Source organism: Taudactylus pleione, unplaced genomic scaffold, assembly GCF_031769625.1.
Source record: "Taudactylus pleione unplaced genomic scaffold, aTauple2 ptg000205l, whole genome shotgun sequence".
NCBI classification, from domain to species: domain Eukaryota; kingdom Metazoa; phylum Chordata; class Amphibia; order Anura; family Myobatrachidae; genus Taudactylus; species Taudactylus pleione.
In genome coordinates this window covers 3,216,346-3,360,524 of record NW_028284607.1, presented here as the reverse complement: position 1 = coordinate 3,360,524, position 144,179 = coordinate 3,216,346, and the positions used below count along the sequence as shown (strand labels likewise).

At 45.3% G+C, this 144,179-nt stretch overlaps 1 protein-coding gene and 1 long non-coding RNA gene across 2 annotated transcripts; both read left to right on the top strand.

The window, feature by feature from the left end:
• Positions 1 to 54,184: 54,184 nt before the first annotated feature.
• Positions 54,185 to 88,676, top strand: LOC148517966 (uncharacterized). The gene is made up of 5 exons (XR_015879237.1): positions 54,185 to 54,280; positions 63,423 to 63,507; positions 64,780 to 64,833; positions 76,569 to 77,382; positions 88,189 to 88,676. It is a non-coding gene; the product is annotated as an uncharacterized LOC148517966 (long non-coding RNA).
• A 675-nt stretch (positions 88,677 to 89,351) lies between these two features.
• Positions 89,352 to 127,493, top strand: LOC148517965 (uncharacterized). The gene is made up of 4 exons (XM_088477938.1): positions 89,352 to 89,618; positions 94,357 to 94,495; positions 99,274 to 99,585; positions 127,162 to 127,493. The coding sequence occupies exons 1-4, from the start codon at positions 89,352 to 89,354 to the stop codon at positions 127,491 to 127,493; spliced, it is 1,050 nt and encodes a 349-aa protein (XP_088334064.1).
• The last annotated feature ends 16,686 nt before the right edge of the window (positions 127,494 to 144,179 follow it).

Below are 144,179 nucleotides of genomic sequence, written 5' to 3'. Positions count from 1 at the left end.
TACTTCCTGCGCATCATGGCCAGCTTACAGAGTGTCTGTCTCCTCCTGAGCACTTTAGTAGCAGGTAATAGAGGATTATGTTTAATAACAATGCGAATAAAGACATAAAATGCCTGAAATCAGATTGCAGAACAAGCTGTGTATTTCTACCAAGTTACTATGCATATTGTATTAACTGTGTTCTGTGTTCTGCAGTGTCCCGGGCTCAGCATTCAGTCACACAGGATCCCCCAGTGATAACAGCGTCTCCTGGAATAAATGTCAGGATGTCCTGTACCCTAGGAGGGGGTCTTACTGTCAGTAACAACAGGGTGGTATTTATACAACAAACACTGAGCAACAAACCCAGATACATTCTGTATTATTACACAGAATCCAGCAAGGGGAAAGGGGATGGGGTTCCCTCCCGGTTTGTGGGATCAGCCTCTGGTAATATAGGGTACCTGGATATCAGTGGGGTGCAGCAGGAGGATGACGCTGTATATTACTGTGCTACATGGACTGGAAGCCAGTGACACAGCGATAGCACAGAATAAGGAAGTAACACAAATACTGACACTGGCTCACTGTGACATGTCAGAATAATGGATAATAACCAGGTGTGGATTGATAGGTCTACATTAAGAAGTTAGACAATAGGTTGAGACTAGAAATTCAACAGGCAATAGGTTGACAGGGTTAAAAGGTCGACAGGTAATTGGTAGACAGTGACTTTGGTCAATAGGGTTAAATGGTCAACTTTCAAAATGTTCAACACAAAAAGGTTGAGACATGATTTTTTTTGTTCTTTTAACCTAACCATAATGATTCAAATTGTAAAGCGCAACGGAATTTGCTGCGCTATCTAAGAAACTGTTAATAAATAAATAATAATCCTAAAAATCATAAAAAACAATGTCAACCTTTTTTTGTGATGACCATTTAAATGTCAACCTTTTAAGCCTGCCAACCAATTATACCTGTTGACCTATTGACTGTCTATCTTTTTAGCGTAGACCTACCATCTGGATACCGAATAACTTGGGTCACTAGTTACACAAAAGCTTTGACTTGTTTTTTTTTCAAAATAATTTTCCAAGACCTCTGCAATTATAAAATAAGTGTAATATACTGTCAGTAGCAGACCTTTGTGAATGAGGAGTATTGCCAGTGACACAGTCATAGCAGAGAATAAGGAGGTGACACACATACTAACAATGGCTCACACAGAACAAGCCTGACCTTTCCGAACAATGCAGAATAATCTAGGCTATACATACATTAATGCAACTTTCTACTTCAGGGTCCATAGGGTATCCACAGGATACCTTGGGGGTATAGGTGTGACGTCAGTCATCGGGCATCAAAGAGTTAAGCTTTCAGCCTCCCAGGATGCACTAGGTCCCCCTCCTATACCCCGCCCCTGAGCCAAGGCATCCCAGTTTCGTTTGGTGCCTGGCCGGAGTCGGAGGCACCTGCTAGAGGGGGGCTTAGAAGAGCCCCTGAAGCTTTTTCTTCATGCAGCTGTGGCTGCACATCTGGATGAACAGCATGGACAGTTAGTCCTGACGTCAATGCTGTCTTCCCTACACCCCGCCGATACCAGAACGCCGGTACTGATCCGGGGATGCTGGTGGACATCTGGGGTCACAGCTAGCGGTGACCCCAGATGTTCCGGACCATGGCCGGATTCAAGGGGGACAGAGGTAAGCAGCGGGGTCCCGCGGGGGGGCCCCGCTGATCACATGGTCCTAAGTCCCCAGGCAGGGGGCTCCCTGGGGACTGGCTGCAGCGTGGAGCCAGGCGACTAACCTGCACTTCCACTACCCCCTGGGACAGCGGACCGCAGCAGAGCGGTAGCGCTGCGGCGTCCCAGGGGTTAAATGCATGCCAGGGGAGCGCGCTTTCCCTGTCTCACAGCCGGCGCCTCCCCCGCTGCACACAGCCCTCTCTGCTCTGTGCTGACTGGCCCTGTGTCAGCGCTCCTCCCCCAGGCCAGCCTTCTCTCTGCTCCTCGGTGGCCATCTTTTCTGAAGCATGGTGAACGCTGCTGGAAGCCTGCATTGGAAGCATCGTGGTCTGGGTCCCCCCGCATACCTCTCCTCCGCTGTGGTCAGGTCTGTGTATGCAGCGCTGTGTCCTACCAGGCCCTGTGTCTGTGTAGTTGAGTGATCAGCGCTGTTAGTGCAGGAATTGTTATTTCTCTGCATTGTATGTGACTGTGCTAGCGCTGCTGCCTGTAACTTTTTTTCTAAACTGTCAGCTTTATACTGTCCCTGTTTTTTCTGCTAAGCCCTTGCGGTGCGGTGCTGCAGGGTGGTCTCTCGCCTCTTAAATATATAATTGGTGAGAGGGGTCACATACGTGGTGCCATCATGTCTGAAAGTGATTTTCCCCTCCGGCTACAGTGTACTACGTGTAAAGTACCGTTAGCGGAGGGGGAGGGTAGCGCGGAGGGCCTCTGCCGGCAGTGTTTGTCTATGGCGCGGCCTCTTACAGTTACTGCACCGGTACAGGAGCCGCCCTAGGCTTGTTTCGCTCAAGCGCTTACAGCCTTAGTGGGCCAGTTAGCTCCGCAGCCCGCGTTTACACCGATGGGTTTGTCCCAGCAGTCAGTGGTGTCGTCACCCATGCAGGGTTTCCCATGACAATTGGTGGTACCCCACAGTCTCCCTATTTCCCCGCTCCCGGTTTCTCAGGAGCCAGCGTGGGTTAACTCCCTGACGAGTTCTGTACAGCACTTGTCGGATGTGTTGCAAGGGGAGTCTGTGATGCGGCCGCATAAACGGCCGGTGGTGTCTCTGTCGGCTCCTTATGAGGATGACGAGGGGACATCTGATGATGGTGAGATTCTGGATCCTTACGATCAGGAACCTCTCCATGCTAAGGACGCTGATGCTAAGTCCAAAGTATATATTCCTGGACTTATTCGGGCGGTCCGCACAGCCTTGGTGATTGAGGACGAAGTTCCCCCAGCGGCTAAATCTAAGTATGCCTTTTTCAAAGATGTGAAGGGTGATGCCACAGTCTTTCCTCTTTCGGGTCAGTTGGTGGACCATTTAGAGGAGGCGTGGAAACAGCCTGGCAAAAGATACCAGCCGCAAAGATGCCTGGCGGTGGCTTATCCGTTCGCGGATAATTATTTTGCAAAGTGGGAATCCCCTCCACAGGTGGATTCTCACGTGACCCGTCTTGTCCGTAGTGCCACATTGCCGATGCCATCCATGTCCTCCCTTAAGAATGCTACGGACCGCAAGGTGGAGATCTGCCTGAAGTCCGCTTATTCCCTTGCGGGGGGGCAGCACGGCCGGCTATGGCCATTTGCTGGGTTGCCAGGGTGATGGAGCGCTGGGCGGATTCATTAGAGGCTTCTTTTGATTCCGACTGTCCGGCCGAACAGGCGGAGTTGATTGGCAATCTCCGTGATTCGGCCACCTACATCAACGAGGCGGCCCTAGACATTAGTACTCTGGTGTCTAGGATTTCTTCAGCAGCGGTAGCTGCTCATCGCACCTTGTGGCTGCGATCCTGGAAGGCGGACGCAGATTCCAAAAAGGGTCAGGAGGCGTTGCCGTTTACCGGAGAAGTTCTCTTCGGTCCGGATCTGGATAAGATTGTGGCCATGCTGGCGGCAGCCAAATCGGCTTGTCTCCCGTCGGCCGCTGCTCCTTCTGGTTCTGGACCATCGTCCTTTCGGTCATCTAGGGCCCAAGGCAGGCCCAAACCACAGTCGTTTCCTCGACAGGCTGGCCCTAAGAAATCGGTCAAGCCCCGGAAGCAGGCATGGAGTACCAGACGTCCGGCCCCCAAGCCAGATGACAAGCCTGCGGCCTGACGGTCCGGGCCTCCCTTTGGGGGATCCCAGGGTGGGAGGCCGCCTGCTGCAGTTCGCCCAGTGTTGGTCGACCACTACGACAGACACTTGGGTTCTGGAGGTGGTCTCCCACGGGTACGCCCTCTCCTTCCGGCACAGACCCCCGACTCGATTCTTCACCACGGGTCTACCATCAGACCGGAACAAGGCTACGGAGCTGCGGAAGGTATTGCACACTATGCTCCAGGCTGGAGTTATAGTGCCTGTTCCATTCTCCCAGAGGGGCCAGGGTTTCTATTCAAATCTTTTTTTGGTACAGAAACCCAATGGGTCGTATCGTCTGATTCTCAACCTCAAAGCACTCAACAGGTCTTTGCGGGTACCGAAGTTTCGGATGGAGACCCTACGGTCCATCATTCTGGCGCTGGAACCTGGGGACTACATGGTGTCATTGGACATACAGGACGCTTACCTGCATGTTCCTATTCTTTTGCGCCATCAACAGTTCCTCAGGTTTGCAATCCGCAGCGACCACTTCCAGTTTCGGGCATTACCTTTTGGCCTGGCGACAGCACCACGGGTTTTCACCAAGGTGATGGCGGTCATGGCGGCTTCTCTGCGGCTGCAGGGAGTCCGCATGTTGCCGTACTTGGACGACCTGTTATTGGTGGCAGGATCTCCAGAGCTCCTGTTATGCCACTTGGACCTGACCATTGCACTGCTGCAACGGCACGGCTGGCTAATAAACTGGCAGAAGTCCACTCTAATCCCGTCTCGAAGGATTCTGCATCTTGGAGCCTTATTGGACTCGGGACAGCAAAGGATCTTCGTGACGGAGGACAAGATCTCTGCTTTACAGTCAAGGGTGCGCAGTTGTCTGCACAGCCGCCGGGTGTCCCTACACTCGGCGATGAGGTTACTGGGCTCCATGGTATCGGTGTTCGACAGGGTGGAATACGCCCAGTTTCACTCCAGACCTCTACAGCACCTGATCCTGTCCAAGTGGAACGGGCTGCCTCAGTCTCTGAAGTCCCAGACGATTGTGCTCACCCCGGAGGTTCGTCTGTCCCTTGCTTGGTGGTTACAGATGACCCACCTCAACAAGGGACGTCCGTTCTGGGTTCCAAATTGGGTCCTGTTGACAACGGATGCCAGTCTTCGGGGCTGGGGAGCGGTTTTGGGTCCACACTTGTTCCAGGGCCGGTGGACGACGACAGAAGCGGAGCTTCCCATAAATATCTTGGAAATCCGTGCGGTCTTCAATGCTCTCCAGCAGGCACATCGGTTTCTCCAGGGTCACCCGGTACAGGTCCAGTCGGACAACGCTACCACCGTGGCCTACATAAACAGGCAAGGAGGAACCCGCAGTCGAGCGGCTCTCGTAGAGGTCTCTCGGATCCTGGTTTGGGCGGAGCGCAATCTTCCGGCCATATCAGCGGTCTTCATCCCGGGAGTGCTAAATTGGGAGGCGGACTTTCTAAGTCGCCAGGACGTTCATCCGGGGGAATGGTCCCTGCACCTGGACGTTTTTCAACTGCTGGTGGACAGGTGGGGTCTTCCAGAGATCGACCTCATGGCGTCCCGGCACAACAACAAGTTGCCGGTGTACAGGTCTCGCACAAGAGCCGAAGGGGCGTCTCTGGTGGATGCTCTGTCCGTCCGGTGGACGTTCCGGTTCGCACACCTGTTCCCTCCGGTCTCCCTTCTTCCACGGGTAATCCGGAAATTCAAACAGGAAGGAGGGACGCTCCTGTTGATAGCTCCCGCGTGGCCCAGATGGCACTGGTTCTCAGACCTTCAGGGTCTGTCCGTGGACTTTCCTCTGCGGTTGCCATTATGACCGGACCTTCTGTCTCAGGGTCCTTGTCTTCACCCGGACCTGACTCAGCTGTCTTTGACGGCATGGCTGTTGAGACGGCCATGCTGAGGTCCCGGGGGTTTTCCAGCTCTGTGGTGCATACCATGTTGCGAGCTCGGAAACCGTCTTCCGCGAGGATATACCATCACGTGTGGCATATGTTCTTCCAGGGGTGTCAACCGAGAGGTTATGCACCGAGGGAGTTTCGTCTGTCTCGGATTCTCGCCTTCCTACAAGCGGGACAAGATCATGGGCTTCACCTTGCTTCTTTGAAGGTACAGGTTTCGGCCCTGTCTGTTTGGTTTCACCGTAGGATTGCTACAATCCCGGATGTGCGCACCTTTATGCAAGGTGTTGTCCGCATTCAGCCGCCCTTTGTTCCACCTGTGGCGCCTTGGGATTTGGCTGTGGTCCTGAGGGCTCTCCAAGGACCGCCATTTGAACCAGTGGGCTCAGTGGATCTTAAATGGCTAACAGCTAAGACTGTTTTCCTTCTGGCTATTGCTTTGGCCAGACGTGTTTCTGAGTTAGGGGCTCTTTCTTGTAGACCCCCTTTCTTGGTTTTTCATGGGAACAGGGCAGTGCTCCGCACTCGGCCCGAGTTTCTTCCCAAAGTTGTTTCCCAGTTTCATGTTAACGAGGAAATCGTTGTTCCGGCCTTTAACTCACCGGGTCTTTCCGTGGGTGAGGCCTCTTTGGATGTTGTGCGGGCCATAAGGACTTATGTTGACCGCACTTCTTCGTTTAGGAAGTCGGACGCTTTGTTTGTCCTCTATGGCTTCCGTAAAAAGGGTTGGCCTGCTTCAAAGCAAACTTTGGCAGCCTGGATCCGTATGGCTATTTCTGAAGCTTATCTTCATGAAGGCCTGCCGGTTCCTCCTTCTGTGAAGGCTCATTCCACTAGGTCTGTGGGTCCTTCGTGGGCAGCTCGACGTGGTGCCTCTGCAGTCCAGATCTGCAAGGCTGCTACGTGGTCCTCTGTTCATACCTTCGTGAGGTATTACAGGTTTGACACCTTCGCCTCTCAGGATGCTTCCTTCGGGCGGCGGATTCTCCTTTCTGCACAGGAGCGTCCCCACCCTTAAAGGATACTGCTTTGGGACATCCCCAAGGTATCCTGTGGATACCCTATGGACCCTGAAGTAGAAAATATGAGATATGGTAAGAACTTACCCTTGTTATCTCTATTTCTACGAAGTCCATAGGGTTCCACAGGACTCACGCGCTGTCGCACCTGTGCTGCAGATGGGCTTTGCTCTGGTCACCGGTTTTCCCCTCTCCCTCTGGTGAGAATGTGATTCTTGTATGTGTCCAGATCTTTGTTCTCTCTCTTCCTTCTCCTCCTCCGGCCTATGGCTTGGTAACTAACTGAGATGCCTTGGCTCGGGGGCGGGGTATAGGAGGGGGACCTAGTGCATCCTGGGAGGCTGAAAGCTTAACTTTTTGGTGCCCGATGACTGACGTCACACCTATACCCCCAAGGTATCCTGTGGAACCCTATGGACTTCGTAGAAATAGAGATAACAAGGGTAAGTTCTTACCATATCTCATATTTTAACATTTACTACTAACACTGTAAAGCCACATATCTATGCGATCATGAGTAGTATGTATACAGTATAAACTTGTTTGCCTGATGTACACCTGGCACAAATGCTAGTGTTGGATACATCCAGCCCAACGTACAGTATACATTTCAGTGCACTTTTTGTCTGCATTTTTCTTACATAGGTTTGATGCATAAATTCATCCAGTGATAATTTAAATTCTATAGGGCTGATTCAGAGTTGTATGTAAGTCAGCATTGTGGATGTACAGTACCTTTTGATTTTTCATACTGTACATGATCCATAATTGAGCACGCACATCTACAGAACATTCCGAGGAGGTGTGCTGAGATGGCAGGGGAGTAGGTACTATTTACCCAGGCCCGGGCCAGTTGGGGGTTAGCACCCGACCTCACTGCTCTGCCCTCTACTGCTGGCCGTGCCTGTATAGCAGTGCAGCCACAGTGGTACAACAGGCAGCAAGAGGAGAGTGCTGCAGCAACAGTCTCCACTCTCTCACTGCCTGGTGCGCTGCTGTGGCTGTGTTGCTATTCAGGCACGGCCAGAAGTGGGCAGAGAGGAGGGGTGTGACAGGTGGAGGTGATTACACTGATCGCCCCCTCCCCTGGAGCTGCCCTCCTGTACTGAGTGCATGGTAGTTTATTATGAGTTTTCTGTGGATACACCTCCTGGATTTGGTCATGCCCTAGTCCCCGGGCTCGTCAGAACTCCCAATGGCTCTGATTCCCAGTCATACACATCCAGGGCCGGACTGGGATTAAAAATAGGCCCTGCATTTAAAGCACACAGGCCCACCTCACGTCAGGATTTGGCTCCTGACAAACTCCTCCCCTTACTATTCCTTGCCCCCTCCCACTTCAGTCTATGCACTTACAAATATAATTAGAACATGCAAGTGTACATCATTCTTTGTATTAAATTTTATTCTGTATGTGATTCAAACATGTGCTATAGTCAGACATTGGCACTACATTGGTGTAGGTCACACACAAAGAAATGGGAAGTCATTTTCCCAATAACCAAGCCCTGGCTTAGCAGTTGTAGAGGATTAGATAGTGTTCACTGTAGGAATTTTCTTTAGGGCAGGGGTGCTGAACGGTTGAACCCAGAGGGATGACACATCTGTGAACCAAAGCAGAGCCGTTACTACACATATTGGTGTCCTGTGTAGTGTTCACTGTAGGATTTTGTTAGGACATTAGTTATCACTGAGGATGGCAAACCAGCGCGTGCCTCTCTGTGAGGGGCATGGTCTCATGGCATGCCCCCCCCTTTCCATCATTCATACAAGAGAAAAGGAGACACATGATGTTTAAAATTAATATAAAAATGAGCCATTAACACCCAAATCACAGCATAATTTGGGCCCAATGTGACCACTAAAGATATACAAAGAGAACACATAAAACAAACATTTGGATGGAAAATAATAATATACAGAATTGATCTCGCATGTGCTACTGTATTACCTGCTCAGCGAAATGTGGGAAGGAGCCGCACTCACACTCCTCCTCACCTGGGCAGCAGACATGACACAGTCACACCTGCACTCTTGTGAGGGGGTCTGCAGAATGTGACACTGAGCCCAGATTCACACAGTGACAGCAGGCTTGATGCCGGAGCCTGAGGTGATATCACTTCCCATCTACCCCACCAAACAGGCCTATACTACACACCAGGGCCCCCGATTCAAAGCATAGTACACAGCAGGGCCTCCAATTCATAGTATGACACACAGTAACACCCCTTTATAACACATTATGCCACACACAATAAATGCCCCTTAGAAGATATTATGCCACATACAGTTATGTCCCTTATTAGACATTATGCCACACAATAAATACCCTTTATAAGATATTATGCCACACATAGTAATGCCCCTTATAAAGTCACAAAACTTAGGGCCTCATTCAGACCCACTCGCAAGCAGCTGTCCACTCGCAAGTGGGTCGATGGTGTGCACTGCGCATGCGCACGACGGAGGGAGCTCCGTCGTGCGCATGTGCCAGACGCGACGAGCGAAGGACTTTCCTTCGCTCGTTGTGTCTGATCAAAGGGGGCGTGCTGTCGATGTTGATTGACAGCATGCCCCCTTTGGTGGGCGTGCCGGGGGCGTGCCTCCCAGACGGAGGCGTTCCCAAGGGAACGCCTACCGTCGAAGCCGGCCACACTGACATCACTAGTGATGTCAGTGGGAGTGATTTTGGCTCTGATAGAGCCAAAATCACTCCAGGGCTTGTGGTCGAAAACCCCGACCACAGGCTTCTGGTCGCATTGGCGATGGTCAAGACCATCGTGACCATCATCCTGCACGCTCGTATGAGCTGTGGGTGGTGACCCACAGCCATACGAGCGTCCAGGAGTACGCTCCATTTTTATGGAGGACGGCCCTCATTCAGAGCGAGCACTCTGCTCAGAGCGTCCGGCTCTGAATGAGGGCCCTAGTTCCGTCCCACCCGTGACTGTGCTGTGTAGCGTAGAATACAAACAGAGATGGATAGGATTCTGCAAATAAAATTACCCTTTCTCCAATCAAGCTTTGATACTTGTAAGTTCCTTTAAAAGCTCAAACCTTTTTAATCTTAAAGCACCAGCAAATTGGACTGATCCACAGCTGACATAATAAAGGTGAAAAAGGGTACAGAGTCAGCATTATGATAAGGCAGTTAGCTAGTGTACACAGTTGAAAGGCATTGAAGGGGTTAACACCAGTCACTCTTCAAGTATGTGTACTGCTGTGGTACCCAAGGTCCTGGGCGTACCACTTATGTGTACCATTTGGGTAGAAAACCTCAGCTCCCCTATAACATAAAGTTAGGTACATGCTTTGTATTTGCGTTGGTGATACAGTTAATATATATATATATATTGGACTGTGCCCCTAGCCAGCAATCATTCCCCTTTCCTATGTTAATGACTCTGCTCCTCAAGGAGCATATCGGTTTCCCTTAGCAACCTGAAATTTGTGGAAGTGGCCTCATGTGGGCGGCACCAAATCAACTGTAGGCGGCACCAACACCAAAGTGTCCCTATCCACATATAGTAAAAAGAGAGTGGCAGAGCACATACTACTCGGACCCCCTCACGTGTCTCCAGATGTAACTCAAATCACCCCAGATAACACACTTACCCCTCTGACCATCCCACCTGCTACCACATACCACAACACACCACTCTGACCATCCCACCTGCTACCACATACCACAACACGCCACTCTTACCATCCCACCTGCTACCACATACCACAACACGCCACTCTGACCATCCCACCTGCTACCACATACCACAACATGCCACTCTGACCAACCCACCTTCTACCACATACCACAACACACCACTCTGACCATCCCACCTGCTACCACATACCACAACATGCCACTCTGACCATCCCATCTGCTACCACATACCACAACACGCCACTCTGACCATCTCACCTGTTACCATATACCACAACACGCCACTCTGACCATCCCACCTGCTACCACATACCACAACACGCCACTGTGACCATCCCACCTGCTACCACATACCACAACACGCCACTCTGACTATCTCACCTGTTACCATATACCACAACACGCCACTCTGACCATCCCACCTGCTACCACATACCACAACCCGCCACTCTGACCATCCCACTTGTTACCACATACCACAACATGCCACTCTGACCATTCCACCTGCTACCACATACCACAACACACCACTCTGACCATCCTACCTGCTACCACATACCACAACACGCCACTCTGACCATCCCACCTGCTACCACATACCACAACACGCCACTCTGACCATCCCACATGCTACCAAATACCACAACACGCCACTCTGACTATCTCACCTGTTACCATATACCACAACACGCCACTCTGACCATCCCACCTGCTACCACATACCACAACACGCCACTCTGACCATCCCACTTGTTACCACATACCACAACATGCCACTCTGACCATCCCACCTGCTACCACATACCACAACACGCCACTCTGACCATCCCATCTGCTACCACATACCACAACACGCCACTCTGACCATCTCACCTGTTACCATATACCACAACACGCCACTCTGACCATCCCACCTGCTACCACATACCACAACACGCCACTGTGACCATCCCACCTGCTACCACATACCACAACACGCCACTCGGACTATCTCACCTGTTACCATATACCACAACACGCCACTCTGACCATCCCACCTGCTACCACATACCACAACCCGCCACTCTGACCATCCCACTTGTTACCACATACCACAACATGCCACTCTGACCATTCCACCTGCTACCACATACCACAACACACCACTCTGACCATCCTACCTGCTACCACATACCACAACACGCCACTCTGACCATCCCACCTGCTACCACATACCACAACACGCCACTCTGACCATCCCACATGCTACCAAATACCACAACACGCCACTCTGACTATCTCACCTGTTACCATATACCACAACACGCCACTCTGACCATCCCACCTGCTACCACATACCACAACACGCCACTCTGACCATCCCACTTGTTACCACATACCACAACATGCCACTCTGACCATCCCACCTGCTACCACATACCACAACACACCACTCTGACCATCCTACCTGCTACCACATACCACAACACACCACTCTGACCATCCCACCTGCTACCACATACCACAACACGCCACTCTGACTATCTCACCTGTTAATATATACCACAACACGCCACTCTGACCATCCCACCTGCTACCACATACCACAACACGCCACTCTGACCATCCCACTTGTTACCACATACCACAACACGCCACTCTGACCATCCCACCTGCTACCACATACCACAACATGCCACTCTGACTATCCTACCTGTTACCACATACCACAACACGCCACTCTGACCATCTCACCTGTTACCACATACCACAACACGCCACTCTGACCATCCCACCTGCTACCACATACCACAACACGCCACTGTGACCATCCCACCTGCTACCACATACCGCAACACACCACTCTGACCATCCTACCTGCTACCACATACCACAACACGCCACTCTGACCATCCCACTTGTTACCACATACCACAACATGCCACTCTGTCCATCCCACCTGCTACCACATACCACAACACACCACTCTGACCATCCCATCTGCTATCACATACCACAACATGCCACTCTGACCATCCCACCTGCTACCATATACCACAACATGCCACTCTGACCATCCCATCTGCTATCACATACCACAACACGCCATTCTGACCATCCCACCTGCTACCATATACCACAACATGCCACTCTGACCATCCCATCTGCTATCACATACCACAACACGCCATTCTGACCATCCCACCTGCTACCAGAGGCTACAACACGCCACTGTGACCATCCCACCTGTTACCATATACCACAACACGCCACTCTGACCATCCCATCTGCTATCACATACCACAACACGCCACTGTGACCATACCACCTGTTACCACATACCACAACACGCCACTGTGACCATCCCACCTGTTACCATATACCACAACACGCCACTCTGACCATCCCATCTACTATCACATACCACAACACGCCACTGTGACCATCCCATCTGCTACCACATAACACAACACGCCACTGTGACTATCCCACCTGTTACCATATACCACAACATGCCACTGTGACTATCCCACCTGTTACCATATACCACAACACACCACTCTGACCATCCCACCTGCTACCACATACCACAACACGCCACTCTGACCACCCCCCATGCCACTCTGACCACCCCCCATGCCACTTTGACCAGCCCACGTGCCTGCACAAGCTAAAACAGATGCCAGTCTGACCTAAAAATGCAGGGGCCTCCAATGCATCTAGAGATACACCTTTATGTTCAATTCTGTATCTCTTAATGCTTTTGGATGTTGACAGTCAAAATGTTAACAATGCAATTTTATCCTAACCTTCACCTAAAATGCACCCCAACACTCACCCTAAATGAGGCCTAACCTTAACTGCAGTCAACCCTAACAACAGCCTAATCCTAACCCTACCCTAACTACAGCCTAACCCTAACCGCAGCCTAATCCTAACCCTACCCTAACTATAGCCTAACTCTAACCGCAGCTAATCCTATCCCTACCCTAACTACATCCTAACCCTAACCGCAGCCTAATACTAACCCTACCCTAACTACAGGGTAACCCTAACCGCAGCTAATCCTATCCCTACCCTAACTACATCCTAACCCTAACGGCAGCCTAATCCTAACCCTACCCTAACTACATCCTAACCCTAACCGCAGTATAATCCTAACCCTACCCAAACTACAGTCTAACCCTAGCCGCAGCCTAATCCTAACCCTACCCTAACTGCAGCCTAACCCTAACTGCAGCCCAATTCTAACTTAACTACAATCTAACCCTAACTGCAGCCTAATGCCGGGCACAAACTTAACGATATGCTCCAAGAGCGATATCGTTAAGTATTTTCTCCTGCACTACCGAACTTGCAGGAGCTGATGATATCGTCAGATTGTCCTGCAAGTTCAGCCGATAAAAGATATGATGGGAGCGTACATCGTCAACTAAGTCTTGCATACACACTGGACGATATGAACGCATATGAACGATAACGATATTGTTAGCATTCAAAAAATCATCTAGTGTGTACGCGGCTTAATTCTAACCCTACCCTAACCACAGGCTATCCCTAACTGCAGGCTAATCCTAACCCTACCGTAACTGCATCCTTACCTTAATGGCAGCATAACCCTAACCTCAGCCTAATCCTTACCCTAAATACATGCGTTGACATTTTGGCTGTCGACATTCACAATGATGACAATATGTCAATATTGACATTGTGAATGTTGACATTATGAACATGTTGACATCCTGAATGTTGACATGATGACAACATAACATCCAGTACTCTTCATTTGTATTATAAAGGGCTTCATTTATCTATGAGTGACATTCTTGTTATCACTCGTTACTAATCTTAAATGGTGCTCCAACCAATAAGCTCTTGTAATTTTTCAAAAACATGAGTTAGGAGCGGATTGGTTGGACCACTATTGAAGATTAGTAATGGGTGATAACAAGAATATCACTCGTTGATAAATATGACCCATAGTTACAACATATAATTAATAAATTGTAAGTGTAACATGTACACGTAAGTGACTTACCTTCAATGTGGAGGAACAGGATTCAGTGGTACTGTAGCTCCCACCCAGGATGAGGTTGTGTCGGTGCCTGTAAGGTCAGAATGACTCTTGGCTCTGCTGTAAGGGGAGAGAGAGCAGAAGAGATAGTCTGTGTGGAGAAAGGGAATCAGGGGTGTTGCATGTGGGGGAGGGAGTTGGGTTTGGAGCTCTGAGGAGAGAAAAGAGAGGGGAACCTTTGTGGGAAAGGGGGGGGGGGGCAGGGATTCTATGGATGGGGAAGGTTTGGAGTTGTGAGGGGAGAGTAAGCAGGAGAGGGTAACCTGTGTGAGGAGGGGCATGGGTACCACAGATGGGTGGAGTTTGGAGCTGTGAGGAGAAACAGAGCAGAAGAGAGGAACCTGCGTGGGGGAAGGAGAGGGGTGCCGAGGATGGGGGAGAAGTTGGATCTGTGAGGGGAAATAGAGCAGAAGAGAGGAACCTGTGTGGGGGAAGGTGGGGGAGGAGGGTGCCACAGATGGGGGGTTTGGATCTGTGGGGGGAGAGAGCAGAAGAGGTGAATCTGTGTTTGGGAGGGGGGTGGAGTTGGATCTGTGAGGAGAGAGAGAACAGAGCTGTGAGGAAAGCGAAACTTAAGAGGGACCTGTGTGGGGGAAGAGGATCAGGGGTTGGATCTATGAGGGGAGAGCTGAAGAGGAGAACCTTTGTGGGGGAAGGGGGGGTCTGGGGGTACCACGGATGGGGAACGGGTTGGATCTGTGAGGGGAGAGAAACTGTGTGGGGAAAGGGGGGTTTGGGGGTGTACCGCAGATGGGGGAGGAGTTGGATCTGTGAGAGGAGAGAGAGCTGAAGAGGAGACTCTGAGTGGAGGAGGAGGAAGGGGGAGGTCGGGAGTGCCGTGGATGGGGGAGGGGTGGGTTGTGTGAGGGGAGAGAGAGCTGAAGAGGAGACCCTGAGTGGGGGAAGGGGGGGTCGGGGGTGCTGCAGATGGGGGAGGGGTTGGTTCTGTGAGGGGAGAGAGCTGAAGAGGAGAATCTGTGTGGGAAGGGGGGGAGTGGGGGCGCAGATGGGGGAGGGGTTGGATCTGAGAGGGGAAAGAGAGCTGAAGAGGAGACCCTGAGTGGGGGAAGGGGGGGTCGGGGGTGCCGCGGATGGGGGAGGGGTCTTAAAGGGAGAGAGGATAGGATGGGATATAGTGTAGCCAGCGCATGAGGAGCTGAAAAAACACAAGGGACTGTGGAGCTGACTGTTAGGAGCCCTGCGGCGGGTATGAGGAGGAGTGGACCTTTGCTAAGCGACTTACCTGGCTTTCAAGTTCCAGCGGTGACCAGAGTCGAGTGCGGGGTGAGTACAGCGCTGTCTGGTCTGTGTGTGCTGAATACCAGAACCAGGAAGCAGTGTAATAGTCTGATTCAGACCCGCTCGCGAGCGCTATGCGCTCGCAAGCGGGTCGATGTTGGCCCAGTGCATGCGCACGATGGTGCCGGCTCCGTCGTGCGCATGTGCGAGACCCGGATAGCGGCGGGCAAGCCGTCGCTCCGGGTCTCGCTACAAAGGGGGCATGCTGTCGATGTTGAGTGACAGCACGCCCCCTTTGGTGGGTGGGCCGGGGGCGTGGCTGCCCAGACGGAGGCGTTCCCATGGGAACGCCTACCGTCTAGGCCCGGCCCCACTGACATCACAAGTGATGTCAGTGGGAGTGCTTTTGGCTCTGTCAGAGCCGTAAGCACTCGGGCTTGCGGAAACGAAACCCTACCACAAGGGTCTCGTCACAAGCCCGATGGTCTTGACCATAGCGACCATCTTCCTGGCCGCTCGCTATAGCTGTGGGTGGTCACCCACAGCTATGTGAGCGACCAGGAGGCCGCTCTAAAAAAAGAGAAGGACGGCCCTGATTCAGAGCGAGCGCTCTGTCAGAGCGTCCGGCTCTGAATCAGGGCCAGAATCCAAATTTCACCAGTACAGGCTCTTATCGGAGCCCATCTCCTGGCAAGAGAAAGTTAATAAATTTGTATTTCAAATATTAATGTATTAATGTACATGTATTAATGGGGGTCATTCAATTCAATGTGATGCTGAATAGCCCCAGGATGGAGCTCCTGGAGTTATTCAATTCATTGCGCTGTTTGGTCTGACTAAAGGTTAAGTTGTGACAACCAGCATTCTCTGACTAAGCAAAGCAATCAGTGCGGTGAATTGAATAGCTCCGGTAGCTTCCTTCCGGGGTTATTCATCATCGCACTGAATTGAATTGCCCCCAATGTCTCTTCCCAGGAGACGGAGCCCATCTCCTGGGAAGAGAATTTTAGTAAATTTGTGTTTAAAATATTAATGTACACATTGCAAATTTGGGCAAAAAATATTTATCACATCCGCATTAAAAATGTGTATTGTGATAAATATACCCTTTAGTAACAGAAAATTGTGCTTCCATGCCATCCTTAGGTTGAATTTTGTGGTGTTGGACCAAATTGGCCTCCGTCCATCCACCAGCCATGCAGTAAGAGGACAGGGGCACACATGTGGGGAGGGAGCACATGTGGGTAAAGGGGGAAGAGGCACAGATGGGGAGGTGGCAAAGTTACAGATGGGAAAGGGGCAGAGGCACTCAAGGGGAGGGGGCAGTGGCCCTGATGGGGAGGGGCAAAGGCACAGATGAGGAGAGGGAAGAAGGCATAGATGGGTATAGGACAGAGGCACAGATGGGGAGGGAGCGCAAGATATATGGAGATGGGGCTGAATCACAAATTTATCAGGCAGTGAAAAGAGCTGCACACCCTCTCCTCAGTCAGCACTACACTTAAGGGGCACATCCACTAGACAATCTACTCCCTGTCCAAACTCTAAACGATTTTCCCTTGATTTTTTCTCTTGAAATTCCATCTTTCAGTCTGAACGATTTGCAAACGATCTTTAATAGATCAAGTAAAATTGACCTGCGTGTTCGGTCGACTGACGAGACGATCAAACGACCAGCGGGAGCGCGCATCATTGATCGTTAATGACCAAACACTGCACGATTTATAAACGATTGAACGGTAACGACGTCATTATCGTTCAATCGCCTGCTAAAATCGTGTAGTGGATGCCCCCCTTTAGGGAGTCTGTGGAAGTTCAACTGTCCTGTCTGCTGCACATGCTGGCTCCTATCCACAGGACCCACGCGCAGACTGCCAGGCATCCAGAAAGTTCTAGCACTGCAAACCGTATCCTATAAAGAGACTTATGGTGCTGGCCACTGAAGTGGGGCGGCGATAAATTGTCCATTACTTCAAAACAATTAGCACAAGTGCAGAATCCAATATTTTACATTAAATGCAAATAGTCACCTTTAACACAATACATTAATGCTCACATAGATGCTTATTACATAGTATGGACAGCAGAAGATAACCCAAAATACTAGTGGGTTACCACAATTTCGCTTCTTTACGCATGACAGAGGCGGGCTCCGTTCAGAGCCTCTGTACCTGCAATGTGATTTTTAGTATATTTGCAGCAAATATGATTGTTTAAGGTTAGGGATAGGCTGCGAGGGGGGGCAGTTAGGGTTAAGCACTAGAGTGAGGGGTAGTTATTAGGATTAAGGATAGTTGAGAAATACTCAACTAAACACCTAAGGATCGGAGGTCTGACACGGGTCACAGTCTCATGACCACTGCAAGTCAAAAGACGCTGCTGCAGCTGCCAGGAGCAGGTAAGTCACTGCTGGTCCACCGGGGACAATAGGTTGGTATTCATCACTGTCTATGTGATAAGTGTCGACAAGGTTAATGTAGAAATTATGACCGTGTTGACATCATCATATCAACATGATGAATGTTGACATTGTAACTGTCGACATATCATACCCAACTTAGCAGAAAGTATGTGAATACCCATCCCGATGGATTATTTAACCGTTCAGCCACACCCACTGCTAACATATTCTGTCCTGCTAGAGGTGTCCTGGACAACTGTAAATGCTGTTATTGTGCCGTGGAAACGAGGCAAACCGATAGGCCACAAACACACTAGAAGCATAGAATGAGATCACTGAGTCCTGAAGTACATCTGGATGCCAGGGAATGTTTCCTATGAATACAGTAAGTCTCATAAACTTCACAAACTTGAACTTACCAATTGCCGTTTATAGGCCCATGGCCAAGTTTATAGTCAGACATTTGTAGGCTTAACAGCAACATTTTGAAGGGCTCCCCTCCCCAGTGCTTCTAGAGAGACACCTCTTTCCACAGCGGTTATTTATTTTATGGCCCATAGTTGTGCCCTAGTTAATTTTATGACCCACAGCAGAGGTGGACTTAGACCTCAAGGGGCCCTAAGCAAGACAACGATTTGGGGCCCCCTTCCTCAAGCAATCCATAACACAACATTTTCGGTCCTGATTTATTCCCTTTACAGCAGAGGTTCTCAAACTCGGTCCTCAGTACCCCACGCAGGTCACGTTTTCCGGGTCACCCAGCAGGTACACAGGAGTATTCATTACTCACTGACATATTTCGAAAATATCTACAGGTGGAGATAATTATATCACTTTTGATTCTGTGAGGAAACCTGGAAAACATGCACTGTTTGTGGTCCTGAGGACCGAGTTTGAGAACCTGTGCTTTACAGTATTTGTCATCTTTCCTCCTTATACTCAGTTTTTAAAAATTTTTCATAATTGACCAAGCAGTAGCTTAGCAGTTGTAGCGGATTAGATAGTGTTCACTGTAGGAATATTTTTGGACCGGGGTACTTAACACAGAGTGAGGACACATATGTGCATACCAAAGCAGTGTCGTAACTACACATTTTGGAGCCCAGTATACATAAAGAGCATTGGTGCCCCCATCCACAATTGAAGCAGGTGTGGTCTTGCTGGGAAAGGACGTGACCACACAATAGTACCCTCAAGTCAAGTTTTAGCTAGCAATGGTCATGCTCATGCCTGTGAGTGGAGGGTGCCAGTGCCAGTACCAGAGCTCACTGGGGACTCACAGTGGATGATTTTTACTGGGTTGGGCTGCAGTCCCGCAGCCCCTAGGTAGAATCCACTACTGGACACAGTGCTGCTCACTCATTCTCTCAGGGCCTGGGACAGCTGCTTTTCTCTGCTTTAGAAACTGGGATCTGGTGACGCAAACTAAACCAACTCCACCATCACCTTAAAAAAAAGCCTCCACAAACATGAGCAAACCTGCTTCCAACAAATGCACTCCGTCAGATCTAAACAAATGCACGTCTTTGAACCTGATTGCACTATGAACCACAACTCATTGACAACAGACGAGACACCGCAGTGTTCACCTTCCACCACGCCTCTTCCATCACAGTACCTGGTTTGCAGGATCGCCAAATACGGTGAGGAATCATCGCAGACCAAACCAATGTACAAAAAGGCCACTCTCGATGCAACAGCTCAAAATCATGCACAATAGCCCACCGAAGATCCAAAGACATACGCTTACCCAGATTATGCTTCCCACACCCTGGACGCTGCCGCAAATATGCATACGCCAAAAACACCGGGCAGATCCTGTTGTCCTGACAGTTCTGCAAAGCTAGCCATCGACCTCGCCCTATCTGGTCAGTTTTACAGCGATGTATCTTGCACAAAAGAGAATCCTTGCCACACAATACGTCCCTAAGAAGCAGCGCAGACGCTGAAGAGTGTGCAGGCGCCACCAACTCACTAGCCCGAAATGCACCATGAAACGCCATGGCAAATGTTAATTTGAGCAAATGAACTTCAAATTGCGAGAAGCACACACCTTCGACTGCCGTCAATAGATTTGGCAACAAATCAAGATCTATCGGCCGACGACGATCCTCTCCCACCGGCCTAGTCTGCGCCCAACCTTTAAGTGCTGGAGCGACTGAGTAGGCTAGAGAAAAAGGCCACTCCCGCTAACCCCTTACACACCGACCACAATGAAAGACGAGCCACAAAAATAGGACCAGATAAAAGAGTGCATCAACTGATGCTGACTCCTACCTGTATTCCCAGGAGACAGGCATTATTCGTACCACTCACGCCAAGCAGCTTCATATGAATGCAAAGTCCCAGGGGCAACAGAACACCTTGCTAGTTCCTCCAATCCGGCATGATGACCTGCCAGACGTAATCAGGACAATTATCTCCCAGAGCGCTGCCTGCGGCGTCAGCTCCCGAAATTTTACCCAATTAAACATAGGGCATCTGCAACTGCATTGTCTACTCCAGGGACATGATTAGCCCGAAAGCTAATGTTACACAGCAAGAAACGCAACACCAATCTAGCAAGCAAATGAAGAACCGGCAGGGAGGATGATCGCTGACGCTTAATAGCCTGGACCACCCCCAGGTTGTTGCACCAGAATACTATGCTAGAGTTGCGCAGGCGCTCCCCCAAAATTTCTGCAGCCACTATGATTGGGAAAAGCTTGAGCGGAAGCAAATTCCTGGTCAAGGCATCCCCAACCCAAGATGCTGGACAAGGGGCTGCACACCATGACCCATCTAGGTAAGCCCCGAAACCGGAAGAGCCGGCAGCATCGTAAAGAGTTGGAAGTCCGAATTATTGCGTGATGGCATCGGCCAAATGGACACCCCGTTAAAAGCCAACAGAAAAATGGCCCAAACACGCAGGTCCCGCTTTATCTCTGCGGACAGACGCAAAAAATCAAACCCGCCGTGGCCCTCTCCAACTTGCGACAAAAAACCCAACCCATAGGAATTACTCTACAAGTAAAGTTAAAGAGCCCCAAGAGAGACTGCGCTTGACGTAGTGTCACCTTCCCGGTCAGCAGCCCAGCCGTGATAGCCGCTTGCAGGTTTTGAACCTTGTCATCCGGGAGCCGACAGCAACCCATAGCGGTGTCTATTTCTATATCGAGGAAGGACAGACGGGTGACCGGGTCCTCTGTTTTGTCATGGGCAATGGGAACACCTAGCTCCGCAAATAATGCCTGGACCTAAAAAAGCAAATGCTCACACTGAGGGGAACCTGCCGGCCCGATACAGAAGAAATCGTCCAGGTAATGAACTAGGCCCATCTCCCCTGTGCCAGCAGAGACACACCAATGCAAAAATGTGCTAAAATGCTCAAAAAAGGAACAGGAGGTGGAGCATCCCATAGGCAGTCATTTGTCCACAAAATACTCCCCCTGCAACCGAAAACTCATAAAACGGAAGGATTCTGGGTGAAGGGGCAACAGGCGGAAAGCCGACTCAACATCAATCTTTGGCAGAAATGCAGCGACACCGAATGAACGAACCAGGGCAATGGTATCATCAAAAGACTGATACCTCACAGTAGCCAGCTCACCTGAGGAAGTTCAAAAGCAGACTGCAAATTACAAGGGGTACCTGACAATACCGAGCCAATAATAGGGAGCCGGAACCCGTCCAAAAAACCAGAGAGCAAAAACTCAGCCTCGCTGCTATCTGGGTACAAATCCAACCACCTTAACAAAGGCACAATGTGAATAGGGGACGGCACCTTACTTAGCACCACCCCCTCCGGCAGCTTCGGAAGCCTTGCTGCAATCTTGAGCTGGATGCTGCACCCCGCTACAGAGGCAGGCGTGCCAAAATCGGCATCACGTACCAAGCCTACAGAAAGATCCATTAAAGGCGTAACACTGACCCTGTCCCCCGCCCCCCTCCTGGGGGGCGAGTGCTAGCCATGGGTTTACGTGGTGCTACTACTGGCACGGATCCTGAAGCCGGCTGAGTAACCTCCAGCCATGCCTCAACATCCTTACACCCAAAATCAATGACGGACAATCCTGATTGTTTCTTTCAGAATTCCACATAAAATGTTTGCCACATGGACCCCTTATTGAGACGGGGCATGCCATGGATCATATGCAAATACTTCAACGCGTTTGGATGTTCCGCTGGCCTAGTGTGTAAATAGCAGGCAAAAAACGTATACATCCCTGCCAGCCGAATAGAATAAGACCGAAAAGCCTCTTCCCCAATGCCCCCTTTTTTCTTGGTGGCTCTAAACTCCTTTTTGGACTTAGAGGTAAGCGTGAACACATCCAAGTATTTACCTCTAGTGATACGATCATGCACTTGCCTGCACAAGCCGTGCAATTTGGCTTTAGTGTCACAATGCACTACGCCTCCTTTTGGCTGCACATTGGCCTCAGACTCGGTGGACGTGTCAGAGCTGGACCGATGAGACCTGCGGGACTGACGCCGAGACCTGCGCCGAGACTTAAGTCTTGCTCGCTTGGCCCATTTAGGAGCTGCATAAGATGAAGAGAAATCATCGTCTGAGGATGAGGAAGAGGAGGAACTGGTAGCCTGAAATGCGGGAACCCCCAACTCACTTGAGGTCTCAGGTCGATCACAGCCTGCCTGCGTCACCGCATCAGCAATCTGGCCATCAGAAGACATAGCCGCTGCAGCACCTGCAGAGGAGGAAAAAGGCACAACAGGCACCACATCCATTGCTACAGTCCCAGATGAGGAAGGAGAAGGTAAAGGTGCAGCACCCAGGCTTGGACCCCCCCTGAAAACCTAAAGTGCGCAGAAGCTGCCCCATCAGAGGAGCCAAAGCTGCTTGCAAATGTGCAGGCAACTGTGCTGATGTAGAAGAGGCCACTGCTGACTGCGCTGACAGCAAAGGCACCAAAGCACCTGCCAAAGCCACCAGCACATTAGCGGCTGCTAACGGATCTGTGGCTGCCACAGACAGGGGGGGGCGAAAGTACAGGAGAGGCCAACGCATGCGCGGCAATCAGCTTTACGGGGTGAGGGGGGGGGCTAAATCAACCTGCTGCACAACAGGTGCAGAATCACCCAGCAAAAGCCGCCGAGGAAAAACACGTTGTATGTGTGACCAAAAGCCGCCCTCCCCGCAGCCACCACCTGAATATACAGTGGCGCAATGGGAGACATCCGGCTGTGGGTAGTACTCATGTCCCCCTACGCAAAAGCACCCGGCAGAACGTGAGGGCCGGAGCCACCCTGACCAGCATGCTCAGCCACATGCACCAGTGAAGGAGTCCTACTCCCCGGCACAGCGCCCCTGCAAGCCGGAGCGGCAGCGTGTGGTAGCCCCATCCCCTGACCAGAACTCTGTCCGGAGCCAGCAGCGACTAGAAGCCTAGCAACTATCCCTGCTCCAGCAGCGAGGGGAAGATGAGGCACTGCTGACCCCGGCGCCACCATGCTAGGCAAGGCCCCACAGGCGCGCCCACAGCAGCCGTGTGGGTTACGTCTCTCAGCAGTATGCATCGCGATGGGGCCCGTTGACGGTGCAAAATGCCGCCGGGAGACGGGGCTGCTGTAGCAGCCTCCAACCCCGGTGCTGCTGTCATTGACGGTGACCTTCGGGCCACGTGTCCGGCACCAGCGCAGCTCCCATCTGGCCCCGCTCCGGCAGCAGAAGCTGAGCGGGCAGACCGTTTAATTGGTCGACTGGGCATGGCAGCACTAAGTAAGGTAATAAACGGCGGTGAGGGTGCAGTAAAACCGCAAAAAAAAGAGGAGAGAGAAAAAACAGCAAGGAACAATTAAGAGGGACACTAGTGCAGAATAAAGGAACAGATCAGGAGACAAAAGGAAGAAAGAAAAGAAATGACAAGAATTGGAAGAAGAAAATAAAGAGTAGGGAAAGAAAGAGTAGGGAAAGAAAGAGTAGGAAAATAAAGAGTAGGGAAAGAAAGAGTAGGGAAAGAAAGCGTAGGGAAAGAAAGCGTAGGGAAAGAAAGCGTAGGAAAAAACAGCAAGATGCACTGATTTATACTCAAAATACACAGACCACTTCCCGACTCCTCTGCTGGAAATTTCCACAAACAAAGTGGCTGAGTCTATGCATATCAGGCCTAATATACCAGCAAGGCCAAACCCCCTAGGAACCCTACAGGCTAATTCTATTGTCTGACACTAAAATCAAAATTCTTAAAGGTATACTGCTCCCACAACCACAGGGCTTAACTTGGCTCAGTCAGATTGTACCTGCCTTACGCTGACCTACTGTATATGGGGTTCACTGTGCATATGGCAACATATGCGGCTCTCTGGCTGCGAATATAAGCTCTGCTCTGTTTCTAGTGTAAATTGTAGCTTATTAGCAACTCCATTCTGTTCATTAATGAGCAGGGGATACAGAGGTGCAGGGCTGTACTGCATGTCAGTCTAGCAACCACTGAGAGATCTGAGACAGACCTCCTCATCTCTATGTGCAGCTGACTGACTATATAATAGATATTTGATTCACTGTAAAATTCTTGACTAGACCCTATACGAAAGCTGTGAAGCTGTTTTGCTTAGTGGGAGGAGCAGACCACTATATATTACAGCTATATGCCAGTGAGCAGACAGAACAGTGTGTGACAGTCACCTCTTACTTCCTGTACATCATGAGCAGTTTACCAAGTCTCTGTCTCCTTCTGAGTACTTTAGTAACAGGTAGACAAGCTGCGTGTTACTGATATCACTGTTTAACATCTAACAAATTACTATGCATATTGTATTAACTGTGTTCTGTGTTCTGCAGTGTCCCGGGCTCAGCATTCAGTCACACAGGATCCCCCAGTGATAACAGCGTCTCCTGGAATAAATGTCAGGATGTCCTGTACCCTAGGAGGGGGTCTTACTGTCAGTAACAACAGGGTGGTATTTATACAACAAACACTGAGCAACAAACCCAGATACATTCTGTATTATTTCACAGAATCCAGCAAGGGGAAAGGGGATGGGGTTCCCTCCCGGTTTGTGGGATCAGCCTCTGGTAATATAGGGTACCTGGATATCAGTGGGGTGCAGCAGGAGGATGACGCTGTATATTACTGTGCTACATGGACTGGAAGCCAGTGACACAGCGATAGCGCAGAATAAGGAAGTAACACAAATACTGACACTGGCTCACTGTGACTTGTCAGAATAACGGATAATAACCTGCTGCTTTTATTGATTGCTTTTGTTATTCAAAACGTCTCTGACTAAATCAGTTCTGTAATTTTGCCTTCACAATATGGAAAATCCTGTTTGTATTGCCTTTTTCCATTTCTCCACATCTATCCACTTTAAACATTCTTTATTTTAGTAATTCATTCTTGCACCCATTACTTCTCAAACACTTCTCTTTACATTTCACTGCTGTAACGGTGCTCATCTACGTATGTAGCAGCACTGTTCTTTTACCTGTGTTTCTGAACATTTAACTACACTGTCTCTATATCACACAGCCTCCACTCCAGTGTTCATCCCCCTTATTCCCTCATCCACACCATGAACACATCTACTTCAACCACCCCCTTATTAAGTGTCTATATAATTGTTTACTTTACCTACTTTTTCCACCCCTATCCTCCCCCTCTAGTCTCCTCCACTTGCTGTTTCCCCTCTCTCCTCTCCTCAGTGTCCCTTCCAATCTTCTGCTTCTCTTCACCTCCTTTCCCGTTCCTATATTCTCACCCACCTCCCTCTCTCCATGGCCTTGCTACCCCACCACTAAACCCCCTTCCTTCTGTCTTTGCTTCTCACCTCCAGGGCTGCCAAGAGAAATCTTGGGCCCGGGTACAGCAACATCCTGCCCCCCCTCATCACAGCATGTTGGGTATGGCTGCACCTCTTTGGGGGTGTGTATAGCATGTGAGAAGCACCCACTTACAGGAGCATGGTATAGCACCCAGCAGCTGGGACACAAGTATTCACTATTAGGATGGCGGGACATTACCATAAAAGCTGCATTTTTAGCTGGATATATTTAGATGTTATAATGAAGCAGACAAAAATTAAAGTGCAACAACTTTATTTTCTACATTTCTAAATATCACATTAATAAAAAGCTAATTTTGTTATAGAGGTAGATGAACGATGAACTTAATTTTGACATAACATCAGGTCATTTTAAAACACACATATTCTGCAACATATATATATATTCATCAAAGGTTTCCAACTCTCATCCTAACCCACTGCTCCATTCTCCTTCCCCTCTGCCTGTGTCTCCCTTGTCTGTCTGCCCCTCCCATTTAGAATGTAAGAGCAGGGCCCTCTTCCCTCATGTGCTTCTCCTTTCCTTGCTTTATACTTACCTATTTTTACTGATTTTTATTGATGCCTGGAGAGCAGACATAGCTGGCTACTTTGGGGGGCAGGGCTGGGTCCCTATGTCACGAATCGCAGGAGCATGAAGCGGGGCCAAATGATGTGTTTTCGCATAATTTAGCTCTGCTCCCTCCATACTGAGCCACAATTCCTGGCAATTATGCTGCGATTCCTGACAATTATCTCCCCATCCTGCCAACTTTACTAGGATGTGTTAGGGATGCCGGAGATCCGGATACTTCTCCCAGGGTACGCCAGATAATGGGCCACAAGGGCCTGGAGCTGAAAATGATCAAGGGCCTGTTCTGAGACACAGAGGAGCTGTGACCAGTCCTCCGTGGGTGTGGCCAGTGCCATGTAGGCGTGTACACTATCAGCTCCAAATGTCTCCCTAAATACATACCAATTGAATTATTTTGTGAGGAATTTTTCATACTTCTATTATGTTGTCATGATGATGGGCTAATTTTTATGTGGAGGCATGGGGCTGTAGTTCTATCAGAACCATTGTTAATCTGGCCCTGCGCATCTGGCACCCATCCTTCTGTTCCCGTCACTTGTTCTGTGACATCCTGACATTCACCTGTGCTGGGGGCAAGGGGTGCCAGCCTAGGTAGTCTCTCGCACATTTCTGCTCACACCTTCCTGAGGGTGTGAGCAGAAATGGCGGCACGTGCGGCTATCACACTCAGATGGGGCAACAATTGAATTGCTCCGTCGGGGCGTCTTAAAAAAATTGCCACCGGTAAAACAATGGAATCTCTCCCTCTGACTCCTAATTTACAGTAAGTGGTGCATTATCCCATATGTACAGCACTGATCACCATATAAAGTTATTAACACTGTAAAATACTTAAACCAGTTAAAATATATAGGGTGAGTGCTATTATAAAAAGGTTTATATTTATACAGGTGTATACTGTACATTAGACATTACAGAGGGACATGCATAAAGAAGAACTACCAAGAGGGTCTACTCAGGCGCTGCGGAGGGTAGTGATTCAAAAGCAGCTGTTGAAATTAAGGCTAATCAACCTTAAGCAGATTAAAGCATAGATATGGAGAGATAAACAGCGCTAATGACATTTAGATAATACTTTTACCAATGGAATGGATTGTGAATATGAAAATATTTAATAAAAACGGATAAAAATAAATTATAAATATGTATATGTAAACCGTTATCTATGCCTTTTTAATATCAATAAAAAGAAATATAGGCAAATAACATCATATGCATGAATACTGTTAAAAGCATTAATAAACAATCAGTTGATATTAAGCATCTGGAACATTTGGGGTATATAGCACAAGCCACCTGTTCCTATTATAGCTGTCAGGACTTTGACTATTTCAGTACATAAAGATAAACTACATTTGCCGAAGTTCCATTGAGGTCGTTGGAGGCTCTATCCTGGTTACTGGCATTCATCACATGCAGTGTGCAGAGAGTTAAAGTAATCATCTGTTTCTTAGGTGTCGTCAGGTTGTTGGATTCCTTGATTGCTTATTATTCCAAACCCGATTCTGTTTGGGTCACATGTTCTGAACTTCCTATGGATCACAGACCTCTAGTATAAAGCCTGTTACTAACTATGCCTCATTGTCTGTGCAACGTTACTTTCAGGTCTTCCTTTGGACTCCTGCCAGATCCACGCTGTGCCTGGTGTATGCTGTGGACCTCGCTACATTCCTGCTCGTGTTCCGGTTGAAGTTCTGATACAGGTTATCAGCTGCACTACAGAGCTCAGCATTGCCATTGTCTTTCCGTTGTTATCCTGCTCTATTACTACTATTCCATTCTACGCTACACCATTTGGTTTACTTGTTATTATTGACTCATACGGACACTGGGGTTACTTCTTCTACAGTTGTCAACTGCACCGTTACAGTCTATCCTTACTGGAACCCCATTACACCGCAGGGCTCAACCCTGCTCCAGACCTTCATCACGTCGCAGGGCTCAACCCTGCTCCGGACCTTCCTCACATCACAGGGCTCAACCCTGCTCCAGACCTTCATCACATCGCAGGGCTCAACCCTGCTCCGGACCTTCATCTTGCTGCAGGGCTCAACCGTGTTCCGGATCTCTGGGCTCAACCTTGTTCGAGACCCTCAACACGTCTCAGGGCTCAACCGTATTCCAGACCCTCATCACGTCTCAGGGCTCAACCCTGTTCCGGATCTTAATTACGTCTCAGGGCTTAACCTCGTTCCGGATCTTGTTACATCTCAGGGCTCAACCCTGTTCTGGATATCCATCATGCTACAGGGCTCAACCCTGTTATTGACCTCCATTGTATCCTGAGGCCCTAGCCTCGTGTTGGACTCGGGGTTTCACCCCACACCAGCTCAGTGTGTACTTCGAACTTTGTTTCACACAGGGGCAAACCCCTGCACCTGTTAGTGCATGTCATGAACTTTGTATTATTGAGATTTAGGGCCTCATTCAGAGGCGGTCGTAGGATGCAAGCGGTCGCTCAGAAACAGGGCGGCCGCTTGCATCCTGAACGGCGTCTCCATGTCGGTCGTTAGGTCGTTAGAGCTGTACAGCTCTAACGACCGCTAAGGGAGATGGTCACGATGGTCAAGACCATCGCGACCATCAAGGCTTATGACGAGACCCTAGGGTAGTGTCAGGGTTCAGCCTAGGATCGGCCTCTCTCACCTCCTTGCCGGCTTCCCCTCACTTCCTTGCGGTCAGACGTCTGGTGCAGTGATGGATGTCGGGCTGAGTATTCTGCCTTAGGTGCTTTTTGCGAGCTTCCATGGTTGGCTGTGTGTGCTGGGGATCGGAGTTCCCATCATGGGCGCCGCCATGACAGTTCCTCTCATGTGACAGTACTCCTAACCTATGGTAGCATGATTTCAGTCAGCTGATGCTGTGCTCCAGTAATCTGCTACCCCTGGGTATAAATCCGCCTCCAGAACTCCAGGAAGTTGCTGTTCAACTTCGTTATTCCAAGTGCCTGTGTTACTCCCACTGTTGCTCTGTGCTAAATCCTTCAGCGTGTTGCTTCAGCCTGCTCACAGTTTCCCAGTTTCCTGTATTAGCTTCCATGCTAAACCTTACTCTGAGACTTTAGCTTTCTCACAGTACTTCAGTGTTTCATGTCCCTTCCCTGTGTGTCTTTGTATATGTGCTGCTAATTCTATTGCAGCTTTCCTGTGGCTATTACCCTGTATCACTGAAGTGTCAGATTACCTGCTGGTAATAATTAGCTCACAGCTGGTCCTCCCAGCACATGTCTGTGTCAATCTGCTCTGTGTCTTGTCAGTGCAAATCTGCACTTGCAGTTAGCACTCTCCCTGTGTATGCCTATCTTCTCTATATGTCTTGTCTGTGCAATCTGCACCAGCATATATAATTATTCCCAGTATTTTGCCTTTGCCCAGTACCAGCATTTCTAGCTCTCCCAGTATTTGGCCTTTGTCCAGTACCAAATTTCTAGCATTCCCAATATATTCCTTGAGTCCACTCTACTCTTGTATGTGCAATCCCCAGTATATGTTTGTGCTTTCCTGCATATTTAGCAAACTCCAGTACCTGCTTGTGTCCACATCTCCCTGAGCTGCTGAGCTAGTCAGCTCCTGGATTTCTTAGTGATTCTCAGTACTTTCTCAGTAATCTCATGCAAGCCGGTGATCAGGATTTCTAATTGTGTTCCAGTGTATCTCCAGTGTTCTAGCAATAACTTAACGTAATATAGTTTACGGTCTTCTGCCATTCCCAGGTACCTGTCCAGAGGACCGCGACCTGCTCACTTGGTGCAGCGGAAAACCAAATCCCAATTGGAGGGGTCACTGGAGAAAACCACAAAGTGAGTTAGACTCTGCGCCTCTGGGCAGGTCTAGCCAAACCTGGGTTTGGCCGCAAATAGGAGACCTAGCCACAGTCACTCCGATAGTCACCTGAACCCCCCGGCTCACCGTCCTCCACAGAGGATCACTTTCACCGGATTGTGAAAGGTAAGGTCTCATCAACCTTAAGCCCCAGGGAGCTTCCTGCTCTGTTTGAGTAGGAAGCTCCCCACTGACATCACTGATGATGTTAGTAGGGACGCCCACAAAATGGCAAGCGTTCTGAAAGGAACGCCTCCATTTGGCCGGGCATGCCCCCTGCACGCCCAGCAAAAGGAGCGAGCTGTCAATCAACATCGACAGCTCGCTCCGTCTGCTTCGAGCCCGCTAACGACGGGTGATCCGTTGTTAGCGGGGGCTCGAGCATGCGCACGACGGAGCCGTCTCCGTCGTGCGCATGCCCCGTGGACAAACATTGAGTCGGTTGCGAGCGCTCAGTGCTCGCGACCGACTCTGAATAAGGTCCTTAATGTGGAACTTTGACAGTTTTTGTTCTTCAATAAATTCTATTTACTTTTATTTTGTGCTAGTGATATTTCATGAAAAGGTCATTCCTAAAACCACCTCCGTTCATACTACCTAGTAAGCCTGACTCTCCCCAGGACTCTCAAGTGTCTGTAGCTGTGACAATAGCCTAGTAGGCATGGAGTATTTTGGCTGGTGTCACATATATATTATTAGACAGTCTCAAATAGTTACCACTTTGGTCCAGTGATGTAGGGTTCTTTAGCAGAGTGGTTCCTGCATGTTGTTAGTCCCTTGTAAAGCTTAAGCTGGGTACACACCTAAAGATTTTCTGTCCAACCATCCAACTAGTTGATTGGTTGGAATGAATATCTGGTAACGTATGGGAGTAACTGATCAGCAATTTGCTCCTAAATGCCAGAAAACAGATGAAAATGGTCGTCAGACAAGTTTGTTAAATGTTTGATCTAAACAATTTGTTTAAACAACAGTTTTTGTCCATTTTCTGGCATTTGGGAGCAAATTGCTGATTGTCATTTGCTTTCATACCTTACCAGATTTTCATTCCAACCAATCAACTACTGTAGTTGGATGGTTGGACAGAAAATCTTTAGGTGTGTACCCAGCCTTAAACCTTTGTGGTTAGAGTTGCTGCAGAGATGATAGGTGACAATTAGCTGCAATAAGTCCACATATTAACCACTTACCTGGCATGGTCGCATCAGATGCGACCACACCTGACTGGGCTTTCCCTGACATGGTTGCATCTGATGCGACCAGTCAGAAATACCCACTAGGCGGCTGCGGGAAGATAGTGAGAGACATTGATTTGGTGTCACTTGAAAAACAACAACTATACCACAGTAATCAGATTACTATGAAATAGGTAGTTATTTCTCAATTTTTAATTGCAGGGTTATATCCAGGAAGTTAATGTTGGTGTGATGAAATGTGTGAGTGAATTGCAAATTATGCACAAATTTGCAAACTAGAGCCTACCTATAAATACCGTGCCCGTGACCACAAATACTCAAAACTGGAAAATTTTGCTTCGGTGTCGGTCAAGTTATTCAACTACATAAAAATGGCCAAACAACAACAACAGCAACAGCAACCCTCCTGTATGTTGTTGAACATACATGAATATCTGTTTGCTAAAAACAAGCAGCGAGGTGACCTTTCTTACTGGAATTGTGTGGAGAAGTAAAGCCGATACTGTTCGTCATATGCTAGTGATTTTGGAGAACCTGCAATGCGTTCACATGGAGAGCACAATCATCTTCCTCGTGCCGATCAGACAGATGCATTAATTGCCAGAACTGCTCTAAAAGAAAGGGCAAAATGTACAGAGGAAACTTCAGCACAAATTATTCAGAATGTCACCACAGAAATGCCATCTACTGTACTAATGCTATTGCCATGCCTAATCGTGATGCTCTGAGGCAAGTTATAAAAAGGGCCAGAAAAGAGGATTTGCCTGCAAATGCAGAGTCTTTGACAGATCTAAAATTACCCCAAAATGTAAGAGAAATTGATGGCGCTGTTTTCCTGGCTAAAGATACAACTTTTTCAGGTAACAGAATATTAATATTTTGTACCATAGAGAACCTACTATACTCCAAGAGGCGCCATACCGGATCATGGATGGTATATTTAAAATCTGCCACACTCTTTTCCGTCAATTATATACTATTCATGCCATAGTTGGGACAGATGAGTCCTTCCAAAGATTCCTACCATTGGTTTATGATTTGCTCTCCAGCAATAGCCAGGAATGTTACAAGCATTTTTTTTCAGATTTACAGGATTTTGCAGATGAAATTGAAATCCAACTGGTGCCACAATATATCATAACTGACTTTGAATTGGCTGTCATTAATGCAGCTAAGAATTAGGTTGGGAGCAGTGTACACAAATGCTGTCTTTTCCACTTGTCCCAAAACAGTTGGAAAAGTAAACAAAGCGTGGGACTAGCAGATCAATATGGATCAGACCCTGTTTTTTTCATTACAAAGCACTGGCTTTTTTGACAGAAAGAGAAATCCCATCTGCCTTTATTAAATAAAAAAGTCAGATGCCTGCTAATGCTAAACCAGTAATTCAATACTTTGAGGTAAATTATGTACTCAGTAATTCAGTACTTTGAGGTAAATTATGTACTTGGCAAAACACGAACAGAAATGAGGAGCAGGTCAACAAGAGTACCTCCAAGTTACCCCTCCTCAATTTGGCCGGTAGCAGAAAATAATGCCCTGGGTATTCCCAGAACTCAAAATAAATTGGAAGGATGGCACTGCCGCTGGAACACACTTCTCGGACAAAGAAAATTGGGAATTTATAACCTAATTACACATCTAATCAAGGAACAGCGCAATGCAATCACTTAATTCGAAAGAGTTGTAGCTAATGTTGCAAACCCCCCACCTAAAGAAAATGTCACTGAAGAAAGAGCATTGCAATAGAGATGCAGTGGACACAATGACATTTCTAAGAGGCATTGGACACAATTTAAAACCATAATTCATAATTTTTTCTTAAAAATATATTGGATAAATGTGCTGCACTTTTTTGGCGTATAATCTTTATAATATTTTTGTCATTTAAAAAAAAAATGAACTGCATTATAATTTAATGTTTACCTGTGTTTGCTTGAGTATTCCACTCTGTACAGTTATTAGATTTGTTAATTTTATTCTGAACCTGATTTGAAGTTAATTTATTGCAGTTACAATTTAGATATTATGGAAGTAGCACTTTACTAAATATTACATAATGTTCTAAAAAAAAGAAACGCTTATATGTTTTACAAGTGTTTTGACATGACTTTTTCTAAATTTGAACTTAGTTATCAAAAAAATATTAGTTTTCGACTCATTTATTATGTTTATATGATAAATGTCAATCATAGAGTATCCGAGGTCTTCAAACTAATTTTTTTTTTTTTTAGAATACAGCAATATATTTTATTGCAGTTACCACCAGCATTTTATGGGATTAAATAAGTAATGCATGGTATGTAGCCAAAGTGTAGGTAAAGCAGTATGAATTTCTCTAATTTTGTTGTGTTTAATGACTACACCCCTGACGTTTGTTCCCTGTTGACAGCTAAAGTACACAGACTGGACCTCATTCAGAGTCGGTCGTAAGCGGCCACTCGGTCGTACCCAGCGATGTTCGCTAAACTGCGCATGCGTAAGATCCGCAATGCGCATGCGCAAACTAGCTGTTGCGATCGGAAATTTCTCTCTCCTTGAACACAGCCAGGTCGTTAGCTTGAGTGACAGAAAGAGGCCTTTGTGGGTGGTAACAGGGGAAGGTGCTTGTGAACGGAGGCGTGGTGTTCCGAACGCAGGCGTGCCTGATTATGCTAATGGAGTTTAATGGGAGTGCATAATTAACAAAGTAGTGTCATGGCACACGTGACATGGGTAGTTTTTACACTGACTAGATCGTAGTGCTTAAGAGAGGGTATGGTCAGCCTTAAGCTCTGCGATCAGCTCCGATGGGTCCCGATGGTCTCGATTATATCCTTATAACCCCGGAGATGACGTATGTTGCGATCGAGAAGGGGGCGTGTTTTTAGTCTTACAGCCGCTTCTTACCCTCGCTCGTTCAGCTAACGATCTCATCTTAGGGCCGCAACTTGCGATCGCTTCATTTGCATATCCGGCCCCTTTCCCCTACGACCGAGCGACCGCTTAAGACCAACTCTGAATGAGGTCCACTATCACTAGTCTGTGTATGAGTTTAGCACAGTTAATACATAGATGCCCAACATGCTGTAGATGGCTAATGCTAGCTGCTGTCTTGTGGTATCTGAACCGCAAACAATGCATAGCCGCCGTATCCTAGACGACTAACACTAGCTGTCATCTTGCAGTATCTAATTTAAGTCTATTGGGTTGGTATTTTATCTATCGGTAGGTAAGTAAAAAAGTATATTAACTACATAACATATTATTGATATGTACAAACTGATGTGAAAAAATACTATTATAGGTTAAATTAAGACTGTGGAGTGAATTCAATTACAGGCGAAAAGTCGCGGCCAGTGAAATGTCTTCGCCTCTGCAATCTTTTAGCCTCATTCACCTGTTTGGACATGATGTTTTCAAGTACTTTCACAATGCTCGTTCCCGCTTTTCACCCTATTCAATTCTAAAACAGGCAAAAACACAGATGTGCGAATGCAGCGAATGGCGAAACTAGCAAAAAGGACTATTTTTTGGGGGAAATCAGTCTGTACCCCATAAAATGCCTAAGTGAACCTGGAAATCAATATAGAAGAGTATTAATAGCCTTAATAAAAGTATTTTGGGTTATTAAAGGGCTGTTATATGCATATTTGTATAAGTGTGAAAAAATGGTAAAAAGCTATTTCTTTTGGAAAAAATAATGACTGTACAATAGTGAAATGGGATGTAGCTATGCGACCGCCGGTTACAATCCCGACGCAGGAATGCCGGATAGTGATTTATGACAGGCCTCAAGATACCGACGCCTGTCATAATCCTGACGCCGGAATGCAGAACAACGAGGGCCCGAACGAGGCAAGTACGGGTGCCCGTCCTCTTAGCCGCGAGGGGTGAGGGTTAAGTTTATGGCACCCCGGAGGGACTTAGGGTTAGGCACCCCCCGGGGAGGGTTAGGGCTAGGCTAGGGGAAGGGGGGGTTAGGGTTAGGCACCCCCCGGGGAGGGTTAGGGTCAGGCTAGGGGAAGGGGGGGTTAGGGTTAAGCACCCCCAGGGGGAGGTTAGGGTTGGCACCCCCTCAGGAGGGTTAGGGTTAGGATGCGGGGGGGGTTAGGTTTAGGCACTAACGGGGGGAGGTTAGGGTTAGGCACCCCTAAAGGGTTGGGGGGGGAGAGGGGAGGGTTAGCTATACTTACCTCCGCTGTCGGGATTTCCTCCCTTCGGACAGCCGCTGTCGGGATTTGAACAGGCGGCTATACAGCCTCCGGCAATACAATCCCATTCCAGTTAAATTGGGGGTACATAAAAATGGGTACTAGTATATTTTATTGCATTATTAAAAACTTAAAAAAATACACCTGCTGCAGCCACCTGCAATCCTAAAGACACCTGTCCCATCCATACAGCACGTCAAAATACACGACCCAGTAATATATACCTATTTTCAAACACTTTTTACATTTTCACCCCAAAAATGACATGCCTTTTTAAGGGAGTTTTAACTTAATTTTTAACAATTGTTTTGCAAAATTAGTCATTAGGGGGGTTCCCAAAGGGTTCTGAACCCCACATATTTAGTCAAAAATAAGCATTTTGCACATCTTTTCTCCTGCCTTTGGGTGGAGAAACTTTTTCGCCTGTCTTTGCCTATGGAGTTTTCGCACATACGAAAACATCCCGGAATTGAAAGCCTGGAATGTTGCAAAAAACAGCAAATCGGCACTTACTTTTTCGTTGATACTGGCTTTTCGCCTCTAATTGAATCCGGCCCAATTTTGAAAATCCCTTTTTTCATTTTATAATTGTTTTTTTTTTACATATTCGCTAGTGATCAGGACCTCAATCAACATATACATTTCATGTTACTTATAAGCTTATCTGGAGTGCAGACATTTCCAGCAGGGGTGTAGTGTATAATGTGGGATGCTGTAGTAATGTAATGGGATTGTCTGTGGCCACATCACTCGTTATATGCTGAATTAACATACATAGTCAGCTGTCAGTCATGGGCACAGCCACTGCCCATTAATCCGCACCCAGGATACGGTACAAAACAAAACTATCATCCCTACATGCGCGTACCATTAATGGTTTTAGACCATTTATAGTACCATTGGTAACCCGTTTCATGCACTCAGGGCTCATGTCACCATATCAGTACATTAAAAACATTTAAGCATTTCATCCCAATAGATATTAAATACAGGTCACTAATAAAATGGCCAGCTGCATTTCAGCAACACGCCCTAGAAACCCTTTTATCCTGAGACTTATATTATGTGCTTAGGTGCTGCCTGAGATGATGGACAATATTGTGGTGTCACAGAACAAACCAATGCAGTAAGAGTAAAGAATCCCACATGGTTTCCTTCCAATATTAAAGCTCTTACCCGCCCTTTCCTAGGCGCCATTTTGCTAACACTGACACTAACTTTGGCAGCGTGTTTTAATTTGGCATCTGGGATTTGATCACTGATTTTATTAGTGATCACTGGCAGTGTCGGACTGGGGCATAAAGGGCCCACCGGGGGAATGTAGTGGTAGGGGCCCATGCTTAAGGGGTGTGGCCAGCCACCAGAGATGCTTGGCTAACAAATAGGCAAATCTGGTTGTAGTTTCTATAGAAAGTAGCCAAGCACCCATGTTGATCAGTGGTACTACTCCACCAGGTAACTGACCATAAAATCGAGTAACAATGTATGATTTGAGGTCTGGAACATGTTAGCTACAGTAGGGGGTGGGCCCTCTGGCATCAGGGACCACTGGGGATTTCCTCTGTACCCCTGTGGGCCAGTCCAACCCTGATCACTGGTGGCTGACCGTGACGTCCTGCAGAGACAAAGAAAGAAGAGCTCTTCTCTCAAAAAGCGAACATGCTATTTCTTTCTGCTCTTAAGGTAAGACCTGAACATCTCATTCTAATTTTATACTATATATTTCTACTTTAAAAAACTTTTTTAATTATTCTTTATTTATTAAAGTCTTTTTTTTAATCTTCTTTATTCTACCCAATTTAACCCTATATTTACTTTTTTTTACTGTATAAGTCATTCAGACAGACACTCCCTTTCTACTTTCCTACATTACATGTATTAGTTGTACACTAGCAGGGCTGGTCATATAAGGGACACCGAGTTGGGAAGGGTGTCAGTAGGGTGTGTTTGCCGGCCCGGCAGGCAATCTGAATAGCTATGGCATCGTACCGAAGGCACCCATGTAGAAAACAGAGACTGTTCCTGATTGGCTGTCACTACGCCAACAATGACTGGCTTTCAAGAGGCACCAGATTCAAAATAAAGGTAGAGCTGACTTTGCATGGCTGCCTGCGGGGAGAGTTAGGGATGGGATAAAGTAATAAAACATAAGTTAAACAATGTTTATTAACATTGTTTAAAAATAATTGCTTATTCTTACATTTTGGTTCTGTCAGACCTATTCTGGGGCCGCAACTAGGGAGGGGGTTGTGGGGGCATGTGACCTGTGCTCCGGATTTGAGGTGACGCTGACTTGTCCCCTGACTTTGAGAAGATGCAGGCTATTTTATGTCACCGTGCCGCCCGCCAATGCAGGACGGCTGAACAATGCTGGGGTCTGGGGGTTATCAGAGCTCTATGTCAAATGGGTCCATGATGTGTGAGAGGAGGAATGTACCACACAAGCAATAGGTCATGCTGGCTTGGAAAGTGGGGCTGCTGTGTGCACTGGAAACTGCCTCACTAGTGCAATCTCTTTGCAGTCTCATGACATCCATAGAGAGCTGAAGGCATCCTGGGAAAGGTCTGTAGCACACCGGGGCCGAAGCATTCCACCTGCTGCCCATCTACAGTAATGGGCGTCTATCAGAGCTATTCAATAACTTCTCTTCAACAGAGCATCACACCTAAAATTATGTCATCCCAGTCATCTGATTAGTGGATTAGATAATTGGGGGACAGGAACCTCCCAGCTAGCTTCTAAATTAGCCTGTCCCTCCTAATTTCATTACCTGGGCAAGACTTTAACCAAATGGCCTTCCTGCCTTGTACACTTCAAAGAATAATTATCATGTGACAGTCATATGTTACACTTAACAATTTTTAAAATTAATCTGTGGCTCCGAAATGTGAAGAGAGGCCCTTTCAGGAACATACAGAGCTAGGTTGCATTTGCATGTCAAATGGTTAGCTTTCCCTTTTTCCTGCCTTCATTAACCTGTAGCAGGACTCACAGGATACATGACCTAATAAGGACAGTCAGCTCTCCTGCCCCCACAGTTAGAAAAACAGTAATTCTATGGCTTTTAATTACCAATCTGTTATTACATGACAGCTATAATTCGCACTATGGGCCTGATTCAGAGGCGCTCACTGTTTGCGACCGCTCGCTCTGAATCAGGGCATTATTTTTTTTTTCCGGCCTCCAGGCCGCTCGCACAGCTGTGGGTGACCACCCACAGCTTGAGCGAGCGGCCTGGCGATGGTCGCGATTATGACGACCATCGGGCTTGTGGCGAGACCCTTCGGTAGGGTCTCGGCTCCCGCAAGCCCGAGTGGACTTCCTGCTCTAATAGAGCAGGAAGTCCACTACTGACATCACGAGTGATGTCAGTAGGGCCGCCCACAAACAGCAGGCATTCCTAAGGGAACGCCTGCATTTGTGCAGCCACCCCCCCTCCCCGCCTACAAAATGGGGTGAGCTGTCAATCAACATCGACAGCTGCCCTGTCTTGTAGTGAGCCCCGGAGCGACGGAGCTGTCGTCGCTTGCTGGGGCTCGCACATGCACGCGCCGAAGGCGGTACATGCGCAGTGGGGGAACATCGACCCGCTTGCGAGCGCTGTGCGCTCGCGAGCGGGTCTGAATCAGCCCGTATGTGCCATATCGCTATATTCCTCACAGTGGTCCAGGAGCAATTTAAAATATTTATGGTCACTGTATTAGGCAAAACCAATGTGTATGGCTTGCAATCATAAACTATGTGTACAAACACAAGACAAACATGTCTTTCAATTAGAGATGAGCGGGTCCGGTTCTCTGAGAACCGGACCCACCCAAACATAAGGGATCCGAGCAGGATCCGAGTACGGCTCAGGTTTTTCTGCCTAACTCGGAATCCAAGAAGAGGCAAAACGTCCTCATGCCCTTGTCGGATTCTCGCGGGTTTTGTTTTCTATAAAGGTCCCGGCGATCGGCGCCATTTTCACTCCGGATGTGGAAACTGTACAGAACAGACATGCTCTGTTCTTCTCTGTTGTTCAAGGGTGCAGTGTTGTAGTTGTTTAAGGGTGCAGTGTTGTAGTTGTTCAAGGGTACAGTGTTGTCGGGCTTGGGCTGCAGTACATAAAGTGGGGGCTGCTGCTGTGTCACTGTTGTCCTGTCAATCAAGGAGCTCTGAACTTTTCTGTTGTTCAAGGGTGCAGTGTTGTCGGGCTGGGGCTGCAGTACATAAAGTGGGGGGTGCTACTGTGTCACTGTTGTCCTGTCAATCAAGGGGCTAGGGCTGCAGTTCATAAAAAGGTGCTGTGTCGTCCAGAGGTGCTCTGTCAATCCAGGGGTGCAGGGCTGCAGTTCATAAAGGGGTGCTCTGTCAATCCAGGGGTGCACTTCCCCAATGTAAAAAAAAATAAAAGTTAAAAATAAAAATTATCATTCCATAAAAAAAAAATATATATATATTTTTTTTTGTGTGTGCTGGCTACGCTATTATTGTTCGGTGACACTGCCGGCCAGACCGCAGTTTAGCATCCACGTATTTGTGACTCTGCAGGTGGTCCATCCACACCGCAGGGGTGCTTAGTTGTCCATAAAAGTGTGCTGTGTTGTTCATCAAAGGGCTGCTGCCTTGTCCAGTGGTGCTCTTCCCCAGTGTAAAATAAATATTGTTCGGTGACACTGCCGGCCAGACCGCAGTTTATCATCCACATATTTGTGACTCTGCCTGTGGTACGTCCGCACTCCGCAGGGGTGCTTTGTTGCCGATAAAGGGATGCTGTGTTGTTTATCAAGGGGATGCTGCCTCGTCCAGTGGTGCTCTTCCCTAGTGTAAAAAAAAAAAAGTTCAATAAAATTAGCATTCCACAAAAAATAAAAAATAAATATTTTTTTTCCCAGTTTTTTTGTGTGTGCTACAGTGGCATAACTATAGAGGGTGCAGGGGGTGCACTTGCTATGGAGACCGGCTGCTTAGGGGGCCCGCCAGCCCAACAAGTGTCCCCCTGCACCCTCTGTAGCACGGACGGCACAGCTGTTGGTGCAACTGGGAACGCTGATCTCTGAACCGATGAGAGACTAAAGACAACTCTGATCACTTCAGAGGCCATCGTTCCCAGTGATGCAGTGTGCAGGTGATGTGATGATATCACCCGCATCACCCAACATGTGAGGAGCCTGCGTGCCTGCTGGATATAGTTAGATCCAGTCAGTGGCAGGCACAGACGCCGGAATGAAGCTGGTGCGCTGACAACCCTGAAGACAGGTAAGTACTGCACAGCGGAGGAGATGGGTAAGTACTGCACAGGGGAGGTGGCACAGCATAAGGGGCATTACCTGGGGCCCAGTATAAGGAGCATTAGCGGAGGCAGAGCATAAGGGGTATTACAGGGGGCATTACCTGGGGCACAGCATAAGGGGCATTACTGAGGGCTCAGCATAAGGGGCATTATCATGGGCACAGCATAAGGGGCATTACAGGGGGCACTGCATAATGAGCACTGTATAAGGGGCACTACTGGGGGCACTGCATAAGGGGCTTTACTACAGGGGCATTGCATAAGGGGCTCTAATACATGTGTCATTGCATAATGGACACAACTACAGGTGGCATTGCATGATGGGCACAACTACAGGGGGAATTGTATAAGGGGCACTGCATAAGGGGCTCTACTACAGGGGTATTGCATAATGAGCACATCTACAGGGGCACTGTATAGGTAGAGCTATGGGGGCCCAAGGAGATTTTGCTATGGGGCCCCCATACCTCTGGTTATGCCCCTGGTGTGCTAGCTATGCTATTATTGTTTGGTGACTTGGCTGGCCAGACCGCAGTTTATCATCCATGTATTGTGACACTATAAGTTGTAGCGCAGTGCGTTATTCTTATTCATAAAAAATCTTGTGACACTGTAAGTGGTAGTGAAGTGTGTTATTCTTTTCTTCTTATTCATAAAATATCTTGTGACACTGTAAGTGGTAGCGCAGTGTGTTATTATTTTCTTATTCATAAAAAATCTTGTGACACTGTAAGTGGTAGTGAAGTGTGTTATTCTTTTCTTCTTATTCATAAAATATCTTGTGACACTGTAAGTGATAGTGCAGTGTGTTATTATTTTCTTATTCATAAAAAATATTGTGACACTAAGTGGTAGCACAGTGTCTTATTCTTATTCATAAAAAATCTTGTGACACTGTAAGTGGAAGGGCAGTGTGCTATTCTTTTCTTATTCATAAAAAATATTGTGACACTGTAAGTGGTAGCGCAGTGTGTTATTCTGGCCACCATCATGACTGGAGGCCAATGCCACCAGTCATGATGATACTAGTCCGTCTACATCATCTACTAAAGCTGATGCCCAAGGGTATACAGGGCTTAAGTCAGGGCATCTAAAAATCAAAGTACCAATTGTTTACAGTAAAGGGAAAGTTTAGGTTCCACTTCACTAGAAAATCAAGTCCCAGCCCACAATACTGACAGCTTCCCTGCTGCCTAGCAACAGCCAGAACTGGAAACTGCAAGGCTGTCAGAAATCCCGGCAGCGGATTGTAACAGTAACAATATATATATTTTTAAGTATTTTTATTGAGCTTATTGGTTTTTGATGCCAGCGTCGGTATTGAGAGCAATGTTGAGATTCAGGCGCCGGAGCTAAGACAAGTGTCGGGGGTCTGGTGCTGGGATTTCAAATGCCAGCATCCATACCAACGTTATGAAAAACGCATCCCTGGTATTACAATTGTGTTTTAGAATTACAATCTTTAGATAATAATTTTGATTATTTCTGTTAGTACTTTGATTTATTAGCAAAGTGAGTGTATTGTGTTAGGCAGGGTTGTGGAAAAATGTGTTTAAGTTTAGCAATTTGAATTCCTAATGAGTATTAGGAAGACAAATTCGGATACCTATTGCTTAAAAATATGTTACATTTTAAATAATTTATAACAGAAGGCAAGTGTTGGACTTTTACTCCTCCCAAGACAACACTGATAAAACAAAACAGACAAGTACAGTATCCCACCAATGCAAAGTTTATGCACATATGCATGGTGTAGCAAACTCTCACCCCACCCCACCAGTTTTTTTTAAAGATAATAAAAGAAAAATTTTCACTGTACAGACAAACTCTTTGGACCGTTAATGTGCTTAGAATATGCAATTAACGTACCACTGAATTTCACTAATAATGATGAATAACCTGTTCCACTACTTTTTTCAAATATATTGTAATAACTCATATTCCAGAAAAAGGTGTTTTTAAAGTTTAATTTGTTTTTATTTTGACAGCTTTCGACATCTTAACAAACTGAGGACAAATTTTCACAGAAGATAATTGGCTGGATCCTGTTATTAAAGATCTTCAAAATTAGTCTGTTGTCATCTTACTTCAGGAATGTTGTTGGAGTAGAGATAATGGTGCCTATCCACTAGGAGACCTGAAAGACTGAACGTCTAGCGTTCAGACCTTCAGGTCGCCGAGGTGCGGTGCCCACACTAAACGGCGTTCACTGAACGTCATTCAGTGCAGGAGTCCGGCCTCCTATCTCTGAACATGCCGAACCTGACGAGTGTCGTCAGGTTGACGGGCATGTTCAGTAGATAGTCGGGGATCGGCAAGGACCCAGCATGCACGCGCATCGCTGGTCCTTGCCGGCTATCCATTACACGACTTTGTGAACAATGCGACCAAAACCTCCTGGTTTTGATCGGATTGTTCAAAGTCGTGTTATGGATAGGCCCCTTAACTGTGAGATACTAAAGGGGTATATTTACTAAGGTGCATTTTTTTAAATTCCAGATGTTGCCCATATCAACCAATTAGATTATACTTATCATTTATCTAGCACCTTCTAGAAGATAACAGGTACAATCTGACAGGTTGCTATGGTCAACATATCCATTTTAAAACACGCACCTTAGTAAAGATACCCCCAAGAGACTGGACTGAGCCTGCAACACTTCTGCAAAGTCAGGGAAAAGCTGCTCTTCCAGTCTCACTTAACGGTATTAACACAATTTTCCCCTGTGTGAGCTAATCCAGCCCCTGCAAAGCACTACTGGGAGTGGGAGTCTCTTTTCTGCCTGTATTATGTAATCTCAACTTATAGGGGAGTCGTCATGGTGGGAGGAGGAATCTATATTAATCGAGTTATTGAATGGAAGTCGATTTTTTTATATTGTAGTAATGTATACTTGTATGTGGTATCATACTGCATGATATTAGTATGTAATGCTTGAAATATGCTAGGTACATATTCATATATATTTAACATAAGCAGATAAGCAAATGGTAGCACATGTGTAGTGTCCTTGTGTAAATCAGAGTGCTATAAAATAGTCTGTATTTTCAAAATAAAGAGTGATCTTGGTAACAAGTCTGTTGTGTTCCATCGCTCTCCGGCTGTTATGCATGCCTCAGCAGATGACTGATTGACTGACCGCTTGATGTGAGCTGTGGAGGACAGGGGGTCTGTTGAAATCCCCTTTATAACACACACACACACACATACACACACACACAGTGACAGACACACAGTCACACACTTATACACACACATAAATACAGTGACGGAAACACATACACATATACATACACACACATACATAAATACAGTGACAGAAACACATACACAGTCACACATATACATACACACATATATGAATATAGTGACAGACACACATACACAGTCACACACATACACATATACATACATACATACATACATACATACATACATACATACACCATACTTGCCAATTCTCTCTGATTGTCAGGGAGACTCCCTAAAATAGTGGCAGACTCCCTGACTCCCTGAAGAGGATATCAATGTCCCTGATTGTACCTTATACCCATTATGTAGCTGTTATATACTTGGAAAAACAAAGAAATCAGAGATACTTAGATCCAAATGATAAAATCAGTGCCATTTCCCTGAATTGGTTATAAGTAGGGATGTGCAGGCTCGGTTCTACTCGGTTGCGTTCGTTTTTTTTTTACCGAATCTTATTGGGTTTCAGCTGTCACGAGTTTTGGATAGCCAATAAGAATCGGTAAAAAAAAACGAACGGAACCGAGTAGAACCAAGCCTGCACATCCCTAGTTATAAGGCACAATGATCCATATGGCTACATGCATTTTCATATAGTATAAGGGTTCTCTTGGTCACTTATATGGAACCCCTTGTAAAACATGGTACATGAGCAAGCCCTGAAATGTATCAGTGTGTTTTCATCAACAAATAGATCTTACTAAGTACTTTGGGGCTGATTTACATGTGGATGTAAGCCAATTTTATGACACCTCTCTCAGATGTAGCAGTATACTTCTCCTTTACCACCGCGCTTATAGGTGTTGCTTTCACAATATCCCTGAAATGCTTTTTTTATGACATACATACATACAGGCACAGACAGACATACACACAGTCACACACTTACACCCACACATACATAAATAGTTACAGACATACTGTACATACACACTTACATACATGCACACTTACAGACATACAGTCACACATACAAACAGACAATATAGTGCCCCCTCCCTCCTCCTTCACCTCTCTCTCGCCTTACAGGGTACACTGAACAGTAGCTCCTCTGTCACCTCCTCTCTCTCCGATGCTGCTGGCCTGGCAGGCACTGACTGATTGCCATGGAGCCCCTCCCCCTGCTCTGACTCCACCTCCCTTTCAGCCTTCTACAGTACCCGTCACCACCCCTCCCCTCCCCTCCCCCAAGCAGCTGTAGCATGTCAATCATGTTGCGGTTTGAGCACGTACAGATCAAAAACGGTCAGACACGTGCGCAAACCATCGGGTTTGTGTACATCTCTGAAACAGCCCCTACAGCATGTCTGTGTCAACCTTGTGAATGTCGACATGTTAATTGCCAACAATCTTCACATGTCAACATCCTGAATGTCAATATTCACAACATGTCCACATTATGGTGTCGACATAATGAATGTCGAAATTCTGAATGTCAATATATCATACCACACACCCTCGTGTTACTGTGAAAAGAACGGTGCAGAGTTTTAACTTCTAAGAGGTGATTCAATTATATGCGGGTTGCAGCCAATAGATCAGGGATGGGGAACCTCCTGCCCGGGGGCCGTATAAGGCCCCTGGAATCATTTGGTCTGGCCCTCGGAGCTTTTTTCTGCTTGCCTCATCTGGATAGCAGGGTGCCTAGAATAGCACACTGCAGCCAGAATCTATGCAGCAGTGCTGCCTGGAGCATCCTTGGGATGCTTGAGACGGTCACACTGCTGCCCTTATAGCTCCCCGGAGCATCCTCTAGGATGCTCCAGGCATTGGTGTAAGCACTGGCAATTGTGGCCCTGTCCCTGTGCGACATCACATGGAGGGGGCGTGTCCTGCACCGGGCCCGCGAATAATATTATATATATATCAAAATGGCCCTCGGCAGAATAAAGGTTCCCCACCCCTGCAGTAGATCATGCTCTGCTTATAAGCGCAATAGGCTGCAAGCAGAGATCAGTCCCTGAGACATGTTCCACATAGCCACCAGAAGTATCTGTGATGTCACTTGTGGGGAATTTCAAACCACTTTATGTGGTTTGCTCAAACATAATATACAATACCAGCATTTCACAGAATGAGACCTATATAATTATTTAGTAACAGACTGTGAACAGTAGGCAGGTAAGACAAGACAAGTGTTTAATTTGTGTAGTGTCTCATATTTTATTATATTAAATTTCCACTTTCACATTTATTTCTTGTTTTACTGTGTCGATTATATGTTGATAAAGAACATCCTAACAGTGCTAATGGTTTAATACCTTTCTAATCATTTTTTTTGTAGAAAAACATGAACATTATTCTGATAGTTCTGAATTATTTTTGATCTCTTGACACTTTTGTTAATGAATTCAATATTCTGTGGAACAACTTCCGGATCTTCAGATTTTACTGGTGGCAACATAAATTTATATGGTACTATAGCAATAATGAATTGGGGTAAGTCACACTACTGCATAAAATATTTATTCTGAGAGCAGCTGTCCAAATCTCTGCTGGTTGATAGTACCCTATTGTGCCAACCTACTGTATACCTGTTAAATTATCACTACTTGAGATTACGTCCTGGAGCAAACAAGTACCGGAAAGCATTTTGAATTGGAGAGACAGCTTCTTTAAAATCCCTATCTTACTTGTGAATGAGGATACTGTTCTCTTAATTTTGGACCATAGTGCCTTCCCAGACTTAAGTGCCCTGGGCATCCCAAAGTCAGTCCAGCTATGCCCTTAGGAGTACGTACTTGTAAGGGCAACACTATGGTTGGATTTCAAAGATTTTTAAAATTTTAAAAAGTGTATTTTCTAATAAACCCCAACTGAATGAGCCCAGTTGGAAAAACTTCCTTGGCATCTTAAAGCTTGTCGCAGAGCTAAGGCTATACTTGCTGGGTACAATCAGTCATTAATTGTTTTAATGCAGTAAAGGAAAAAAATTATCACAACTAGAGAGCGCTCGGTGGTTACCACATTATCTATTATTACATAATATCACCATAGTGAAACAGCCAGGAAGTATAATAACAATAATCACCAATGGTTTATGGATTTGTAGTATACAAGCAGATCCCACTTTCATTTTTCTCTGTGCATCTGCAGAAACAAACGTATCCCCTCCCTTGTTGAACTCGGTCAGGGAAAACACAACGAAATAGCATATAGTGCAGTAATCTTTTTAAAATAGGAATTTTAATACATCAATGCAATAGACAAGAATAAATCAGTATATATAAATACTCCATGAAGGCAAACCAGCTTCAGATGATAAAGTCACTGTGGTCCATGGCTCCAAACCATAGCCGAGATGTACTAAAGGGGAAAATGCAGTAAAACTTCAGAAACGGGGTTTTACTGCATTTTTCATATGTACTAAGCACCAGAATGCTTCGTCCCGGTGGGTATTGGCACCTTCAGGTGGCGTTACCCAATAGAAGTCTATGGGCTTCTTACCGGGACGCTTATCCTGAGAGGGATCCGATCCTTCTGCGCATTTCTAGTTACATACCGCAGTAATCAACCACTGTATGTACCAGAGGAGAGGTGGTATGTACTGTATTGCAGATGCGATGCTTAGAACATTCCGCCCCATATGAGAAAGCAGGTTTTGGTTAAACTCTGTTCTTGCTTTATATTGGGATTTTGGATTCACCCTAAATTTCTTGGCTAAACCTGAAATGAAAGCTGAGAGACTGTTATGCTTAGTGGGAGGAGCAAACCACTATATATTACAGCCAGGTGCCAGTGAGCTGACAGCACAGACCTAGATGTGTGTGACTGACTCCTCTTACTTCCTGCGCATCATGTTCAGTTTACAGAGTCTCTGTCTCCTCCTGAGCACTTTAATAGCAGGTAATAGAGGATTATGTTTAATAACAATAAAAAAGAGCAAGAAAATGCCTGAAATCAGATTGCAGAACAAGCTGTGTATTTCTACCAAATTACCTTCTGCCAAATTACTTTGCATACTGTCTGCTGAGTACCTTAGTAGCAGGTAATAGAGGATTATGTTTAATAACAATGTGAACAGAGCAAGAAAATGCCTGAAAACAATTTGCAGAACAAGTTGTATATTTCTAACATTGCAGTTTACCTTTTACCAAATTACTTTGCATATTGTAAGTATTAACTGTGTTCTATTTTCTACAGTGTCCAAGGCTCAGCATTCAGTCACATTGGATCCCCCAGTGATAACAGCGTCTCCTGGAATAAATGTCAGGATGTCCTGTACCCTAGGAGGGGGTCTTACTGTCAGTAGCAACCTGGTGCTATTTATGCAGCAACAATTGAGCAAAAAACCCAGATACATCCTGCATTATTACACAGAATCCAGCAAGGGGAGGGGGGGTGGGGTTCCTTCCCGGTTTGTGGGATCAGCCTCTGGTAATATAGGGTACCTGGATATCAGTGGGGTGCAGCAGGAGGATGAAGCTGTATATTACTGTGCTACATGGACTGGAAGCCAGTGACACAGCGATAGCACAGAATAAGGAAGTAACACAAATACTGACACTGACTCACACAGAACACGCCTGACTCCAAATGCAGAATATTCTAAGATATATACATTAATGCAATTTTAGCATTTATTACTAACATTTTAAAGCCACATTCTTATACATGATGTGCATACATTCATTCAACTCCACATTAGATTCTATGGGGCTGATATAGAGTTGCATACAAGCAGCTTTTACGGATCTTGTGATTGCTTCCACTGCACATGCTCCGTGGCTGAGCACATACATTTATGGGCAATTCCGAGTCGTACGCATCTCAGTTGCATCTCCACTTGTGGCTATATGGGTGTATGGGTATCTTTCAGATATAATGGCCATCTGTGCTGTGCTGTGCTGCACAGCAGATTGGATATGTCTGTGAACGATGTCGTTCACAGACATATCCGCTGTACACACCGTCAATGCGCTATAGACATATCGGCTGTATCGAGCGATATAACTGTCAGTGTGTACTTTGCTTAAATGGATAACCGACCTGTACAATCAGGATAGCACCACCTTAACCATGTAAATAGGAGATTACCTAGCTCATACTGTATAACAAGCATGTCAGAGCAAAGTGTAGAGTGTTTTTATAATATATATATATATATATATATATATATATAGTTTGTATAAAAAGCACAGGACAGTACTATGGACCTCATTCAGAGTCAGTCGTAGTGGCCGCACGGTCGTACGCCAGCGATGTTCGCTAAACTGCGCATACGTAAAGTTTGCAATGCGCGTGCACAAACTAGCTTATACGATCTGAAATTTCTCTTTCCTTGAACCCAGCCAGGTCGGTAGTTTGAGTGACAGATTGAGGCGTTTGTGGGTGGTAACAGGGGAAGGTGATTGAAAACGGGGGAGTGGAGATCCGAACGCAGGCGTGCCTAATTATGCGAACGGCATTTTATGGGAGTGCATAATTAACAAAGTAGTGTGTGCCATAGTACACGTGACATGGGAGGTTTTTACACTGACATGATCATAGAGCTTAAGAGAGGGTATGGTCAACCTTAAGCTCTACGACCAGTTCCGATGGTTCCCGATGGTCTCGATTAATCCTTATATGCCCGGAGATGACGTGTAATGCGTACGAGAAGGGGGGCATAATTTTTTGTCTTCCGGCCGCTTCCTCCCCTTGGTCGGCCAGCTACCGATCCGATCTTAGGGACGCAACTTGCGAGTGCATCATTTGCATATCCGGCCCCTTTTCCCGTACGACTGTGCGGCCGCAACGACCGACTCTGAATGAGGTCCTAAGTCCCTCTGTATACAGCATATCCATCGCAGAGTGACTGACAGGTAGTGCCATTTGTGGGAGGTGACAGGGAATGATCCTACATAGAACATATAGCTTATGCAGGGAAACCGTGCTAGATATACTACACTGACACGCTGTAATGTAGAAACTGCCAGCACAGAGACTACGGGGACAGCTTGAAGATATATGCATTAGCATGATGCAGAGCCGTAACTAGACTTTTTGGAGAGCATTGGCGCCCCCCCATTTTTTAAATAGGGACATAAGATAGTGCACCTGAAAAAGGGCCATGGCCTAATGGGAAAGGACCAGGGGAGAGACAGGGGAGGCCAGGAGATGCTGGGGATAAAAGAAGAGGAAGCTACAAGTGAGAATGATAATAAATAGGAAAATTGACAGGCCCAAACAGCGCCCCCTGCCCTGGCACTGGTCGCACTACCCTAGTTAGGGCCCTGGCGTGTGTGTGTGTGCTAAATAAATGACTAAACAATTCAGAATTAGTTTAACCCTTAACTATCTTTGTTGAACACATGTGAATAATTAATATAACAAACATCTAAAATAAATTCACAAACACAGTTCCCATGCAAAGCTGCCACTTGTGACTACATACTATACATGTTGGGGATGAATTATTATGATGAATGATTATGGAATAAAAAGTATTTAATACATGACCATATTATATATTGAAGAACAAATCATCATTATTATAAGCCTCATAACATATGTTGTATATATAGCACAACATGCAAGCGTATAGCCTGGAGTGAATAAAGAACAGCCAGAACTGGATGGTTACATTTCTGGCTGACAGAATGAAAAAGGTAATTTTTCTTACACATTTGTATCTTTAAACATCCCTGCAGTATATGTATCAAATCTAAATAATAGATACATCTTTGAGAAACACACACAGTGACAAGATTGTAATAGACTTTGAAATAAAGACAGCACACAGCCGTGGTTTTAATATCTCTTTATTCACTTATAAAATGTATTTTCTTTGTCACTCTTTACTTCTATATAAAATATTTTTTATACTATATTTCGTTTGATGACCTTATTAAAGGACATACAATTCTTATATAAAATATTCAAATATTTTTTCTTATATACAATGAATAGAGTAGGACATTAGTACTCCTATTACCACATATAGGCCCTCATTCAGAGGTGGTCGTTAGATGCAAGCGGTCGCTCTGAATCAGGGCGGCCGCTTGCATCCTGAACGGCCGCCTCCTTGTCGGTTGATGGTCGCGATGGTGATCACCATCGCGACCATCGGGGATTACGACCAGACCCTAAGGTTGGGTCTGGGCACTCATAAGCCCCAGGGAGCTTTCTGCTCTGATGGAGCAGGAAGCTCCCCACTGACATCACTGATGATGTCAGTGCGGCCGCCCACAAAACGGTAGGCGTTCGTAAAGAAATGCCTCCATTTTGGAAACCACCCCCCCGGCCCACCTACCAAACGGGGGCAGCTGTCGATCAACATCGACAGCCGCCCCTTTGGTAGAGAGCTCCGGAGCAACAGAGTTTCTCTGTCGCTCCAGGGCTTGCGCACGATATCTGAATTACTGGTAAACATGATATGTTGTATCCTCATCCTAAAATTACTATCTGTTGAATAAATTTGGTGCGGGAGTAATCCTCTCTAAATATAGGTAACGGGGGTGGTTTGTGAAATGCAGGCGCCCCGGGGCGTTTGAACGCTGTTGCATTGGCGTGCATAAATTATCCACTGTGATGCCATATGCAGCTTGAGTACTCACTGCGTGCAATGAGGTTAGCAATTCCTGAGTAAGGCCAGACCTTGTGCAAGTGTGCGTGAGGCTCCGATTGTACTCAATGTTACAGATGATTTTTGCAGTCTTGCTAAACATTATGGATGTGTGTAAGGTACCTTGGGCATCCTTAAGGGGGGCATCCACTACACGATTTTAGCAGGTGATTGAACGATAACGACGTCGTTATCGTTCAATCGTTTAAAAATCGTTTAGAAATCGTGCAGTGTTTGGTCGTTAACGATCAACGATGCGCGCTCCCGCTGGTCGTTTGATCGTCTCGTCAGTCGACCAAACATGCAGGTCAGTTTCACTTGATCTACTGAAGATCATTTGCAAATCGTTCAGACTGAAAGATAAAATTTCAAGGGAAAAAATCAAGGGAAAATCATTTAGAGATTGGACAGGGACTAGATCGTCTAGTGGATGTGCCCCTTTATGTAGTGCTGCAACGGCATAGCGATCGCAATGGATTAACATATCATCGCAGTGGGACTGCGTGCGTTATCGCAGCCACGGTCATAGTTTCGATCCTTACTGAATCAGGCCCTTGGATAGTAAGCATCTAATAACAGTGTAACATCTATCAATTATATATCCAGCCTTTATAACAAATAACCAACACAGTATTATTTAATTTGTATGAGAAATGTAGAAGAATCTTTGCAAGCTTTTTCAGTGATCTTCATCCAATATACGGTCATATATCAGGTTATCTCTAGTCCAAACTGGAATAGATGAGATATTACCTACTATTTAATATCAGTGGACGACTGTAGTGAGAGTTTAATGCCAGCTTAAGCTGTGTGCCTTAATAAAGTATCACAAATTTGCTAAATGTATTTCTAACTATTGGTGCATTATAGAAGCTCACACATATGATAGACTTACTTTATATTTAGAATAAAAGCAGCACACAGACTTGTTTTCAAAAATCTATTTATTCACATTAAATTTCCTCTTTTTTTTCTAATCACTATTTTCTCATACTGTCTGGTTTTATACTTCACTTTCAATAGACCCTATTACAGGGCATACATATGTGATTACATATTGTAATATAAGAAAATACAAATCATGATGAGATTATATGTACAGGAACGTAATAAATAACAAAAAACATATTAAAAAATGAGGAAATAATTTGTATTGCTACCGTGTTTTTAGAGTATATCTATTTAAGAATTGTTTTTAAATTGACATTCCTACTAGGGGGAACTTGCACCCTACTGTAAACTGATTCTTTTTTCTATTTAATTGTATGTAAATGCACATTGCTGTCATTGCTCACAGTTGAATTGACCCCTTGAGGTCTGCAATTGCCTTTGAGAGTTCCTGGTGAAATGTGGTCTTAATACCATAAATCAAAGTTGAGGATGACTGCTTGAATTTGAGGATCAACTTCAATATCTGACCGGAAGCAAGGAAAGGGATGGAAGGGAGGGGATTAAGCACAGGATGTTAAGGACACATATAAGGGATCCCAGAAATACTGGGCTGAACATGTGGGTACTACATTTGCTTTACTGGAAGGTGATAAGAAAATGCATATATATCTCTGCAACTCCTTCCTGAGTTAGTGGCGGAAGAATCCACAGGTGTCAGAGATTTTTTGGTAAAGTGAAAAAAAATAGTAGGCCTGATACAGAGGTGGACGCAACAGCAATGTTGGGTTCAAACGGGTGATGTATTGAGTCTGCGCACACATCCAAATCACACTGTGCATGTGTCCCGATGATCACCACTGGGGGCCGCAGAACAAATTTGGATGCAGAGAGAGGCACTTTCAGTGGGCGTTCCTAGGAGGTAAGAGGGGGGTGGCTAGCCAGACACAGGTATGTTGTGGGTGTGTCGCGGTCAGCTACTGCGTCTTTTTCCGTTGTTGCACTGATTTCAGTGGGCTATGGGCCTGATTCAGACCCACTCACGAGCGCCCATCGCTCACAAGCGGTTCAATGGTCCCCGACTGCGCATCCACCACCTCCGGCGTGCGCATGCGCGAGACCCGTACTGCGATGGCAGCTCCATCGCGGCGGGTCTCGCTACAAGACGGGGTGGCTGTCGATGTTGATTGACAGCTCGCCCTGTTTTGTAGGCGGGGAGGGGGGGTGGTTGCACAAAAGCAGGCGTTCCCTTACTGTTTCCTAAACCTTAGTCTTAATCATTTCCACATAATTCTGGACTCTAGAGCGATATCTGTATCACCTTTAATATACTTTTTCTCTGCATATGTCGTTTCAACTCTGGTCTTAGACATGCTCGTATTTTTTGTTTACTTATGCTAATGATTTTTCATTAGCACGCCTCCTCCCCAGCAGTTTTCACTATTGCAGACCTAATGGAGAGCTTTTACCATTGGCCACATCGGTAGTCACTCTCTAACCAACCATTATGATTGGACCATCAACATGTAAAAAACAGGAGGAACAGGGGAAATTTAGCGGTCAGGTGATCAAGCCACCCGGTGAAACGCACGTCCTGTATTCCCGCTATCTGTAGACTGCATGTCACCCGCTCCACTGACACTTCACTCTGGACTACGGACTCAAGTACTTTCCTATCCTTTCTATCAGGCTGCCTTAGCAGAGTTCTTCGGCAAGCGGCTCCCTCTGCTATGCCGTCAGGTAACAGGGGAGAGCTGTAGCCGACTCCTCTTTGCATAGCAGCACTGCTCTCTTATTTTCCCCTGCTGTTCACGCGGTGCCACCATTCTCCGATCCCCTGTCTTATATAGACAGAGGGAGTCAGAAGGGATACTGCGATTCAGAACTCCAGATCTTGCTTTCTTCCTATATACATAGTGCCCCATTCAATATCCATCTTTAAGTCCAAGTAGTCTGCTCTTTCAGAGCACCTTCATGGCCTATTGTATATACCTATTATCTATACATAATTTTCTACCTATGAAGGGACATCAGTTTCCCATATGTGTACATTTTTATTGTATATCATAGGCAATTAACTTTATTTTATTGTATTTTGCCTGCTATATTATTTTTCACACTGATCATTATAGTACACACTCCTACCCCCCCTTCTTTTTTGTTTCCCTCCATCAAGCTCTCTCATCTGGGTCTCCTCTCTATGATATCCCCCTGCAATGTTTATAACAACAGGGGAGAGAAGTAGCTGACACCCCAGAAAGCAGAAGCATTGCTTTACATTTTCACCTGGGACTAACGTATCACTCGCTCTCTCATCCCCCGTTCTGTGACAGCAGAAGTGAATGTGCGCAATTGTATCCCAGGTCTTTCTTCTTTCAATGGTCCACACAATGGGCCTGATTCAGACCCACTCGCGAGCGGCTGTCCGCTCGCAAGTGGGTCGATGGTGTGCACTGGGCATGCGCACGATGGAGGGAGCTCCGTCGTGCGCATGCGCGAGACGCGACGAGCGAAGGACTTTCCTTCGCTCATTGTGTCTGATCAAAGGGGGCGTGCTGTCGATGTTGATTGACAGCACTCCCCTTTGGTGGGCGTGCCGGGGGCGTGCCTCCCAGACGGAGGCGTTCCCAAATCAGACACCAAAATCACTCCGGGCCTTGCGGTTGAGAAACTGAACCGCAGGCTTTGGCTTGCAGTGGCGATGGTCGCGATGGTCATGACCATCGCGACCATCAACCTGCACGCTCGTATAGGCTGTGGGTGGTGACCCACAGCTATACGAGCGTCCAGGAGGATGCTCCATAATTATGGAGGTGGGCCCTGATTCAGAGCGAGCGCTCTGGTCAGAGCGTCCGGCTCTGAATCAGGGCCAATATCAGTACTTATACCCTAGTTTCCACATTTTTGAACTAATTTGTTGTTTTAACTTGTAGATCATTATTTGCACAGAGGTATATAATTGAGTGTGGTGTGTTTTCCCTACTAATTAAGATTATCTAATTATCAGGGATTAGGGTGTTGCTATATTATCTACAATTTATTTTCGCCATATGCTTTATTGTCAGATGAGAATTTTTTCCTTTGATAGTAACATATTATATATCTGACCTTTGCTGTGTCTCGGATTATGATTGATCTGTATACTAATTTAGATCACCTTTGATTATTATAATCTCATGTAGATTATTGTACATTTTCTTGTGACATTGCACATGATTATTTGATTTCATAAATTGCTCAATTTGATTGATCACGGATATCTATATTTGTTATATTTGTACGTAATTTTGCATGTTTTTATGCATTCTGTAGACTCTACCATTTGGTAGAATACTCTACCCCTTTTTTTAAGGTTCTCTATTAAATGTTAAGTTTTATATCCTATTTATTCATTGTTTCATCTACATATTATATTTTTCAGTATTTATGTCAAGAGTGCCCCAGAATAGGCATAATTTGTCTTTTTCTTTTTTGCTCTAAGCAAAAATACCCCCTCGTGTTCCCTTAGGAACGCCTGGCGTTTGTGGGCGGCCCTACTAACATCACTTGTGATGTCAGTAGTGTACTTCCTGCTCTATTAGAGCAGAAAGTCCACTCAGGCTTGCAAGAGCTGAGACCCTATCACAGCGACAATCGCGACCATCGCCAGGCCGCCCGCAAAAGCTGTGGGTGGTCACCCATAGCTTAGTGAGTGGCCTGGAGGCCGAAAAAACAACAAAAAATCCCGCCCTGATTCAGAGCGAGTGCTCGCAAACAGCGAGCGCCTCTGAATCAAGCCCTATGTTCAGACATACCTTCTGCACCTGTCTGATTGTGCAACTGATATCCAATGGAGTATCTTGTATGCACAGCGGCGGATTAGCACCACAGCCAGTAGGCGTCTCTGTACGAATTCCAATGGCTGTGACATGCAGTCATGGCGGCAATAGTGTCCAGCTCCGAATCAGGGCCAGTATAAGAGAGGATATTGGACAACAGCAATAAGGAATTTGGTGCAATAATTGTTGACAGCCACCTAGGGGCAGCACATCCTCAGAAATATACTGTTCAAACAAGAATGATGGATTGTAGGATAGACGGCAGAAATTCTTAAAGCTTGTGGGCAGAAATCAGCTCTGTATCTTCTTTCACAGAGAACAGTGGGAGATAGTTGCAGGTGAAAATGTTTGTAATATGTACCAATGAAACCTCCGGTCTGCAATGATAGAGAGAAAGAGAACAGACCCTTATAATAATATGAGAGGAGGAGATTACTGAGTAGCAAAGTTACAGTACAGAGCTTGTCTGCTGGCGTGTAGGAGGTATATTTACTAAAGTGCGGGTTTACAAAAGTGGAGATGTTGCCCATAGCAACCAATCAGATTCTAGCTATCAATTTCTAGGAGATGCTAGAAAAATAAGTAGAATCTGATTGGTTGCTATGGTAGGATCCGCACTTTAGTAAATATACCACTAGGACTCACAGTAATGCACAATTGCTCCTATTGTAATTCGATACACAATTCGGAGAAGATTCCATGGTAGACAATTCGTATGAAGAGTAGTGAAAGATCTCATTGGTATTCCCTACAGCATCAGAGGGGAGATGATGTGTCTTGTCTGCTGTATGTCCGAGTTGCTTGCAGGCTGGGAGATAAATTTACTAAGCATCGGTTTTAGGTCTATTTCAAAACCGATGGACAATGAATGGTATTGACATGGGATTGCAGTCTAAAAGAACAGCATTTACTATGCATCAATTTTGACTGTCATTTAAAATCCAATGTTGTTACCTTACGGATTTTTCCCCCTATGCTGCAGCAGATCCAATGGCAAAGCTGCCATCAATCTGCTGTGGATTGGGAGCTCTGCACAGAACATTACGATCCATGATCCATGATCCATGGTTCCACGCCACTCCTCTGCAGCTACTATCCTAGTGTCTGGCATACAGGGGCGCCAAGAGGGGGGGGGAGCGGGTACAGATTACCCGGGCCCGGGCTTCCTGAGGGGCCCGGCGGGGGCCCGGGTCCGGCGCCGCCCCCCCTACCTTCACAGCAGCCCAGCGCACAACATGTGCTGAGCTGCAGTGGGAGACTGTTCTTGGCTTCTGAGCAGCAGCCACAGCAGTCTCCTATGCCTGTGTGGGGGAGCGATCACACTGATCGCGCCCCCCCGGCTTTGCGCCGGGCTGAGGGGGCTTTTCGGCAAGGGGGTGTGGCCACGCCTCCCGAGATTAGGCCACGCCCCCTATTACCGGGGCCCACCTTGGCTCTTGGTGGCCTGCTGGCATATACTGCAGGGACCATCCTAGTGACCAGTATACACTACAGCGACTATCCTAGTAACTGGTATACACTATAAGGGCCATCCTAGTGACCGATATACACTGCAGGCATGGGCATAACTACCATAGATGCAAGGGGTGCAGCTACTATGGGGCCCAGAGCTGAGGGGGGCCCCATCTTCCTTGTTCAAAGTTACATGTTTTTACCATTGGATGGTACATAGGGGCCCTCACAATCTTTTGTTATGGGGGCTTCAAATACTTAGTTACACCCCTGACTGCAGGGACTATTCTAGTGACAGGCATACAATATTGCGAGTATCCTAGTGACCGGTATACACTGCAGGGACCATTATAGTGACAGGCATACACAGGGCTGGCAACAGAAGTCTTGGGGTCCGGTATAATGATTATCTCTGTGGGGCCCCCTCCACCAGAGTGTGTGTGTGTGCGCTCTGGGCCTGATTCAGACCAGCTCGTGAGCGCTATGAGCTCGCAAGCGGGTCGATGTTGGCCCAGTGTGCATGCGCATGACGGAACCGGCTCCGTCGTGCGCATGCGCGAGACCCGGATAGCGACGGGTAAGCCGTCGCTCCGGGTCTCGCTACAAAGGGGGCGTGCTGCCGATGTTGAGTGACAGCACGCCCCCTTTGGTGGGCGGGCCGGGGGCGTGTCTGCCCAGAAAGGAGGCGTTCCCATGGGAACGCCTACCGTCTGGAGCCGGCCCCACTGACATCACAAGTGATGTCAGTGGGAGTGCTTCCGGCTCTGTTAGAGCTGAAAGCACTCGGGCTTGCAGCAACGAGACCCTACCACAAGGGTCTCGTCGCAAGCCTGATGGTCTTGACCATCACGACCATCTTCCTGGCCGCTCGCTATAGCTTTGGGTGGTCACCCACAGCTATGCGAGCGACCAGGAGGTTGCTCTAAAAAAAGAGAAGGACGACCCTGATTCAGAGCGAGCGCTCTGTCAGAGCGTCCGGCTCTGAATCAGGGCCTCTGTACCAACTGTAGCCAGGAAGCTTGAATGGGAGAACAAAACCGCCAGCAGCGTTCTCAGCCCCTTCAAGGGCCAGCTGCCAACTCTCTATACCGGCAGTGTACACAGCAGCTCTGAGCATGGTAAAGATCACCAGGCAGCAGCAGATCCCCAGCTGCGACATCAGATCTTGGGGCGTACTCAGGACAATATCCTTTCCACCCACACTGGGATTGGGAGGGTTACCCTGGCTGGCGGCACTATAGCCCCGTTTAAACCTTGGGGCCTGGGACAGGCGTACCCTTTGTACCCCCATGTTGCTGGGCCTGGCTATACAATGCAGGGACTGGTATACACTATAGCATGCCTTGCCAACTTGTGTCTCTACAGCTGCTGTGAAACTACAAGTCCCAGGATGCTTTACCAGCTGATCGGAGGGAGGGTATGCTGGGACTTGTAGTTTCACAACAGGAGAGCCACACTTTAGGGTCCATCCTAGTGACTGGCATACACTGCAGGGACCACCTAGTGATTGGTATATGCAGTGGCATCCCTACCTTTCTTGTCACCCTGTGCAGGGAGTATGTACTGTTCTAGGAGCTGAGTGCTGCACGTAATGCAGCACCCGGCTCCTGTCACTGAGGGGGAGCCAGCACTTTGGTGTCATCCTTCGGCTGGTGACATCTGGGTGCAGCCCGCACCCCCCTTGTGACGCCAGTGGGCATACACTATAGGGACCATTATAGTGACTAGTATATACTGCAGAGACCATTCCAGTGACAGATAGGCCACTTGGTCTGCTTATTACAAGATTTCACATAAACCTTTTAGGTGCAGACCCTCTTACTTGGTCTTTCAGCCCTGCAACACAACCCACTCTCCCCGCCTCATAATTCCAGAATCCTCTTGAAAGCTAAGAAAGAAAATTTATTTGAACTGTAACGGCACAGATCTTTTCAACAGGATTTTAATAATCCTGTTCTGCTCTCCTGACATGTATCAGACTTTGCCTACAATAGATGGTACATCATAGGTGACCCGACCATTAAAAGTGAGGAACAGAGACTTCAGCACCCACAGCACCCACAGAACCCACTGCACCCTCTGCACCCACATCCACTTGTCACTTCTTCCATGTGACAAAATGCCTTACAGGGTTTGGGGCACATTTATCAACAAATATCTGCGGGATATGCCTCAAAAATGGGTGATTCCACAAATATTAAAATTAACAGGGATGTATTTAGGGGGTGCGCAGCAGTAGATATCTGCTGTGATCACCCATTTTCAGCCACAAAAGCAGCTGTTTCCTGGTAGCTAACGTCATCTTCAATTACACTCTAACAATGCCAGTAAAGCTTTGCAAATTACTGGTAAGTGATGTGGGGAGGTGTGATCATTGTCAATTCTTTTGAACTGTGGGCCTGATTCAGCTTTGGAAATAGAGTGAGATTTAGCACTTAACTGATCATCTTGGTGAAACCATGTTGCACTGCAGATGGGGCAGATTCAAAATGTTCAGAGAGATTAGATTTGGGAGGGAGGTGTCGAGACTGACATCTAAAGTGCAGTGTAATAATAAAGCTGTGCATTATTTGTGGGATACATACAAAAGCAGCCAGTATTTACACTACATGCAAAAAAATTTATGTATTTACACCTCTTGCATTGCAACATGGTTTGTCCAAGTACACAGTTATGTGCTAATTCTCACTCTATTCCCAAAGCTGAATCAGGCCCTGTGTGCCCACAAAGTACACTCATGAACATTTCCTCCAGTATGAGAAATAGAAATACAGTATTAGTACAAAAAAATAATAAATTTTGTACACAGGGATTTCAGCTTTAATTTCTCTTGGCTGTGTATGGTATTAGAATTTATATATATATATCTTGCACCCTGACGAAAATACCATAATAGAGTATTGAAATGTTGGTCTACCTCTGCGACTGAGTCTCATTCTTTTCGAGTGCCACCATCTGGAATCTGCATTTAGGTTACCTGTGTCCTCAGTGCAACTTTTTGGAGGGCACCAATTCATTGTTTATAACATCCGTTTGCAAATTGAGGAGTGCTGCTTACCAGGACTGCTATATATATATATACAGTCAGGTCCATAAATATTGGGACATTGACAGAATTTTCATATTTTGTCCTCTATTCACCACCACATTGGCTTTGAAATGAAACAAACAAGATGTGCTTTAACTGCAGACTTTCAGATTTAATTGAGGGTAATTACATCCAAATCAGGTGAACGGTGTAGGAATTACAACGGTTTCTATATGTGCCTCTCACTTTTTAAGGGACCAAAAGTAATGGGACAAACTAAACATTCCTAAATCTAACTTTCACTTTTTAATACTTTGTTGCAAATCCTTTGCAGGCAATTACAGCCTGAAGTCTGGAACGCATAGACATCACCAGATGCTGGGTTTCATCCCTGGTGATGCTCTGCCAGGCCTCTACTGCAAATGTCTTCAGTTCTTGCTTGTTCTTGGGGCATTTTCCCTTCAGTTTTGTCTTCATCAAGTGAAATGCATGCTCAATCGGATTCAGGTCAGGGGATTGACTTGGCCATTGCATAACATTCCACTTTTTAGCCTTAAAAAACTCTTTGGTTGCTTTTGCAGTATGCTTCGGGTCATTGTCCATTTGCACTGTGAAGCGCTGTCCAATGAGTTCTGAAGCATTTGACTGAATATGAGCATATAATATTGCCCGAAACACTTCAGAATTCATTATGCTGCTTTTGTCAGCAGTCACATCATCAATAAATACAAGGGAACCAGTTCCATTGGCAGCCATACATGCCCACGCCATGACATTACCACCACCATGCTTCACTGATGAGGTGGTATGTTTTGGATCATGAGCAGTTCATTTCCTTCTCCATACTCTTCTCTTCCCATCATTCTGGTACAAGTTGATCTTTGTCTCATCTGTCAATAGGATGTTGTTCCAGAACTGTAATGGCTTTTTTAGATGTTGTTTGGCAAACTGTAATCTGGTCTTCCTGTTTTTGTGGCTCACCAATGGTTTGCATCTTGTGGTGAACCCGCTTTATTTACTCTTGTGAAGTCTTCTTTTGATTGTTGACTTTGACACATATACATCTACCTCCTGGAGAGTGTTCTTGATTTGGCCAACTGTTGTGAAGGGGTTTTTCTTCACCAGGGAAATAATTATTTTGTCATCCACCACAGTTGTTTTCTGTGTTCTTCCGGGTCTTTTGGTGTTGCTGAGCTGTCCGGTGCGTTCTTTCTTTTAAGAATGTTCCAAACAGTTGATTTGGCCACACCTAATGATTTTACTATCTCTCTGATGGGTTTGTTTTGATTTTCAGCCTAATGATGGCTTGCTTCACTGATAGTGACAGCTCTTTGGATCTCATATTGAGAGTTGACAGCAACTGATTCCAAATGCAAATGTCACACCTAGAATCAACTCCAGACATTTTACCTGCTTAATTGATAATGAAATAACGAGGGAATAGCCCACACCTGTCCATGAAATAGCTTTTGAGTTGATAGTCCCATTACTTTTGGCCCCTTAAAAAGTGGGAGGCACATATTGAAACTGTTGTAATTCCTACACCATTCACCCGATTTGGATGTAATTACCCTCAAATTAAATCTGAAAGTCTGCAGTTAAATCACATCTTGTTTGTTTCATTTCAAAGCCATTGTTGTTGTGAATAGAGGACAAAATATGAAAATTCTGTCAATGTCCCAATATTTATGGACCTGACTGTATATATATATATATAATATATATATATATATATATATATATATATATATATTAGTGTGAATCCTATACAGAGCAAGAAATTAAATGGTGGAGATGAGTCAGCCCTGAGTGTTACAGGTAGATGCAGAAAGGATTGCTGGTATCTCATCTGCAATGAGGAGTGATTCACTAAGTTAATCAAATGTGACCCTATCACTATCAAAGGTATTGGCAATCAAGTCCTTGCAACAACTAAAGTTGGGACAATTAAAGCTTCAATAAAAATTTGATAAGAACAAAAGTTACAGAGATCCAAGATGTTCTTCATGTACCAGAAAGGGAAACAAATCTTATAGCCATCAGTGTCCTAGAACAAAGAGGCCACAGAGTTTACTTCATCAAAAGAAAAAGTGCATTGTGAGTAAAGAAAAGGGACCATCAGAGTTACAGGCACAAGGTGTCATTTGTACGTCCTTGATACACAGCACTGTTATGTGATGAAGACAACTGAGTCACAGTCATTAGAACTCTGGCATAGAAGATTTGGTCAACTTGGATATGACAGTGTTCATAAGCTACAGAACGGGATGGTCACGGGAATGTCAGTGACTAATGCAGAGAAACCCATATTAGAGAGCTATACTGCAGGAAATCAAAGTAGTCAGCTGTTTTTCTTTGAGTGGATACAGATACTATGTAATGTTTATAGATGACCACAGAGGAAGGTGGTGTTAGTAAAGAATAAATGCTTTATTACTAAAATAAAGCATATTTTGCTTTGTTAAATATATTAAAATATTCTTTTTTTAATCTGCATCTGGCAATTCAGGATTCAAGTGCAGTGTGCATGTGTGACTTGGTGACCTAGACTGGCTAGCGGAGGGATTCTCCAGGAAACTGAGCAACTTTATATGGTAAGTTGGCCATATAAAGATTTTCTATCACTATGATATGCAGCGTTAGAATATATTTCTTATCGGGAAATATTAATAATCAGGCCCCTGAGTCTCAATTGTCACAAACCCTTGGAGAAAAAAAACACTGGGCCTGATTCAGACTCGGTCGCAAGGGCTGAGCGCTCACAACCGGGTCGATGGTGGCCCACAGCACATGCGCACGACGGAGCCGGCTCCGTTGTGCACATGCGCGAGACCCGGCTAGCGACGGGCACGCCGTCGCTCCGGGTCTCGCACCTAAGGTGGCGAGCTGTCGATGTTGAGTGACAGCTCGCCCCCTTTGGTGGGCGGGCTGGGGGAGTGGCTGCCCAAACGGAGGCATTCCCATGAGAACGCCTGCCATTTGGGGGCGGCCCCACTGACATCACAAGTGATGTCAGTGGAGAGCTTCCAGCTTTGTTAGAGCTGAAAGCTCTCTGGGGCTTGCGATGGTCGAGCCCCTACTACAAGGGTCTCGTCGCAAGCCCGATGGTCGCGATGGTCTTGACCATCGCAACCATTATCCTGGCCGCTCGCAATAGCTGTGGGTGGTTACCCACAGCTATGCGAGCGGCCAAGAGGCCGCTCCAAAAAAAAAGCCCGGTCCTGGTTCAGAGCGAGCGCTCTGTCAGAGTGAGCGGCTCTGAATCAGGCCCACAGTGCTAGTTTATTATACTCTGTGACCTACATTTAATTTCTGAGTGTGCATGGTAAGAAATGACTTGGTGCAGCCTTTTCGTTCTTTTTGTTTAGCAGCCTATAACCTAGGAGTAAATTTGCATAAGACAGATGTGTCCATGTCACAAAAAGATATAAAGATACTGTATAGTGTGATAATGGCACAAGGACTTTCCCACAATCCATCATGTTCTGGGGTAGCCTTTTGCTCCTCTTCATCACTTCTCTGTGCCCAGGTAAGATAGAATAAGTCAGAATGCCATTCTTATAAAAAAAATCATTGGAGATTTTATTTATAATTTTTTTTCCGTTATTTTATGTGTGATAATTTAACTGTGTGATAATTTAATTGTATTGCTGTTTTTTTTTCTGTTTATGTTATAAAAAATGAATAATAAAAATCACTTTATTAAAAAAAAAGTGATGGGGTAAATAAATCTAATCTTGGAGCTATACTTTAGTATACCTGTATGAGAAACTCTTCAAAGTTATATTAACATACTGTACAGCTGGCCAGGGAACTATACCTGATGTAATAATATAGAAGATAATAAATACTATTCTTTGATCCAGGTGCCAGTGAAGAGGACGTTTTGGAACAGACCCCATATGTGACCGCGTCACAAGGTGGGACTGCCAGACTGCCTTGTATTTTTATTTTTAAGTACAAAAGTGAGACCACAAGTATGAAATGGTATAAGTTTGCACATGGGATCTCCCCTAAGTTTGTGTATATGTATTATACCAGTGCGGATCAGAAAAGAGGTGCAGGAATCCCAGAGAGATTCTCTGTGTCCCCCAACACTTCCAAAAATCTCTGGGAATTAGTAATAACAGGGGTGCAGCCTGAAGATGAAGCAACTTATTACTGCAGTGTATGGACTGACCCGTAGCACAGTGATAACTAAGTTATGAGAAGTAATACTAAAATGTTGTCATTAAAGAGGATTGTTAGAATTTTCAACTGGTTAGTACAGAATGAAACATTAAGGGGCATATTTACTGATTATCGGGTTTTAGACCCAATAATGAGACTTTCTTATCACCGCTATTCAAAGCAAAATAAAGAATTAAGATTCAACTGAATGTACTTATAAAGGACAGGGGCTCCAAAAGGAGCCCGTCCCTGCGATGTAGAATTGAAATGATCACAAAGCAATCATTACACTTCTATATCGTGAGTCGGGGCAGTTCTGCTCATGCGCGGTCCGCAGTTCACGCATGAGCGGCGGACATTGCTGGGGAGGGTATTTTTAACATAACAATGCCACTTAGAGAGAGGTTACTGCAGAATGCATACAGTGCAGCAGTTGGTTGAAGATTGTTATCAAACCATCCCTAGTGAAATGAATGTGTGTAACTGTGACATGCTCAGTTATGTGTACAATGTCAAGACGTCTTTCCCATTGTGCCCACTGCGGATGCCGGAAGCTGGCGCTCAGGAGTAAACTCCAGCATCCAGCTGCCGCTGTGAGGAAGGATCTGGGTGCCCGCTGGTAACAAAATCTAGGCGGCGCCTGGCAACTCCCTGGGGAGCAGGGCTAACTGGCCGGGTAAAGTGGGCTGGAGGAGGTGGAACTGGTTCCTTCTCTAAATAGAACTGGTGGAACGCAGTTCCACCCCGTTTCAGCCCACTTTAACCCCTGGTTATCGCTGTCTCTGCGAGTGCCCCTTTGTACATAGTGGGGATATTTTCATTAAAAATGAAAATATCCCCGCGATATGGATATTTAATAATCGCGGCAGTTCTGCGTTTATTAGTACAGAGTCCCCTTACTAAGAAGAAATCTATTGATGACAGAGGCCTGATTCAGACCCGGATGCTAAGCTGCGTTCGCTCGCTGGCAAAAGGGGCTGGGTATCCAAATACCGTGATCGCACTGTGTGGTGGAAGGACACCCTTTATGTCATATAGAGCGACGGCAGTAGCGTACGCTGGTGTAAAAAGGTGCCCACTTTCCTCTCTTAGCACACGTCATCTCCAGGAAGTGTATGAATAATCAGTAACATCGAGAGCCATCAGAGCTGCACGCAGCGCTTAAGGTAGCCCCTACCCCACCGCAAGCACTGCGATCACTGTAGGCTGAAAAACAACCAAGTGACGTGTACAATGACGCTAATGCTAATTATGCACACCCATAAAACTCCGTTTTGACACCCAGACACGCCTGCGTTCGCACCACCACTCCCAAGTTCACAAGCACCTTCCCCTGTTACCACCCACAAATCTGTCACTCAAAATAGCATCCAGTCTATGTGCTACGAGCGAACGATTCCCGGATGCTGTGACTGGTTCGCGCACGCGCACTGCGACCATTGCCCATAGTGAGAAAAAACAGCTTAGCGTCCGGGTCTGAATCAGGCCCAGAGTCTCATATTATCACTTCAACACATTAGTGCCTAATTCACATTGGCAATGCTTTCACAATTTGAATGCAATGCCAATGTTCACATAGTTACTTGCCACTGTGTATTCGCGAAAAGTTCTGGAAACCCTTATGACACATGCGTTACACACAGTATACGCACAAAGATGCTATTGCACTCGGGACAGATGGTATCAGATATGGGAGGACAAAGTTCCTGGTTGGTGACTGGGATGTGGCCCGAAGTGAATGCAAGAAAGTCAGTCTCATGGGTGTGTAATGGGAGTGTCGTGGGCATGTCAGTGATAGCAGCTGCATTCTCAGACGCACAGCCGCAGCCATAGAGGCCAATTTCAGATGGAGAAACTGCACCTGCCATAGGGTTGGTGCAAGTATTGATGGTGCATTCGATGGTGTAAATCATCGGCGGTGTTACAGCATGCAGAGGCGCTGAAGGTGGGCGCTTCAGTGCTTTTTCATTCAGACGCAGGGTACTACATCAGGGGAAGGCTGAAACTAGCATTTGCATATTTGCCACCACTCTGCGAATAGACGCAAGAGCGAATGCAGCAGCGTATACCTCTGAATCAGGTCCTAGGTGTTTATATGTACACAGTCGAGTCACATTATTATGACCACCTCCTACGTTTGACGTCAGCAGCGCAAAGCCCATGAAGTATGTCATGTGCCGTGCGCTAGCTTGGGGGGTACTGTATATAAGGTGTGCGATAGGCCGTCTGCACACATATGACTTGTTGGTGTCATGGGTAAAAGAGGTGATTTATCTGAGTTGCAAAAAAGGATGATTATTGTCTTTCGGGCTGAGGGTGGCAGTATTTCTGAAACATTGCAGTTTGTGAACTGTTCACGTGCTGCTGTGGTGAAGGTGTATTGTGACTGGACACATGGCACCATTGTGAATAACCGACATGGAACTGCGGAGCACCACATGCCATTGATATGAGAGGTGAGCGTCGGCTATGATGGTGCGTGAGGGCCGACCAACATGCTACAGTGGAGCAGCTCACCATCAAAATGGATGGTCACTGCTAACAAAGGTGCATCGGCAGAAAAGGCTTTCATTTTCACGCCTGTATAGGAATTGGACCTCCGCTGATTGGTGAAGTGTTGCCTTCTCTGATGAGTCACATTTTCTGCTTCACCGAACGGACGGACATTGGCGTGTCAGGCGAGAAACATCGGAGAACAAACTCCATGCAACCATTGCAGGAATAACACAAGCTGGTGGTGGCAGCGCTATGGTCTGGGAAATGTTTTCATGGCATTCTCTGGGCCCACTCATCCATGTGGAAGGCACCCTCAACCAATTTGGTTATGAATCCATCCTTGCAGAGTACATACACCCACAGTGGAGTCACAAGGGGGGTGTGGAGGGTGACACCAAGGTGCCTACTCCCCACAGTGACAGGAGCCGGGTGCTGCACTGTAGCATTAAGTACAGCACTCGGCTCCTGTCAAAGTGAGGGAGCCGGTACTGCACATAGGACAGTCCGCACCTCTGGCACCCCCCACCACCACCCCCTAGTGATAAGAACACCAAACGGGGCTTTCGGTCGTGAGGCTATGCCCCCTGTCAGCGAGGCCATGCCTCTATACACCCATACATGCTGATTGTCTTCCCTGAGGCGGATGAGATCTTCCAGCAAAACAATGCAACATATCACACAGCTAGAAATGTCTGATAGTGGCTGGACGAACACCACCAAAACTTCCAAGTACTCTCCTGGCCCCCTAATTTCCTGGACTTGAACCCAATTGAGCATTGGTTGGAACCACCTTGATTGTTGTGTTCGCTCTATGGATACTCCGCCACGCACCATCCAGCAGCTGTGGGATGCACTGCAGTCAGCTTGGCTCCAGATACCTGTGCCAACCTACCAGCACCTTATTGAGTCACTCCCAGCCCGTCTAACTGCTGTCTGTGCTGCACATGATGGTTACTCTGGCTGGTGGTCATAATAATGTGACTTGACTGTGTGTGTTATTGCACTATTGTGTATTTTATCTCTTTTTCCAAGATACAGTAATCCTACATCATAGAGTAAAAGAGATCATCCACAGCGCTATAACAGCAGTACTTGTATGTAAAGCTTTCATTATTACTGATGTATTTAATGTGGTACCCACACAAATTCAACTAGGCTTTTTTCAGAAGACTATGGGCCAAATGTAATAGGGTGAGAGTTTAGAAAATGTGAGAGTTTAACAGTAAACTCTCACATTGGTCGAGTTTTATCTTCAATATGGGAAAACATCTGGATGAGAGTTTAAATCATGAGAGCTTTTGGAGTCTAAAAACATGCGAGTTTGCATGTTCTCGGACTCTGGCCCTGTTTCAGAGCCGCACACTCTGACCGAGCGCTCGCTCTGAATCAGGGCCGGGCTTTTTTTTTTTTAGAACGGCCTCTTGGCCGCTCGCATAGCTGTGGGTGACCACCCACAGCTATAGCGAGCGGCCATGATGATGGTCGCGATGGTCAAGACTATCGCGACCATCGGGCTTGCGACGAGACCCTTGTGGTAGGGTCTCGTGGCCGCAAGCCCCAGAGAGTTTTAGGCTCTCACAGAGCCGGAATCTCTCCACTGACATCACTTGTGATGTCAGTGGGGCCGCCCCCAAACGCGAGGTGTTCTCATGGGAACGCCTCTGTTTGGGCAGCCACCCCCCCGGCCCGCCCACCAAAGGGGGTGAGCTGTCACTCAACATCGACAGCTCGCCACCTTTGTTGCGAGACCTGGAGCGATGGAGTGCCCGTCGCTATCCGGGTCTCGCGCATGCGCACGACGGAGCCGGCTCCGTCGTGCGCATGCGCTCTGGGCCACCATCGACCCGGTTGCGAGCACTCAGTGCTTGCGACCGGGTCTGAATCAGGCCCTCTGTTACATTAGCCGAGTTTAAAAAGTGTGAGAATTTACTGCTAAACTCTCACATATTCTAACCTCTCACCCTATTACATTTAGCCCTTTGTATTTTCATAAAATACAGCCTTTTTACTCATTCTAACTCGTCATGTAAAATGTGACTAAAATTACAAAAGTGTTTTTACACTGAAGTTTCAAGAAAGTAACCCAAAGCATACTTATTTTTTTCACCAAAAATCTTCATTTGCAAATTTTTGCCATCTCAATTTAAATGTGTACTAGCAATACAAGCCATATCATTATTTAATATAAGAGACCTACCACACTAAAAGAGGGGACCCCTTTTTTATTTTAGATAATTTAGCCACTGCGATGGCATACGCAGCTTGAGTATTCACTGAGTACGACAAGACTTGCAATTTCTGAAACAGGTTAGATCTTCTGTAATTCTGCGTGAGGGGCCGATGTTACCGATGTAAACGCAGGACTGCGAGGTCTTATGGATGTATGAAAGCGGTAATGGGCGTCTCTATACTGGCTGAGCAGTTGCAAACATTAGCTTATTTTTACAGCAGAACTACTTGCGTAATCGCAGCTGTGATCGCAATAGAGATCCGTAATGAATCAGGCCCTTTATCAACTGCATATCAATTGGAATAAGTCACCATCTGGAATGTACTGTCATTTACTGTATATTGGCAAAACAAAGAGACCACTGAAAACAAGAAAACTTGAACATACAGTACTTGTACTATCAAAAATATCAAACGAGACCATTCTAGATACAAAACCCTTACAACTATAGCCAGACATTTTCAAAACCACTAACATAGTAATCCTAGTGGTCTGATAGCATTTGGAATTAAACAAATTTTACTAGGGATTCGAGAAGAAAATCTCTATAGTGAGCTTAGAAATTTGAGACCAAAATGATTTTTCTTATGGATAGCCTTTCCCCAATGGGACTCAATTAAGAGAATAGCTATTCTGCATTTATATAGATCAATTTCTTTGGACTAATAAAATGTAGTTTGAGCTACTTATTTATTATTTGCTCTTCCACTCTTCATATTCCATGATACACTATGGAGGTGATTCAGCTTGGGACAGAATTGCAAAGCTGCAATTCCGTCCTTCTAAATATGTAAATGCAAAAACTTGCGTGCAATGCTGAATTAGCCCCATTATTTACCAAAAGATCATTGAATAACAAAACCCTTAATTACATTCAGTTTACACAATTGCTCTTTGAGACTATCCTTTTGAAATGCTCACTATATATGTATGATCATCTAGACATCCACATTACAGGCCAAATGTAATAGGGTGAGAGTTTAGAAAATGCGAGAGTTTAGCAGTAAAACTCTCACACTAATACATTCATCGAGTGGTATTTTCAGTACAGGAAACACCTGGATGAGAGTTTAAATCTTGAGAGTTTTTTGAGTATGGAAAACATGCAAGTGTGCATGTTCTGTGACTTTATAACATTGGCTGAGTTTAAAAATGTAGAGCATTTTGTCTCACATTTTCTAAATTCTCACCCTATTAACATTTGGCCCTACATGTGTTATTGGTTTATTTTTGTAATTATACAAGTACTCCTTTTATTTTATCAATTAAATGTATTTAACCCCTTGCCTGGCACTAACGCAAGGAATGTGACTGCAGCCAGGAATATGTTACCTGACCAGGTCATATCTCTTGTGTTAGTGATGCTTCTTCGGATCCCCCTTGTGTAATGGAGGAAATCCATACTTCAGATTTCCTCCTCCTCCTCAGGCTCCCTGGTGTTATGTAACTGGATACTTTTAATGAAGGCTAAGCAGTCAGGGTGCATAGTGAAATATAAATGGTTTAATGAAACAAAAACAAAGTCCAGGCAATGCAGGAAAACCAGGAGTGATATTTGAACCCGACTGGAATCAGTGGCTTGAACTGGACTGGAACCTGTGGTGAAATTAAACGCAAATAGGATACAAAAATACCCATATGCTGCCGAGTGGATGAGTCAGAGTCACATGCAGCAAAAGGAGGAACATCTTGCAGAGACCCGGCTGACTGCATAGATTACAGGCTGGCGGTAAACAGACTGTAATCAAACAAAGGCAAAAAGCGACAGAGTAGATGAGACAGACTCACAGACAGCAGTGGAGCCGCAGTGTGCAGAAGTCCGGTAGATAAGTGCAGGTTCAAGCAATGGAACACAATCCAAGGAAAACAATCAATGACCAGCAAAATGAATGGTGAGGAGCAGAAATAAATAGTTTATGAGGCAGGTGCAGACAGAGCCGGCCCTAGGCATAGGCATTATAAGCAAATGCCTAGGGGTGACTCAGGAATCCCAGGGGCATCCGATGGCTCTGCAGCATCATACCTGCACCACCCGTGCCGGAACTATTGCTCCCTGACAGACGACAACTACTGTGTGTAAATGACTTGAGTCTTGAGCAGCCTGCTAGTGCTGGGGCTGAATGTAGGGGGAGCTGCAGCAAAAGCTCGCAGCCCCTCTAAGGCAGGTCTCCTATCATTCTTTCTGCTGCATGCTGCTGATCCTGAGGGCTTGCTGCCGGTGCGGGGTGACACCTGTCAGATACTGAGTTCTTCTCCTTCCCCAGCGCTCTGGATCTGCACTGCAAGTGAGTACGAGTGCTAGCGGGGGTGGAAGGTGCCTGTGGGAGATGACTTTTACATCTGTTGTATGTATTTGGCTCAGGCTGGCTGTATTTGAAAGAGGTGTATGTGTGTGCCTGTGTAGGCTTTGTCAGGGTGTGTGTGTCTGTGTCAGTGTGTGTGCGTCTGTGCATCTGTGTCAGCGTGTGTGCGTCTGTGTCAGCGTGTGTGCGTCTGTGTCAGCGTGGGTGCATCTGTGTCAGCGTGGGTGCGTCTGTGTCAGCGTGTGTGCATATATCAGCGGGTGTGCGTCTGTGTCAGCGTGTGTGCGTTTGTGTCAGCGTGTGTGCGTCTGTGTCAGCGTGGGTGCATCTGTGTCAGCGTGGGTGCATCTGTGTCAGCATGTGTGTGTATGTGTCAGCGGGTGTATCTGTGTCAGCGGGTGTATCTGAGTCAGCGTGTGTATCTGTGTCAGTGTGTGTGTATGTGTCTGTGTGCATGTCTGTGCATAGATCCCCTTCAGTATTTGCACCTGGGAGTGACGTGCAGTGATGGTGGAAGTACAGTACCATGCCCATACAGTCCACAAAAAGAAGAAATTTGTTCGCTCGCCACAGGTTTTTATTCCCCCTCTGTGGCCACGTGGATATTAGGGAATGACGTTGGACAGTAATTGATGATGTCAGGGTACAAGTACCGAGAGTTGATGTGGAGGGGGGGGGGGGCAGATGATGGCGTGACTGAGAGACGATGCAGGAGAGGGAAGCGATGGTGTGCTAACAGACGACTCAGGGGGAGATGGTGTGGCTGAGAGACACAGGGGGCAGGAAGTTACACAAGGGGCACACATCTGGATGAAAAGCTGTTGTATGATGATGACCTTATCAATATTCCTACACAAACAGGCATCTTCCGGACGATGTGACCTACATGAATAGTGAATACCGAAGATACATTTCTTCAGAGGTTCCACTTTGTGAGAAACCACCATATAGGTAAGGTGCATATGTAAAGGAATGTTCCCAGAGTGACAAGAAATGGGTGGCATGTCATGTTTGCACGCCCCATTTAAAGTGACCACGCCCCTTCTGTTATTTGACCTTGACCACTTTTTTGCCGCGCGCCTTCCAGTGCGCAAATATTTGTGCCTTATGTATACATGTGTGTGTGTGTGTTTGTGGGGTAGGGGGACTGGGGGGCACAGTTCTTCTTCTGGCCCTGGGCTCCAGAGATCCTAGGTACGCCACTGATATGGGGGGGTATTACTACTGTATATGGGCACCACTACAGGGGCATTACTATGTATGTGTGTATATATATATATATATATATATATATATGTGTAGGGGTAGGGGGCACCAGTCAAAATTTTGCCTAGGGCACCAAATTGGCAAGGGCCAGCTCTGGGTGCAGATTATTAAACAGGGGAGTGAGATTAACTCCTGCATGTGAGGAAATTTTTTTAGCAGCACCTCTGGTGGTACAGAGATACTGCAGGCAAGATACAAATTAAAGGACAGAGGCCATCATTAAGAGACGTTCGCAAAATTCGAGCACTCGCTCTGAATGTGGGCGGCCGCTTGTTTTTTCAAGTGCGGCCTCCTGGTCGCTAGCTAAGCTGTGGGTTACCACCCACAGCTTTAGCGACTGACCAGGTTGATGGTCGCGATGGTCAAGACCATCGCGACCATCGGGGCTTGCGACGAGACCCTAAGGTTGGGTCTCGGCAACCGCAAGCCCCAGGGAGCTTCCTGCTCTGATCGAGCAGGAAGCTCCCCACTGACATCACTGCTGATGTCAGTGCAGCCGCCCACAAAGCGGCAGGCGTTCCTTAATGAAACCTCCCCTCGCTACGCCTACAAAACAGGGCGAGCTGTCGATCACCATCGACAGCCGCCCCTTTTGTAGTGAGCTCCGGAGTGAGAGAATTTCTCTCTCGCTCCGAGGCTTGCGCACGCGCAGTGCGGCTGCTGCGATTGCGCAGGGCCTAAACATCGACCCACTTGCGAGCGCTCAGCGCTTGCGAGCGGGTCTGAATGAGGTCCAGAGTCCTAAAGCTGGGTACACAGTAAACAATTTGCAAACGCTCCAATTTCGTTAACGATTTACCTTGAACCCCCCGGAACTCCTGAATTAACAAAATAGTGCATACACACTGTGCAATTTACTAACAACCAAATATTATATCATTCATCATTAACGACTTCATTGGTGAGAACAGCCAGGTAACCTTTAGTAACCTAGTGATTCTCACCATTGAAGTCAATGGTGGGAACCGTTCATTGGCTGAGAGACGAGGAGGCTCGCCTCTCCCAGCCAATGAATGCTCAGCACCGGGATTTCTATAGAGAAATGCAGTGGCTGAGCTGTCATTCGGGAAGTACCGTCCTTAGAGGATGGTACTAAGTTTGTGGGTCGGAACTTTTCATTTTTTTTAAGAAGACGTGGATGGACAAGAGGACCAGTCCAAGGATTGAAGGTGAGTATGTGTGAGTGTGTATGTGTGTAATAAAACTTTACTTTCACAGTGTGTGTCTTGTCTTTAGTTCACCTGCAAAAGTATTGTTAAAAAAGAGCGAACCAATAATGCCCTGCATGCTGGTACTTGTGGTTCACCAAGTACCTTAGACGGCATGGCGCGTCTAAGGGCTGTTTAACGCGCAAGGAGGCTAGATGTATGTGGACATATCTGTCATTTATGTCGTTTTCACCATCTTCTATATGGGTGTGGGGGGGTGGAAACTTTAAGTAGTTAAGTGTAGTTTTGGGGGTGATGGGGTTATTTTGGGATCCAAGTATTCCTAGGTTGGGGTTAGGTTGTACCAGTTGGGGAGATTGGGGGAGGGGGGGGGTTAATTTGGAAGCATTTGCTTTTGATCATTTGAATGATATCAAATCAGAATAGTTAAAAAATCTGAAAAAATATCTGGCGATTTTTATGTTAGCGAATTACTATTTCAGTTGGTTTTATCTTTGCCCCATATTTATATTGGCTCTATGTCACATGACGCCTTTGGGTACTGGGTAGACTATCCGTGTAGTTTATGGGACTTACATATCCCTGTTATGAATATTATGTTATTTATTGTTTCCATATCCATTGATTGAATCTGCTTGATAACTTGGTATCTGTAACTTTCAAAATTAATTATTGTATGGAATCTTCAATACTTCAATAATTATTACGCATTTTGTTTACAAAAATCATATCACAGAGCAGACGCCATTTGCCTCCTCTTCCCAATTAATAAAATTAGACTGCAGAATGGACACAGATGCCACCTCCCAATTAAAAAAAGCAGACCCCCAGATCTCAAAATCCTCCATGTAGTGTGTGGCCGCTTGCTGCATGCATATGGCTGCTGGGTGTGTTGCAAGCAGAGAAAGTTGCTCCCTGGCAGCTCTAATTGTGGATTGTACACAATCAGAGTAGCCAGGCAGCATTATCTACCTATCTCCCCAGAAGCTCCATAGACACCAGTCCAGGGGCAGATGCCCCTTGGCCCAGTTTGCCCCTGCTCGAAGGCTCCTGGAAATGTGGGGCTCTGGGCAGCTGCCCAGTAGGCCCATATATTAAGATGGTACTGGAGTTGGATGAGGCAGATTTACCACTGCTGCACTGTACAGCCTGGGGTTGTTTTAATCATTGCATCTGAAACCCATGGTTAGTATTTGATGGAAGCATGCTGCCCATTTGTTATTTGCTTAACTGTGATATCATTTACATCATTAATAGTGTAGAATAAATCCCATACTTTCCTAGCTAGTTAAGAATTCAAGTTACAGTTTGAGTACTTGGAATGGTTGTGCATGACAAGAAATTCCCCTGGAAATGTGCTCTTTACAGCACTTGATCTCATTACAATAATCTAGCTCCACATAATGAGGTGCACCATTGCACTTACTCCCTACTTTGTAAGAAATGTCTTCTCTCAACCCAGCTTTCTCCTCTGCCTATGGACACCTCTGCTCCTTTCTGGTCACCTTGCTCCCTAAGCCTGTGCACTGTGGGTCACAAGTATTTACTCTGTGAAGCTGCTACTTTGAGCGTTATAAATAACCTCCAATGTTCTGAAGTAAGAATTGAAAACAAATTTAAAATGTGCATTAAATAACTTTACAATTCAAACATTTCTGTGTTTATCACTCCCCAAACCACAAACCCAATAACTGTAGGACTGATTTGCATAACAAGGGACGTTCCTTTGATGTGAAGAATATATAAGGACCCACTATGTTGGTTTCAATGAAAGATCTGCGCTATGTCTTGGACTCTACTCCACGTTGCCCTTGTGGTGTTTTGCACACGTAAGAAATATTGGGGGAAAGCAATAAGGCAGAGTGTATCCAAACGACAATAGATGTATTACAACTTTTAGTGTTGGATATACAAGAGAGATCAGTCTATGGTTATAACAAAATGTAAATTGGGCTTTTAGCATAGTAAAATATAACCTATTAACAGCAATTCTTAATGGTTTGTTTCTCTGTCTCCTCTAGGTTGCTGTGCCCAGTATGTGCTGACCCAGCAGCCCATGATCAGTGCATCCCTGAATCAAAGGGTCACCTTGTCCTGTCATTTAAAAACAGGCACTATTGCAGATTCAATTTACCCATACTGGTTCCAGCAAAAACCTAATCAGACACCTAAGCTCTTTATATATGATACCAACGTACGTCCCACAGGAATTCCAGATCGATTCTCCGATTCCAAATCTGGTAGTTATGTCTATCTGACCATCTCTGCGGTGCAGGCTGAGGATGATGCCACTAAAGCTGAGTACACATTTATCGATGTGTACCCAGTCGACCTATCGTGCGATGGGACTTGGCGGGGGCCCCGGCATCGGCAACTGCATACACACTTGCCGATGTCGAGAGCGACATGGTCTTCACTGATGATGACGCCCGTCGGGCCTGTATGCAGGTCCAATGGATGATGTTGCTAATGATGTGCGGGAGTGCGGATCGTCAATGACATTGAGGGTATAAGGAGTTATGATGAAACGGTTACAATATTACAACCAATAAACGCGTTACGGATCTGAGGACTGTTGTGCATGCTGATCCACCATCATTGTAATCTCTCAGTGTTAAGCGCTTTAATCACGGGGACTCTTTCTGGATAATAAGTTACCATTCTTGGCTGCCGCTAGCTGCTGCATTCTCCTTCATCTACTGGCCGTGACGTGTTGCTCCCACGGACCTGGCTCCACTAACATCGGGTGGCTGCTGTCTGAAACATCTAGGGGAGCGTGATTCACTGGGAACCTGCACCACTGCCGCTGTTTCGGGATACCATTCATAAGCGGAGGTGAGATGCATTCACGGCAGTGAGGCAGAACATATTATCAGCAATTGGCTAACAAAGGCATTTAAATATCCTTGTCCCATATCAAATGGATGTATATGCAAACATACCGGATTATTGAGAGACTTTTTGGTGGACTGCTTATTTTTATGTGTTTCCTATAAAGGAAATTATATATGTGTATATTATATATATATATACACATATATATATATATTAGGGGTGAGCGGGTTCGGATTTTTGAAATCGGAACCCCCCCGAGCCCCCCCGATCCGAGGCCGATCCGAGTCAGGCTCGACTTTTCCCGCCTGACTCGGATCTGAAATCAAGGCAAAACGTCATCATCCCGCCTTCCGAGTCTCGCGGGTTTTGGATTCTATATAAGGTACCCGCGTCGGTGCCATTTTCTCACTCGGCTGTGGACAGTGAAGAGGGAGGGTGGGAGTTAGGGCTGGCTGGGCTGTGTAGTGTAGTGTAGTGCAGTGTAGTGTTGTGTTGTGCTGCGCTGTGCTGCTGTTGTCCATAGGGGCTGTGTCCACTCCTCCAAAGTCCATAGGGGCTGGCTGTGTTGTGCTGTGTTGCTGTTGTCCATAGGGGCTGTGTCCACTCCTCCACTCCTCCACAGTCCAACCATAGGGGCTGGTTGGACTGTGTTGTGCAGTCAGTTGTCCATAGGGGATGTGTCCACTCAAAAGTCCTGTGCAGTGTCCCAGTCGTAAAGGGGTGCTGTAGTGTTGTCCAGGGGGTGCTCTGTCCATCAGGGGTGCTCCCCCAAGTGCAAAAAAAAATAATATTTTTTCTGTCTTTGTGAATTGTGTGCGCAGTAGCCGCACGTGCATCAATAAAGTAGCGGCAAGCGTGCGCCTGTGTCATAGGTAAAGGGCCAGCTGGCTTGACCATTAAAGGGTGCTGTAACCCCCAAAGTGCACTCCAAACCAAATAAAAAAATATTTTCAGTGTTTGTGAATTGTGTGCACTGTGGCTGCATCCTCAAAGCAGCAGCGCCAAGCGTGCGTCTGTCTGTTAAAGGGTGGTGTAACCCTCAAAGTGCGCTCCACAAAGAATAAAAAATTCTTTTTTTTCTGTCTTTGTGAATTGTGTGGGCTGTAGCTGCACGTGCATCAACAAAGGAGCAGCACCAAGCGTGCGCCTGTGTCCCATAAGTAAAGAGCCGGCTGGCTCATTTCTTAAAGGGTGGTGTAACCCACAAAGTGCACTAGTCTCCACCAAAAATAAAAAATAATTTTCTGTGTTTGTGTGCGCCTTAGCAGCACGTATATATCAATATAACATAAATGGAGGACCAAACTTTCTCCGATAAAAATAAAATAGGGAAAGATCAAGAACCACTTCCTCCTAGTGCTGAAGCTGCTGCCACTAGTCATGACATAGACGATAACATGCCATCAACATCGTCTGCCAAGGCCAATGCCCAATGTCATAGTAGAGGGCACATACAATCCCAAATGACAAAGTTCAGGAAAATGACCTAGAAAAAAACATTTAAATCATCTGAAGAGAAACGTAAACTTGCCAATATGCCATTTACGACACGGAGTGGCAAGGAACGGCTAAGGTTTTTCCCTATGTTCATGACTAGTGGTTCAGCTTCACATGACGATGGAAGCCCTCCTCCCGCTAAAAAAATCAAATGAGTTAAGCTGGCAAAAGCACAGCGAAGAACTGTGCGTTCTAAGAAGATATCACAAATCCCCAAGGAGAGTCCAAGTGTGGTGGTGGTTGCGATGCCTGACCTTCCCAGCACTGGACGGGAAGAGGTGGCTCTTTCCACCATTTGCACGCCCCCTGCAAGTGCTGAAAGGAGCACCCACAGTCCACTTGCTGATATGCAAATTGAAGATGTCACTGTTGAAGTACAACGGGATGAGGATACTGGTGTAGCTGGCGCTGTGGAGGAAGTTGGCGAGGAGGATTCTGATGGTGATGTGGTTTGTTTGAATCAGCGGAGACAGTTGTTGTCCGTGGGATGAACAAGCCCATCATGGTCATGCCTGGGCAGAAGACCAAACATTCCACCTCTTTGGTCTAGCAATATTTCTATCCAAATCCGGACAACAACTGTCTTGCCATATGTACCATATGTAAAGGTGAAATAAGTGGGGGTAGGGATGTTAACCACCTAGGAACATCCTCCCTTATACGTCACCTGCAGCGCGTTCATAAAAAGTTACTGTCAAGTTCAGAAACTTTGGCTAAGACCGTAAGCAGTCCAGGGACACCTAAATCCCATTGTCCTGTTGTATCCAAGCACCTGCAAACCACACCATCAACTCCCTACTCGTCAATTTCCTCCTTAGTCAGGATCGGAAGTAGTCCTGGAGGCCATGTCACTGGCATGACTGACTCTCCTATCTGTGATTCCTCCGGAGGATCCTGCATTGCTATGCCTACTGCTGCTGCTGCTGCTGTTGCTGCTGCTGGGAGTTGTTCATCATCCCAGAGAGGAAGTAGGAACACCACTACTTTTACTAAACAATTGACCCTCCAACACTCCTTAACGAGGAGGATGAAGTACGACAGCAGTCATCCTGAAGCAAAACGTATAACTGAGGCGTTGACTGCTATGTTGGTGTTAGATGTGCGTCCGGTATCCGCCATTAGTGCAGTGGGATTTAGAAAATTGATGGAGGTAGTGTGTCCCCGGTTCCAAATCCCGTCTAGATTCCACTTTACTAGGCAGGCGATACCGAGACTGTACAGAAACGTCAGAAAAAGTGACCTCAGTGTCCTGAAAAATGAGGTTGTACCCAATGTCCACTTAACCACGGACATGTGGACAAGTGGAACAGGGCACACTAAGGACTATATGACTGTGACAGCCCACTGGGTAGATGTATCACCTTATGCAGCAACAACAGCAGCGTCACCAGTAGCAGCATCTCAGAAACGCTAGCTTGTTCCAAGGCAGGCTACGCTGTGTATCACCGGTTTCAGTAAGAGGCACACCACCGACAACCTCTTAGAGAAACTGAGGGAAATCATCGCCCAGTGGCTTACCCCACTTAGACTCTCCAGGGGATTTGTGATATCTGACAACGCCACCAATATTGTGCGGGATTACATCTGGGCAAATTCCAGCACATCCCATGTTTTGCTCACACAATAAACTTGGTGGTGCAGAATTTTCTGAAAAGCGACAGGGGCGTGCAGGAGACGCTTTGGGTGGCCTGAAAAAGGTGTGGCCACTTTCGCCATTCAGCCACTGCGTGCCGAAGACTGGAACACCAGCAAACACTCTTGAACCTGCCCCGCCATCACCTGAAGCAAGAGGTTGTGACGCGGTGGAACTCAACCCTTTATATGCTTCAGAGGATGGAGGAGCAGCAGAAGGCCATTCAAGCCTATACATCCACCTATGACATAGGCAAAGGAGGGGGTATGCACCTGACTCAAGCGCAGTGGAGAATGATTTCCGTGTTGTTCAAGGTTCTACAGCCCTTCGAACTTGCCACATTTGAAGTCAGTTCAGACACTGCCAGCTTGAGTCAGGTCATTCCCCTCATCATGCTTTTGCAGAAGCAGCTGGAGAAAGTGAAGGAGGAGCTAAGACAGAGCAATTCCGCTCGGCATGTGGGACTTGTGGATGAAGCCCTTCATTCGCTTTGCCAGGATTCCAGGGTGGTCAATCTGTTGAAATCAGACCACTACATTTTGGCCACCGTGCTCGATCCTAGGTTTAAAGCCTATGTGGTGTCTCTCTTTCCGGCCAACACAAGCCTGCAGAGGTGCAAAGACCTGCTGGTGAAAACACTGTCAGCTGAAGCGGAACGTGACACGTCAACAGCTCCTTCGTTTTCTCCCACAATTGGGGCTGCCAGGAAAAAACTTAGGTATCCTAAGCAACCCGCTGGCGGTGATGCAGGGCAGGCAGGACCAAGTTTGGACATCTGGTCCGGACTGAAGGACCTGGCAACAATTTCTGACATGTCTACTGTTACTGCATATGATACTGTCACCATTGACAGAATGGTGGAGGATTACATCGGTGATAGCATCCAAGTAGGCATGTCAGACAGTCTGCACCTCTACTGACAGGAAAATGAGGCAATTTGGAGGCCCCTGTACAAACTGGCTCTATTTTACCTGAGTTGCCCCCCCTCCAGTGTGTACTCCGAAAGATTGTTTAGTGCAGCCGGGAACCTTGTCAGCGAAAGGCGTAGGAGGTTGCTTCCACAGAAGATGATGTTCATAAAAATGAATTATCAACTCTTCCAGGGAGACCAGCCTCCAGAATGTACAGAGGGACCTGTGTTGGTGGATTCCAGCGGGGACGAATTAATACTCTGTGAGGATGAGGATGTACACAACACTGAAGAGGGTGAGGAATCGGTGGATGAGGAGGATGAGGACGACATCTTGCCTCCGTAGAGCCAGTTTGTGCAGGGACAGATTAATTGCCAGCTTGTTTTGTCGGGGTCCAAATGAACCAATCATTTCAGCCACAGCCATGTGACAGACACTGGCGATGAAATGATTAGTTTGTTAAAGTGTGCATGTCCTGTTTATACAACATAAGGGTGGGTGGGAGGGCCCAAGGACAATTCCATCTTGCACCTCTTTTTTTTCTTTGCATTATGTACTGTTTGGGGCCTAGTTTTTCAAACTGCCATCCTGTCTGCCACTGCAGTGTCACTCCTAGATGGGCCACGTGTTTGTGCTGCCCACTCGTGTCGCTTAGCATAGTCATCCAGCTACCTCGGTGCAACCTTTTGGACATAAAAACACTATTGTGAGGTGTGAGGTATTCAGAATAGACTGGAAATGAGTGGAAATTAAGGTTATTGAGGTTAATAATAGCATAGGAGCAAAAAAACCCACACATTCTGTGATTTTAGCTGTTTTTATGCTTTTAAAAAAAAAAAATACAGATCCAAAACACAAAACCCAGAACCCAAAACACGGAAGGGTGGTTTTGGCAAAACCAATCCCGATCCAAAACACGAAGAAAGATCCAGATCCAAAATCAACAAACACAAAACACAAAACATGAAAAGTGGCCGGTGCACACCCCTAATATATATATATATATATATATATATATATATATATATATATATATATATATAATATATATATATATATATATCTTTTTATTATATTTCTCCCATTATATATATATCTCAAGCATCAATTTTGCCTTCTTGCTTGGGCTATTTTGTGTTTTTACACTAATGAATTATGTTGAATTATATGTTCTAGCATTTTTTAATATATTAAATTAATCTGTCCTTATCCAACTTTTGCGCTCTCTATTGCTTTTTTATATAGTTATGAGAGACCACTGTGGTTAAGGCGTTATGAGAGACCCAGCAAAAATATCCTCCTAATGTTTCCTATAGTCATTTCTGCACAGCCTATTTGTTTTGCATTATAAAATATACTGTTTTAGCATTGATATATTATCATAATTATAATCTGTAATATTTTTTAAATAATTTTGTAGATTGTGACAATAAGATAGGGTCTGCTTTGAACCATAAGCAGCTTTGCAACTTCTGAGCAACCGGTAAATGGAGTCTCAGGGCCATATCCAATTAGACGTGATAAAGCGAAAAGTTGACATCGGTGAACTTTTTGCACACTTCGGGACTTTTGGGGCAAATTTTTCGCATTTTTCGTCTATTTGCGTTCCCATTTTTGGAATTATCCTATTACAAAAGACGCGATGTGGCATTCGCCCATAAACGGTCAGTGGTGTAACCTGTGAAATCTGTCTGTACCCCTTAAAAAGGCTAACTAACATAGGAAATCACTTTAGAAGTGTATTAATGGCCCTAATAAAAGTATTTTGGGTTCTTAAATTGTGCCAAATGGCTGCTATATGCATTTTTGTGTAATAGTGGAAAAATAAATGATAGCTATAATTTATTTTTATAAAATAAATGCTACAGTTAAAAATTGGGGGTACAATAAAATGGGTTCAAGTATGTTTTTGTGTCATAATAGTGCACTTTTAAATTTTTAAAAAAATACAACTGGTGCAGTGACCTGTATTGTTTAAAACACATGTTTCATCCATACAGCCCCCCAAAATACCAGACCCACTATTTCATACCCATTTTCCTACACTATTTAATTGCGCCTCAAAAATGACATCATTATTGGCCAAATTAAGCTATTTAAAAAATATTTTTAGCCCAATTTGTCATTAGGGGATGTGTCGAAAGGGTTCTGAACCAAGTCCCCACATTTTTAGTCCAAAATAGGGGTTTTGCACATCTTTTCACCTGCTCTGAGATGGTGAAAACTTTTTGGCAGTTATTAGTCTATAGAGTATTCGCATGTGCGAAAAGTTCGGCAATAGGATTGCACGATACGCATTTTGGGGAATATTCAATTAGATGCAAAAAGTTGCAAAGGTTTCACCTGCCGTACTTTTCGCCGACTTCACGTGTTTTGGAGGCGAAAACTTTTTGTGTGCGGCCCGCGATTCTCCCTATTCAATTCCAAAGGATGCGAAAACGGAACCCAGCGAAACTCAAACAGGCGAAAAGTGCTGTCAGATTTGGGGAAATCAGCCTAAGATGCACTAACGTTGGGGATCAATGTAGTTGCCCCTGAATAGCCCTACTGAAGCTATTTGGGGTACTTAAATGCTCTCAATAGCTGCTAATTAGAGTCTTTGCACATGTGGTGAAGAATATCATTTAGCAGTTTTATTTGTAGAAAATAACTAGTCCCAGCAAATTTGGGGTACATGAAAATGGGTGCAAGAATGCTTAAAAATCGCAAAAGTGAACTTGAAAAACGCACCTACAGCAAGCAACCGCAATAAAAAAAAACTCCCCATACTTGCAGACCCACCAAAAACTTAGTTCGCTAGTTTTTACAGAGAACACCCCAACTTTGTAGTTTTTCCCACCCATTTTTCAAAGTCATTTTTTGGGGTGTTCTTCAATTTTTTTGACACAGTTAACCTTTGGGGGCCTGTCCCAAGTGTGCAGGGTGGTTTCCCCACTTTTGCACCCCAAAACCGCAATTCTGCACTTTTTTCCGCCTGCTTTCATAGGCATATCTTTTTCGCCTATACCAATGCATTGACTTTCCTGGTAGGTGAAAAGTCTTTGGAATTCAATACGGGGAGTTCTCGCTTAGCGAAATGACATAATTGTCAAAACTTTTTAGCCGAAAACGGCTTATCGCGGCTAATTGAATATGTCCCTTTGTGAGAAAACGTTACATCAGCGAAAACGTTTCACAAAAACAGGGCTTTTCGCGTCTAGTTCGATGTGTCCCTCACTATGAGGAGTCTAACTATGAGAATGTTCCTCAGACGCGGGGGCTCTCGTGCTCTTGCGTGACCTGTAGGTCACGCCTGCACACTAGTTACACTGCTCCGATAGGAGCAGTGAAACATTTCTGGGAGACAGCTGATTTTGAAGAATTGCTTCGGCGCCTACGGCGAGTTCAAATGTTAATTTCGGGGACCCCGATAATTAACATGATGAATAGAGCCCTAATAGTGTAGAATATATTCCTTACATTCCCAAATCTGAGTTAGTTTAGAATTCAATGTAAATTTTGAGGACTTGATTGTGCATGACAAGAAATTCCCCTGATAATGTGCCCTTTACAGCACTTGGGGGCATATTTGCACATGGGAAGTCATGCGGGGGAATGGGGGGTTGGGTGCGATCTCGCTGGTTTGTCGGTAGCCAGTTGAGTTGCATTTGCAGGCACATTTTCACTGTGTTTTTTCCAAAAAATAAAGAGAGAAGTGTATGGAGGGGATTGCTTTATCACAAGCTCTGTCCCTGCATGCTTATGTTAGTGCATTCATGTTACTGTATATTTCCTAAATTCACAATGCAAATTTAGTCAAAAATATCACACTACAACCGCATTTTAAATGCAGATTCTAGTAAATAGGGGCCTTGATCCCATTACAATGATCTAGCTACACATAGGGCTCTATTTCTCAATTCTTTTTTTTTACTAAAATAATGTGAAAAATTGTGTTTTCATGAAAAACTACTCCAAGCCCTTTAATAAATTTTTTAGAAAACAGCTCACACTTCCCCTACTACCGCGGGGGTATCACAGGGGGTGTAGCAGTAGCTGGCGCCAGGGCATGCACAGCATACTCCCCAGGTGAAGCCCGGGGAAGAGAAACAGTAGGCTTGCGACAGGGATGGTGTGCATAATTAAGCTCCACCCCCTTGGCAATTTTCCCCAATTTAGCTAGGGGACGGGGCTAAATGATGCGATTCTACGGGGGACCCACGATCGCTGCGGAAATTGTCCCCATTCTATCCACTTCACTAGGAAGTGGGCAGAATGTGGAAGAAATGCCTACTCAACCGGGGGTGCGGGGGGTTACCCCAAAAATCGGGAGCCTCCTGCGACTTCCTTGAGAGTAGGCATGTATGATGAAAAATACCATGAGAAGTGTGCCAAGACAATTTGCAGGGACAGAGCTTTATCATAAGCTCTCCCTGCAATGCGGATGTTAGCACATCCAAGTGATATTTCCTAAATTTGCATTGCGAATTTATGCCCGTTTTCAATTAGTTTCAAACCACCGATACTTTTTCACCTGCCGTACTTTTCGCCTACATTGTGTATTTTAGCCATAGAAAGTTATCGCGCGCGCCCCCATGTTTCGCTGTATTCAATTCCAAAAGACGTGAAAACGCAACCCAGTGGTTGCAAACCAGGGGAAAAATGCTGTCAGAATTGGGGAAATCAGCCTGTCACCCCCTAAAAGATGCACTAACATTGGGGATACTTAAGTGGTGAAGAATAGCATTAAGCAGTTTTTGTTGGTGAAAATAAGTAGTCCAGTCAAACTTGGGGTACTTGTAAATGGGTGCAAGCATGGTTTAAAGCTGTTAAAAAACGCACATGAAGCAAGCGTGTGCAATCGAAAAAAACACCTCACCCATATTTGCAGACTCCCCAAAAGTCTATTTACGCTAGTTTTTAAGTTTGTACCCCCACTTTGCACTTTTTCACCCCCTTTTTCAAAGTGCTTTTTTGGGTGTTCCTCCTTTTTGTAGTTTTTTTTTAACGTAGTTATCCTTTGTGGGCTGTCCCAAGGGTGCTGAGTGGTCTCCCCACCTTTGCACCTCAAAATAGCAATTTTGCACTTTTTTTCTCCACCTATTCAGAGGTGAATCTTTTTAGCCTATTACACTGCATTGCGTTTTCGCGTAAGCGAAAAATGTTTGTAATTGAATATGGAGATAAGTTTCCGCCTGGCGAAAAGAAACAATCGGCGACACTTTTTCGCGGATACCGACTTTTCGCGGCTAATTGAATACGGGTTTTAGACGAAATATCACACTACAACTGCATTTTAAATGTAGATTGTAGAAAATAGAGGGCATAATGAGGTGCATACTTTGTAAGAAATGTCTTATTATTTATTTATTTATTACCAGTTATTTATATAGCGCACACATATTCCGCAGCGCTTTACAGAGAATATTTGTCCATTCACATCAGTCCCTGCCCCAGTGGAGCTTACACTCTATGGGGGTCATTCTGACCCGCTCGTGAGCGGCAGGACGCTCGCAAGCGGGTCGATGTTCCCCACTGCGCATGCGCACGACGGAGGGAGCTCCATCGTGCGCATGCGCGAGACCCGACGAGTGACGGGCTTTCCATCGCTCCGGGTCTCGCACCAAAGGGGGCGTGCTGTCGATGTTGATTGACAGCATGCCCCCTTTGGTGGGCGTGCCGGGTGCGTGCCTGTCTGAAGCCGGCTCTGATAGAGCCAAAATCACTCCACGGCTTGCGGCAGGGAGACCCTACCGCAGGGTCTCCGTCGCAAGTCCGGCCATCGCGACCATCTTTTTGGCCGCTCGCATATGCTGTGGGTGGTCACCCACAGCTATGCGAGCGGCCAGCAGGCCGCTCCAGTTTCATGGAGGAGGGCCCTGATTCAGAGCGAGAATCAGGCCCTATATTCCCCACCACATGCTCACACATACACACACACTAGGGTTAATTTTTGTTGGGAGCCAATTAACCTACCAGTATATTTTTGGAGTGTGGGAGGAAACCGGAGCACCCGGAGGAAACCCACGCAAGCACAGAGAGAATATACAAACTCCACACAGTTAGGGCCGTGGTGGGACTTGAACCCACGACCTCAGTGCTGTGAGGCAGTAATGCTAACCATTACACCGTCTGTGCTGCCCTTAACACAACTTTTTTGTCTTCCCTCAACACAACTTTCTCCTCTGCCTATGGACACCTCTGCTCATTTCTGGTCATCTTGCTCCCCAAACCTGTGCTCACCAGTGTATGTAAGGACAGCTGCATTTGTGCATAACAATGTCCACTGTGGGTCACAAGTATTTACTCCGTGAAGCTGCTACTTTGAGCTTCATAAATAACCTCCAATGTTTTTATGTAAGAATTGCAAACAAATTTAAAAGGTGCAAATAAATAAGTTTATAATTCAGGCTTTTCTGTGTTTATCACTCCCCAAACCACAAACTCAATAACTGTAGGACTGATTTGCATAACAAGGGACGTTCTTCTGATGTGAAGAATATATAAGGACGCACTATGTATGTTTCAATGAAAGATCTGCGCTATGTCTTGGACTCTCCTCCATGTGGCCCTTGTTGTGGTGTTTTGCACACGTAAGAAATATTGGGGGAAAGCAATAAGGCAGAGTGTATCCAAACGACAATAGATGTATTACAACTTTTAGTGTAGATATACAAGAGAGATCAGGCTGTGGTTTTATACGAATATGTAAATCGGGCTTTTAGCATAGTAAAATATAACCTATTAACAGCAATTCTTAATGGTTTGTTTCTCTGTCTCCTCTAGGTTGCTGTGCCCAGTATGTGCTGACCCAGGAGCCCATGATCAGTGCATCCCTGAATCAGAGGGTCACCTTGTCCTGCCATTTAAACACAGGCACTATTGCAGATTCAAATTACCCATACTGGTTCCAGCAAAAACCTAATCAGACACCTAAGCTCTTTATATATGATACCAACGTACGTCCCACAGGAATTCCAGATCGATTCTCCGGTTCCAAATCTGGTAGTTATGCCTATCTGACCATCTCTGCGGTACAGGCTGAGGATGATGCAACTTATTATTGTCTAATGTGGTTTAATGGTGCAACAACACCTCACTGTGGTTAAAGAGTTATGAGAGACCCAACAAAAATATCCTCCTAACGTTTCCTATAGTCACTTCTGCAGTTTACTTGTTTTACATAATAAAATTATACTGTATTTTAGCATTGATAAATTATCATTATCATATCCTGATAATCTTTAATATTTATTAAATAATTATGTACTATAGCCATGCAAATTTCATTCCATACATAATATCCTACCATAAATGTAGTCTTTGCTAATGAGTAACACGAAAGGCTTACCTCTGTGCATCCTACACTGAGATACAGTAATTATACAAGTATGATCGGGCCAATATGACAATTTCCTCTATGAAGCCTATGGGGCATATTTTTCGGGGGATACCCGCAAAATGCAAGTATTTCCTGAATGTATTACAGGGGTTCTGCAGCAGATAATGTATATATATAATATATATATATATATATATATATATATATGCGCTGCGGTTCCCCTGTTTCCAATCGCAATAGTAGCCCCATAAGTTTCTATGGGGGTTGCTATATTGTACGCTCCGTTAGCTAACGCGATCTTAAAATGGCATTAGTCATTGTAGTCTATGGGCTACATATCACATATTTTACTGGGACAGGAATACTCCAGAATCCTTTCCTATTAATAGCCACTTGCGCATGTGCAGTCGGATGACTGGGCATGCATAGTGGACCACCTATGGCACCACAGCACATAGTAAAGTGATCGTTGATGAGCTGCGGGGGATACTTAACACCAGAGCAATTCATCATTGCTCCGGTGCGGGGACATCTGCTGTGAAAAGCAGCTATCCCCATGATTAGTAGTGCAGCTACAGAAGTAACTGCGTTACTTGCCTGTCCCCCGATGCCGCTTCCACGTAGGCATGACCTGAGGTCATGCATGTGTAAAGTCGCCAGGGAGGCAGTGAGGAGGCGGTGGAGGGGGGATTCGCTTGATCCCTCTGTGCATCCGCAGAACTCCGGCTCCTATGAAGGACCGCGGCTACGTGAACAAGCACCATCTGAAGACTACCAGTCGGGTGGCAGCCCTCAGAGGAGAATTGAGGTGACACTTAAAGTTGGTGGAGCTACAAGTTGGGGGGAGGGGGACAACCCTCAGAGCAGAGTGGAGGTGAGCGACACTTCATTAACCAGCCGGGGGCAGCTTGCACCAATCATCCAGCCGGCTGGGTTGTGAAAGATGTGATGCGGTCTTGGCCCTGCCCACCCATGACAGTGGGCGAGGCTACAAGGGATTTCACCAACTTTCCAGTTGGCCAGTCCGAGTCTGTGGGCAGTGCTCTACTTACTTAAGCCATTACCCCTGCCTCCTAGGCGTGATGTCATGATTTCACGGGTATAGGGGGCGGAGCCGGCACAAGGTGGCAATGTGTTCTCTTATGGCTCTGGATAGTTGTCAATAAGTTTGTATCTTCAGTTTGAGAGAACTGCATGATTAGTTAATAAAAACAAATATTTAACTGTAAACCTGCATTGGAAAATAACACACTTACATACAGAGATAGATGGGAGCTGGAGAACCCTTTATAACTTCTTGTGTTTTGGAAAATGCCTCATTCTTTGCACTCTCATTTTTGCTGGCAAGTTCTTAAATGTGGACAAACGTGGCCAGAGGGTTCCTGCTCATACAGGCCTAACAACAAAGTTTCAAATGTGGAAACAAAGCTGGAATGGTGGTGGTGCAATACAAACAGGTGTCACAATAAAATGGACACCAGACTACTCTCATTCACAACATTGTAATTGTATTTACATTACTTACTTTTCCATTGCAGCACAGAACTTGAGTTGCAATATGTACATAATTTCAGGTTGAGTATCCCATATCCAAAATACTTGGGACCAGGGGTATTTTGGATAAGGGAATATTCCGTATTTTGTAATAATTGCATATCATAATGAAATATCTTGGGAATAGGACCCAAATATACACACAGAATGCATTTATGTGTTATACAGTATACACCTTATACACACAGCCTGTAGGTAATTTTATACAATATTTTTAATCATTTGTGCTTTAGACAAAGTTTGTGTACATTGAACCATCAAAAATCAAAGATTTCATTATCTCAGTCATGCCAAAATAATTCTGTATTTCGGAATATTCCGTATATCGGAATATTTGGATATGGGAGACTCAACCTGTATATACATCTCTTAAATCATCTTCCTGCACTATTCTTAGGTAGCAGTTTCTCAAAAGGTGGACGTGTTGTGTAGTTTAACACACTCATATTTTAGCCTGATAGGCTCTCCCACATTTTCTACAATGAGGCATTCATCTCTCAGCCACTGGCTGTGCTGCGTGGTTCCCCTGTACTTCTGTATGTGTCTCTCTCACACCTACTAACTTCCCCAACGCTGACTGTTTCTTCTCTGCTTGTCTTATAGCCAGTTTGTCTCTAATTTTTGGCTCTACCGTATGAGCCACTGAGTTAGCAGCTGTAGTGTGCAATACCTCCTATCAGCAGCAGACTCCAGCCCTCACAACTGACAATCACCAACTGTCACTGTTTGGCTTATACTCACCTGGTACCTCTTGTCCATCCATTAATCCAGGGGGCATGACCTCTTGCTCTCTCTAAAAAGGGCAGGGTCGGCTACAGGCACGCTCAGAGCGTGTGGACGCACAAGGGCACCGGGGTCTGGGTGTAAAAGATCCCCACCCTCCTCCCAACCGCTGCCGTAATTATTAATCTCAGAGGGAGGGTGCAGTGAAGGAAGGGGCTGAGGGCAAGCATGGGACGGCGCAGGGTGCCGAGACACCTAGCACCGGCACTGAAAATGGGTGTTACACAAATTACAACTAAACTTATTTTTCCAAGTTTATTGAACCTCTTAATCCAACAGGCCATATTTTTATTTGAATTCTTTATCGTGAATGTTTCAATTGTAACTGGAGCAGATTTTCGACTGACTCCTACGGGAGTGGGCAGCCAGGTCGGCACAGAAGGGATGTGTCGGAATCAAAGGTGCACAAATCACATCATCAGCCCCGTCTAGACTGTCCACTTTTAGATGGTAAGCGGGGTGGGGTTCTGGGAGCGCGGGGAAAGCAGGGGAGGGGTGCGTGGGGAAGGTGGCCAGACTGGGAGACTTGCCCTCTCTTGCGGGGGGCCATTGCTGGAGAGTTGTCAAGTGTGAACTGGAGCCATATCTCCCTTACAGCAAAGACTATTATAAAATGTATTTAAACCTGCAAGTCAATCACACCCACCATAGGGTTATATCCATCCAAGCAATAGTCTACTGATAGTCTCCTTCTGCTAGCATGACGAGGGCCAAACTCAGTGACCCTGCTTTTGTCAAGCACACACCACAGTAAGATGATTTCCACTGGGACAAAAATGTTTTTTGAGTGTTTAGTTCCTGACAAGTCCCATAAGTACTTTAAGCCCCAGACCAGAGGTGGGGGGTCTGTACAAATGGGTGCAGCTACATGCTGAAAGAAAATGCCTGGCACCTGGTACAGACAGAAGAAGCTTCACAGTCACTTTGTGTTATAAATATCAGAACATCTGGGCAGCATCTTCTGTGTCTTCCTCCCAGCCACCAGACAAATACAGTACACATAGCTGTTCTGCAGTATCTGGCTATGTTAGGCTAAAATAAATGCTGATTTGTGGAGGACCCTGGCCATCCATCCATCCAGATGTCTCCACACACTGATTGGTGGATGGATGGAGCTAGCCAATAATCATAAATTAGAAGACTGCAGGGAGAGATGTTGAGGGACTGAAGACACAGTGAGGATGTAGCATGTTTGGGCCACCCCTTGTCTATCCGGGGTCTCATGTATTAAAAGGGAAGGAATGTTTTCACATCTGGGGCATGATTGTCAATGAGGGAGGAAGGAGATACAGATTTGGTGTATAATTTGAGGTTTGAAGTATGATTTTTATTGAGGGAGGTGTGTGTGTTCGTGTCTGTGTGTGTTTGTGTGGTATATTCTGGGTAGAGATGAGTGTTTTGGTATTTAAGAAACCCGAACACAGCCAAACTTGGGGGGTCTGAGTAGGGTCAAGTCCCGGCTTGGATATTCTTCTGGCAAGTAATTTTCCTGGAAATGTTGGATTTTGCATATTTTGGATTGCATATACAGTAAGAGTCCTCCCCGTGATCAGAGTGTATAGGGGGAGGTTGTGGGCTTGTTGGTCTTTAAAACAATTCCATTAGGAGGACAGAGAGAGTTGTAGTAGTAGGCAGATGGGGAGTAGGTGGGAAGGGTGACTGGCTGCAGGCATCTTTGTCACTGTGTGTGTATGTGTGTTTGAAACACTAGCTAGCAACAACTGTAATCCAGTGCACTGCAGTGCAAACAGGCTGCTATATGTTTATCAGACATTGTAGACCTGTAATCTAGTGCTGCAAACAGGCTGTTGTGTTTGTGTATGTTTTTTGCTGGTGTCAAAAATATTGTAAGTATTTTATTATAATTAAATGAAAATTGTATTTTTTTTGCTAGAGTGCGTGTTTCATAGATAGCTACATTATTACTGTACCTAAAGCTATGTAGACATGCCCTTGACAGCTGTACCACAAAAATAATAAGTGGAAAAAGGAAATTTTTTTCTGGTGTCAACAAAAATGACTAGTCTTTCAGTCTTTTGATAAAGTTGCATGGAAAAGTTCACAGTCCCTCATTTCCCTATCTCATTGTATGTTCCCTTGGTGTGGTAGCAGTTAAGTTCAACTACAGTAGCTTAACTCCTGTCCTGGTGGAAAAAATAAAATCAATCATGGACAGGGTCGCTGGAATGGGGAGGGGGGGCGACTAACCCCCCCAAACATGCAGCCTATTCCTATGATGCACAGCCCCTGCCTCCTGCTCCCCTGTGGTGCCGCCTACTCTTCCTTGGTAGTCCCACCCTCCCCTTCTTCCATGTTTGCAGGCCTCCACCTCCCCTATGCTAAGGCTCAGCCTCCCCCTCTCCCCTCTCCTCTGTGGTTCCATCTCCAGTCCTTACAAGGCAGGCACCCCAGTCTTAGCAGAGACAACACACAGGCTACCATTGTCTGCTGCTACATTACAGAGAAGACTAGGAGCATCACTGTGACAACAGTCCAGATAAAAGATAATCAGACCCAGCAACAGGCTGGAGTGCTTTAGGGTATAGTTGAGGACAGTTAATAAGTATGAGCGGGCCCCATTATGGGTTGGAGGGGTCAATGTGTTATAGTGTTAAGTTGAAAGGGTTATTTATTTTGTTGGCTGTAATTAAGATTAAGGAGTTCTTTTGATTATACTTAGGGAGGTAATGAGAGAGTTAATAATTCTGAATTCAATTAATTGATACTTGAGGGTTATGTGGGGTACACATCTGGCTGATTCAGCGGCCGGCCGAGCACCTAGCCAACTAAGCCAACTGTTTTGGTAAGCATACACAATTACCAATCGGCTGCTCAATATGTCTGGCCAAAAATTACGACTGAGCGAGCATTTAAATTTGTCTGCCCAGTTGTGATGTCATTGTAGGCAGTTCCTGTGGCCAGAGGCAGATGCACACATTATATCTGCAAGATATTACATCTACCATGCTATACGGCCAATGCAATATATCTGTCAACAACGTCATTCACAGATATATCATGTGTACACACAACGATATATTGTTCGGTGTGTAACCAGCATTAATGCTGGTGATGAGGGAGCTGTGAGATGTGTTATATTATCTACTGCTTTTGAACAGCTCTCCTTAATATACAGTATCTTTTTGCAGAATTCAACCCTTTTTATGGTTCAGCGACTGGAGGAACAGCAACAAGCCATCAAAATGTACACATCATGCCATGACATAGGGAGAGGGAGGACATGCTTACTGCAGCACACTGGAGAATACTCTCAGGTTTATACAAAACTACTGAAACCATTTGAAAGTGTAACCAATGAAATGAGTTCAGACACTGTCAGCCTGAGTCAGGTCATACCTTTAGTTAAACTACTAGAAAAACAGCTAGAGAAGCAGAAGGAGGAGATGAAACTAAGTAATTCCGTTAAGCATGTTGAACTTGAAGATCAAGTTCATTATTTATAAATGCATATAATATCTTGCAACTGAATCAGTACATTTTGGCAAGCATGCTTGGTCCTAGGTTTGATGATGAGTCAACTCAGTACAACAGAGTGAAACATTATGACATCTAGTCAGGTTTAAAAGAATTGCCTACATATAGTGACACCTTCATCATGACTCAGGGGCCTGATTCAGAGATGTACACTAATCACACAAATGCTGTGTCTTTGTATGCAGCAATAGTGTGATAATATCCTAAAGAAGCAGGGGGTGTCTTGTGTAAATAGACACCTCCTGCCAGCTTCTTTGATCTGTTGCTGCATCCAAAAGACACAGATGAGATAATCTGTGTGAACATCGGTCATCTGAGTAACCTTCAGGTTACTCAGGATGACCAGGAAGTTCTTGCTGTTGAACCCAGTAAATCTGTATGCAAGGACACAGCCATTGGCTTTAGCACACCCAAAAAATGGGGCCAACATGCCCCCATTTTCTACAATGCTGCCTGTTGCCACCCCTGCTTTTCCACCAAACAGCCGCAGCCTGTCAAATAGGTTGTGTTGTCCAGACTACTATGAGCAATCTAGCGGAACAAGATCTGCACATGCACAGTATGGCATATGCAAATGCATTGATCTCACCCCATCAGATATGCACATATGCATACATTTCTGAATTAGTCCCTCAGTCTGATACAATATGGATCAATTGAATGGTGGAGTATTTAATAATAATGTACAAATTAGCATCTCACACAGTTCCTTTTAATACTGGGAGGAAAAAAAGGCAATTTTGAGCTTGTTGAACAAACTAGATATGGTGTACTTAAGCTGCCCATAATCCAGTGTGTACTTGGAAAGAGAGTTTATCACAGCCAGGAACATTGTGTGTGATTAGCATAGGAGGCTACTTCCAAAAAATGTGGAAAAATTGATGCTCATTAAATTGAACTAAAACAAATTATATTAGGAAGAGCTTTGCCACCAATTACAACAGAGACTGCACCAATGGATTCCAGTGGGGATGAGCTAATATTGTGTGATGACATTAACTACAATGATGAGGGTTATGATAATGACATCTTGAACTTTGAGCCTTAAGCACATTGGTATCTTGTTGGCTTAAAGCCCATTGTTATCTTGGTTTAACCAAATCACAAACTTGTTTTCTTTTGTGGCTACCCAAACAAACCAAGCACTTCAGCCAAAAAAGTGGCAGTACCAATTGCTGAAGTGCTTGATTTGTTAATAGTGCATGTTCTTTTTAACATACAACATATTGGTGAGTGGAAGGACCCAAATACAATTCCATTGTGCACTACTTTTCATTATGGGCTTTGTCCAGCTTGAGTTTGATGGTGATATTGTTTTGTACTTGAGTTTTCTCTAGCAGCAATCACCTGTACTATCCTAAGGCCTGTGATTTGTTGTTTGGATTCAGTTTGCATTTGGAAGCTTGGTTTTTAATAATATGTTCTATGTTTCCAATTTACCACAAGTAAGATTTGTTTGTTAATGAGGTTCTGGCATATGGATTATTAGAGGACCTGATGATGGTATACAACAGGACCTGGTGGAAACTTGTGATATGCATCTAGGAGGGATGATTCTGCTGGGACCGAGTCAGGCTTAGGTCATTGTCACTTTCACTCCTATGCCATTTTATCTCCCAGAGGCACAGCAGTTGACATTTAAATTTGTTTCCCACTCTCTTGTGACCCCTCCCTTAGCGTCATTGTTCTCGTACATGGTTCTGTCTTCTGTTGTAAATTTTGTTTCTGATGCTAACATTCCATTTTTTCCATATCTGCGCAAGGTTTCATCAGCAGGGATGCCTTACCAGAAATAGAGAAGCATGCTGTCACCTTCTGTACATTTGTCTGTAGTCCATGAGTTAAAACAGATGGGCCTGTTTGGCATGCAATCCTCTCAGGGAGGAGACAGCTCTTTTGTTATCTGTTTTCACTTTTAGTTTCTTAGATTTCACTACTTAGGAGAAGGTACACATGGATTCCAAGTGGAATCTGCGGTCAACCTATAATTTGCTGGATGATGTTTAGAAGGAGGTTGAGGTGGTGATGCAGGTCATGCTTTTTTTTATCATGGTACTATGTGTGACCTTTGGTGTCATTTCCAGAAAGGTTCTTGGTACATTCAGGATCATTGTGGCACCTGTCTTAACCAGAACGCTGTGTGGTCATTGATGCAAATGGATCAGGAGTGCTGCCTTTTTGTGTAATTGTCATTTTGCAAGTCTTTGCATATCATGAGTTTTGGAGCAGGGATGTTGCTGGCCAAGCTGACATTGAGTTGATTTTTCAGTTGCTCCATTTTCATCCAAATTCCATTTTCCTACATCAGTCCTACTATCTGTCCTATTTCAGAATTTAGATTGATGCTGTGACTGGTTGTTTTAAGTTGCCCTGGCATAAGGTTCTCCACATTCGGTATGAAAAGCCGGCTGCCGCATGACCGGCAGTTCGATTCCCGGCTGCGGCAGCCCGACAAAACAGCAGAGCCCGGCAGCAGAAGCCCGACAGTGCTGGAAATCCCGATCGTCCCTAAGGTAAGTATAAACTAACCTAACCAACCCCCCCTAACCCTAACCCTCCTTAGGGGTGTCTAACCCTAACCTCCCCCACAAGTGCCTAACCCTAACCTCCCCCCTCTAAGTGCCTAACCCTAACCCCCCCTTCCCCGCTGCCTGAACCTAAGTCCCCCGGGGGGTGCCTAACCCTAAGTCCTCCCCGGAGGTGCCTAACCCTAACCCTCCCTCCCCCTAGCCTAACCCTCACGGGGGGGTGCCTAACCCTAATTCCCCCAGGGTGCCCTAAACCTAACCCTCCCCCCCACGGCTGTCCGCTCGCGGCAACCGGCATCCCTTAGATCGGGATGCCGGGCACCTGTCTCCCGGCGTCGGGAAAATAACAGGCATCTAGATTTTAGACGCCTGTCATTAAACCCTAGGCGGAATAGAGGATTCGGGAAGCCGGCGGTCGGGATTGCGGCTGCCGGCTTCCTAACCGTATCCCAGTTCTCCATTTACTGGAGCAGATTGCGTTGCATCTTGTGTTGCATAAGGCACCCCTTAAGAAGCATCAGACTTCAAGTTCACTTGCCAAGTGATTTATATGGGTTGTTTTTTTTGCAACAAATTTGTGCAGGCCATGGCAGGTATCTATAACAAATTGATTTTATTTGTCCAAGAAGATACCTATCTTGAGGATTTGCACAAAGTTTTTAATGCAGTCTGGATTCAGCCAACAAATATATGGGGTTGCATAGAAGCAAAAAATAACTCTTTTTGGGGCACACTTATTAAATATGTAAGAAATTATGTCAATATTAATAAATTGTAATAATTTTATATATTTTTTTAATTGTTTGCATGAATTAGGATTGGATATTAATACTGTGGATCTAAGCTATATAATAATTGCACTTTACTAATATGGAGACTTTGTGAACTAATAGTAGATGAAAATTATTTTATTTTACTAACATAGTTACCTTTACCGTTCCACTGATCTGACTAATACATGCATGGAGAATTAATCAATCTAAGGTTTCAATGATTAATTTCTGATGTGAGTCATTTGAATATTTTATGTATTTTAAAACTGTGTATATAATTTTAATACACCGGCCATGTGTTCCTGTCATTTTCTTATTTAAGGTGTATTAAACAATTGAACTCTGACAACCAGTGCTTCTTTTATTTGTATACTATCTGAAGTACACGGCGTTGCCCGGGTATAAATCTTCAAGTTATTAAGTTTTATTACGTGATGTTGTTCATCCAAATCCATCCATTGGAAGGCCCAGAAAAGGCTCCCTGGATCAAAGTTCTGCCCAGTGTACAGCAACGGGAGGTTGGACCGGACCCTAACCCCCCTAATACCTCTCCAGGATCCAACTGGACCACCTCGCATTGGTTTCATTCCAATCGGTGCAGGGGTGTCCGAATGCATAACTGGACAAACAAACAGACCAATTAATTTATATATAAGATTTGTCGCTCTGTCGCATTGTTGCATTGTTGCTATGTGATCTAATAGCTTACTTTTTGATACTAAATAACTATGTTAGATTTGGTAGCTTTATCTTGAGAGTTGTGGAAGATATTTGCCAACAAACAAATAAAGAAACAAACAAACAAACTTCTTTTATATATACAGTAAATAGTAGATTGTAGCTATTGTCTTTTGAGGGATAAGCCACGCCTTTATTAGAAGCTGAAGACTGTCATACTAATTTACAGCAGGTTGTTCTGCTATATCTACTTTTTTTTTTAGTAATGATGCAACCAAAAATATCTATATCTGGACTAAAATTAGTAAATCAATTATTTTGTTATAAATTCAAAATAGGCAATTCAAGTTCAAGTATCCATTGAGTTTAAAAAATGTAATCTACCTATTACGTTTTCCTTATTAGAAGTCTTACATTTACTGAATTTCTACAATTTAGCTACAAGCTAAAAATCTGATAGCGTGTGTAGGAGATTACTAACCAATGGACCCTGTAATAATTTGCATAGAAGGACACACCTTGGTTTTTTATGGTTATATAGTTGCTCTGATGGATTCAGCTTGATGTCTGTGTCACTCAGCAAGTTTGTTCTCACCTTTCCAGCATGTCCTGGGCTGTTCTACTCCTCACCTTCACGGCTTGTTCATGTAAGACATTAACTCATGTATAGCCACTTCTCCTCCTATTCTTGCTCTCTAACATTCCTGTCTTGTTTCAGGTACTGTGGCTCAGTTTACTGTGATTCAGGATGCTGCAATGTCAGTGTCTCCTGGTTCAAACATCCGTCTGATCTGCAGTCACAGTGGAGGCTCAGTGGCTGCGGGTAACCACCCAACCTGGGTGTACCAAGAACTTCAGAGTGTTCCTAACCTTATAGTCAGCAGTGATGGCAGCAGTAATCACAATATAAGACCCTCGTCAGTATCTGACAGGTTTGCAGGATCCATATCGGGAGGATCAGCCATTCTGTCCATCAGCAGAGTACAAGCTAATGATGACGGAACATATTACTGTATCCTTTATGCAGGAGGTATATGCCCAGTGGTACAGAGAAATGCAGAACTAAGGCATTAATCTCTGTATCCTGTAAACACACAGACGTTGTTTGTCACTGTTGAGAGAATTAAATTATTCCTCACATTGTTTCTGTGGTGAAAACACATGGCCTGCATCCTCAGGATGCACTGGTCTATATTTATTACTTCTATTATATTCATTACATCTTTAATGTGCTAGAATTAACCACAGACAGTTCTATAAGATGAATATTTTGAGTGGTATGAGAATTATTTCTGGACAATATGCTATTTCTCTGATTATTCCAATAGAATGTATTAGAGAATGTCAAAAGCTTTGCTTACTTGTGTCGAGGATATGGAAGTGTGTGTTATGCTGGGTACACACTGGCCGATATATTGGTGCATCGTGCTTAGTGTACTGGTGGTCAGCTAACCACCCATTCACTTTCTGCAGAGGCTGCCAGGGAGGGGGTGTGATGTGACCCCTGGCCAGCGGGACCCCCGGCCAGATTGCAGTGATGATTGTTCAGTGTGTATGAACAACCATCATCTGCAGATATATCTTTCAGGTGCGTATCCAGCTTTAGACATAGTACTGTGAATTTGATATTTCTCTTTGCAGACTATGAACAATTTTCTTTAATTCAGGAGGCTGCAGGGCTGATGCAAAGTTGGATATATGTAGATTTGCATGAATTCGCACTGTGCATGGTCAAAAAATAGGCAACACAAATACAAGAATTAGAGTTAAACGTAATTTGGATGTGTTGACCCTTAGGAACAGAGAAGCAGAATGGACCATGCAAACCACCACTTTTGGAGATATATGCACAGTAATAGTTGTAGAATCGGCACTACCAAAACAGCAAATGCAAACACAACACGATGATGACGAAAAGCAACATGACCTTATCGATTCTTATTTAATGATTAATCAACACCACACAGCTGATAACAATGCTCTTGTTAAAGACACCTATTTAAAATTGATCAAATGCATGTTTGTAACTCACTGGAGGTGCACGGTAGGTTCTCTAATCAATAGCAAGTATCATCATCATCCATGCCGATACCTGGATATATTAGAACTGCCAAAGTTGAGACTGTAGGGGAAGCAAAGGCAACTTTCACAGCAGGCACTGCAGAGGCAACTTGCGACAACACCATCAGCAATGAAGCAACTGATGCAAGGGACGGATTTGGTGCTGGCAGTGTCAAGCCTAGCGCACAGCAACTGCTGGGTAAAATAAGCCTGTAATAGCTGCACGCCTGGGAACAGCTGCATAGAAGAGGAGCCAGAGTCCACTGCAGATGTGGGTACAACAGTCTGTCCCACCAGCAGCAGGGACAGATTACCTGTTTAGGCCATGAAGTCCCCCACCACAGTTTCAGGAGCCACCCCATCATGGGCAAAAACCTCACTGCCCTTCTTCCTGAGTAGGATAAATTTTGAGACCAAGGAGGACACATATGAGACCATCACATTAGTACACAACCCAACAGGCCCCAGTGCAATAGCCAAAGTCCCTGGAACAATGATAGCGATGACTGTCCTTTCATGGGTCACCTGCAGCAATTCAGCCGTTTCAGCCATGGAAACCACAAGTCCACATCCATCAAAGTAGCAGAACACCCACAGGAAGCACTGGCCAGCATCTAACTGGAAGCCGCTGGAAGAAGCATTGATGGCTGCAGGCTCAACCTCCTAGCCAGTACCTGTGGGTGGCGCAGACATGCCATAATTCAATCCCTGCAGCCATGCAGTGGTAGATACGCAGAAGGCCCAAAGCTTGCCAAGGGTGAGAGAGGTAGTGGAGCCATGGAGAGAAGCTACTCCAAGCCAGCAGGGAGAAACTGGAGTTCCTACTGAGAGGAGCGGCACCAAGATAATCAGCATGGGGGTACAAAGATTGGTGTTTTGCCAGGTTGTTTTTCCTTTAAACAAATTGCCACTTTTCATCTAATGACTATTGCACTGGCTCACACAAATACTGGGCTATTACATTTGACCCATAGAGTCTATTCCCTATCCTCCACCCACTATACCTCTATTGGTCAAACTTACACTGACATGAGATGTCATCATGCCATCTAAAATACTCTGAGAATATATTATATAGGTGGATAGGTCTGTTCAAAAAAATGGAAGCCATCTGAGCAGCTATTATGGGCTTCTCAATGGACTTGAGGCAGAATTGTCTGCAATTGCGGCCAAAATCACAGTCACAAATTGTGTCTGCCACACTTGTGCTTGCAGCTGTGCAATACCGTTCATCTCTGAATCAGGCCATTAGTACATCTAGCTAAACAAAGCTTCTTCACAGGGGCATGTTAGGAGAGGAGGGGGCCATGTGCAGTTTTTGTCTTGGCCCCCTCCTCTCTAGCCAGCGGTGCAGAGTAGTCTGTGCTGTGTCATAATCTACTGTACATGCACAGGTCACCGGGAAAATGTCCGTCACAAGATTTTCTACTGCACAATGGCAGAGCTACACAAATCCCTAAGAAAATTAAATGACGGCCATTTTACCAGCAATTTGCACATCACTGCCATTGCCAACGTGGGACTTCGGAAAGGTAAGTACTGTATTAAAGAAAATGGATGCAGGGTGTGCGGTGTAGTCCCTGCACCCCTTATAGATACACCACTGCTTCTTCAACTTACAAACATATTTTGTCAATATAACATAAAACTTAGTGAATAGAGACAGGAGGTAAACTTGGGTATGGTACAAAATAAATACATTAACTTAGGCAAGAAAAACATGTTTAATGCAGCTATACAACATAACCACGAGACTTCCTGCAGCATCCAATCAGCCATAAGGAGTGATAATTTGCCCAAAAGAGGGAGGTAGTCACATAACAATATCTCTTCCCCCACATTAGAATTAGAATTTGGAATTTTAGCCCCTAGATATGTAAGACTTCTATCCTGCCAGGAATACTGTAGTTGTAGGTACTGTGGAGCACTATCAACAGATCTGTGGAAAATGTATTGGGAGGGCCTCCATCTTAGACGTATTCAACTTATAGTAAGATACTCAAGAATATTCCTCTAGTACAATATGCAAGGACAGTAATGAAGACTGAGGGCTTGAAAGACACATTGATACATTGACCTCAAATAATCACATTTTATGGGATAAACCATACAGCAGGAGGCCTTGAATAGCAACAGTAGTCCGAAATGTTTCAGCTAAAGGTTCAATAGCAAGCGCAAAAATAGGGGGGGGGGATCGAGCAGCCTTGGTGGGTGCCATTTCTTATTGGAAGAACAGAGGAGAGAAGACCGTTTGCATAGAGGTTAGTGACCTAGCACAAAACTAAAATAGTCTCAGGACAGCGGTCAATTAACCCCAGTGCAATCTATTGACTGCCTCTTTTTATTCTAAATAAAGCAGCAGTAATGGATCCCCATAGGCAGCATAAGATTCCACAATATTAAAAGCATGGTGGGTACTGTCCAAAGTTTGTCTACCAATACCAAACCCAGCTTGGTTAAATAAAGGATGGTATCAGTGGAGTCTATTGGCTATTAATTTCGAATAGATCTTAACTTCCGTACTTAGGGCCCCATTCATTGATGAAGCATAACCCCTTTAGCTCTCGCTATGTCATCCTTTCTGCATTTAACAAACAGTTGTAATCTAAGATTACCCTATGTTTGTCACAGCATCCTTCTTGCCTTTTTTAGATGGTGAGAGCAATACAGTCCCCGTTGATGACAATGGGGACCCGAAGCTGCTTTCTTGCTTCAACGAATCCTTCCAGAAACTGACAGGTCCCCGTCACATGTATATGCGCAGACGGACCATCGAGCATGTGCATTGCACAGGAGCTCATCGCTGGCACTATTAGGCTGCCAGTAGCAGAGCAGAGGACCTCGCAGACAAGGTGGACTTTTCTGGACCTTGCCGGAGGTGTTAGTATTGATAAATACTAGTGGCATTTTCATTTGCATATACAAAAAATGCCACTGGTACTTACTTTTGTTTATAAATTGGGCCCTGTATATCTTAACATCTGTACTTAATAGTGCTATCGGATGGTAGTTAGCGATATGAGGGATTTTTCCTAAGTTTGAGAAGTGCCACTATCTGTGCCTCCAACATCTCCCATGGGAAGAAACCTTATCGAAGACTAATCCAGGGGCCTAATCCAGGGGCCTTATCCAATGGCAAAGACACCTACTTCCTCTTCTGACTAAGGGCAACTGAGAAACTGACCAGTCTCAGAATCCAATGATGGGAGATGAAGTAGTGGCGTAAGTTCATCCCAGACGCCCGGAGGCAAGTTATAATTTGGTGCCCCCCATCACAGCTGCTGACACTGTAATGTAGCATTTCATAAGCAGATACATCACCAGTTGCACACAGAATATAGGCATGCCATGGAGGAGTGAGCCAGAAAACTGGGTGCGGGGGGGGGGCGCCAGATGTGTCACACTGACAAAAAAAACTGCTGAGGAGCAGCAACGCCAATGAGTAGGGACAGCCTATAGATACTGTATACAGAGATGGCAGCTGATGGTCTGATACGGAGCTCTTCACTAGTGTATGGTGGCTTCTCAGGTGCCTGGAAGAGGTGCCATGTATTGGGCGGTCATGATGGTACACTCTGGGTACATAGTTACAGCCCTAAGTGGGGTGAATATATTGTGGGCAATGGAGGAGGTGCGACTTCAGTGCTGAAGCCCGGCAGCAGGCACCTCCATTGTCTCCCAAAGTTCTGCCCCTGAGATGAAGTGTATCTAAGAATTTGCCAATTTCCACAGAAGTACTTTAGGATGATGTACATGTAGGTCACCAGCCAAATTATACAATCGACAATAATACTCTGAAAAGGCATTCACTACGGAATCAGTATGATTTATTTTTTCTATTTACTAACCTAACCTCCCCCCTAACCCTAACCATCCCTTAGGGGTGCCTAACCCTAACCCCCCTCTAAGTGTCCCTAAGTCTCCTGGGGGGGTGCCTAACCCTAACCTCCCCCCGGGGGTGCCTAACCCTAACCCCCCTTTCCCCCTAGCCTAACCCTAACCTCCCGGAGGAGTGCCTAACCCTAAGTCCTCCCTGGGAGCCCCTAACCTAACCCTCCCCCCCTCACGGCTGTCCGCGCCCGGCGCCTGGCTTACGTTCGATAGGTAAGCCGGATGTTGGGCTCCCAGCGTAGGTCTAATGACAGGCGTCGGGATTTCGACGCCTGTCATTAGACACTTGCTGGTATTAGACAGTCGGGATGCCGACGGTCAGCATTTAAACCATCGGCATCCCAACTGCATACCTTCGCTACATCTAGAGGATTCAAAAACCAAATAACCAGGCGTTAAACCTCCTAGATAGATCTATCAAACCAATAATAAAGCTTAATTAGCACCACCCTACTGACAGCTTTCCCTCTACAGATGGTGTCCCCCACAAATCAGAAAGTTAAGAGAAAATAAAAGAATGTAAGGCGCTGGTCTTTTTTGGGGTGTCTTTTAATTAAACAACAGATAATAATGTCATAAGATAAAAATAATTAAAAACAATGAATGGATGAATAATAACAAATACGATAATATATAAATAAAATAAAATATGTAATGAAGTGTAGCAGATAATAAATTAATAAAAATCAAATACAAAAATATACAGATACCTAAAAACCATGTAGCACTATTTTTTTAGATATTTGTAACAATGGCCCTGATTCAGAGCCGTTCGTTAACAGCAGTACGCTCGTTGCGTTCCGATGTTGAGTAACCGCGCATGCGTCGGTGTAACACTGCGCATGTGCGTACGGCAGATTGCGAGCTTTTTTTGTCTCGTTCGTCAAATAGCGTACAGGAAGTGACATGTCAAATGTGATTGACAGAACAGGGCGTTTTTGGGCGTTGACGGGGGTGGAGATGGAAAAACGCAGGCGTGGCGAGGCGTTTTTGGGGCGTACATACATTATCAGATGCGAACGTCAAATGTGTTCGTACCAACTCATACGTCACTGGATGATCCTCTTTCCCTTCAAAATGCTCGCACAGCTTAGGGTCTGGATTACTCGATAACATTGGTGATGGCCTTCTCCTCCGTCCCGGCACTCCACGATGTAGCATCGATTAATCACGGCTTGTCAGAAAATCAATTAGTGTTGGATTGAAGACCGGCTTGGTATGTGTTTTGAAATCAGTTTTTTGGGTTAGCACAAAACCGTACGCAGATGGAAATCATAGCTGCTAATGTCAGGATTACACAATCAATTTGTGTACATTTGTGGGGGTTTATTTTTGGGTTAATTTTTGGTTTTTGGCCTATTGTAACAATAATGTCATCATGTTTGTTTTTTTTGGGCCATTTTGCTTTTGCCTGGTGAATTTGCATCCTTATGTAAATTTTAAAACGTTCCTTAAAGAGCCATTTTTTTTTCTCATGTTAAATGTTGGTGTTGCACGTTTTTACCTTGTGGGCCAGAATTAAATGTAAACCATTTTTACAATAATGTCACAATAAAGTCGTACATTTTTGGCAAATTTATTGCTATGAAAAAACTATTTCATGCACATATTTTACACAAACATTTTTTGCAGTGTTCATTCCAAAAAATTTAATAATTGTACAAACATAAAAGTGGTTGGAAACGTAAAGCTAAAAATTAAAATCAATTCACAAGAAAGGAGAGGGAAGTTTTGGCCAGAAAGGAATATGAGGCAAGCACAGAAGGAGTGTGGGAAAAGTAGCCAGTGCTGTCAACGTTTTTTCCCCCGTTTGGCTGGGGGAGGGAGGGCGCCAGACCGGGTCCGGGATGTCATCAGCTGGCCCGTCCAGAGGCAGATGTTGTGGCCTCTGGACTAGGCACAGGGCTAGGCACATTTGGAGGATTGGCTGATGTTGTGCCAGAGGTGGAGGATCCTGATGTTCCGGCAGGAAGGGAGGTCGGCTCCACCATGTGCTGGCGAACGAGCTGCTCCAGGGCATTGGCGATGCGGATGTTGGCCCTGGTATTTTCCGCCAGGGCCTGACCAATGGTCACGTTGGCCGCAGCATTTTGCTCCAGGGCCTCAGCCCCCTTACCAGACTGGCGTCCATCCTCTGCAGAATCTCCGCATGGAAATCCGATTTAAAATTGAGTTCTGTGAGGAGGGACACTGCCTGCGAGGGGGATTGCCCTGGACTGGCTTCTGCAGGGTCCTCAGCCGGATGTACTGGTTCCTCCCCTGCAGAGCCAGCAGAAATTCTGCGGCCAAGGCTCCCCTCTGGAGCAGACTCATCCGCCTGTGTCTCTGTTGGAAAAATGAGAAAAGAGTCACATTAGAATCTACATATTGGCACAATAACATTTCAGAGTTGGTGACATCACAATATTTACATTGGACAATATGAGGAGCTGCAAAGTCTGGCATGTCCGTATCCATGTTGGACACGCCAAACACCTCCACAGCCTGCACACACCCCTGTGCCAGCTCTTCTAAATCATTCAACTCCAATGACACAGGGGTGGGACCCCCACCTGTCCCCCTTGCATGCCTAGCCCTGTGCGCAAGTTTTTGCTTCAGGCGATATTTGAAGTCGGCCCATCTGTGGGTGAAATTGGAACCATTATCCTTTTGTTTTAAATGGGTTTTGGTTTTAGGGGGGGGTCAAGTGTTTACTTACCGCCGTTTGACATCCCGGTCTAGACGGACATAATCACCCACCCTATTGACAGCAACGGCTACCTCCTCCCACATTCTCCACTTCTGGCTTGCACTCATATTCCTGTCTGCCTGTGGCAGGATGTCCACACACTTCTGAACCAAAACCTCCATCTCCTTTCTTGTGAATTGTGGCTGCCTTTTCTTTTTACCAGCTTTGGCCTGAATACTGGGCCCAGCAGCCTCTTCCATGTCATCCTCCTCACCTATTTGTTTAAATGTTGAGAATTGTAAACTTCACAACTTGCACTATATTATGTGTCAAATTAATCATTGTTTCAAAATGCCTGAAATACTTACCGCCAGACTGTTGCCCATTGTTTCCCTGGTCTGTAGCCATGTCTTAGCTCAAAACAAGAAATACACCAGAATTTTTGGTTTGGCTCGTGACGTATTTATATATGCGTCCTTATTTTTCGGCCGCATCATTGATTGTGTGTTCCTATGATCCCTCCTTAATTTGTGCGGGAAACTAAACACTATTTATGGCTTGGGGCGTCTCGAGTCGAGGTGCGTTTGTTGATTGTTGGAGGTTACGTTGGTCGGAGTTGATTGTTGGCGGGTTTAGGAGTTGGCGTTGGTGGGAGTAGTTTTTATTTGCTAAATTTTCTTTTAGTTTTTCCGTTCGCATTTTTTCTGGTGGTTTTTTTTTTGGCGTTTCTTTATTTGGTATTTGCGAACTAATTAGCGCATTTTTATCTGTTTCTATTGTGACTGGTATTTGCGAACTAATTAGCGCATTTTTAACTGCTTATTCAGAGCAGTTAAAATGTTTGTGTTTTACCTTTAGCATTTGTTGCTTACATTTGGCCCCAATTTGACGTAGTCTGCGCAATGTCGTTTTGCTCTTTGGGCAAATGTGTGTTTCTCCCCTTTTATGTTTTGTCTTGCACCAAATTTTGAAACATAAATGCCCAGCATAAATTGCTGTATTTTTATATTGTGATTCTTTACAGTTTGCACGTATCATGACAATACCCCGGCATGTAAGCATCAATGGATGGTATCATCAAGCTAAGTAAAATTCTTATATTTTGGGGGGTTAAAAAGCCTTACATTCAAATCTTGCCATTTCAGGTTGATCTGGGTCGGATTGTTCTGGCCATGCTCCCGGAAGCCGACCAACCTCAATCTCGTCCCAGGCGTAGGCATCGTAGGCGTGCAAGGCCCCAGATATTTCGAACACGTGTCACCCTTTTTGGAATGCCCGATGATGAGGTTTTAAGACGCTACCGTCTTCCTCCCAAAATCATCATAGACACTCTCTCATTAGTAGAGAGTGATCTTGAGCGGCAAATTGACAGTCCTATAGCAATACCACCACTTACACAATTAATGGCGGTGTTACATTTCTGTGCCTCCGGATCGTTTCAAACAACGGTGGGAATAGTAGCGGGCATCTCCCAATCCTCCTTTCCCAGATCCTGAGGGCAGTGATGGAGGCACTTTTCAAGCACCTCCATCATTTTATTCAAATGCCTTTGGATATGGGTGCCCTTAGTGTGGCCAAGGCCAATTTTTACCAAATAGCTGGCTTCCCACACATCATAGGGGTCGTGGCTGGTACTCACATACCACTTCAGCCTCCAGCACGGCTGGAGGCCATATTTCGCAACCGGAAACACTATCACTCCCTGAATGTAATGGTGGTATGTGATGCCTCCCTCCAGATCCTGTCCCTGAATGCAAAATTACCAGGAAGTGCACATGACTCATTCGTATTCCAGCAATCAGGGATATGGCACAAATTAACCAACCTACAAGCTGGTGATGCGTGGCTTCTGGGTAAGTGGAGACCTTTAGTACATAACAATGTTAAGCTTGATACACAGTGATCCTGATGTTGTCACTTCTTTTTCACAGGAGACAGTGGCTACCCTTGCACGCCCTGGCTGCTCACTCCTTATTTGGCTCCCACACCAGGGCCACAAAGTAATTTTAATGCCGCACTTACAGCCACCAGGCAAGTGGTGGAGCGCTGTATCGGCCTTTTAAAAGGCCGATTCAGATGCCTCCACCGCTCTGGTGGTGAGCTCATGTATTTGCCGGATATGGTTTCGAAAATTGTGGTCCTGTGTGGGATATTTCACAACATCGCCATAAGGAGTGGTGTCCCAATGCAGCCAGAGGATGCCTTACCTGAGGATGGCCCCCCCGAGGTTGGTCGGAGGTCAGTATGTGGGGGGGCCATACGCGATGATGTGGTGGCCAGATATTTTAGGTAATTATTGTCAAAACAACAGTGTTTAGACCCAATGTGGTACGGTTTTTTTGCGAACATCTAATTAATTGGTTTTTTTTACTCCATCTTCTGTTTGTTTTCATAATCTTTGGGACTCCAACGATGACTACTTCCTGCTACCCTTAAAAAACCTTCATGTGGAAACTTTGGGAATATATTATGGAACCCATATTGCAACGCCACATTTGTGGAATCATGTTGGCATGGTCCTTCGTGAACCAGTTCTTGATTTTTTGTGTTTTTTTTTTAATTTTTTTGTATGAGTTGTATTTATGATTATCACTGTGTGTTTTGTTTGTGAGTGACCACTTTGTTATTTTAGTTATGTTGTGAATAAATGTGTTGAGAGTGTAATTTTGTTCCTTTTTTTGCCCATTACAAGCAAGTGTAACCAGGTTCACACACGTTACATTTGCCTAAGGGGTAATCCAGTAATGACGCAAGTTGAGCTAAAATGTAAGATGTTTTCTGGGTCCAAACCAACACCCAAAGGAATCCTGTATAATCAGTTGGCTTCGTAATATCGGCCTAAGCAGCTTGCCCCCCAAATAGGAACATGTAAAATGTAGTAATATATAATTTTGACAACACCAAAAAAGGGAAATTAGATTGTTACTGTTAGGTGTTTCTTGTGCCTAGTTTTCCTAAAAAATACAACACACAATCTTAGTGACAATAATTGCAAATCCTTGCTGGAAGAGTCTACTTATGTCAGTGTAAACAATCTATGATTTTGAAACAAGGAATGAGACAGAACGTTAAGTTTAAAATATTAATTTATTAAAATTTTGACAAAAACAAAAACTAAAACTGGTTCCTAAGGAGGACCGACATATGGTCAAGGACCACCAGCAACCCGATGATGTGTTCCCGCATACGGCCCACACAGCCGGCTAATTCAGCCATACGCCTCTGTTCCTCTGTGGGTCAGAAAAGTGTGGGGATTAAAACATCAATAATGAAACCACATTAAAAAACAAGCCAAACCAAGCTAACCAAAAATCAAAACTTTGTGGCACAAAGCAGAATTACACCGAAAAAACCAAGCCCACCAAAATGGTCTACCCAAAAATTACAAGTCCAAAAATCAGATTCAGAGAGGTGTGATATGTGTATGGTGAAATCAGCAGTAACAGGTAAAGACAACCCGAAAACTCCCAAAAAGTCGACCAAAAAACACAAAAAAAGGGAACGACAAATGATTACATCCAAACAGTTTGTGGCGCAAAAAAAAACAAAAAAAAAACATACCGTTCAAAATAACGGCCGCTCCTGAAGCCACTCCCTCGTCCTCCTCGGAGGTGCCTCCATTCCCCAAAGATCTTGGCGGGGTGATTTGGGATTCCGGGGAGGGGGTAGTTAGAAGAGGGGTGGTTGGAGGAGAGGGGGAATTGGGATGGAGGGGAAGGAGCCCAGAAATATCTGCCACAGGGTCTGGGCAGGCTGGGGAGGAGTGGGAAATAGAGGAATTTGGGGTTGTGGAGGGTTGGCTTGGGGTTGGGGAGAGTGGGTGAGAGCGCCGTCTTGGTTGGCGATGGCGCCGTAGTCTTCGCTGTGCCCCTAAAAGATGTGAAACAAATTGTGGTTAGTTTCAACCAAAACCGAGACAAACACACATTTATGACAACACAAATCGGAAAACAGGGCCATGCAGATATGAGTACAATGAATACATAAGACATACATGAAAACATGGGCATGCAGATATGAGTACAATGAATAAATAGGACATACATGAAAACATGGGCATGCAGATATGAGTACAATGAATAAATAGGACATACATGAAAACATGGGCATGCAGATATGAGTACAATGAATAAATAGGACATACATGAAAACATGGGCATGCAGATATGAGTACAATGAATAAATAGGACATACATGAAAACATGGCCAGGCAGATATGAGTACAATGAATAAATAGGACATACATGAAAACATGGGCATGCAGATATGAGTACAATGAATAAATAGGACATACATGAAAACATGGCCATGCAGATATGAGGAAAATGAATAAATAGGACATACATGAAAACATGCACACGCAGTTAGGGCCACAAAGATAAACATGAAAACCACAGTCCCAAAAACTTACTTTCAGCGATCTGCATGCGAAAGCATGCCAGCAAGCGGGGCGTCCGCCGTTGCAGGTCCGACCACCTGCGCTCCAGCTGGCCAATCTGGCGGTGTGAGCCGAAGGAACGCAGGCGGCCATGTACCTCCGCATATGCGGAACGTTTCTCGCGATTTGTGATGGGTGGAGGCTGGCTGGTGATCCGCCTGTCCATCACCTCGGTTAACACCAGCAGCTCGCGCCTGGTGAATGCCGAGGCTCTCATGATGGCAATGGTGTATTTGTTAAAAATCATTCTTAATAAAGACCCGAAAATAATTTTGATTGGCTAATGTATTTGGGTAATTAACAGGACCAATTCTATTGGTTAGTGTATGAGTCATGTGTTCGACAGGGCCAGAAATCTCTTGAGAGTTATGATAGGCTTGATGCAGTGACATGCGTAAGCAAATTTAAATAAAGAAATGAACCCCGGGAAATATGCGGGGATAAAAACAAATAAAACAATTGTTTAATTGGGTCTAACATGTATTTTGACAAATAAAAGCGAATGTTTAAGCCGTACGTATTCTGCGTGTAAACACAAACACGGACAAGATTAAAGTTTATTGCATTGTGAAAAAAAAAAAAAAAAACAATTAAGCAAATTGATATATTGATTGGCATGATACGATTGAGGGAGGTAGGCAGAATAAACGAGCAGTTAATCGAAATCTGACATTCACACTTCCGGTTTGTACTTGTGCGTGTGTTCCCTGCAAGCCATTTCGGGGATGTACGCTCGCTATTTGGCACGCTCGTTAGTTAGAGGAGTGGTCGGTTGAGTTTGGGGAGGATGTTTGGCTGCGTTCGAAAATACGAGCGAGTGCTTGAATTTACATATTTTTTTACGTACGCCGAACGTACGAACGGCCACTTGCGTCCGGGTCTGAATGAGGGCCAATGTCCTCAAAGAAGATATATAGTTGGTACATTGCTTTTGGACAGCTGTCCCTATAGTTCCAATTAGGATATTATTAGGCTGTGGGTATTTGTTAAGGTGCATACACACACAACGATTTTTTGAACGATTATTGTTAACAATGTCGTTTATCGTTCAATCGTTGAAAAAATCGTTCACTTTCTAAGTTAAAACGATGAACGATTATCATTCATGTGTGTTCACGTTTGTAATTTGTAGTTTGTAGTTCAGTCAGATTGACCAACTCAACGATTTTCATTAAGCAGTTCAAAAAATCGTTCTTTACATTTAGTAAATTAATGATTTTAGTAAACGATTTTCATTCATTTTTCCCTTGAAAAAATTACCGAAAATCGTTTACTAATATCATTCATTTACTAAATCGTTGTGTGTGTATGCAGCTTAAGGCGTGGATTACAGGGACAGTTTTTATAAAAACTTAAAAAACAAGTCTTTTGGTTCAAAAAACACATGCTTTACCCGGTGTGTATGATCTGAATCTGGCAGCAAAACTTCACTGTTCACAGTGTTTGTAAAAGAAAGCAGGTAATCACCTTCGGCTGCAGCCCGTATGTCCTCACGCCTATATATGAGTGCCAACCTGTGGATAGGCGTGAGGACATACGAGCTGCAGTCGGAGGTGATTCCCTGCTTTCTTTTACAAACACTGTGAACAGTGAATCTTTGCTGCCGGATTGAGGGGGTCATTCAGACCTGCTCGTGAGCGGCAGTACACTCTCAATCGGGTCGATATTCCCCCACTGCGCATGCGCACGACGGAGGGAGCTCCGTCGTGTGCATGCGCGAGACCCGGTGAGCGACGGGCTCTCCATCGCTCCGGGTCTCGCACCAAAGGGGGCGTGCTGTCGATGTTGATTGACAGCACGCCCCCTTTGGTGGGCGTGCCGGGGGCGTGCCTGCCAGACGGAGGCGTTCCCATGGGAACGCCTACCGTCTCAAGTCGGCCCCACTGACATCACTAGTGATGTCAGTGGGAGTGATTTTGGCTCTGATAGAGCCAGAATCACTCCAGGGCTTGCGGCAGCGAGACCCTACCGCAGGGTCTCGGTCGCAAGCCCGATGGTCGCGATGGTCAAGACCATCGCGACCATCACCATGGACGCTCGCTATAGCTGTGGGTGGTAACCCAAGCTATGCGAGCGTCCATGAGGACGCTCCAAAAAAAAGGTAGGAGGGCCCTAATTCAGAGCGAGCGCCCTGAGATCATACACACGGGTAAAGCACGTGTTTTTTTTAACCAAAAGACTTGTTTTAAACTTAAGGGACACCACCAGGGATAGAGGACCTTATTCAGAGTCGGTCGTGAGCGCCAATGCGCTCATAACCAACTCGATGGTTAGGCCTGTGCTCGCGCAGCGGCCGCACTGCGCGTGCGCAAGCCCCGGAGCGACAGAGAAACTCTGTGGCTCCGGAGCTTGCTACCAAATGGGCGGCCCCTAATACTAAGCTGCCCCGTTTGGTAGGCGGGCCGGGGGGGTAGTTACCAAAACGGAGGCATTCCTTTACGAACGCCTACCGTTTTGTGGGCGGCCGCACTGACATCATCATTGATGTCAGTGAGGAGCTTCCTACTCCATCAGAGCAGAAAGCTCCCTGGGGCTTACGTGTGCCCAGACCCAACCTTAGGGTCTGGTCGTAAGCCCCGATGGTCGCGATGGTGATCACCATCATGACCATCAACCTGGTCAGTCATTAAGCTGTGGGTGGTAACCCACAGCTTAACGATCGACAAGGAGGTGGCCATTCAGGATGCAAGCGGCCGCCCTGATTCAGAGCGACCGCTTGCAACTAATGACCGCCTCTGAATGAGGTCCACAGTCCTTTTTGAGATGTCAATATATGCATGCTTTTTAAGTTTTTTTATGACATTATTATCTGTTGTTTAATTAAAAGATGCCCCATAAAAGACCAGCGCCCAACATTCTTTTATTTTCTCTTGACTATCTAGAGGATTCCTCATTTTAGCCCCAACATTATTATAAACATCTTGAATTCTCACATTAGATAATTTCCCCCTCAACTTCTGTGCCAGCATTCTACCTGCCCTATCGCCATTCACATACAACTTCTGTTTTAGCTTAAACACATTTTTATGCACCTCACGCAAATCAAAAACATTTCATTCATCTTGGTCCTGAAGTAATTCTCTAAAAAGACTAGCATCAGAAGAAGATGATTTATGCCGAGCTTTCAAATCAGCTTTCTGGGATTCTAACAATAATTGGTGTTGCTGATTAGTTCTCTTAAGGCAAGCCATCAATTGAATGGCCATGCCTCTGATAACAGCTTTTAAGGAACACCAACAATTAAAGGTGAAGGTTTATTAGTCTCCAGATAGATAGTCAGAGTACACAGAGGGCCTGCTTAGATTCAAGATCAGACAATAAATAATGGCCAAATGCCAAAGCGGTAACCTGTGAGATCCTACATACTAATAGGATGTAGAAAACTAATAGGAAACTAATAGGTGCATGATCAGACCATGCCATAGGCAGGATGGAAGCCTCTTGAATCTGCTGTAAAATTCACTTATCCATTATTGTCAAATCTATCCAGGAGTATGACTTGTGGACATGAGAATAAAATTAATAATAATGAACCGTTGGGTTCTTTGCCCTCCATATGTCATACAAGCTAGTGAAAGATCTGGAGGAGGAGTTGCCTGCAGTCAAACAGAAGGGGAGGATTTATCCATAAGAGGGTCTTACACCATATTAAAATCCCATATAAGTAGAAGGGTCCTTTTACCACATTTTTGTAAGACATTAAAACATTTCTAGTAGAATGCTACCTGCTTAGTATTAGGTGCATAAATAGGCACCAAAGTGACTGCCCGATTATCCAGTGTACCAACTACAATTAGGTAACGACCATACTTATCTGAATACTGATTGACAAGGGTAGTTACATGCATGGCTAACAAGAAAAGCCACCCCAACTTTTTTTAGTAGCCTTTAGTATTTCCAGTGTTGCAGTGGGGATAGTTATGGTTAGAGAAGTGAGGAGAGGAGGGCGCTGCAAAGTGAGTTTCTTGGACAGCACAAGGGGTCTGATTCAGACCTGAATGCTATTCCGTTGTTCACGCAGTTGAGCGATTATCGGTGGTGTGCATATGTGTCACAGCCGCATTGCGCATACGCTGCGAATTAATGATTGCGCTCGCTGTGAGGATTCACTTTCAACTGATTGACAGGAAAAGACCTTTTGTGGGTGGTTACAGGGAGTTCCAGCCAAAACGCAGGCGTCTCGAGGCCATTTCCTGTGCGTGCGATCAAACACGCAGAAAACAAACCTACAGCATCTCAAATACCACGTTCATTTAGAGTGACCATAGGCTCACTCAAGGAGTCAATGTTTTGAGGATCTGCATCCAATGCTGCGTTTTTGTACGCTGTTGCAGGCAAATAAAAGGGCTTCGCTGGTATTCTCAATATAAAATATGCCGCCTGATGCATTAGCATATTTTAGCAGCTGCGATCCGTGAGAGTATGCAGTTGCGTTTGCATTACTGTCCATCTCGGAATTAGGCCCAATATGCGCTTTAGCTTTTGCAAAATAACGCAAAGCAAGTCATCTCTTATTCGATGAGTTTAAAAACCTTACACATATTAAGAGATGACATTAACTATAATAAAAAAGTAAATACAAAGCAGATAACATTATTACGCTAAACAGTGTATGAAGAATTGCATATAATGTACCCAGAGAAGTGGGAGAGGGAAAAGTAGGGGGTAAAACCACCTGTGGGGAAAAAAAACAGAAATAGGGAACTGAAATAGCTCTCATAAAAAGCTAGAGAGGGTCACCAACCGAGGTAACAAGGGGTAGAGGTACCTCCACTATCACTCCAATTATAACATGAGATCAAAACAAATGAAACTAAAAACGGAACCAGATGCCAAGTAACAGATAATAAATTAAACAGCAACAAAATCTAACAGAGGGACTGATTCACTACCGTACGCAACTGCGAATACGCACGCAATCTGCCGATTGTTTAGCACTGCGCATTCTTCACAGTGCATGTGCGCAACCCGGCCACTGAGATGGGGACTGTGATCGCAGTGTCTATACCAGTGCGATCTGTGCCGTGGCACAGGGCACCGCAGGGCAGGGGGCGCTGTTTGGGCCTGTCAACTTTCCTGTTTATTATCATTCTCACTTGTAGCTTCCTCTTCTTTTATCCCCAGCATCTTCTGGCCATCCCTATCCCTTTCCTGGCCCTTCCCCAGGAGGCCATGGCCCTTTTTCAAGTGCACTATCTTATGTCCCTATTTGAAAAAAAGGAGGGGGGGGGGCGCCAATGCTCTTTCTGGCACAGGGCACCGAAAAGTCTAGTTATGCAGACCCATCGCAGAGCGATTGACAGGAAGTGCCGTTTGTTGGAGGTGACGGGTGGGTGGTCTGCGAAACGCGGGCGTGCTAGTGCCGTTGCAGAGGCATGCATAAATTAGCAACTGCAGTGGCATAAGCAGTCTAAGGTCTCATAGAGTGCTTGGTAGTTAGCAATTTCTGAGTAAGGTCAGGGCTTGTGCAACTGTGTGTGAGGCTGCAATAGTACTCGATTATACCGATGGTTTTGCAGTCTTGCTAAACAGTACATATGTGTGCTAAGTAAAGTGGGCATCCCTGTGTAGTGCTGTGACGGGATAGCGATTGCAATGAATTAGCAATGGATTAGCATGCTATCGCACTTCAACTGCATGCGTAATCGCAATTGCATACGCAGTTGCATGCGGTAGTGAATCAGGCCCAGAGTATGCGACACAGAGGTCATGTAGCATACAGAGCACCTTAAATCCCCACGTATCATAGATACTTATTACCAGAGACAGTTCAAAGTCCATATTTACTAAAGGTCATTTTTAAATCAATCCAAATCGATGTTGTGTTTCTGGTGCTACATCACACATTTACAAGATTAAAAAATAAAAATTGTCAGTTAGTATATGTGTGGTTTAGCCCCAGTAAAACATCAATTTAGAACAATTAAAATTGATCTTTAGTAAATATACCCCAGGTGCCTTAAATTAGATAACAATGACAACACAGGTAAAGCCACACAACACAGCACAATTGGGACTGGCATATAGATATTCTGTAAAAAAGAAAAAACTTAAAGGGGCTGTCATCCATTAGATTCCACCAAGGTCCAGTCCTTCTGAACACGAGGACTCGTAGGGACTCTCAGAGGGATTTCTGCAATATTCCAGGAGTTGAGCGGTTTGATGCCATCATCAGGTAAAGAAACTGTAACTGTGGTTCCTTTATGGAATACAATTGATTTAGTTGAAAAATCCCACAGATAAAGGATATCCACCTCTCGGAGAGCACTCGTGAGCGGTTGGACAATCTGCACTTAGCAAAAGAAGCAGCTGAAATGTCACCAAGCACTTGAAGATCTCCCAGGACTGGCAATGAAGACTCATCTTCCTAGACGAGGCCACATAAGTGTATCTTGAGGAACTCCAGCAAGAGCGTTCTTCGCTTGAGGAAGGCGGTGTATGTGATCAATGAGAAAATCAGTGATAGAAGTAGTGGCAAGAAGCTTAATAAAGATGTCTGTAGCAGTATCATTAAGATCAACATAAAAGACTGATTCTGGGATGCCCCATATTTTTATATTATTATGGAGGGACTTGTCTCCAAGTCCCTGATTTTATCCCTCAAGGCCATGACTTCAGCTTGGAGTTGCTCGTGGAGAACAATTAAGTCATTATGAGACCATACAACCTCCTTCATCTTGATCTCAAGGTGGTTGGTATGGCCTCCTGACACATCCATGGTCTGTTGACAGGACTAAAGAGCAGCTCGAGATTCCATAGAGATATCTACCTTGAAGGATGCCAGAAATTGTTTCATATACCTCACAGTAAGGCGGTCCTCATCCCTCATAGTATTTCTTATTTACAGAGTGGAGAATGTAAAGGTATATGCAATTGCAGCAGGAACAGCACTCTTGGCACTAATACCTTGCGACAAAGACCTCTAAGCACCCTGGGTCAGTGACTGTTGTTTAAAGAAGCTCACGCGGTGTACCTAAATGGATGCTTTTTGTTGTTTTGGTGCCATCAGCAGAACTGAACACAAAGTGCAAATCACAAGGCACCTCAAATTCTGGACTTTATGATAATGGATCCATGAGCAAAGTTGAGCATCAGAACATATAAGAATTGTGGAAGAAAGTCATAAGTGCTCATTACACACATGGGCCTGGCAAATATGTAGTGTAGAAGCCAGGTAAAACATACCATTGATTGATTTGATTGATTGATTAATTAATTAACAATTTGATTATACGAAAAGAGAAGCAGTTATAACTACAAAGAAAATAAAAACATTTAGACATGGGCCAAGCAAACATAGTGTGGAAGCCAGGTAAAGCATGCCTTTAATTGATTGATTGATTAATGATGAGAAGCAGTTATAACAATAAAGAAAATAAAAACAGAGAAAAGGGCCTTGCAATCCAGAAGATCATCAACAACGCCCTAGTAAAGTACAGCCCAATAAAAAACAATGAAAAGAAAAGTGGTACACAAATGAATGTGGCCCTTCCACCCACCCACAAATGATGTTGTATAATGAAAGGAAAATGCACCGTTTAAAAAAACAAGCACCACATCAGTGAGAAGGACTGTCACTTTTGTGGCTGAAGCTACCATTGGGCTTAAGGCAGGTAACAGTATTGTTCAGTATTGTATATCATCTCTACAGTTGTAAGATGTCATTATCATCCTCACCCTCATCAATGTTATTATCATCATCATCACACAACATTAGCTTATCCCCACTTGAATCCACCATTATAGAAATCTCTATTCATTGTTGTAATTCGCGGCAAAGGTCTTGTTCATAGAAGTTGTAGTTAATTTTTATGAACATCAGTTTTTCCACATTTGGAGGAAGCAGCTTCCTACAGCGATTGCTAACAAGGGCCCTCATTCAGAGCCGTACGCTCTGAGCAGAGCGCACGCTCTGAATGAGGGCCGGCCTCCATGAAAATGGAGCGTCCTTCTGGACGCTCGTATAGCTGTGGGTCACCACCCACAGGCTATACGAGCGTGCATTTTGATGGCCGCGATGGTCGAGACCATCGCGACCATCGAAATTGCGAGCCGGAGCCTGTGGTTGAGGTTTTCAACCGCAAGCTCCGGAGTGATTTTGGCTCTATCAGAGCCAAAATCACTCCCACTGACATCACTAGTGATGTCAGTGGGCCGGCTTTTGACGGGAGGTGTTCCCGTGGGAACGCCCCCATCAGGGAGGCACGCCCCCGGCACGCCTACCAAAGGGGGCGTGCTGTCAATCAACATTGACAGCATGCCCCCTTTGATCGGACACAATGAGCGAAGGACTTTCCTTCGCTCGTCGCGTCTGGCGCATGCGCACGACGGAGCTCCCTCCATCGTGCGCATGCTCAGTCCAGAACATCGACCCACTTGCGAGCGGACAGCCGCTTGTGAGTGGGTCTGAATCAGGCCCAAGATTCCCAGGCTGTACTAAACTCACACACACTGGAGAGTGGGCAGCTTAAGTATAGCAAAGCTAGTTTGTATAAAATGCTCCAAATTCCCTTTTTTTTCCTTCCAGTATTCAAAGGGACTTTGTGGCTGATTGACAAAGAAATGCAGTTGCTAATATGCATGCAAATGGCCAATTGTTGCGTACTGTGCATGCATAAGCATCGCAGTGCACATGTACGACCAGCCACTGCATTTGGGACTGCAATCGCAGTGACTACACAGACCCATCACAGAGTGATTGACAGGAAGTGCCATTTGTGGGTAGTAACGGGGTATGGTCGGCCGAACGCAGATGTGCCAGTGCGTTTGAACGCCATTGCAGGGGCATGCATAAAGTATCCACTGCAGTACCCTATGCAGCCTGAGACCTGATAGTGTGCATGGAAGTAAGCAATTTCTGAGTAAGGTCAGGGCTTGTGCAAGTGTACATGAATCTGTGATGGTACTCGATTGTACTGATGGTTTTGCAGTCTTGCTATATACAGATGTTGCATTCACAGTTGCATTCCATAGTGAATCAGGCCCTATGTGACATGCTAATTTATACATTATCAATAAAATGATCCTCCACCATGCTATTGGTGCTTAGTGTATCAGATTAAGTATTAGAGGTGTGAATAATTTTGGGCAACTCTTTTAAGCCTGACCAGATATCCTAATGTTGTTTCACTCTGTTGTGCTGAGTTGACTCATCTTCATCACCAGTGGGTCTCTTGGGAAAGGACAGTTTTTTCCTGGCAGCAGCATTTGCAGAAGATTGCAATGTGTTATGTGCCAATTAAGATGGCAACTTGTTCACAAGGTGCATCTCTTAAGATTTGTGTCAGTTGGAAAGAGAGACATTATGCAGGACTTAAACCTAGGGTCAAGCATGGTTGCCAAAATGTAATGATCCAATTGCAAGATGTTGACAACCCTTTTATCTTGTTGAAGCGAATAAAGAACTTGATATACAAGTACAAAATACTTAGCAGAATCTCTTTGTTTCATCTCCTCCTTCAGTTTCTCTAGCAGCATTTTCAGTAGTTTAACTATCAGAATCACCTGACTCAGGCTGGCAGTGTTTGATCTCTCGTCATTGATTACTATTTCAAATTATTTCAGTATTTTGCATAAATTATAGAGTATTCTCCACTGTGCTGGAGTAAGGTACATTTCCCCTCCTCTCCCTATGTTATTGCGTGTATTGTAGGTTTGGATGTTTTTTTGCTGTTCCTCCAGCTGCTGCATTCTTATACATATGGTTGCTGAATGCCAAAAATGCCCATAAATTTTACGGGCCACAGACAGCATCTCCTGCATACACCTGTCATTTTTTAAAACAGTTTAGAACCACCAAGTTTATTGTGTGAGCAAAACACGGTGCATGTTCAAACTCACCCAGTTGTAATGCTTGTATAATGTTACTTACTTTATCAGAAATGACAAACCCTAAGGAGAGTCTTAGCAGGTAAGTCATTTTGCTATCACATCCCTGAGTTTTTCCAACAGGTTGACACCGGTATGCCTCTTAGTGAAGCTGGTGATACAGAGAGTAGTCTGCCTGTGAATGAGCTGGCATTGTGTGTTAGAGACTACTACTCCTGCTGCTGCTGAAGGTGATACACCCACCCAGTGAGCTGTCACAGTCATGTAATATTTAATTTGACAAGTGTCGCTTGTCCTCTTGTCTGTAGTTAAGTGGATACTCAGCTTGATAGCATTTTCTAGATCAAGAATACTTTTTTTTAAACATCCCTGTACAGACAAGGACTTGCTGTTCTGGTAAAATGGAAATGAGATGCAATTTGGTAGTGGGGACACAGAACCCCAACTAACTGTCTAAAACTAGATGCATTGATGATGGATATTAGATGCAGATTCTAATGCTATTATACGTTCATGGCATCAGTGATGCGCTGTGCAACTGGATGGCAGCTCTCATACGGTAGTTGCTTCCTCTTACAAAGGATTGTTTTACAGTCAATTGTTGTTTGAAACTACTAGCCTTCCTGGTCCCCTTTCATAATGAAGATTCACCCCCAGCAGCAGCCCTAGCATGTAAGGATTTTCATGAAGGGGAGTCAGAAAGCCTTTACAAAATGGATGAGGAGATTGAAGATGAAGGTGTTGGTGGTGGATATAGCATGTGCTGGGATCTATCCATGCTGCTGGCAGCTGATATTGGACTGCTTGTTATTATTTTTTTTACAGGCTTTTTGAGATTTTCTCAAATAATTTTCATGAACTTGCTCCTATATGGTTAACTTCAGTACCTTTACTTATTTAGTCCTCATAAATGGTTTAGATGAATTGACAATGTTTTTGTTTTATTGCCTAGAATAACAATGCCCTTCTTATCATGGGCAAGTACTTCTGCCACTAGTGGCTGACGTACTTTGACAGAAACAACATACTTCTCCTGATTTTTATCAACTTTTTCTTGTTGAACACATTTATCATCAACATACTCAGTAGCATCGGATACACAAATACCCCCCTCATCCTATTGCACTTCCACATTAGCATCCTCAATGTCTATGTCACCATCTTTACTTTTATTGCTACTCATCCTCACAGTTGCAGAGGGTGCAGAAGTGGTGGAAGGAGTCTTCTCTAGTATAACAGTGTAAGAAATTTCAGTCTTGCACATAGTACTCATTGACACCCTTAGACTCTCCTCAGGGATTTGTGAAGTTTGTGAACACACAGTTTGTTCTTCAGCCTTAGTGTTTTTTTGTACACTCAGAGTAGGTATTGCATGTAAGATTCTAGAAAATATCTGACTGTATTTGGTCCCGGCTTCCGCAACAGGCATTCTAGAGCAATTGTTTGCAGCACTTGGAGGAATAGGTCTTTGTGAGATTGTTTTGAGGTGCAGATTATGGGTGCATACCACTGCACACACCCCACACTGGAAGGATTATACACTGTGCAAATTTTTTGCACTAATGTTTTTTTTTTAAACAAAAAAACACTGACAATTGTTTGCATGCACTTGGAGGAATAGGTCTTTGCGAGATTTGTTTTGGGGTACAGATTAAGGGTTGGACACCAACGTATACACCATCGCTTACTCTGGATGGAGAACACACTATGCAATTTTTTTTGCACTAATAGCTTTGTTTTTACACATAGCTTTTTTTTCAACTTGATTAGTATCGCTGAAACTCGAGTGAATTGAGGCCCCTGAAACTCACAAATTTAAGTGAGTTTAGCTGATAGTGAGTATTCTGATGGTGAAGCAATTAGAGATTTCTCCCCCGAGTAGCAAGTTTAGGGTCCCCCCCAAAAAAGCATAACCAGCCCCATACTGCTGAGCCAGTTCTGGTTCCTAAAATTACAGGGAAAAAAACATGTAGGGTTCCCCCGTAATTTAGGAACCAACACCTGGCTGCAGGGCCAGTCCTGGTTTTATATATAGGGGGGAAAATGTATAGGTGTCCCCCTATATTTAAAACCAGCACCGGACCCAAACTGACCGGGGCATAATGCCACAGCCAGGAGACCCTATCACCAGGTCTCCAGGGCCAAAGCATTAACACCCCAAGCCAGTCAGCCCAAGCCGGGGATCTCATGGGAGCTGGGGATCCCCCCAAGAAGGGGTCCCCCCTCTCCTGATGCCCCAGGCTTAGGCTGAAGCCAAGGGCTCTTCCCTGTACCCCTAGGCTGTGGGTACGGGGTCAATAATGTGGGAAATAGTTCAAAACTATTGTATTTTACAGTGGAACTACAGGTGCCAGCATGCCTGCCCTTTGGCACTTGTGGTACTACAAATGCCAGCAGGTGGCTGGCACCCGTACCCCCACTGTAAAATAGTACACACACCGTACACAGTACAACTCTATTACATTCACCTACCTCATTCACACATACTTACCTGCTGCCACATGTTCACATCCACTTCTCCATGTAGAATCCACTGGAAGCCTATGCGGAGCCAGCCAGTCACCACTGATGGCTCCACCTCCAGCCCATCAGCAGCCTGCCTCCAGGTCCATCTACACTCTCCTGTCTGTCTGCAGTATGCTCTGACTGAGTCTGCAATGCATCTGCACACCAACAGCCTGCATAGCAGCACAGCCTAGACAGAAGGTAGGAAAATACACTGTATACAATATGTGCAAATGACACCCAGCTCTCTCCCCCTACCACTCACAGCTCCAAAGATTTCCCCCACCCCCAATCGCGACACACCCGACATCCCCTCCACACACACACAGATCGCTCACACACACAGGTCACCTTTCTTGCTCCTCTTCTCATAGCTCCAAACACTTCCCCCACTACACACACAGGTCTCTTTTCCTGCTCCTCTCCTCATAGCTATAAACACTCCCCCACCCCCATCAATTGTACCCTTGATGCCCAAACCCTCACACAGGTCACCTTTCCTGCTCCTCTCCTCATAGCTCCAAACACTTCCCCTCCCTCCCCACACAGAGGTCCCCTTTCTTGCTCTCCCTTTAGAGCTCCAAACATTTCCCCCAGCCCCATCCACTGTAACTCACCCCCCCACAGGTCACCTTTACTGCTCCTCTCCTCATAGCTCCAAACACTTCCCCCATGCCCATCTACTGTAACCCACCCCCCACAGTTCACCTTTACTGCTCCTCTCCTCATAGCTCCAAACACTTCCCCCAACCCCATCCACTGTAACCCACCCCCCCCACACACAGGTCACCTTTTCCTGCTCCTCTCATGATAGCTCCAAACACTCCCCCTACCCCCAATCGTTGCACCTCCAACCTCCCCCCACACACAGGTCACCTTTCCTCCTCCTCTCATTATAGCTCCAAACACTTCACCTCCCTCCCCACACACAGGTCCCCTTTCCTGCTCTCTCCACATAGTTCCAAATACTTCCCCCACCCCATCCGCAGCCCCCCTTGCCCCCACACACATGTCCCCTTTCCTGCTCTCTCATCATAGCTTCAAACATTCCTCACCCCCAATAGTGATCCCCCCTTCCCCACTCACACGCATAGGTCCCCTTTCTTCACAGATCCAAACACTTCACACACCCTCATTCTCAGCACCCCCGATCGCCTCTCACCCACACAGGTCCCCTTAACTGGTAAATAGTGTAAATGACTAAAAATAGATCGACTTTTTCTGACATGAGTACAGTATGTCTGTCAGTGAGGCGGTGATGTGTTGTTATTTTGTCAGTAGTGTCTCTGTAGGGGCGAATCAATTTAGCATGATGTTGAATAGCCCAGGAAGGAGTACCCTAAGCTATTCAATTGACGCACTGTTAAGCCGATGGAGAGGATTTCTACTTGCACCCTCCTGAGGTGTGAGCAGAAAATCGATTAAAGTGCCAAGCGCAATGCCGTTTTCCGGCTTAGCATGGTGCTAACAGCATTGTGGCCGTCACTTTTGTCAGAGAATACTGGTTAGCGTGACTAGTAAATACCCATCTTAAGACGCAGTAACCAACATTCTCTGACTTCAGTAGTTCTAGTCGGACTTAACAGTGTGGTCAATTGAAGCTCCAGTAACTCCTTCCCAGGGCAATTCAACATCACACTGAATTGAATCGCCCCATGTGCTAGTGTTTACAGTTGGATCTGTTTACAGGTTATGCTGGAAACTGCGGTCATTGGGGAATAATGCACAGTCATGTGACCTATAGTGTCCAATCATGTTAGTGAGTTATATTTATATCATACCCTTTGACTATTGCATATATATATATAAATATATATGTATATATATATATATATATATTTTTATATATATATATATATATATATATATGAAATAGACACAAGTTCTGCACTCTCACCTTACTGTAATGTTATTGCTGGGGTGCTCCCTAAGGTTATGAAACCTTATTATATTCCTGTACAGCATCACTTTTTTTGAATGTAATAGTCAGTTTAATAACTCCAACCAGGTAAAAAACATTCCTGTTATGGTTGCTAAGATCAGACGATAAATCAGCAGCAATTTACAGCAAAATTGAAAGGGACATGTTGATGTCTGTGCACACAGACAGTGGGTGTTTTAGTTCTTGCACATTTAGATGCACGGATGTACACCAGGAAGGGCTTTGTTGGCATTAGCATTAAGTCGCAGACGCATCTGCATCAAAAGATGCAAGGACGGCTACTATGGGAGGGAGTATCCCTCTCCCCTCAACAGTCCCCGCCCCCTCAGTAGACCCGCCCCCATTAGGGCTGCTACCAGAATTTTTCCAGGCTGGTTTTTCATCCCAATCCGCCCCTGATCCCCGTACTTGGAAAATTAACAAACCAACTGACCCGGTCCTCCTAGGACTTAATTCCTCCTAACCTACAATAATACTGCTAATGCACACTGATGGTTGCCTGATTGCTTGCTAAGGCAATTTATTTTATTGTAATACAGTGCCTGACTGCTCCAGCCCATAGTCACACCCCCTCTCCTGTGTGAAATGGTGCCCAATCACCACACAGATCTGATGCCAGGAAGATGAAATTTTGCTTCATTTTGACCTGTTCCGAGACTCGGATCCACTAAGTTAAGATGTGTTCGGTTTCCAGGAAAGTGTATCCTCTGCTCTCTGTAGTCAGTAGGCATTAGTATTTTTCCGCACATAAATTATTAGTGTGATCACAGCTGCCAGTGCACACCTCTGAGTCAGGCCCAATATCCAGACTAAAATCCGTCTATTAATTGCTTTGTTACAAATTAGTAATAGGAGAATAAAGGACCCATTGAGTCTAACAAGTGTCATTTACTATTTCACATGTTCTCCTAAGGATACAGCTCTTTCATTTACTGAATTACTACAACTGATTCTGTAAAAAAAAACTTGCATTTTTTGATCACTATTCTCACAACTTCGCTGCAAGCTCCCATATAGTGTGTAGGAGATTAATAATCAATGGACCCTGTAATAATTTGCATAGAAGGACACACCTTGGTTTTCTATGGTTATATAGTTGCTCTGATGGATTCAGCTTGATGTCTGTGTCACTCAGCAAGTTTGTTCTCACCTTTCCAGCATGTCCTGGGCTGTTCTACTCCTCACCTTCACGGCTTGTTCATGTAAGACATTAACTCATGTATAGCCACTTCTCCTCTTATACTCCCTCTCTAACATTCCTGTCTTGTTTCAGGTACTGTGGCCCAGATTACTGTCATTCAGGATGCTGCAATGTCAGTGTCTCCTGGTTCAAACATCCGTCTGATCTGCAGTCACAGTGGAGGCTCAGTAGCTGCGGGTAACCACCCAACCTGGGTGTACCAAGAACTTCAGAGTGTTCCTAACCTTATAGTCACCAGTGATGGCAGCAGTAATCACAATATAAGACCCTCATCAGTATCCGACAGATTTGCAGGATCCATATCGGGAGGATCAGCCATTCTGTCCATCAGCAGAGTACAAGCTAATGATGACGGAACATATTACTGTGCTCTTTGGTCAGGCAGTGCATGCACAGTGGTATAGACAAAGGCAGAACTAAGGCATTAATCTCTGTATCCTGTAACCACACAGAAGTTGTTGCTGTTGAGGAGAAAACTAATGGCCTGTATCCTCAGGATGCACTGGTGTCAGGACTTTGACTATTTCAGTACATAAAGAAAAAACTACACTTGCAGAAGTTCCATTGTGGTCATTAGAGGATCTATCCTGGTTGCTGGCGTTCATCACATGCAGTGTGCAGGGAGTTAAAGTGATCATCTGTTTCTTAGGTGTCATCATGTTGTTGGATTCCTTGATTGCTTATTATTTCAAACCTGATTCTATTTGGGTCACTTGTTCTGAACTTCCTATGGATCACAGACCTCTAGTATAAAGTCTGTTACTAACTATGCCTCATTGTCTATGCAACATTACTTTCAGGTCTTCATTGGATTCCTGCCAGATCCCCACTGTGCCTGGTGTATGCTGTGCTCCTGTTCCTGTTCAAGTTCTGATACAGGTTATCAGCTGCACTACAGAGCTCAGCATTGCCATTGTCTTTCCATTGTTATCCTGCTCTATTACTGCTATTCCATTCTACGCTACACTATTTGGTTTACTTGTTATAATTGACTCATATGGACACTGGAGTTACTTCTTCTTCAGTTGTCAACTGCACCATTACAATCTATCCTCATCGGAACCCCATCACATTGCAGGGCTCAACCCTGTTCCGGATCTTCATTACGCTGCAGGGCTCAACCCTGCTCCGGACCTTCATCCTTCCGCAGGGCTCAACCCTGCTCCGGGCCTTCATTACGCCGCAGGGCTCAACCCTGCTCCGGACCTTCACCACATCGCAGTGCTCAACCCCGTTCCAGACCCTCATTACGTCTCAGGGCTCATCCTAGTTCTGGACCCTCATCACGTCTCAGGGCTCAACCACGTTCCGGACTCTCATCACGTCTCATGGTTCAACCCTGTTCCAGATCTTCATTACGTCTCAGGGCTTAACCTCATTCCAGATCTTGTTACATCTCAGGGCTTAACCCTGTGCCGGACCTCCGTTGCAATACAGGGCTCAACCCTGTTATTGACCTCCATTCTATCCTGAGGCCCTAGCCTCGTGTCGGACCCAGGGTTTCACCCCACACCAGTTCAGTGGGTACTTTGAGCTTTGTTTCTCACAGGGGTGTACCCCTGCACCTGTTAGTGCATGTCATGAACGTTGTGTTATTGAGATTTAATGTGGAACTTTGCCATACAGTTTTTGTTCTTGAATAAATTTTATTGACTTTTATTTCGTACTAGTGATATTTCATGAAAAGGTAATTCCTAAAACCACCTCAGTTCATACTACCTAGTAAGCCTGACTCTTCCCAGGAGTCTCAACTGTCTGTAGCTGTGACAGTTTGCACAGACCAAAAAATTAACCCGGATCTGGAACAGGATACTGGGGTACAAGTGCTCCAGGGTTTGACCGCCCATCTGGAAGTACAGGAAATACACAAGTTCAAGTTTTGCAATGTCTACAGGATCTTTCTACACGTTTGGATAAATTTAAGATACCTGCTATGAATGCATCAGTGGTTTCTGCTTCTCATTTACGTCTACCGACTCCAACCTCTTATGATGGTAATCCAAAAACCTGCAGAGGATTTCTCAACCAATGTGAGATTCATTTTGAGTTATTACCGCAAAGTTTTTCCACCCCTCGTATTAAAGTGGCTTATATAATGTCATTATTGTCTGGTACTGCTCTCGAATGGGCCTGTCCTTTATGGGAGAGAAATTATGCTTTAATGTCTAATTACCAAGCTTTTGTTTCTACTTTTAAGAGGATATTTGATGAACCTGGAAGATCAGTGGCTGCGTCTGTGGACATTTTGTGATTGAAACAGGGAACATCACCAGTTGGTCAGTATGTGGTTCGTTTTCAAACTATAGTGGCAGAACTTAAGTAGAATAATGAAGCATTAAGAGCAGCATATTGGAATGGTCTTTCTGAGAAACTTAAAGATGAGTTAGTGACTCGGGATCTTCCTGAGAATTTGGATGAGTTGATTTCATTGACTATTAAAATTGATTTGCGGATGCAAGAATGAGGGGTTCAGAGGAGTCGTACTGAGCATACTAAAATTTCTCTTCCCCAGTCTCGTTCCTCTCATGGTACAACTGATGAACCTATGCAAATTAATAAATCTAAATTATCTGAAGTAGAGAAGCAATGTAGGAGGCATTCTAATTTGTGTTTGTACTGTGCGTCCTCTGAAAATTTTTTGGCTAAATATCCAATAAGGCCGGGAAACGGTCATCCCTAGTTGATGGAGTAGAAGTCAAACTAGGGGTTCTCTCAAAGAATTTCCCCAAAAAGGATTGCTTAATCTCTGTTTGTATTCCTGATTTTGGTTCTTCGTGTCAAGTGTTTTCTGCCTTGGTAGATTCTGGAGCAGCTGGCAACTTTATTTCATCTTCATTGGTTCAAGAGTTGCAGATTCCTGTTGTCAGATTATTCCCTCTATGCAGTGAATGGGAGTAGAATTTCTAATGGATATGTTACACATCAAACAAAGTCTATGAAGCTGAGGGTTGGAGCTTTGCATGAAGAAAGTTTAGAGTCTATGTATGATATAGTTCTTGGTTTACCATGGTTAACTCTTCATAACCCTCATATTGATTGGACTTGTACTCAAATCCTTTCTTGGAGTCCTAAATGCAAACTAAATTGTTTGATTCCTTTTGTATGATTGGCTGAAGTAAAAGTAGATGTTCCACCTTCTCTCCCACAGCCTTATCATGAGTTTGCTGATGTCTTTTCTGAACAGGCGGTAGACGTACTTCCACCGCATCATCCTTGGGATTGTCCTATTGAACTTATTCCTGGTAAAGTGCCATCCAAAGGTCGAGTATACCCTCTCTCTGTCCCTGAAACTCAAGCCATGTCGGAGTATGTGCAAGACAACCTGCGGTAGGAATTAATCAGGCCTTCCTCGTCTCCCGCTGCAGCGGGATTCTTTTTTGTAAGGAAAAAAGATGGCGGACTTCATCCATGTATCGACTTTCGAGGTCTAAATGAGATCACGGTAAAAAATAAATATCCTTTGCCTCTTATTACAGAGCTGTTCGACAGAGTCAAGGGGTCTTGACTGTTTACTAAACTTGACTTAAGGGGAGCTTATAATTTGATCAGAATTAAAGAAGGAGATGAGTGGAAAACTGTGTTTAATACGCGAGATGGTCATTATGAGAACCTCATTATGCCTTTTGGCTTATGTAATGCTCCTGCAGTGTTCCAGGAGTTTGTGAACATAATTTTTCGAGATATACTTTATCAGTTTGTTATTGTTTATCTTGATGACATTTACATTTTTTCTGATCATCGTATTCATGTCAAAGAGGTACTAAGTCATCTTCGAGCTAATAAGCTTTATGGTAAGATCTCTAAGTGTGTTTTTGAGGTTCCGGTTATACCCTTTTTGGGGTTTATTATCTTTGGTTCCGAACTTCAGCAGGACTCCGAGAAGCTGACGGCTATACAAGATTGGGTTTTGCCAACTTCATTAAAGTCTATTCAGAGATTTTTAGGCTTTGCCAATTATTATAGAAAGTTTATCAAAGCATTGTCAACGATTGTGGCCCCAATTTCTGCTATAACAAGAAAAGGGTCTAACCGGAAAGTGTGGTCCCCAGAGGCATTGAGTGCCTTCCAGACTCTCAAAGATGCATTTTCTGCGGCTCCTATTTTGGTTCAACCTGATGTTGAGAAACCATTTATATTGGAAGTGGATGCGTCCACTTATGAATTTGGTGCCATTTTGTCCCAAGTGGCCGCAGATGGGAGAACAGTGTCTTGTGGTTTCTTTTCAGTTTTCCAGTGCTGAGAGTAACTATTCCATCGGGTACCAAGAATTATTAGCTATTAAATTAGCGTTAGAGGAATGGAGATACTTGCTAGAAGGTGCAAAGCATCCAATTACCATTTTTACAGATCATAAGAATTTGTTGTATTTGAAAACAGCTCATTGCTTGAACCCATGACAGGCTCGTTGGGCACTCTTTTTCTCCCGTTTTGATTTTATCCTCAGGTATCGTCCAGGTTCATTGAATAAAAAGGCAGATGCACTTTCTCGCTCTGTGGGAGAGAAAGAACAAAATGAGGATCAAAGGTACCCTATAATAAACCATCTGGTCTTTTCTTCAACTTCCATCTCTCCTGATCCTCCTCCTGGAAGGATATTTGTGGCATCTGAATTACGAGGTAATCTCCTTTCTTGGGCTCATAATTCTCATTTCTCTGGACATCCAAGGGTTCATAAAATGTATTAATTCCTGCAACATTCATATTGGTGGGTCCCCTCCATCCATTACCCATCCATACCCAACCATGGACTCATCTTTCCATGGATTTTATTACAGATCTTCCCGAATCCAGGGGGTGTACAGTTATTTGGCTAGTGGTGGATCATTTTACCAAAATGGCCCATTTTTGTCCTTTGGCACGAATTCCATCAGCCCCCAAACTAGCACATATTTTTATCAAGGAGAATATCCGTCTTCATGGACTTCCTTCTGAAATAGTGTCTGATCGTGGTGTTCAGTTTGTTGCTCGTTTTTGGAGGGCATTATGTTTGTCATTACAAATGAAATTACAATTTTCTTCTGCATATCATCCTCAGTCAATGGACAAACCGAAAGAGTGAACCAGGATTTGGAGACCTTCTTGAGAAAGTGTATTTCCTCTTCTCAAGACGACTGGATGGATTTTTTGCCTTGGGCTGAGTTTGCCCATAATTTTCACTATTCGTCTGCTACAGGTGTAAGTCCCTTTTTCGCCAACTGTGGCCGGCATCCTCGAGTTCCTGAGCTTCAATCAGTTCCTACAGTGGACGTTCCGGCAGCCAAAGCTACTCTCCAACATTTTTCTGGAATTTGGAGACAGGTACATAAGTGCCTTAGGAAAGCCTCTCATAATTATAACATTTTTGCTGATAGAAAACGTTTGGCTGTTCCTAAATATTCTGTCAGTGATCATGTCTGGTTGTCCACTAGAAATCTTTGACTTAAAGTATCCACTATGAAATTTGCTCCCCCGGTATATTGGGCCGTTCCGCATTGTAAAAATTAACAATCCAGTGGCATGTAAGTTACAGTTACCTCCAACTATGCGTGTACCTAACTCCTTTCATGTCTCCTTGCTTAAACCATTGATTCTTAATCGGCTTCATGACAGCTTGCCTAAAGTACCTCCTATAACAACTTCTCGAGGAGTGGAGTTTGAGATTGATAAGATTCTGCATTCACGTAAGCATCAAAATCAGTTGCAATATCTGGTAGACTGGAAGGGCTACGGCCCGGAGGAGAGATCTTGGATTAAAGACTCTGATGTCCATGCTCCTAAGTTGATACGTAATTTTCATGCTAAATTTCCTTTTAAACCTGGTGGGTGTTCGGAGACCACCCAAAAAGGGTGGGGTGCTGTCAGGACTTTGACTATTTCAGTAAATAAAGATAAACTACACTTGCCGAAGTTCCATTGTGGTTGTTGGTGGATCTATCCTGGTTGCTGGCGTTCATCACATGCAGTGTGCAGAGAGTTAAAGTGATCACCTGTTTTTTAGGTGTCGTCAGGTTGTTGGATTCCTTGATTGCTTATTATTCCAAACCTGATTGTATTTGGGTCACTTGTTCTGAACTCCCTATGGATCACAGACCTCTAGTATAAAGCCTGTTATTAACTATGCCTCATTGTCTGTGCAATGTTACTTTCAGGTCTTCCTTGGACTCTTGCCAGATCCCCACTGTGCCTGGTGTATGCTGTTGACCTCACTACATTCCTGCTCATGTTCCAGTTCAAGTTCTGATACAGGTTATCAGCTGCACTACAGAGCTCAGCATTGCCGTTGTCTTTCCATTGTTATCCTGCTCTATTACTGCTATTCCATTCTACGCTACACTATTTGGTTTACTTGTTATAATTGACTCATACGGACACTGGAGTTACTTTTTCTACAGTTGTCAACTGCACCGTTACAGTCTATCCTCAACGGAACCCTGCTCCAGATCTTCATTACGCCGCAGGGCTCAACCCTGCTCTGGACCTTCATCCTGCCGCAGGGCTCAACCCTGCTCCGGACCTTCATTACTCCGCAGGGCTCAACCCTGCTCCAGACGCTCATTACGTCTCAGGGCTCAACCCTGTTCCGGACCCTCATCACATCTCAGGGCTCAACCCAATTCCGGATCTTCATTACGTCTCCAGGCTTAAACCTGTTCCGGACCTCCGTTGCAATACAGGGCTCAACCCTGTTATTGACCTCCATTCTATCCTGAGGCCCTAGCCTCATGTCGGACCCAGGGTTTCACCCCACACCAGTTCAGTGTGTACTTTGAACTTTGTTTCTCACAGGGGTATACCCCTGCACCTGTTAGTGCATGTCATGAACATTGTGTTATTGAGATTTAATGTGGAACTTTGCCATACAGTTTTTGTTCTTGAATAAATTTTATTTACTTTTTTTTCGTGCTAGTGATATTTCATGAAAAGGTCATTCCTAAAACTACCTCAGTTCATACTACCTAGTAAGCCTGACTCTTCCCAGGAGTCTCAAGTGTCTGTAGCCATGACAACTGGTCTATATATATTACTTCTATTATATTTATTATACCTGTAATGTGCTAGAATTAACCACAGACAGTTCTATAAGATGAATATCTTGAATGGCATAAAATTATTTCAGGACAGCACTTACTAGTGCTAAGGACATGGGAGGGTGCATGGTGTTATACACAGTTCTGTGACACTTCTCTTTGCAGACTTTGAGCAATGTTCTTTATTTCAGGAGGCTGCTAAGACAATTTCTGCCAACACTGCTATCAGCGATAAAGCAACTGATGGAGGTGTGCTGTTGCTGTGTGCATAAGGGCTAGCTACTGTTGTCACTTGTCATAGGGGTTGGCTGTCTAGCTGTTGTCCGCTCCATACTAGGGCTGGCTGCTGTGCTGGGCTGTGCCTGTTGTCCATAAGGGCTGTGTTAATACTAGGAGCTGTGCTGCAGACAGAAGAGTGGGCTTCAGTGGCTCCTGTGTCACTGCAGTCCATAAGGGGTGCTGCTGTGCTGTCCAGGGGGTGCTCTGTCCATCAGGGGTGCTCTTCACACCCAGTGTGAAAAAAATAAAGAAATTTTTATTTTTCTGTGTGTGTGTGTGCGCACGTTACCCACATGTATCAGCAACGTACCTGCACAGGGGTGCTGCCTGTGTTGTTTATCAAGGGGCTGTGGCCTCATTCAGGGGTGATCTCCCCCCAGTGTAAAAAAAATAAAAAAAAACTATTTTCTGTGTGTGTGTGCATGTTCGCCACACTTATCAGCAATGTAGCTGTGCAGGAGTGCTGCCTGTGTCATTTATCAAGGGGCAGCTGCCTTGTTCAGGGCTGCTCTTCCCCCAAATGCAAAAAAAAAGTGTTTTTTTTTCTGTCAGTGTGTGTGTGTGTGTGTGTGCATTAGCCACACTTAACAGCAACATAGCTGTGCAGAAGTGCTGCCTTTGTTGTTTATCAAGGGGCTGCTGCCTCATTCAGGGGTGCTCTCCCCCAAGTGCAAAAAAAGTTTAAATATTTTTTTCTATGTGTGCGTTAGCCACACTTAACAGTAGTGGTGTGCACCGGCCACTTTTCGTGTTTTGTGTTTTGGTTTTGGATCTGGATCTTTCTTCGTGTTTTGGATCTGGATTGGTTTTGCCAAAACCACCCTTCCGTGTTTTGGGTTCTGGGTTTTGTGTTTTGAATCTGTATTTTTTTGAAAAAAAGCATAAAAACAGCTAAAATCACAGAATTTGTAGGTTTTTCTGCTCCTATGCTATTATTAACCTCAATAACCTTAATTTCCACTCATTTCCAGTCTATTCTGAACACCTCACACCTCACAATAGTGTTTTTATGTCCAAAAGGTTGCACCGAGGTAGCTGGATGACTATGCTAAGCGACACGAGTGGGCGGCACAAACACGTGACCCATCTAGGAGTGACACTGCAGTGGCAGACAGGATGGCAGTTAGAAAAACTAGGCCCCAAACTGTACATAATGCAAAGAAAAAAAAGAGGTGCAAGATGGAATTGTCCTTGGGCCCTCCCACCCACCCTTATGTTGTATAAACAGGACATGCACACTTTAACAAATCAATCATTTCAGCGCCAGGGTCTGCCACACAACTGTGGCTGAAATGATTGGTTCGTTTGGGCCCCCACAAAACAAGCTGGCAATTAATGTGTCCCTGCACAAACTGGCTCTACGGAGGCAAGATGTCATCCTCATCCTCCTCATCCACCGATTCCTCACCCTCTTCAGTGTGTACATCCTCATCCTCACAAAGTATTAACTCGTCCCCACTTGAATCCACCACCACAGGTCCCTCTGTACCTTCTGGAGGCTGGTCTCCCTGGAAGAGCTGATAATTCATTTTGATGAACATCATCTTCTCCACATTCTGTGGAAGCAACCTCCTACGCCTTTCGCTGACAAGGTTCCCGGCTGCACTAAACACTCTTTCGGAGTACACACTGGAGGGGGGGCAACTCAGGTAAAATAGAGCCAGTTTGTACAGGGGCCTCCAAATTGCCTCTTTTTCCTGCCAGTACAGGTATGGACTGTCTGACATGCCTACTTGGATGCTGTCACCGATGTAATCCTCCACCATTCTGTCAATGGTGACAGTATCATATGCAGTGACAGTAGACATGTCAGAAATTGTTGCCAGGTCCTTCAGTCCGGACCAGATGTCCAAACTTGGTCCTGCCTGCCCTGCATCACCGCCAGCGGGTTGCTTAGGATACCTAAGTTTTTTCCTGGCAGCCCCAGTTGCGGGAGAAAATGAAGAAGGAGCCGTTGACGTGTCACGTTCCGCTTCAGCTGACAGTGTGTTCACCAGCAGGTCTTTGCACCTCTGCAGGCTTGTGTCGGCCGGAAAGAGAGACACCACATAGGCTTTAAACCTAGGATCGAGCACGGTGGCCAAAATGTAGTGGTCTGATTTCAACAGATTGACCACCCTGGAATCCTGGCAAAGCGAATGAAGGGCTTCATCCACAAGTCCCACATGCAGAGCGGAATCGCTCCATCTTAGCTCCTCCTTCACTTTCTCCAGCTGCTTCTGCAAAAGCCTGATGAGGGGAATGACCTGACTCAAGTTGGCAGTGTCTGAACTGACTTCAAATGTGGCAAGTTCGAAGGGCTGGAGAACCTTGCACAACACGGAAATCATTCTCCACTGTGCTTGAGTCAGGTGCATACCCCCTCCTTTGCCTATGTCATAGGTGGATGTATAGGCTTGTATGGCCTTTTGCTGCTCCTCCATCCTCTGAAGCATATAGAGGGTTGAGTTCCACCGCGTCACAACCTCTTGCTTCAGGTGATGGCAGGGCAGGTTCAAGAGTGTTTGCTGGCGCTCCAGTCTTCGGCACGCAGTCGCTGAATGGCGAAAGTGGCCAGAAATTTTGCGGGCCACCCAAAGCGTCTCCTGCATGCCCCTGTCGCTTTTCAGAAAATTCTGCACCACCAAGTTTATTGTGTGAGCAAAACATGGGACGTGCTGGAATTTGCCCAGATGTAATGCCCGCACAATATTGGTGGCGTTCTCAGATATCACAAATCCCCAGGAGAGTCTAAGTGGGGTAAGCCACTGGGCGATGATTTCCCTCAGTTTCTCTAAGAGGTTGTCGGCGGTGTGCCTCTTACTGAAACCGGTGATACACAGCGTAGCCTGCCTTGTAACGAGCTGGCGTTTCTGAGATGCTGCTACTGGTGACGCTGCTGCTGTTGCTGCGTAAGGTGATACATCTACCCAGTGGGCTGTCACAGTCATATAGTCCTTAGTCTGCCCTGTTCCACTTGTCCACATGTCCGTGGTTAAGTGGACATTGTGTACAACGGCATTTTTCAGGACACTGAGGACACTTTTTCTGACATTTCTGTACAGTCTCGGTATCGCCTGCCTAGTGAAGTGGAATCTAGATGGGATTTGGAACCGGGGACACACTACCTCCATCAATTGTCTAAATCCCACTGCACTAATGGCGGATACCGGACGCACGTCAAACACCAACATAGCAGTCAAGGCCTCAGTTATACGTTTTGCTTCAGGATGACTGCTGTCGTACTTCATCCTCCTCGCTAAGGACTGTTGGAGGGTCAATTGTTTAGTAAAAGTAGTGGTGTTCCTACTTCCTCTCTGGGATGATGAACGACTCCCAGCAGCAGCAACAGCAGCAGCGGCAGCAGTAGGCGTAGCAATGCAGGATCCTCCGGAGGAATCCCGGATAGGAGAGTCAGTCATGCCAGTGACATGGCCTGCAGGACTACTTCCGATCCTGACTAAGGAGGAAATTGACGAGGAGGGAGTTGACGGTGTGGTTTGCAGGCGCTTGGATACAACAGGACAACGGGATTTAGGTGTCCCTGGACTGCTTACGGTCTTAGCCAAAGTTTTTGAACTTGACAGTAACTTTTTATGAACGCGCTGCAGGTGCCGTATAAGGGAGGATGTTCCTAGGTGGTTGACGTCCCTACCCCTACTTATTTCACCTTTACATATGGTACATATGGCAAGACAGTTGTTGTCCGGATTTGGATAGAAATATTGCCAGACCAAAGAGGTGGAATGTTTGGTCTTCTGCCCAGGCATGACCGTGATGGGCTTTTTCATCCCACGGACAACAACTGTCTCCCCCGGAGCCTGATTTAAACAAACCACATCACCATCAGAATCCTCCTCGCCAACTTCCTCCTCAGCGCCAGCTACACCAGTATCCTCATCCTGTTGTACTTCAACAGTGACATCTTCAATTTGCATATCAGCAAGTGGACTGTGGGTGCTCCTTTCAGCACTTGCAGGGGGTGTGCAAATGGTGGAAAGAGCCACCTCTTCCCGTCCAGTGCTGGGAAGGTCAGGCATCGCAACCACCACCACACTTGGACTCTCCTTGGGGATTTGTGATATCTTCTTAGAAAGCACAGTTCTTCGCTGTGCTTTTGCCAGCTTAACTCTTTTGATTTTTTTAGTGGGAGGAGGGCTTCCATCGTCATGTGAAGCTGAACCACTAGTCATGAACATACTAGGGATCGACCTTAGCCGTTCCTTGCCACTCCGTGTCGTAAATGGCATATTGGCAAGTTTACGTTTCTCTTCAGCTGATTTAAATGTCTTTTTCAAGGTCATTTTCCTGAACTTTGCCATTTGGGATTGTATGTGCCCTCTACTATGACATTGGGCATCGGCCTTGGCAGACGACGTTGATGGCATGTTATCGTCTATGTCATGACTAGTGGCAGCAGCTTCAGCACTAGGAGGAAGTGGTTCTTGATCTTTCTCTATTTTATTTTTATCGGAGAAAGTTTGGTCCTCCATTTATGTTATATCGATTTGATATATACGTGCGGCTAAACACAGAAAATAATTTTTTTTTTGGTTTAGACTGGAGTGTACTTTCGGGGGTTACAACACCCTTAACGGTCAAGCCAGCCGGCCCGCTACTTATGACACAGGCGCACGCTTGGCACTACTTTGTTGATGCACGTGCGGCTACTGCGCACACAATTCACAAACACAGAAAATAATTGTTTTTTTGGTTTGGACTGGAGTGTACTTTCGGGGGTTACAGCACCCTTAACGGTCAAGCCAGCCGGCCCTTTACTTATGACACAGGCGCACGCTTTGCACTACTTTGTTGATGCACGTGCGGCTACTGTGCACACAATTCACAAACACAGAAAATATATAATTTTTTTTTTGGTTTGGACTGGAGTGTACTTTCGGGGGTTACAGCACCCTTTAACGGTCAAGCCAGCTGGCCCTTTACTTATGACACAGGCGCACGCTTGGTACTTCTTTGTTGATGCACGTGCGGCTACTGCGCACACAATTCACAAACACAGAAAATAATTGTTTTTTTGGTTTGGACTGGAGTTTACTTTCGGGGGTTACAGCATCCTTTAACGGTCAAGCCAGCCGGCCCTTTACTTATGACACAGGCGCACGCTTGGCACTACTTTGTTGATGCACGTGCGGCTACTGCGCACACAATTCACAAACACAGAAAATTATTTTTTTTTTGGTTTGGACTGGAGTGTACTTTCGGGGGTTACAGCACCCTTAACGGTCAAGCCAGCCGGCCCTTTACTTATGACACAGGCACACGCTTGGCATTACTTTGTTGATGCACGTGCGGCTACTGCGCACACAATTCACAAACACAGAAAATAATTTTTTTTTTGGTTTGGACTGGAGTGTACTTTCGGGGGTTACAGCACCCTTAACGGTCAAGCCAGCCGGCCCTTTACTTATGACACAGGCGCACGCTTGGCACTACTTTGTTGATGCACATGCGGCTACTGCGCACACAATTCACAAACACAGAAAATAATTTTTTTTTTGGTTTGGACTGGAGTGTACTTTCGGGGGTTACAGCACCCTTAACGGTCAAGCCAGCCGGCCCGCTACTTATGACACAAGCGCACGCTTGGCACTACTTTGTTGATGCACGTGCGGCTACTGCGCACACAATTCACAAACACAGAAAATAATTTTTTTTTTGGTTTGGACTGGAGTGTACTTTCGGGGTTTACAGCACCCTTAACGGTCAAGCCAGCCGGCCCTTTACTTATGACACAGGCGCACGCTTGGCACTACTTTGTTGATGCACGTGCGGCTACTGCGCACACAATTCACAAACACAGAAAATATATAATTTTTTTAGCACTTGGGGGGAGCACCCCTGATGGACAGAGCACCCCCTGGACAACACTACAGCACCCCTTTAGGACTGGGACACTGCACAGGACTTTGGAGTGGACACAGCCCCTATGGAGAACTGACTGCACAACACAGTCCAGCCAGCCCCTATGGACTTTGAAGTAGTGGACACAGCCCCTATTAACAACAGCAGCACAGCACAACACAGCCAGCCCCTATGGACTTTGAAGTAGTGGACAACAGCAGCACTACACTACACTACACTACAGAGCCCTAACTCCCACCCTCCCTCTTCACTGTCCACAGCCGAGAGATAAAATGGCGCCGACGCGGGTACCTTATATAGGATCCAAAACCCGCGAGACTCGGAAGGCGGGATGATGACGTTTTGCCTCGATTTCAGATCCGAGTCAGGCGGGAAAAGTCGAGCCTGACTCGGATCGGACTCGGATCGGGGGGGCTCGGGGGGGTTCGGATTTCAGAAATCCGAACCCACTCACCCCTAATAGCAGCAATAGAAAACCAAGGTGTTTCCTTCTATGCAAATTATTACAGGATCTATTGGTTATTAATTTCCTGCACACCCTATAGGAGCTTGCAGCAAAGATGTGAGAATAGTGATAAAAAAAAAGTAAGTCTTTTTTACATATTCAGTTGTAGAAATTCAGTAAATGTAAGAATTTGTCATCTGGAGAACATGTAATAAGTAGATGACATTTGTTAGACTCAATGGGTACTTGCCCTTTAGTTTGTGATTTGCAGTCAAACCTTCTTTCTTTAAGAATATGTACATGAGCTTTGCAAATATGTCAGGTTTCTTACCAGTCCATACTTCAATCAGTGTTTTCCCTTTTACTGCAGCAGTGTGCATTGTTCTTTAGGTAAACCGCTGTTTGAACTGCCTCAGCCCAAAATAGCTTTTCAAGGCCAGCATCATTCAACATTGCACAGGTTTTCTCCACTATAGTGCTATTTTCACGCTCACTTAAACCATTTTGTTCTGGTTTATACAACATGGTTAGCTGATGCCTGGTCCCATATTTTCTCATGGGGGGAGAAGTAGTAAGCTACAAGCCACTCAGCTCCTAACTGTCATGTTACAGGCTGTGTTTGAAAAATGACAGAAGCTGATTGGTTGGTAGTTTGTCACTCTCCAATTTATCACTTTCCAGAGCTTAGTACATCTGCCCCGAAGTATGAACCATTTTTCATTTCAACTAAAATGTCTAGTGGCCCTGACTGTCTGCAATGTTCAAAGCAGACTTGCTTTTGTTATAACAATTTTTCTGAATACTACTTTGGTCTTTTAGGGGTCCAGTTACTAAGCTGTGTTAGGAGATAAGGTGATAAGGTACCAGCCAATCAGCTCCTAACTGCCATGTCACAGGCTGTATTTGAAAAATGGCAGTTAGGATCTGATTGGCTGGTACCTAAGACCTCCATTGGTTTATTGCCAATAACCCTTAAAACAACCTTGATAACATAACACTATAACTTAAATAATAAATAAAGAGACGGACACATATCAGCTTGGCTAAAAGGTCACAGCTTTTATTTAAACCAAATTAATTCAAATTCACCTAACCAAGGTGGCCAGGAGACATTGCATACTCAGTTCTAGCTTTCTAGAATTAGACATACTCAGAGGACGACTAAAACGTCCCCCCTAGAGATGCACTTACGCTGTGAAGGTCTCGCCTCCCTCCTGGGTGTAGTCCAAACGCTTCCGTATAAAAATGCCCGGGTTCCCTCGTACAGAGAAGGACAAACTCGCCATATATATCGAGGGCCAGCGTCCCCACAACTCTCTCTTGCATCACAATAAAGCCACTGAGATGCAGCGTTCTTCCGCCCATGCTGCACCTTCCCTAAATGAGGAAGAAAAAGTTAGCAAGTGACCAATGAGAGAAAAGACTTTGGGTGGGAGGGTGGGCTCCAGGATAGAAAAGAGGCTGAACCCATGCAGATCCAATATTATATACAGCCACATTAAACACACCCACAAAAACACTCATTCTCCAGACAACCAACACATGACCCAACCATCCAACTATTCTGCCTAGCAACAATGCTGTCACGCCAGCCAATCTGCAAAAAACCCAGGACTCTTATCTATTCTCAAGCGTATTTAGCTTTCGCCTAACATAAGACCTCCATTGGTTTATTGCCAATAACTCTTAAAACACCTAATCAAGGTGGCAAGGAGATGCTGCATACAAAGTTCTAGCTTTCTAGAATTAGACATACTCGGGGGACGACTGAAATGTCCCCCCTAGAGACGCACTTATGCTGTGAAGGTCTCGCCTCCCTCCTGGGCCTAGTCCGAATGCTTCTGTATAAAAGCGCTGGGTTCCCCTCACACAGAGAAGGACAAATTCGCCATATACATCGAGTCATTCGATTACTACTGGGTAAACAATGTTTCTGGGTTGCGCAGGGAGCACCACTATAACTTGTCGCAGCGCACATAAGATTTGTAAGCAGAAGACTTCTACCTACCAATCCATTGAATGTCCCTAGGAGATGCACCTGCCACAGCTGCGCTAGTTGCGGCCCCAATTCGAAAAGAATGGGTCCCAAAACAAGCGCTGTCCAATCCCAACTCATGTAAACATTTCTTGAGAACAGCATTAAATTGAAATTTAGAAAGGAGGGACAAGTTGGTGTGGATCAACCACTGAAACCCTCCGGCCGGGTGACATCTGTCGAAGCTGGATAATTGGCTGAGACAAGATCAGCTTAAAATTAGATCGTAAAGATGCCATCTTGCGACTGGCCGCAAGACGCCATTTTAGAAAATGAGATCGCAAGACGCCATTTTGTGAATGGCCGCCCAAGCGCCATTTTAGGTAAACTCACACTTAAGTACTTATGGCGATATTACTATTAGCATCATGCGATTGCATCTTTCACCATTTCTCGTACACACATTAATACGCACAATTGCGCTGTTAACTAGTCGCATATTAGCGAATGCATAAGATCCTGTATGAAAACGCTGTTTGTTAGCTTCATGCGCACGCATCTGCCCCAAGTTAACTAGCGTCTTTATATCAAACCCCAAATACTTACACAGTACATATTCACATAAAAGATCTCATAAGCTTTAAAGTATAGGATTCAAGTTTGTTCATTTATTATAATTGCTGAGAAATAAAGGTTATTTGGTAGCTAAGGTTTAATACATTATAACTAAGTCATGTTTGATATCATACTAACCTACACTCTTTCAACAGCATTTTGATATCGTCAGTGTGAAGATCGCAACATGCATTCTCAACTTATGGACTGCAGAGACTAAAAGCACCGAAATGTACATTATATGACCAACTGTTAGGATGTGCATGAGGCAGGAAACCAGAGACAACCAGTTGTTAGAGGCTGAACTGTGTCTATTTGAATCAACCTGTTAAATGCTCTGCAACAGATGCATCCTCCTGGGAACCAATGGCATCAGCGAAAAGCCTCTCTATTGTGTTGTCTGTTTCTGTGAGAGTATAAACGTGTGTGTTGTGACCCCAGTCTGAGTCTTCTTGCTGAATGCTGATAGACGGGGGTTTCTTGCTGAAGTCTACATCTGGTCCAGAAGCGCTGCGTATGTATAACTGTACTTGGGCCTGTATAATTCTTTGCGCTAAATTGTACTTAGATCATAGCGTGTAACTGACTGTACTTTTACTTGAAATATCACTTTGTGCTTTGGAACCACAGGTAAAAGGTCTGGAGTCTTTATTTACTATATGACTGCGTACGCAAAATAGCGTCATCCTTAGAGGTTTATAGGCAGGATATTAGAGGTTTATAGGCAGGATATTAGAAGGTATAGGCAGGAGTGTATAGAGGTTCTAATTCAATATCCTTAGTTGGGGGCTCATAGTGAAGTCACTTACCTACTCACATGATACATACGGTTATCGATATCTCACCAAAGGGTGGAGTGGCCACATGCAGGGTTTACCTGCAACCGCTCGGTGCTGAGAAATTGCTA

Excerpts from the sequence above, each read along its gene's own strand:
- LOC148517965 (XM_088477938.1), top strand. The coding sequence starts at position 89,352 with ATGCCGCTTCCACGTAGGCATGACCTGAGGTCATGCATGTGTAAAGTC. Across the intron at positions 89,619-94,356 it reads ACCCTCAGAGCAGAGTGGAG|GTTTATACAAAACTACTGAA; the intron begins GTGAGCGACACT and ends GAATACTCTCAG. Across the intron at positions 94,496-99,273 it reads GAAGGAGGAGATGAAACTAA|GTACTGTGGCTCAGTTTACT; the intron begins GTAATTCCGTTA and ends GTCTTGTTTCAG.